This window comes from Quercus lobata, chromosome 2, assembly GCF_001633185.2.
Source record: "Quercus lobata isolate SW786 chromosome 2, ValleyOak3.0 Primary Assembly, whole genome shotgun sequence".
Taxonomy (NCBI): domain Eukaryota; kingdom Viridiplantae; phylum Streptophyta; class Magnoliopsida; order Fagales; family Fagaceae; genus Quercus; species Quercus lobata.
The window spans coordinates 15,208,015-15,352,193 of record NC_044905.1 but is presented as its reverse complement, the minus strand read 5'-3'; the positions used below and the strand labels follow the sequence as shown (position 1 = coordinate 15,352,193).

The 144,179-nt window shown below is 35.0% G+C and overlaps 10 protein-coding genes, 2 non-coding genes and 1 pseudogene across 18 annotated transcripts; 4 read left to right on the top strand and 9 right to left on the bottom strand.

The window, feature by feature from the left end:
- Window positions 1-7,627: 7,627 nt before the first annotated feature.
- TRNAW-CCA lies at window positions 7,628-7,699 on the bottom strand. The gene has a single exon. It is a non-coding gene; the product is annotated as a tRNA-Trp (tRNA).
- An 84-nt stretch (window positions 7,700-7,783) lies between these two features.
- On the top strand, window positions 7,784-10,558 carry LOC115974685 (protein MULTIPLE CHLOROPLAST DIVISION SITE 1). Its single transcript, XM_031095158.1, has 5 exons — window positions 7,784-7,951; window positions 8,045-8,287; window positions 8,415-8,581; window positions 8,659-9,046; window positions 10,044-10,558. Exons 1-5 carry the CDS (start codon window positions 7,907-7,909, stop codon window positions 10,245-10,247), a joined length of 1,047 nt encoding a protein of 348 aa, XP_030951018.1. The 5' UTR covers window positions 7,784-7,906; the 3' UTR covers window positions 10,248-10,558.
- Window positions 10,559-11,405: 847 nt separating this feature from the next.
- Window positions 11,406-18,130, bottom strand: LOC115974684 (monosaccharide-sensing protein 2-like). Of its 7 annotated transcripts, none has more exons than XM_031095154.1 (7): window positions 17,824-18,130; window positions 16,893-17,331; window positions 16,465-16,582; window positions 15,622-16,182; window positions 13,520-14,466; window positions 12,397-12,584; window positions 11,408-12,062 (listed from the first exon to the last, which is right to left on the bottom strand). In XM_031095154.1, the coding sequence occupies exons 3-7, from the start codon at window positions 16,541-16,543 to the stop codon at window positions 11,618-11,620; spliced, it is 2,220 nt and encodes a 739-aa protein (XP_030951014.1). In that variant the 5' UTR covers window positions 16,544-16,582; window positions 16,893-17,331; window positions 17,824-18,130; the 3' UTR covers window positions 11,408-11,617. The 7 variants fall into 7 exon arrangements, with proteins under 7 accessions (XP_030951011.1, XP_030951014.1, XP_030951016.1 ...); XM_031095156.1 differs by having other exon boundaries at window positions 16,893-17,326; XM_031095153.1 differs by lacking the exon at window positions 17,824-18,130 and adding an exon at window positions 17,545-17,655.
- A 21,044-nt stretch (window positions 18,131-39,174) lies between these two features.
- LOC115974683 (protein PLASTID MOVEMENT IMPAIRED 1) lies at window positions 39,175-42,167 on the bottom strand. Its single transcript, XM_031095149.1, has one exon. The coding sequence runs from the start codon at window positions 41,996-41,998 to the stop codon at window positions 39,368-39,370; it is 2,631 nt and encodes an 876-aa protein (XP_030951009.1). The 5' UTR covers window positions 41,999-42,167; the 3' UTR covers window positions 39,175-39,367.
- A 4,228-nt stretch (window positions 42,168-46,395) lies between these two features.
- Window positions 46,396-46,854, top strand: LOC115974795. The gene has a single exon (XM_031095313.1). It carries the CDS (start codon window positions 46,407-46,409, stop codon window positions 46,644-46,646), a length of 240 nt encoding a protein of 79 aa, XP_030951173.1. The 5' UTR covers window positions 46,396-46,406; the 3' UTR covers window positions 46,647-46,854.
- Window positions 46,855-50,329: 3,475 nt separating this feature from the next.
- LOC115959994 (uncharacterized mitochondrial protein AtMg00810-like) lies at window positions 50,330-51,767 on the bottom strand. Its single transcript, XM_031078689.1, has 3 exons — window positions 51,293-51,767; window positions 51,090-51,239; window positions 50,330-50,394 (listed from the first exon to the last, which is right to left on the bottom strand). Exons 1-3 carry the CDS (start codon window positions 51,765-51,767, stop codon window positions 50,330-50,332), a joined length of 690 nt encoding a protein of 229 aa, XP_030934549.1.
- An 81-nt stretch (window positions 51,768-51,848) lies between these two features.
- On the bottom strand, window positions 51,849-55,269 carry LOC115959986. Its single transcript, XM_031078678.1, has 8 exons — window positions 54,888-55,269; window positions 54,200-54,746; window positions 53,945-54,119; window positions 53,646-53,839; window positions 53,292-53,391; window positions 52,512-52,739; window positions 52,400-52,453; window positions 51,849-52,346 (listed from the first exon to the last, which is right to left on the bottom strand). The coding sequence occupies exons 1-8, from the start codon at window positions 55,267-55,269 to the stop codon at window positions 51,849-51,851; spliced, it is 2,178 nt and encodes a 725-aa protein (XP_030934538.1).
- A 5,418-nt stretch (window positions 55,270-60,687) lies between these two features.
- On the bottom strand, window positions 60,688-60,759 carry TRNAD-GUC. Its single transcript has one exon. It is a non-coding gene; the product is annotated as a tRNA-Asp (tRNA).
- Window positions 60,760-61,298: 539 nt separating this feature from the next.
- LOC115974682 (protein S-acyltransferase 21) lies at window positions 61,299-67,734 on the bottom strand. The gene is made up of 10 exons (XM_031095148.1): window positions 67,332-67,734; window positions 66,375-66,491; window positions 66,214-66,286; window positions 65,491-65,693; window positions 64,791-64,859; window positions 64,501-64,572; window positions 64,165-64,293; window positions 63,331-63,411; window positions 63,045-63,251; window positions 61,299-62,817 (listed from the first exon to the last, which is right to left on the bottom strand). The coding sequence occupies exons 1-10, from the start codon at window positions 67,374-67,376 to the stop codon at window positions 61,903-61,905; spliced, it is 1,911 nt and encodes a 636-aa protein (XP_030951008.1). The 5' UTR covers window positions 67,377-67,734; the 3' UTR covers window positions 61,299-61,902.
- Window positions 67,735-79,092: 11,358 nt separating this feature from the next.
- On the bottom strand, window positions 79,093-99,944 carry LOC115959978 (MLO protein homolog 1). Its single transcript, XM_031078667.1, is given in 17 exon segments — window positions 79,093-79,251; window positions 79,325-80,201; window positions 87,762-88,045; window positions 89,882-90,011; window positions 90,135-90,169; window positions 90,744-90,917; window positions 91,037-91,077; window positions 92,202-92,251; window positions 92,343-92,412; window positions 92,415-92,427; window positions 92,557-92,631; window positions 94,328-94,413; window positions 94,533-94,593; window positions 98,907-99,023; window positions 99,144-99,373; window positions 99,606-99,663; window positions 99,813-99,944. Coding segments are annotated over 17 exon segments (2,586 nt in total). The 5' UTR covers window positions 99,939-99,944.
- Window positions 99,945-102,068: 2,124 nt separating this feature from the next.
- On the top strand, window positions 102,069-105,221 carry LOC115974681. The gene is made up of 5 exons (XM_031095147.1): window positions 102,069-102,289; window positions 103,628-103,760; window positions 103,990-104,086; window positions 104,372-104,458; window positions 104,842-105,221. The coding sequence occupies exons 1-5, from the start codon at window positions 102,229-102,231 to the stop codon at window positions 104,974-104,976; spliced, it is 513 nt and encodes a 170-aa protein (XP_030951007.1). The 5' UTR covers window positions 102,069-102,228; the 3' UTR covers window positions 104,977-105,221.
- A 1,869-nt stretch (window positions 105,222-107,090) lies between these two features.
- On the top strand, window positions 107,091-110,655 carry LOC115974679 (glyceraldehyde-3-phosphate dehydrogenase B, chloroplastic). Its single transcript, XM_031095146.1, has 9 exons — window positions 107,091-107,331; window positions 107,429-107,542; window positions 108,428-108,589; window positions 108,676-108,843; window positions 108,994-109,154; window positions 109,290-109,351; window positions 109,524-109,573; window positions 109,788-110,194; window positions 110,352-110,655. Exons 1-9 carry the CDS (start codon window positions 107,233-107,235, stop codon window positions 110,485-110,487), a joined length of 1,359 nt encoding a protein of 452 aa, XP_030951006.1. The 5' UTR covers window positions 107,091-107,232; the 3' UTR covers window positions 110,488-110,655.
- Window positions 110,656-119,091: 8,436 nt separating this feature from the next.
- Window positions 119,092-120,392, bottom strand: LOC115959971 (annotated as a pseudogene).
- Between the last annotated feature and the right edge of the window lie 23,787 nt (window positions 120,393-144,179).

Here is a 144,179-nt window from a genome sequence, read left to right as displayed (position 1 = left end):
AGCTTCTAGTAACGATGGTAACATGACCCCAACACCCCAACCCAAAAGCAAAACGAAGAAAAAAGTAAGCATATATTGATGGGAAATGATTGCTCCTACACCCAGCCATGGGAAGAGCACCTATGTGTGATTTAATTTAGTGTGGGCCATGGAATCAAGAACAATGTATGGGGGACCCAAAGCAAAGGAATCCACCTAACGTTTTGAAAGGAACCCACTAACTAAGGGTTTGTCTATAATGTCAACATTTCCTTTTACTCCCACCACCAATTTCCGACTCATGAACTTCTTGTTCTTATTTAATTGTTTTGACAAGTTGAGCTCTAAAAATCAGCGGCGGCGTTGTTCTATTCAATTGGAATTTCTAGGGGCTAGTCTCGAGTGGTGAGTGGGAGACTAGAGCCCTTTGCTTCTATTTCCGATTCGAGTAACTCTTAGCAAGTAGCAACAATAATACTAACTTTATATATAATAAGAAAAAAGTTAATAGATACTCTAAATGACTAAGTATATTGATTAAAAAATTAATCTGTAATATTGATAGTTGCATATATCAAAATTTCATCAATTTCTTCTTCCGCCCGCATCAAAATTCAAACAGAAGGAGATGTAAAGAAAACAAAAACACCCACATAAAGACCCATAATTCATAATACGGTAATTAATGTGGATTATGGAAGCTAAGATTTAGGAGTTAGATTAAGAGAGTCATTATCGAACATGTCCATTCCAAGTCCAACCTTTAGGATTATATTTATAAAGTACATTTCCGTTTAGGGTGTCGACATTTGAGAACGGCCAAAGTGGAAAAACTATCAGGAAAAATACAAAAGAAAAAATGTCACTATGAATTAGGAAAAGGCTTTTCACAATGGCCATTACATTGGAAATTGGGAGATAGGCTAATGTATAACGTAGTTAGTGCCTTATTTAGCAATATTGGGTTGGTTGATTGAGTTCATCGAGAAGCAAACTTGTTCTTATTATATTATATATAGTCACGCACTAACTAACAACAATTAATAAATTAATAACATAATTCAACAAAAAATATACTATTGGTAAATATACTTTGCTTCATGATCTTTAAAAGCGATTCATTATTCAAAAAAACCATTATCTCCAATTCTCCATTCTTGTCCAGTTGTCCTGACCTAAGTCCTAACGAAGATAGTGTAAGACCAATAACTTATTCGAGATAATAGTTAATATTTCTTTATTGAAAAAACCATTTATTCCTTTGTCTTTAGACCGTCAAATAAAATAATTGGGTGGGTCACCTAAGTACGGGAATAACCAATTAAGTGGGGGTCATGTGTACAATTATGATTCTGATAATACTACTACAAAAGTGATATCAACAAAGCACAACTTTTTCAAGCTCAATATATTTTCCAGAAAATCTTGTGGGTTACTACTTACTACACCTTTTCATTGTTTAATAATTCTACACATTACTGTTATGGTGGCTGTGCTCCTCAACTCCCACTATCAATGACAATGGTGTGTTTGATTGCGACAATTTGAACCCATTATATATACATCTATTATATATAGTACTGTTTAGGAAAAGAGAATTTCTATTTTCTTTTAAGAAATGAAAAGAAAAGAAAAGAAAAGAAAAGAATGGCTACGAGTTGAAATAAAGAGAGACATAGATTTACATAAATCACGTAAAGAGAGCATGCAAATCTTATGAGCCGGGAAAAAGGCCTTTAATGAGTTTTGGTGTTTTCCTTTCCCCCTTTGTTTCCCCATATTTTTAGATCACTACACGCAGCTTGCATGTTTAATTTCATCGTCACCTTCCACTCTCAATTTGCAAATATACTAGAGAGCTCATTTCGGTATATATTTGTTTTCCTTCAACAATGTGAACACCAAAAAGAGGATTTGCAATTCTTCTCCTATTCTAACCATCCATATTATCCGCGCGCTTAATTGTAAAAAAATAAAAATAGAATTTTTCCTCTATTAAGTTGAAGATCACAATATATTATTATTATACCAAAAAAAAAAAAAAGTTCACAATAAAGAAAATATTTAGAAAAATAAAAAATCTCACAATATTTTCTCAACACTCTTGTTTTGTGTTTTGATGGGTCAGGATATACTTTTTATTTTATTTTGATCTATGATAGATTCACATCTTAGCTTATTTTGAAATTTTTTTGAGATTTTATTGTTCATAAGCATGACATGCCCATGGAATCTCTTACATTGTATATATTTTCTTTTCTTCTTTCACAAAAAAACATCACATATATTTTCTTGAGTACAACCATAGTTGGTAGTTATTATCACCGTACAATATATAACTATATATACTTAGCTTAGTGTTATAAACTAATGAAAATAGACTAAAACCAAAACCAACACGGTTAGCTTGTTTGATTTGGCTTCTCTTTTGGTTCATTAACTTATTTCTTTGTGTGCAACTTTCTCTAAAAAAAAAAAAAAAAAAGAAAAAGAAAAAAAGGGTCAACACACTAAACAGGCCAAGTGCTTGTATACACACTGTTACTCGCACATTTCAGGTGCCACACCTAACCCATTAAGGCTATACTGCCAATAGCATTATAGCACAAAATCTAGTGAGGCCAGAAGAGAGTGTGCCGAGAAGAAAGCAAACAAGTGGCTTATACTAATCACTCAGTGCATATCAAATACCAAAAGGCCAGGTAACGCAAATGACCTCCCACGAATGAGGAAAATTGTGCTTAATGGCCACTATGTGACTTGTGATTAGCTCCTTTATCTTTCTTTTTAAAAGGTGACAAAGAGATAAAAAGGATCCAAATTTCTACAAAACTTTGGTCACTGGCGGCTCCGCGTAAAGTGCAGGGTGGTCACAGGACCACCCTGACTTGGAAAAAAATTAATTATTATATATAAATTTTAAAAATTTTAAAATTTTTAATTCTTAAAAAAAATATTTGGGACCACTCTAAATTTGTTTAGGCTCAACATAATTGTGCTTTGGACAAAATTTAGTTGTAAACTTGGTTGTAGATTAAGACTATAACTCCACTTAATATTTTTTTATTGGATGTAAATTTTGGCAAATTTACCATTGGATTAAATTTTTTTTTCCCTTAAATCCTCTATACTTGCAAAATTTCAAAAAGATCAAATATTAATAGTTATGTTATCACTCAAATCTTTAAATTTTAAATTTTTGTTGTCTAAAATTATAAATAAAAAATAAGTTTATAGATTAAATATTAAATAACTTTTGATTGACATAAAATTTGACATATGTTTTAAGAACATAAAGAACATACAATTTAACATTTAAATTTTCAAAATATGTAACCATGTTAATTTGTTTAGAGAGAGTTGTAGCAAAAGCCTAAGAAAATTTTTATGAAACTAAAATTTTGAAAAGAAAATTTTTATGAAAATAAAATTTTGATAAAGATATAATTTGCAGCATTGATAATGAAACTATTATATAAAGATTTCAAAATAAGAAAATTCATAAAGGAAATTGTAAGACTTATGTCTTTGTGTGTGTATGTGTTTTTTTTTATTTTTTTTTATGGTCAATATATGAAGTTCTATTTTTATTAAATTTTGTATAATTTAAGTTTTTTAATGACCACTCTGGAAAATATTCCTGAAGGCACCAGTTGCCCAGATACTAGGATTGGATTCAATGGATTGTCCTCATCATGAATCAGAAAGAAAACAATTTTGGGCTTTGCTGGGTTTAAAAATTAGGGGGACTTGAAACATTTCATTTCACACCCAAATGTATTGTATTACTGCATTGTTGTAGTTACTTATATGGAAGGAAATGGTGACAAGCTAGCGATTGAGGTTAATGTGGTATTTGTGAAATTTCAAGTTTAATTTGATCTGGTTTCTTTGACTTTGGAGTTGTATTTCCAGGACTTGATGCATTGAGTAGTACATGAACTGATATCATATGTAAAGGTGAAATTAAAGTAAAAGGGGCTTTACAAATATAGTATCTATCTATGTGGACAAGCTCTGCATTGGCTTTGGATCTGCCTTTGCAAAGAAAAACATAGAAGTGATAGAACTGCTTTGGAGGATTAATTGTATAAATCTTTCTTGGCTCTAAGAATTTAATAGTATAATTATTTCGTACACAGTGCACATGGAGCCAGCTTTTTTACCTTTTAATTGTACCATTTGAGCTGTGGCTATCCATTGACAAAGGAGGCTCATGGTACATGTGTATAAGTTATTTGGTGTGGATAAGTTTTCAAAACTTTTGTCTTTGGTGTGACCCACATTGGTAAGGAGTGACTATAAACTATTATAGAACTCTTTTGATATCTTAAGATATAAGACCTACGGCGGGATTTATCTTATCTATATCTCGCCCTATCCCGTTCCATCTTGCACATGTGAATCCATTTCACTTTTACTTTGGGTGTTTTTTTGTTCACCTTTTTTTTTTATTTTTGGGGCTTTTATAGTTGTTTATGATTGTTTAGTTTAGTCTATTGGAAGTTAACTTTCTTTGTAAGCTAACGTGTTACTTTATTATTATCTGACTAAGTTAGTGGCTTATTTAACACACCATCATAACATTTACTCTCAAAGTTATTATTTCTTTCTTGATTTGGATTTGCCTTTGCAAAGAAAAACATAGACTGTTTTATTTATTTACTGAGCAAAGAAAAACTTAGAACTGCTTAGGAGGATTAAAGTGTATACATCTTTCTTGGCTCTATGACTTTATAGTAAAATTAATTCGTACTCAGTGCACATGGATCCAGCTTTTTTATCTTTTCATTGTACCAGGTGAACTGTGGCTATCCATTGACAAATGGTACATGTGTAAGTTGTTGGTGTGGACAAGATGACAAGTACACATCCCCTCTGCTCAGCCCTCCAAGCTGAAGCCCATGCCATTCTTTAGGCAGTTCAACTTGCACAGATTGAAAGATGGAGTCAAGTTATCTTTGAGGGTGATGCAAAAGCTTGCTTTGATCCCCTTTCATCTCCAAACTCTTCTCTAAATTGGTCTATCAGTGACATTATTAGTAATATTTCATGTTATGCTGAGTCCTTTTTTATTGTTGCTGTTTTTTTTTTTTTTTAGATGATTATTGTTGCTGATAATTTTTTATGATTATTTTTGATAATTTTTTTGATAATTTTTTTGATGATTATTTTTTATAATTTTTTATTGTTGCTGTTTCTATTGGATCAAGAGGGAGTGTAACACTGCAGCACATGTTACTACTAGGTTCTCCATAGAGTCTTTTCTGCCTTTCTGTTATTATAATCACAATCTACTAGTTGTCATAGAGTCCGCTTGTAAGGTAGTTTTGAAATAAACATTGAAGTTTATAAAATAAAAATAAAAATAACACTTTGGTCTTTGTTGTGAGTCTCTCGTTAGTAAGAAGTGTTTATAAATTATTGCAGATCTCTTTTGATATCTTAAGATATAAAGCCTAGGTAGATTTGAGCCTTATCTATATCAGATGCGTGTCTTATACTTATTCATCTCGTCTCGCGCATGCGAATCAGGATTAGTTTTACCTTGGGTATTTTATTTTTCCTCTCCTTTCTAGGCTTTTATAGTTGTTTATGACCATTTGGTTTAGCTTGTTAAGGGTTAGCTTTTGTTGTAAGCTAACTTGTTATTTTATGACAAAATTTAGCTACAAAATTGGCTGTAACTTAAAGTTACAAACCCATTCAAATAAATAAATAATATAACATATTTTGAAAATCTAACCATTGAATTGCATGTTCTTTACGCCCTTAATATACATGTTAAACTTTGTGTCAATCGAATATCATTCACTATATGATCTATAAGCTTATATTTTGTGCATAATTTTAAATTACAGTAACTTAAAATTTAAAAAATTTATTAATGACATAGCTATTGATTTTTAATTTTCTTGAAATTTTGCAAGTATGGAAGATATAAGAAGAAGATGTAATCCAATAGTAGATTTGCCAAAATTCACCTCCAATAAAAAGATATTAAGTAAGTTTGTAGTCTAAGATTACAACTAATTTTGTAGCTAAACTTTGTCCGTTATTTTATTATAATTTCGCTAAGTCAATGATTTATTTAAAATACCATAAAAATATTTAACCATCAAAGTTATTATTTCTTTCTTGATTAGAACACTGTTGTACTGTTCTTTTCTTCTCGTACAAATGTTCTTACTCTTTGTGAGCTCGTTCTTAAACTCATTTTATATTTTTGTTTTTGTTAATCATTTTATATTTCCAACTTAAGTGAGCCAATTAAATCTTCATCTTTGTTGAAAGTAAGAACATATGAGAGAATGAGAGAGTAAACTTTATATCATGTGAAAATTTGTAGGATCAAATACACGAAGAATGTCTGATTATATAGGCTATAGAAAGTATATCAAACATAAAAGCCTTGACTAAGACTAAAATCAAGGACAAAGTGATGATCCTTGATTTTAGCTTAGTTAGGGATGTGATATATATGAAATACACATCTATAATACAAGATATAATATATGGTGTATGATAACATCCCCTCAAACTAGAGGTGGTGTGGAGGAAGTCATCTTGAGTTTAGAGATGAAAAGGAGACATTTAGTTGATGAGATTTCGTGAACACATAAGCAAGTTAGTTTGTAAAAAAGACGTAAAGTAAGTAAAGATTAATGCCTTACTAAAAGTGATGGTGAATGAAGTGATAGTCAATCTCAATGTGCTAAGAGTGCTTATGAAAGACATCATTCTAGACAATATGGATAGCACTTTGATTTTCGTAATGAACAAGAGTGTTGATAGTATGAGAAGCACCCATAATGAAGCCAGAAGAGTTCATAGTGAGAGCACTATACTTAGCCTTGCCTTGATAATGGAATGAGTGTCAAGGGATATTTTTTTGCTAAGTTAAGATAAGAGAGAAGCGTCCAATGAAAAATAGTAAATAATGGTGGAGCAGTGGACAAGATCCCCTACATTGGAGTTGAAAAACGGGGTGGAAAAGATAGAGAAGGATGGGATTGCCAGCTGAATTTTGTTTTGTTTTGTTTTTTTTTTTTTTTTTTTTGTTGCTTAAATGCTTGTTTTTTATTTACTATAATTTTTTTTTGAGAAGAATATTTTTTATTTATTTACTAATGTGGTATGTTAAAATAAGATTGGATAAATTGACAATATTGCTAAACAGTCTTAAATGTTGGGCATTCAAATTAAAAAAATTCTATATATTATGGATTAAAATCAAAATCGTTAAGGGTGTAATTTCTATTTTAGTAAAAGAATATATATATATCAAATAACTAAAATTTTTTTATAGGAACAAATTACTGCTACTAAGGACTTTGGAGGGTGTAATTTATCTTTCAGTTAAAAGGTATATATCAAATTACTAGGAAACTTTGGTCGTGCTAGGATTTCTTGTTTTCACGTAGGCCATAGTATGCTAGAAGAAAACTATTTTGGGCTTTTACTGATGAGTCAAAAAATCTATAACTTTCTGTTTTCAATTGGGCTTGGAAATTGAAACTTCTCATTTACCCAATCGAATACGACGTCGTCTTAGGCTCCAAGCGCGCACGAAAACTTCTCATTCTACCCAATAGAATACGACGTCGTTTTAGAAAAACAAATTCTAAACAAAAAATAAAATGGGAATTGAACCCGACGTGAATCGAACACGCAACCTTCTGATCTGGAGTCAGACGCGCTACCATTGCGCCACGGATCCACAACTGACAGTTTACACAAATAATTAACATTTAAACCATAATTTTGGAGCATATGATATGTGCTTTTCGTTAACCCTCTCAATTCTAGTCTCAAACAACAGGAAGAACAACTCCTCCTGGAGCTGAGTGGGATCTGTAATCTTCACAAAAGACCCTAACACATTTTATATATATGAGATCTTTGAATTCCAAATTAACAATCCTAAATGGCTTCAATTTGGACTCTTCAATTCCATCCCATTTCTCTCCAGGTATATCTCTTTCTGTTTCATTCATTGCCTTATTATTATTATTTACAAATATTTCAGGGTTTAATTATTTCTAATTAAATTTGGTTATTGTAGCCTTCAATTTGGGTTTCAAAGCATCAGACCCATTTGAATTTTGTGAAACTCAGACCGGAATTTCGTTTCATAAGTGGTAGTAGCAAGCAGCTGAACCGGAAATTTGTACTGGGAGCTTATTCCGGTTCTCCGAGTGACCCAGATGAACCGGCGGTTAAGACTCAGACAATCACCGTCGCTGTAAAAGACCAACTCTCCAAATTGCACGGAACAATCAACTCTTTCCCTCCCCTCGTTTTCGTGGTAAAAAAGATTTCTTTTTTTTTTTCGTTGCAACAAAGTTGTTGTTTTGAATATAGTGAATAGATTTGTATGTTATGTCGTTTATATTTATGTATGAATTTATGGGCATTTCATTTTTTGGTCTAAGATGAATAGATATGGTGGGAGTAATCTGGCAATAGGGTTATGTATTGCAATTGCATTGTTGGTCATTGCTGTAAGAGTATATGCGGCGAGGAAGTTGAGGCATAGAACTCCTGGTTCTGTAGCTGATCTCGTTAGACGTGGGCAGCTGAGGTCTGATAGAAGAGGCATGTATGATCCCAATCCTTAAACCCGGTGTTAGATTTGGTTTCCGAGTTTTTAGTGATAACATACTCTTTTTGATGCAGCTCGAGGCCTCTCAAGTATGAAGACCCGTTCAATAATCCGATGGTGAAGGTTGGGAAGAGCAATTCGACTGTTGAAATGTGTGGAAAGGTTTATCGTTTAGCCCCGGTTACTCTGACGGAAGAGGAACAAGCCATCCATCAAAAAAGGAGGTCACGGGCGTACCAGTGGAAGAGGCCGACAGTGTTCCTTAAAGAAGGGGAATCGGTACCTGCTGATGTTGATCCTGATACAATTCGGTGGATTCCTGCTAATCATCCTTTTGCAACGACAGCTAGTGACATTGATGAAGACTTAGCACAGAATAATGTTTATCAAAAGCATGGTGTTCCATTTCGTATTAAAGCTGAGCATGAGGCAATGCAGAGAAAGCTTGAAGCACTACAAAGTGTAAGTACTAAGTACTGAGATGCAACTATGTTTACTACTAGAAACGGGGGAAATATCTCCATGCACAATAGCTTTATTACATCTGAATAAAACATCCAGTGTCTTGGAATTTGCAGACCTTGATGTAGTTGAACGATATCAAGGTAGGGCCAAAATGGCCATTACCAAATCTGGTCCTACAAAATTGGGGTACTTGTAGCCAACCTTAAGTCTGGCTGAAGACTCTGTTGAGTTTAGTTTTACATGTAGATGATGTTGCCAAATACAGGAGATATGACAGTTCCCGTATTTAACTCATCTGATTGGGGTTGGATTCTTAACACCAATGTTGATGCCAACAGTGATGCCTTCAGATCAAGGCATGATATATTGGTTCCGGCAGAACTATCATAAATCAAACAAATAATGGTTCTCACCTTAGATAGTTAAATGGTAGAAAATAAGGATGATTCGAGAGCACTTGAATTTACCATGTTATTAAATGGACAATTCAAACACACTGAAAAATGTGAGATGTTTTCAAATCTGTTGTGCTGGGATAATTGAATCCTTCATGTCATCAACTTTCTTCTGAAGTGAGGCTTACGCTGATTTGAGTAATTGCAATTGGTAATGGATCCATGTTTCAGGCTAGAGTTCCATAAATGTATCTTTGTTAGTGCTTATATTTTCCAAGCTGGCACCTTCTATTGACAAGGTGGTTGAAATAGGTTGTTTTAACTTTGACACCTTACTACCTTAGGCAATTTTTTCAAAGTCTAAGCATGTTTCCATGCAGCTATCTCAACTTACGGCTCTATCTACCCTGCATCCATCCATTTGTATAATTGACCAAGGAATAGAAGTTGTTTAATTAGCCTAGGAACTTGAATGAACTTGTATTTATTCTAAGTCATGTTTTTGTGTACTTGAAATTGACAAGCAGTTGATTACTAGGACTGTAGGGCATAAAATGTCACCCCCATATTGCTCTCTGAAAATTCTTTTTTGTTTGCAGGAGCAAAAACTCAATAATTTAATGATAGATCCCAGAAATGCTAAAGATTTTGAGAGACCATTCAAGGAACATCCAAGGTCTCGTGAGCAAGTAGAACAGAGTTCCTTTAATAATCAAACCAGTGACTCTATGCCCCCCACATCAGATCCTGCCCCAATTTCAGTTGAAAGCAATTCATCCTCAGAGGAAACGCAGAAACTGTAAGTTACATCTGGCTTCTAGGAATGCTACTGTCATCTGTCAAAGAGACATGTTCTGCAGCAAACATGGGATTCCTGAGTTTTACGAAATACATATCCAGATATTGGTATGAATTTGCTTCTAAATTTTGAATTTTAACAACGTCCATCTCTGATATTCAAGTTGAAAAGCGAAGGCTGGATTGTAAATAGAAAGTCTACTTATTTCAGTTTATTCTACGTAGATTGCAATGTTTTTCCATAGATAGCCTTACTGCATAAAATCTGTTGTACACATGGTTTCTGTATTGACTGCATGTAAATCCCTCTCTCTCTCTCATATTTGTGTGTACTGATGGAAAAACTATCTTATGAGACCAGTGTATGGAGCACACCTCTTCCATGTGGATCACACGTCTGGGGGCCCACCAAATGTGAGAGCGAGGTGCTTCATAGGCTAATCTCATGAGATAACTTTTTCATACTAGTAGGTGGTGAATGTGTGAAAATAGTTGGATTTGAACTAATTTAACTATTGAAACCTTTTTTGGTCATTTGGGTGATGAAGACGCCAAAATGAAGATTCAACCAAACCTATAATTTCTACCTGACTAACTGACAGCCAATGTCAGGTTGAATGGTTGATGCATGTTATTTTCATCAAATATGTTTCCTTCGGTTTGGCAGATGATGGAATTGTTTCTTTTAGAAAGGAAGATGAGGTTGGAGTTCAATGAGATTAGATATTCCTCATTCCTCTACAAGTTAAGAGAGAGAGATGCTGAAAACCTGGAAAAAATAAAAATAAAAATAAAAATGCCAGTAGTTTTTTGAGAACATGTCAACCCTTGGGTGAAAATCTAGCTAGCTAATACTAGAAAGAAAATTTAAACACAAATGGAAAACAGAGAATCCAATATTCCTCAAGAAAGAGGGTACTATCTAACGCTTGATGGTTGTTAAACTCGGATTCCTAATTACAGGTGCTTAGGCCAGGGGGGTTGATGTTCAACAGGTTAAACCCAGACGAGTCACATTTTTTGGAAGTGTTGCTCCCTTAAATCATTATAACGAAACTAGCTGATTTAAAAAAACATGAAAAAAAAAATTGGTATCGCTATTAGTACATGAAATGGTATCGCTATTATAGTATTATTACATGAAAGACCAGGTTGGCTACCAATGGACATCAAACTATATCAGCTATGCTCTTTATTAGAAGTCTCCAATAAATAATCATGCTATAAGGCAAAATTTTTTCAACGAGTTTGAATTAGAAGAATATTTTCATTCATAATGCAACCACAAGAAGCAAAAATTTCCAAACGGAAGATTGATGACATCTTCAGCAGCTGATACAGCCAAAAAGTGGCTAAATCTGTTGAAAGAATTCAATCACTTGCTCTTCGCAGCAGCAGCTTGGCTAGCACCAACAGCAAACATCTCAGTAATGACCTCGAGGGGCATGCCTTTTGTTTCTGGAACCTTTAAATAGATGAATATCCAGGAGATGACACACACAACAGCGTAAATGCCAAAGATACCACCAAGGCCAATTACTTCAAGCAGTACTGGCAATGTGTAAGTGACTATGATGTCTGAAATCCAGTACACCAGGGCACAAATAGCAATGCAGAGGCCTCGAACTCTTGTAGGGAAGATCTCAGAGCAGAGTATATTAGGAATTGGCCCATAGGCCGTGACAAAGACGCAGAAATAGATCACAACACAAGCGGTGGAGAGTGCTGCATTAACAACAGTGCTTATTGTGACAAGTTGGGAAAATACTAGAATGATGAGCGACACTACCAGCACTGGAATTGTAGTGAGTAATAGCTTCCTGCAGAACGGGTTTTATTAGTTCTAATCATGAGAGTATAATTCACGAAAGTTACATATGACAATTATCATATGCCTAGAAATGTAACAAGGACGAATATAACAGAACTGAGGCAATAAGAAATATGGATGCAAGCAAGTGCAGTTCAGCAAATAAACTGTGTTGTCTCTAACTAGATAGGTAAGGCATAAAAAGAGTGTCATTGTCTGTTACTATTTAGGGAAAATATTTAAGCATGTAAGAAAAAGAGGATCTTGGATTTAATGATTCCCAACATAGTTATAAGTGACAAAGTAAAAATCATAAAATAAAAAGGGAAAAAAAAAAAATTCACCTTCTGCCAGCAGAATCCATGAGCCTCATGCCTAAAATAATACAAGGAAGCATCAACAAGGTTGTGAATGCACTAATAAGGAACGATGCAGACTCTGAAGTAAGGCCCAAGTCTGCAAGAAGTACTTCGACACCTGCATCTTCTAGAATTTGAGGAGTGTAGTAGAGAACCCCATTTATTCCAGAAAACTGCACATGCATATAGAAAAAAACTTAGTTATCACATAAATCATTATAACTCAATTGACCAAACAGAGAATTTTCATGCAAGGAAAACGAGAAGAAGAATTCCCAAATTTTAAATACAAAATCCAACGAGTTAAAGGAAGCTAAGGAAGAAATGAGAAAAAATAATGCAAAATGTGAGTAGAACAGCAACTGCATGGATGCCACAGATGAAATGTAGTTAAAAACTTTATCACATGAAATAAATGTGACTATAACCATCATTTCTTCAGAAAGTTTCTGCATAATGATTCTTTAGCTATATCCAAATTGACAAAAATTCAAAGTGGTAAGAGCTCACTGGTTATGGTAGGTTTAAGAATGACTTAGGTCAAATTCTCTGTTCCTTCCAAAGATTTTGTGACTTGAAAAGTGGAAACCACCACTTTAAATTTAAGATACAGGGAAACCCCAATCAGGAAACATGAAAGAGAGGATCATAAAAATAAAAGAAAAAGAATGAAAATTAATTCAAAAGACATGCATGGACTGAATCTGTGCCAACTGGGTCACAGCTTTTACATTGACTTACCAGGAGCAAAAGTAGTAGAGAAATATAAGTTTTTTTTTATTTATTGAAAGGTATTAGAGTAATATAAGTTAATCAATTAACATAATAGATATCCAATTACAACCTGCAAAAGAAACCTGTATTCCAACCTATCATAAACCGCATGCTTAACTACTGGTTTGAGAGGACTAGCCCAGATTGGGCCTCTCAAGCAGTTAACAAATGGGTAAATCATCATGAAAGAACTGACAAAAGAAAAGAAAGGGTTTAAAAAGAAGAAGCACGAGAAAGAAAACTAGAGTAATCCATTCACATGGATCAGAACAGTGTTAATCATTTAAAGATTAAGTAGAGCAATAAAAATAAATTATATATAAACAGGTACTACCTGCTGAAGTAACTGAATTCCAATTCCGACAAACAATGCACGCTTAACCCCTGGTTGACGAAGAGCAGCCCAAATTGGTCCTTTTGAAGCAGTTTCAGCTGGGTGGACCATTGCTGGTCCAACTGGATGCTGCTCCATAAGCTCCTTGGTATAAAGAGCAGGCTGGCTTACTAGAGCAGCAGCCTGGATATACTCGCCTTCCGCTGGAACATCTCCGCCAGGAAGTGAAACTAGGGACCCGCGTCGGGTTCCAGGACCTCCCTCCTGATGCAAATAAATCCTTTTAAATCCTCCTTCCTTCTTTCCATCCTCACCTTCTCTCTCAGTCCATTGCCATGCCAACTGCCAGCCACCACCAATACCTGTACTACTAACTGTTTCCCCTGTTCCTTGCATGAGACTGCTGTGGTGCCTCATGCTCAGTACACTGCCATGGGAAGTAGGGGCGACCATGTCCTTTTCCAAGCTGGTTGTTTGACGAGAGATCAACGGACTATGTAGATTGTCATCAGAGTCTTCCCCACCAGCCTCTGACATGTACTCCTCACCTTCTCTATGCTGGCTCTCTTCATCCCATCGATCAGTTTTAACCGGTGGCTCTGCGGTGCTGAACATGCTGCCAAAATTAGGAAAAAGCATGCTACGCGTACTTCCTGACTCAGGGAGGTTTTCATGGACACTACCAAACAGAGTCACAAGAGGGTCCATGAGTGGCATACTTTGGTTCACCATGCTTCCCTGGCGGGAGGCAAGGCCAAGTGAACTCAGTCCAGTGACAGGTTTGGCATCCCATTGGAGGCCTTCTTCAGGTCCGTATAATCTGACTGTGTCTTTATCAGCAGTTGGCTCCTGACCATCAGCAAGTTCATCAGCAGGGCCTATTATGTATTCTTCTATAGATGTTTCGCCCCCAAGTCCAAGACCTTCAACCAGCAAAGCCATCTCACCTGTGGTTCAAAGATGCCTCAGCAAGATCAGTATGATAAATTAGTCACAGACAATTAAATTATATCATAAAGAATGTTTCAGATAGCCCTGAAACTTCTGTTTTCATAGATTTTAATGCAATATGGTGCTTAACAAGCAAGGCTCATAATTTTTTTTTTTTTTTTCCTTTAACAGTAAACACAGTAACTGGGATGTTTATATGGAACACGATGTAAGGAGAAAAAGAGGAGGGGGAAAAAAGTTACTCATTTAACAATGGAGGAAAGAGACAACTTATTGTGCCAAACGATGACTATCTAGGACATGGTTATGGTACAAGCACATAAGCTCATTTAAGATTGCTTCTTTAGGTCATAGCTAATATCAAACTCTCTTCCGTTCAGAAAATAATGATTTTATGCCTTCCAACCATTAGATTTATGGAAAATCTCTTGGAAAGTTATAGAAGAATCCTGCCCAGAAACAAATTTCTCTGCTGTTTATCTGATAATGCCATAACTTTTGTAACATATCCCAAAAATTTCCACATTGACCTCGATGGTTCCAATTTTAACAAACATAATATGTTAAGACAGTCAATTTATAAAATTTAACATATTTTTGACAATCTTGTGCATCTTGAATGTAAGGAGAGAGTTTGAGATATTTATGAATCAGTTGCATGTAAACATTTTTTTAATAAGGATCTTGAGGGACTTCTTTTTTAAGTTACTATTCCTAATTCTGTCACTTTAGATTCAAAATGATAGCATCAAATTCATTATTATGCATCTATTTCTCATCAGCAATCCAAGAAACGTGTCCTCAGAAATTTCTTAAAGTCAAATAGTTAATATCACTCCATAAATACAACTGACGGTAAACAACAATGACCCATTTATAAGAAGCAAACCTTATTTACAAATTCTCATATCACTAATGTTGAAAGCAATATTTTGGAACTCTTTGAATGCCAACTAAAGAAAATGTATAAAGCCTTTGTTATCTTTAATTGAATGATCAACTTGCATGAACTAGTTATATGAAAAATTATTTGAGATGATTATGCACACCATTCATGATTCAACATCAGAGTGTAGGCAACCAAGTGGATCCACAAAAACAAGCAGGGGGGCCTTCAACTACAAATAATTAACTTGCAATAAAGAAAGAACCTGAAACATCTTCTCTGCCACGCAATCTCTGGAGAACCTTTTCTGCCTGAGTCATCTTTCCTTTACTCACAAGCCACCGAGGAGATTCAGGCAAGTAAAATACTGCTAGTACAAAATATAGGAAAGAGGGAATGGAAAGAATTCCAAGCATCATCCTCCAGCTGGGTGAGGTCGTCAGTGACATCCCAAAAACCATACAATATGATAAAAACATACCACCTGAACCTGTGAATTGTGGAAGAGTATTTAACCGACCCCTTATCTCTGGTGGGGCAGTCTCAGATATATACACCGGGGCAAGAGTAACTGCAAGACCAATTCCAAATCCATCTAAAAGCCTTGCAAGTAATAGGACATAGACGTTGGGTGACCACAACATTACCAAACCACTTATAAAGTATAGCACTGATGAGATTATAAGCATTGGACGCCGACCAAGCCAATCAGATACGGGTCCTGAGAATGTTGTAATAACTGTGGCTCCAATAAGCGACATAGCCACCACAAGCCCTTCTACGGTAGTTTGCAAATCAAGGTCGTCCGTTATGTAAACAATAGCCCCTTAAGATAAACAATTCAGATATCAGAAGCATACCTTTTCACAGTTAAGCATTTGAATGAGGGCATTCAGCACCAAATGGGGACCAAATTGAAAAGAATACAAAGAAACAGAATTAAATGCAATGTTTGGAGACCATGAAACAAATTCAACTACCATCAATAGTAAATTCCAGTTAAGTTAAATTTCATTGCACACCTAACTCTCAAAACATGAATTAAGGAAGGAAGCTTTCTAGATTCACATTCAAAAAAATATAGAAAGCAAATAAATTCAGGAAGTACCAGCAATTGTAGCATTATCCCATCCTTGCAAAAAGTTACCAATTGCAGCAGCTACAGCCACTAGCACAGCTCCATTCATCTTTACACCAATGAATCAAATCCCCAATCTAGGACTAACCTGTGACAGATATAAAAACCCAGATCACATAAATTAAACAACCAACGATTCCCAACACTGAACCAGATCTAATACACTCATCAGTAACCCCTTCTCACGACAAGAGAGCCAATGGGATTGCATTCCCATGTCCCAGAAGTCAAGGCCATAAGCAGAGTACACGACCACCATGAATTCACTATAAATTTAAAATGCCAGCACACCCATATCCCAAATCAATAGTAACCATTCAATAAAGAACAATAAAGAATAAACTAGAACACCCATCAACATCAACAACACGAAAATTCAGATCAATCTAATTCCTTACCAAATGGAAATAGGCCAGGCTTAAGAGAGAGAGAGAGAGAGAGAAATGGAGTGATTTTCGAATACCCCCAAGACTAAGAAGAAAAAGGGGCAATTTGGAAGAAAGAGAGAAAGAGAAGTAACCGTTAAAGAGTACAGCTTTGTGCCACTCTAGTCTTTCCTAGTATATAAGGAAAAAATAGATGTAAATACCATTAGCTCTGTGAACAAACTGAGTTCTTGAATGGAATCTGTGTATGGGGACAAAAGATATTGCTGTAATAATAGATAGAAAAATATTAATTTCCCAGATGGAGATCCAAGTTTCAAGAAGAGGAAGACAACTACTTAGGCAGCTTTGCCAACAACCCTTCAAAGTCCTTCAAATTCAACTCTTCGCTCTCTGACCCACTCTCACTCCAGTGCTGACTCATCAACACTCGCACAAATATCGGGCTATTCTGGCAAAAACAGATTCATCAAACTCATTTAGACCTCAGAACTAGAAAAACCTTTGTACTTTCAGACAATAAAACATTATGAACAAATTCAAGAATATCTGTAATACTAAAAACGATATATGAATGTGCCCAAAAAATAAGAAGTTTATAGCTTTCCATAAGCAAGTTTTTAAACTAATAAAAATAAATTTTTTTGTTTAGTTCAAAGTTTACCTTTTGAGAGACATAGAGAGAGAAAGAAAGTCTTTGTGTGTGTCAGAGTTTGCGACTGGAACCTACTGATCTTTGGCTTCCAAACGGTCTTAACTGATCCAGAGCCACTATAGTATAGGATTTTTTTTTTTTTTTTTTTTTTTTTTTTTGAGAATCACTATATTATAGTTAGTAAATTTTGTTTCTTTTCCCTATTAACATTTCCCTATTATTATCTCAAAAAAAAACATTTCCCTATTATTATTTATGAAAGATTGAAGAAGATGGAAATAATTGTACCTGGTAATGGGTCCGTGACCTGGCATTTTGTACGTATTATCATTTTCTGCACTTGCAAATGGCAATACAGAGTCTCTTTGGCACCGATTTTTGTCTTTTTTTTTCTGTAAACCCCGTTTGTCCAATCTTTTTATCAATCAAAATAGAAAAGTCAGACTCGTATTCAAGTATTGCAAAGAATATGAATATTAGTGATGACAGTAATGAAAGTCCAGGTCCAGCTTGCAAATTATTTGTATGCTCAAGCTCGTTTTGTACATCGCTAAGAGACTTGAAAAAAGAAAAAAATTATGAAATTATTTTTGCATGTCAAACGAAAGAATTGCGTGAGTTGTGCACAGTATTTTGAACCAATTAGAATACTAGTTTTAAAAAGCCGATATCGTGTTTCGGATTAGATTTGTTGTTATTGTGGCCACGATTTTCCAGACCCTAGAGGTTGAGGCTTCCACATTTCATTCTGCCCAAGTCCAACCTATGTTTATCTCACTCTCTTAAGAGTATGTATGGGAAAACCGTAACATTTGTTGCACACACGTCATGCCTTCAAACTCACTATTTGAGTTATTTTTCACCTTTGTGTGTGAAGGCATATAAAAGTTGTTAGGGTAAAATGGAAAATTGTCCCTAATTTATAAATTATGCAGCCAAATGTCTTTGTTTTGAAATTTTTTAGCAAAATGCCACGGTTTTTAAAACTTGATTTTAACAAAATTGTTTACTCAAAAAAAAAAAATTTAACAAAATTGAATTTTATGGAAAACTCGATATTTTTAAAATCAAGTTCTATATATATTTTTAAAGTGGAACACTTAAATTTTCAAAAAAATTTAAGCGGTAAATTATGCATAGAACTTGACATTACTAATGTTGAGTTATACCCTTTAACTCAATTTTCTTAAAATCGAGTTTAAAAAATAGGGATATTTTGCTAAATAATTTTAAAATATGGGCATTTTACTGCATAATTTGTAAATCAAGGACAAATTTTCATTTTCCTATATGTAACTAACACTACCACATGCAAATATACTTTTTCCAAACAATCTTATAGACTATAGTCAAGAAACATGTTTTTGGTCAGAAAGATAAATAGAAGGATTTGGAATTATATATGTGTAATGACAGATCAAATTATCTTAGTTATGCACTTGTCAACTACTTTCCTCTCTTTTTTTCTTAGTTTTGTCGGTCATCCTGGTTTGACACGCTAGGTTTAGACAGTGGTATACAACCTTTAATTATTATGTTAGAAAAATCCAATTACACCGGTACATAATGGCAATTCTCTCTAAGTTGAGTCACTATACATTCACTAGGTGATTTTGACAATTTTTATTCATAGATAGTGATAGTGTTCAAAGAATGTGAGGTATATCATTCACTTTCAAAATAATAGCTAATTTAAGCACGCTCATTGACTAAAAAGATTTATCCAATTAAGGACTTGGCTGGCTCAACTAATTGATGGAATTTATATACTAGTTCAAACCAAAATACTAGTCTCCAATATACTATAATTAGAAACCAAAAATTGAAAATGTAACATTTAAGAGTTTTTTAGTCATAGAAATTTGTAACGCTTACCAAAAGAGTAAGGAAGAAATCTTAAATCATATCCATGCTCACAAAAATTTGATGGAAGTCCCACGATATATATGTTTTCTTATGTTATAAAATTTGTTAAATAAAAAATATTAGAAGAAAAATACACTTTGCCCATCTGATAAATCAAGAGTTAGATTTGCTAATTTAAGAGCAATCACACCTTGCATAACCCAAGGTCTATCTTGCTAACATTCCTCAAACTTTGTTAAAACAATATTGTGATTGGTGTATAATAAAATTGATGATCTCAAATATTCCTCTCCTTGCAAAAGTTATTGCCCTTCATGCCACCTTTGCCTCCTTTTCCGCATGATCATTTACCATGATTATTTTTTTTTTCTTTTTACCAAAAGCTGCAACTACTCTTCTCCTTCATTTCTAATTATCACTATTAATCTAGTCTCATTTTGATGCTTGATAAACACACTGTCCATGCTTATTTTATACTTAACTCTTGGTGGATATGTCCACTTCACGTCTTTGCCTAATTTAACCATCTTATACTTTGTAATCACTTGTTTGAACTCTTGGATATACTTTACATAATAAATTAAGCTCATGCTCCATTCGTATCTCACAAAGATATATGTTTAGTTATAATTGGTGCATAATAGAATTGATAACGATTAAACCCAAATGAAAGCGATGTTATTCCAATTACCAAACCATATCAACAGAAACATTACTTGTTTACCATTTCTAATTCTCCATCTAAATGATGCATGAGTATAATGTATATACCTATTACCTTTTTGAGATTAAAGATAAATATAATACCTAGTACCTTATAAGTTGGAAACTGACATCCTTTGACAATTAGGAAAGAAAAATTATTGTTTTGATCAATGAATGACATTAGAAGAAAAGAAAATGACCATTGGACCCTGAAGAAAAGGTCAGCATACAAAAACAAACTCATAATCCTAGATTCATAAACTATATATACAAATAATATAAAGAGGATGCAGCTATGGATGGAAAGTGAAAAGTAAAAAAGATTATGGCTAAAAAAAAGTCTGGTTTGGAAAATGTAAGAAAAAGAGCTGATACATCTTTCTGATCTAATTGTTTATGCTATATAATTTAAAAAAAAAAATTTAAAAAGTTCATGACCATATAAAAATCGATTGTGACGATAAAGCCTTCATACATCTTACACGTTTTATTACATGCTTGGAGCATTCATGACTGGTGAGAACTCAAGTCAATCACTCTGGAGATTTGCCACGCCAAGTGGCTCTTCTCTACTAGTTGAATATGTTTGTCACTTTTTGAGTTTTGTTTGTACCTTTTTCACAATGAAATATTTTTAGGAATACTATGAAGTCAATCAGAGATACTTCTAGGAATAGAAGAGGAATGAATAATCTTCACGCTACGAATTTCATAAATCACAATCATCTTCAGATCTTTTATATTTTAATTAATTCGATGATTTTGATAATACAAGAACACTTTTTTGGGCAAGTATAATATAAGAAAACTATCAATTAGTAGTAAGTACGATTCGTTTTTAGTAAGAATTAGGCAACAATAATTGAAAGTTCGAAGTATAATACCCACCTTTGGGATATCTCTCTATCTTTATAAGGATGTATATTGTTAAAGAAACCACTGAATAGTAAAAGATGACCTGTTTTTTTTTTCTTTCTTATTAATGAATAAAAGATGAGCCACGAGTAATTCTACATTTACAATTTTTTCATAACAAATTGTAATTTTTTTTTTTTTAAGAGAGTTTTAACTTATGGCACTTGATAAAAACTTTTTATTATTAGACCAAAACACCAATCGATTTTTAGTATAGATGAAGATCAAACTCTAAATTTCTTATTCAACTACCACATTACATATAAGCTCAATATTAACATTATTTTTTTATTAGCCTGTGATAATTTGCGCTTGCCGACTTCCTCTTCTCTCTCTTAAATATGAGTACAATTGTATTATTTTTTTTACTTTTATAAAAAAAGAACGTAGAAAATAAAAACTGAAATGCTTTCCCTTTACTGGAACTCTGGAAGGAGAAGAACTACCTGTCAAAGGTAGTATTGCAAAGAGAGAGACCATTAGCTAATTAAATGTTGGTGCAACGTGGGGGTGTACGTACGTGTGTAAAAAAGGTTCTTCGATTTCTCTACGTAAACCATTGGGAGTGGACTGGAGTGTGTGCGTTTCCAGATGACGGTCCATGCAAGAATCACTAAAATCCAAGATTGTCAAAACCATGACCCTATCTTCATGTGGCACGTTTCTTTCTGACTTTCTCACATGCTAATTCTCAGATAAACTATACGAACACCTTTGCAATTGCATGTGATTGGTGCAGCTCTTTAATTATTAACAACTAATTTTGTACCAGGAGGAGCTTATGACTTTTCCGTAAAAATAGGAAAAGGTTGGCTACATCAATTGAGGACTTTTTATTTTTTATTTTTTTATACGGGATAAAAATTTTATTTTAACTTAATTTAAGTGTCTATGTGTGTAAAATTCATTCTTAGACATTTAAACTCTAACCCTTACCCTCCACATCTCATAAGCATTTATATTTGTGGAGCATGGACGAAACCAGGACTTGAAGTTAAGGGGCAGCTTTGTTGTTGGTTGTGTGTAGCAGCTCTAACTTCGGCTCTGTTGCTTAACAGCTAATGATTTTTATTTATTTATTTGTGTTTTTTATGTGTGCATCTAAGTATGGGCAAAATTATTTTGTTTTAAATTTTTTAAAGGGCTAGGTTGTTTGTTCTTAGTAAAATTAATTGATTGAGCTTAATTGTTTTTAGCTTTACTATTGGTAATTTTTGTTGTTGGTTAATTTTTTTGGGTTTGTTTATTTTGTTTTAGATTTTAGATCCAACCTTTAAAAAGATGAAAATGCTAAAGTCACAAACTCTTTTATAAATTGTTAATGTGGTGAGTGGTTATTAGTAAGTAAAAATATGATACAAGTGATGGGTCCAAATACAAACCAATAAGAATTTACTACCTCAACAGTTTGCAAAAATGTTGTAGAAAAGTTTGTGACTATAGTAGTACTCTTAAAGGAATCAATGATATTTTTAAGGGGGGTAAAGTATAATTTTATATAACAAAGTTGCCAAAATTGGTACCTATATATATTAAAAATTAGGGAGGCCATTGCCCCTCCTCGTCCAAGTATCTCTCCATCCTTGTTGTAGAGTGACTATCATGTCAAGGGTGCGCAGTGGTAATTAAGAACTTTAAAAACCAAAAGAAAAGAAGAAAAGAGTAATGTTACGTCAACAACATTTTCACAATAATTTTTACAATAAAATTAAGGCGACTAGTTATTATTGATTCTAATATAAAGTTATCACTTAAAATTAGTTATTATTGATTTTTCATAAAATTATTGTTAACGTAGCATTTCTCAAAACAGGGAAATAGGGAATGAAGTTATAGCAGTATCATCATGAATCTGACATTTTTGAAATAACTTAGGCAGGCGCCTAATGGTCCATCATTGACAAATCACAGCTCATTGTCATTGAAATGCAGTCACGCAACCATGGCCGTTGCCTCATTTATTTGCAATTACGTGTTGTATGTAGCATGCTCTAAGCCTCTAATATCTGTAAGAGAGATAGAGACATATGAAAATTACACTTCTTATTACTAAAATGGTTTGGAGGGGACATATCGGTACTAAAATTTATGTGATTATGTGTTGTGTCATGTGTGCACTTAATGTGTAAGCGAGAAGAGACATGTGAAAAACACTTCTTTCTAATGTGGGGGTGAGTGCCAACGATTATGAGATATATATGTTTTCAGTTAGCTCAACTAATCGTTAAATAAAGGATTTAGATTTGAATTTCGCTTACATAAAAAGAAACGTATTAATATTTTAGCTTAATAATAAAGAGCAATTATTATGAAATTGATCCCAAAAGTTTTAAATGCTACTTATCTATAAAAATTAAAAAAATATAATGAAACATCACTTTCATAATATGATTTAGATTAAATTACAAATCACATTCTCTAATTTTGACTTGTTATCAATTGCGTCTCCAAAGTAAGTGTTTTTTTTTTTAATATATTAAATTTTAATTTCTAGTCCTTTACCTAGATCAATGCATATGACAGGCTATGTGCAAGACATTTATGTGTGTGTGTGCGCGCATATGCGGGGGTGAATTATCTTATAAGACGGTCTCATGAGACATCTCCCTCATATCATATGTGGGTCCACATATAAGAGTCCCTATTTGAAGCATATATGAAAGAGATGGCAATAGCAAGCAAGCCTACTTATGATGATCTAAGAAAAAACCCTCTAGTGGGTTAGGTATGGATTCCCACATTACTCCAAGTGTGACATGCTTCTAAATAACCATTGTGGGACTTTTAACTCTAAGATTGTGGGTGCAAGAAAGAAGCCAAGCCAAAGCTCATAGTGCTTGAAACCATGAAAATATACCTCAGTGACTAAAATTCAAAAGAATGTGATGCAATAGAAAGGTATCAAGGCCCTATTTGTTTGTCCAATGATCCAGCATAAAATGGAGAAAGTAGGAAGCAGAGCAAGGATTCAAAATTTACTTCGTTAGATGGGACAAGGTTTTGAGGTAAACAGTTGTGGGTGGCAATGTGTGGTAGATTTCAAGAAGTACTTGTCATGCTCTTGTAATAAATGGAATTTAAATGCGATACTTTATAAGCATGCTATTTATTCAATATATAGCAAGGAAAATTGCGCTTAAATAAAGGTCTGAAATCCATAGAAAAAATGTTAGTTCATATAATAAAAAATTAAAATAAGAAGAATAATCATATGCATGTAGATCTCATCTAACAAACGAATGTGGATTTTGATTTATCTTCTACGAAATAATTCATGGGATAACTTTGCTAGAATCAAATCTATTTCGTGAATGGCCAAATTTCAAGTCATATGATCAATCTTTCAAAGAAGCATTGGATTCATGTTTAATGATACTATATATATATATATATATATTGCTAGGTAATTATTTATTGCAAGGGATTGAACCCCTGCGCTAACGGTAACATGGAACACCGAGTACCACCAGGCTATAAGGCCCAGTGGTATATATATATATAGATGAGTTCAAGTTACACCTGGTGTAGCTCCTTAAGAGTTACATCTTTTTTGTGCCGTAGATTTTTAATAAATCCAACGGTTAAAAAAATAACATTAAATGATTATTGCTCTCCTCCTTATTTTCCTAATTAATAATAGTTTTTCTCTTTCCTCGTTTATTACTTTCCTAGACTTATTAGAAGTTGTTTAATTGTATCCCTTTCTTCCTAAAATTGCTAGATGTATACGAATCTAGGCAAAAAACAAAGACTAGAAAAGTTAAAAAAATTTTCTTTTCTCAAAATTCTTGGGTGCCAACCTGCTGCATATGAGGTTCTCAGCAATAAAGAAAAATGAACGAGATATGATAGAGGAGAATACGTTGAAGACATGGGGGAACAGGATGGGGCTGGTTTCAACTTTGGTGGGGGGCAGCCATTTACATTTACTTTTAAGGGAGGCTTCCCTGGTGGTGGTGGATTTGGTGGAGGATTTCCAGGTGGGTATGAATTCTACTTTTGATTTCAGTGAAGAATGGACTCCTCTTCCCCTCAGGTTCACAAAGAAAGAAAAAGTGTGGTTATATTGAGGAGCCCAAAACACCAATGTGGCTAATTACTGACTGGTACATGGCAGTAAATATTTAGGCAACCCAGAGAGGCTTGTTACTTGAAAAGTGTATCCCTTGAGAAATATTTAAAGATATATAATTTGTGATTTTACAAGTACACTGTGTCTGCCAGAACTGCCGCTAAACAATTCACAAAATGAGCAAGAGCCTTGTGGTTTCTAGTTTCAACGCATTATAGCAAAAACGCATGACAAAACTCAAATCTATTGAAGATAGGGCGGATTTGAGATAAAAAAATAAAATAAAGAAGGGAGCAGGACAAGAAGAGTGTTTATGTTAAGAAAGCATCAGATTTTGTAGTGTGTCAGTCAATGAGAGAAGGTGGCAGAGTGTCAAAATTGTTGTCAAAATTTTATTTATTTTATTTATTTAAGGAATAAAAGGACATAGTTAAACAACATCCAATGAAGTCTATGGAAAGTAATAAATGAGGATAGAGAAAATTAGTTATTAATTAAGTAAAGAAGGTGGAAATCTTTAATTATTTAATGCTATTTTTTTAACCGTTGAATCTATTAAAAATCTACGGTACAAAAACTTGAACCTATCTCATATATATATATATATATATATATTGATGAACGTTTAATGATACTTGTAATGACTCAATTTGTAACGACCACAAAACGATATTGAGTTCGCACGTAAAAAGGCCTAAACAATATAATTTGTAGAGCGTGGGTTTGAAAGGCTAGGCCTTGGTCACCGAACGGTGGTTAGTCGTAGTGTTCATACAAAAGTAAGTCGTGTTCGCTCGAAAAATCATTCTCCTTGGTGCGGTCTTGGAGGCTTTGGTTTTTGGCCTTTTTTCCTAGCCCCTTCCCCAGATTGCTTACTTCTCCTTTTATATTAGCTTGTATCCCTTATCTAACATTCACGTGTAGGTTCGACTTTTCAGGACTAATACTTGTCCCATCAGCCCATACCCAAAGTGGTTGGGGGTGGTTGTAAAAGCTGAAGAGTATGGTTTTGTCAGGTGCAAAGTATTCAATGGCAGTAATGGCAGCTTTCGCTTTGTCCTTGATTGCTATACTGTCCAGCGGTACTTTCTCTATCAACATAGATATTTTAGGTTTTTTTTCCAAAACTATGCCTCTACCGTTTTTGCCCTTTCTTTCAGGAGGACCTCGAGAATACCAAGGACAGAATCATCCTCGGTTACGTCTCAATATTTCTTGGACTTTCATTATACATCCCCGGCTATATCCCTCCTCGGCTCGGGCCTTAGACCCCAATGTAAAAATGGGTCAGGGCCACAAATTATTGGGCCCTACAATACTATATGTGACATTCAAAACCTAATCAAATATATAATCATGACTTTCTCAATAAATAAAAAAAAAAAAAAAATATATATATATATATATATATATAATCATGACGTAAATAATCAACTGTTTTTTAGAAACGCACACAAGAAAGGGAATAATCCAAATATTATAACATCGAAGGAAAACATATTGAATAGGTGGCAATTCGTCTTGATTTGCCTAGTAAAAAAGTAGGGCTTTGGAGATCAGATTCTAAGAGGATAGATCATAGATGAGCCTTTGGGCTATGCAATATCAGTAGTGTAATAATTTTTTTTTTTTTTTTTTTTTTTTAATGAAAAGTAGTGTAATAACTGATTTAGATCTGAAGAATTTTGTGGGGTTTAACTTTAGGCACAAACGAAAGTCATAATCTTGAAATCGCCTCAAGGTGAAATTGAGACATAGCATCGAAGTAATTTCGTTGAGTAATTTTCTCAACGTAAACAAATAGCGAAAATGAGTTGATTCAAATCATGGGAATAACAAAAGATAATAAAGAAAGACCAAAAGTACTATTAATAGAAATAGTAAAAAAGACGTGTGTTAATTAAAGATGCAATAAAGGTTATGATTTTATATATAATAGAATGAAGGAAAAATAAATAAATTTGAGCGATCTCGATTGATTATTAAGAATTTGTAGACTACATCAAAATTTTGGGACAATGGTTTGGTTGTTGTTGTCTTAACTTTAAATGGTGGTCTCAACATTCCAATTTTGACCTTGTAAATAGGGTAAAGAAGTTGATATGCGCAGGAGATGCCTTAAACATGATTCTTCCGCTACAAAAATTTTATGGATGAAACTTTGTTAATTTTGAACTCTTTTAATAAGTGGTTTATAAATCATATTTTTAAGGAGGCTAATTTTGTTACCCATAATATTGTCAAATGGGCTATTTTGTTTGAGTTTGAAGCAAGGGCATAGTCAGGAATTTTTACATGGGGGGGCCAATTCGAACCATAAAGGTTGAAATCGACGACAATGAGTATCATCGTTGTATGGATAGTCTATATTTTTAGGTTGATATGGACATTCTTTAAGATAAGTTCGTTGGATTTCATCTTGTTTGTTGATATGGAATTCACATATTTGTTTACGTGATCCTAGATCACGATCTTTCTCTTCAGATTGAATTCTTGAACATTTGGAGGGGTCAGGGTATTCATCAAGTATCGAAGTATCAACATTTGTTTGTACAGCCACAGGTGTCCTAATTTCTGAATTGCTAACATCTTTTTTCTTAAAGAATGCATCAATTGTTTTTCATTTTCTCATAATTCTTTTAGCTTTAAGAATATGACTCAAAAATTAACCTGAAAAGAAGTTTAAAAAATAAAACTTTAATTAGAAATTTTTACTTAGTTATATGGATGTTATTCATACTCAAGAAAAAACAAAATTTCTATTATAATTTAAACATACAACCCATTTTTAATACGACTTTAATTAATAATAACCCCTCAAACAAAAACAAAAATTAAACACACAAGTATTGGTACACAAAACCAAACAATTTAACAACACCCATGGCTACATCCATAGCCACATGATATCTAACTAATCAAAAATAGGTAATAAATCAAAACAATTTTACCTTAGAAATTTTGTTTTTACAAAGTGTAAAGATGGGTCATCCGTGTGGTAATGCCTACTACCTTTGCCTGAGTGCCTCCAACTTTAGATCTTCCCTTCAAGACCCATCACAAACAATCTCCCCATGCCTTCAATCATGTATTTCTCTAAAAATTTATGAAAATATAAAGAGCATGTGAATATTTAGGTGTAGATAGTTGAGAAAATAAAAAAAAAAGACACTAAAAAGAGATGAATGTCTAATGCTTAAGAAAGAGAAGAAAACTCACCAGTCACCAAGTTCCAAAACTAAAGCTGATGAAGAAAGAAAAAATTGGTCAAGAATTTTTTTTTTTTTTTTTTTTTTTTTTTGGGACTGTGAGTACAAAGGACTGGAGTTTTGGGGGATGGTAAGTGGGTAATGGTACCGATGCAAATGAAAGTGTATCAAAGAAGACAAAACAAAAGAATAAGAAGTAAAGACAGAGATTTCGTGGATCAGTGGGTGGATTTTTTGAAATGAAGAGAAAGTGAAGTTTTGTTTTTAGTGTTTGGACTTAAGCGGGCAGCTTGTTTTATTTAGAGTACATAAGGTGATAAGGCCTAAAATTAAAGCTGGGCTTGGGAGAATAGTTGAGAATTGGGCATGGGGGGGCCGGCTGTCCAATATTGGGGGGGCCCAATTTTTTTTTCTACCTACTCTAAAGGAATTTTTTTTTTTTTTTTTTGCAGGGGCCCCCCAAGCCACTATGTGGCTCCGCCCCTGGTTTGAAGGAATGATTCCCATCTCATCATCTGTACGTGATTTTTGCCTAAAGTCATAGGATGGAGAATGGTTTGATTTATTCCATTTGTAATTGGTTTCATGTTTTCTCTTTTCGTTTCCAATGAAATATTTATATCCCACACACACAAAAAAAAAAAAAAAAAAAAAAAAAAAAAAAAAAAAAAAAAAAAACGGGTTAATGAATATTGTTGCCTTGTAAAGAGCTGCGGTTGAAGTTGAAATTTAAATTGGTTTGGCTCATCTTAGAAGCTTAGAATTGAATTAATTTTTTATTAAAGTTGCAGAGTGGATGAACACATGGTCAAATGAGAAAATTGGAGCATAATACTTGACTTTTCACTCTAACAACTTTTTTTTTAATAGGATTCACTCTAACAGCCTTTTTTTTTTTTTTTTTTTTTATGGGAGATTCACTCTAAGTCTCTAACAACTTCATTTAATAAATCATATACTACTATATAATAAAATTTGGGCTTAGAAGCCATAATTGCACCAAGTGCTACTCTCACTAATTAGTAAATTAATTATATATATTTTTTAGGATATATTTCTTCAAATTAAGTGAAAATATTTAACAAATGTCTATTTAAAAAATATTATAAAATTTTTCTAAACTTAAACCCAACACAACCCACGTTTTTGTTTTTGTTTTTGTTTTTCTTCCTTAAGTTGCATCTTTCATTTTATTAATTATTATTAAATTAATATTTATTAGGATATTAATTTACAAGGCTCTTGACTAAGGGATAATATTTAACAATAATTTAATTTAGATAAAAATTTATCATATTAGTTTTAGAAATTTAAATTCTACTCCAACTAAAATTCTATTATCAAAATTTTCTCACACAACCCACATTTTTGTTTCTTTTTTTTTTTTTCTCAAGTTGCATCTTACATAATTATTATTAAATTAGTATTGTAAGGACCAGATTTGGGTTCCCGGCCCAAAAGATGGATGGATTCAGGCCCAACAAGCCTAAAACAATGAATTTGTAGAGAGTGGGTTGGAAAACTAGGCTAAAATGATCTGGCTAACAAATAAAGTAGGCTTAAATGATAAGAACAGGAAGATATATCGATTCAAAGTAAAAAAAATCGTCCTCGACACAGTCCGAGGAGATCAGTTCTTATATATTTCTCACAAGTTTTATTATAACTTAGGTTTCTGATTGCTACAGTGTTTCTTCCTTGATTTTTTGATCCCCATTTCCTCAGGGATCTCTTACATTATATATCCCCCTTTCAATGATCTTGGCCCTCCAGTTGTTGACCATCTAGGGCACTACTTGAGTGCTTGTCCCATCGGACACCCTCTTTAGACCTCTGTGAGTTAAGATAGCCAAGGCAGCACTATTCAGGGGTCTTCTCCACATAAATGCGGTCAGGAAGTTAGCAGCAGAGCATTCAATACGGTGGCAATAGCTTTTCTTTAGATATTTCCTGGCTCCCATATCTTTAGCACCTTCGTAGTGTATGTCTTTATCAATAAAACCTCCTGGAATGCAATCCTGGATGACAGGAGGCATATCTTGATCTTTGTTGCGTTTAGCTAAGGGGATATTCTCCCTCAGACAACCTCTCTCAGCCATTACGGTCATAGTTTACTCATGAAGTTTGAAGTATCACGTCTCTCTTGCTATTGATCTATCCTCGGACCATTGTGTCTTCTCGAACAAGGCCCAATATATATTTGAGCCCGTGTCCCCACAAGTATTTTATTAGGATATTAAGTTACAAAACTCGATTATAAAAGTTGGCTTTAGAAGCCGTAGTTACATCAAGTTGTTATTCACACAAATTAGTAAATTAATTTTATATTATTTGTTAGGATATATTTCCTCAAATTAAGGGATAATATTTAGCAAGTATAATTTTTTAAAATATATTATAAAAAAATTTTAAACTTTTTTTTTTTAGAAACAAAAAATTTCTAAACTTAAATCCAACACAACCCATGTTTTTGTTTTTGTTTTTTTTCCTTAAGTTTCATCTTACTTTTTATTAATTATTATTAAATTAATATTTTATTAGAATGTTAAACTACAAGGCTCTTGACTAAGGGATAAGATTTAACAATAATTTAATTTAGATAAAACTTTATCATCTAAGTTTTAGAAATTTAAATTCTATTCCGACTAAAAGCTTATTATCAAAAATTTTCCCCACAAACAACCCATGTTTTTTTTATTTTTTATTTTTTCCTCAAATTACATCTTACATTTTATTAATTATTACTAAATTAGTATTCTATTAGGATATTAAGCTACAAAACTCATGACTAAAGAATAAGAATTACAAAAATTTAATTTAAGTAAAGCTTTATTATCTAAGTTTTAGGAATTTAAATTATACTTTAACTAAAAGTCTATTGTCAAAATTTTCAAAACTTTTATATGTGTGTGTGTGTATACTAGCCTCATCACATGCACTTTGCGCTTACGATGAGTTTTTTTTTTTTTTTTTGGGTCTAGTGTCATTATTTTTCTTTCTTTTTAAAAAAAAAAATTTTTTGGGAAAAGTTTGTTTTGAAGATATGGATTATTAGAAAACTGTCATATTTTGTAGGCATTTTAAGTGGATTAGAGATATATTTTTACTAGATTGTCTTCAAGTTTTTTCTCAGTTAAATGTAAGGTTTAAAAGCTAGTCCAAAGTGGAGAATCCTCTTATCTATATACTAGACTCATCAAGCGCACTTTACACGTGCAATAATACTTTTATTTATTTATTTGTTTTTTGGTTTAGTGTTATAATGCTTTAAAAAGTGATATATAAATAACCAAATTTTTTTTTTTTTTTTTTTAAGAATAAGGTAAGGTAACATGGAATAATGTTTAAAAATGAGATAAAGAACCGTAAGAAGTTGAACCCAATGGGACATTTGAATTTATTGATTGGAATAAGAATTGTGATAAGTAAAAAAAAAAAAAAAAAAATTGAGATTTGAACAAAAGAAAAATTATATAAGTTAGTGTGGATGGATGAGGATTTGTGATAACTGTATAGAATTTGGATAACAAAAATTTTGGAATATTTTAAAGAATTAAAAAAAATCATAAAAATTTCGGGATAAGAATGAGTAGTTTTTACGTGAGGCAATGGGTTTTTTTTTTTTTTTTTTGGAAGAAGTAATTTTATATTTTTTTAATAAAGATAATTGAAGTATTTGAATTCCAATAGATAACAAATACAGATAGAATGGGTGGTGAGAATTATTATTATTATTTTTTTCCTTTTGTACATGTAAGAATGGCAATTTTGCCCCACCCCGCTTAACCCGCCCCTTCCTATTTCGCCCTACGCGGGTTTTTCCCACCGCGCAAAGATGGTGGGGTAGGGATGGGGTAAGATTTTAGCCCCGCACCAAAGGGTGGGGCGGGGATGGGTTTAGAATTTTTAGACCCACTTCGCGCCCGCCCCACTTTGTGTTGCTAATAGTTATAATTGTAAATTTTTCATATCCTAAAACCCTACTATTTAAATAAACATATCAATATTAGCTTATTTTATTCTACCTAATGTGGTTGTTTGCCTTTATTTTGTTATATGTTCTACTATGAGATTTTTTTTTTTTTTTTTTTTGGTGATTGTCTTGTTAAACACTTGGATATATTATTCAATTTTTTTCTAAAAAGTGATTTGATTTTATGGGATAAATTAATTGTAATTTCAAGTATATTTTTATTAATGAAATAGGTTTCATTAAAAAAATTGCACTAATTGTAGGGCAAATTAACAAAATATAGAGTTCTATAGGGTGGGGCAGGGCTTCACGGGGCCCTAAGGGGCAGGGGTGGGGTGAAAAAGTTTTCCCTATCATGCGGGGCAAGGCGAAGATGGGACAAGACAAAACCATGCGGGGCCGAGGTGAATATCCCATCCTTTAGTCCCACCCCGCCCCATTACCATCCCTATGTACATGAGATAGTTTTACTGTTTTAACCATTTTTGCTTTTTTTTAGGAAAAAAATTAAACTAAATGGTATGTTATTTCAGAATTTGTATGAGAATATTTTGGTAAGCCAAAAATTGAAGACGAAATAGGGGAATCCTCTTATTAATGGTATAGATATTTAGAAATGGTTTTTCGATCCAATCTCTTTATCCAATAAGCCATTCTTATAATTAAATCTCATACAATACACCCCACATTATTGTATTTTTTTTTTCAATTTTTTTCCGAAGATGCAACTTTTGCTTATTAATAAATATTTGATTCAAAAGCCAGGAAAAAAGGGAGGGTTTAATCTAGTGGCGACTCCAAGAGTTTTTTTCTAGGGGATTCAACAATGATAGAGCAAGAAATTTGTCATGAGAGTAAATAAAAAATAAAATGATTTTTTTTTTTTTCTGTACATATAACTTTCATATTATATAAAATAATATAAAATAGTAATCTAAATACAATTCAGTATATAATACAACTATATTGTACAATAATATAAAAAAGTTATTAATAGTTTAAAGATCAGTAAGACAACAAATATAATTAATTAATTAATCATAAATTTTTGTCAAATTAATAATAACTTATTATATTTATATGTATTTTCAATTAAATAAAAATATATGATAAAGAAGAATACTAACACACCTAAGAGTAGAACTAGGAGTAATGTGAAACAAAGAAAAAAAAAATGGTAATTAATATAAGTTTTTGCTTTTGAAGTGTATGGCCTTTTTTTTAGAATCATGTATGGCTTTTTAATCATACATGTGATCGCTCTCTTGGAATTTGAGCAAGCACTAAAAAACTTCTTGGACTTGAAAATCTATAGAGTATTTATCAAACAATTTGATTAAATAAAGAGAAAAACTAAGAAAATACAAAAGAGAGAAAGAGAGATAAATGGAATGGGAAAGAATCACAAATGTAAAGTAAAGTAAGTCAGCAAAGAATATACATAAATATTTTTAACAAAGGAGCAAAAATGAAATTTTTTTTTTATAAATAATATTCAATACACAATACTTTCACAAAAATTTTATAACAAAATTTAGGTGGTAAGTTGTTAATGGTAGGTAAAAAGTGATATTAATTATAAGTCCAAATAAAAACCAGTTATAACTTGCCATATAATATTTATTGTGAAAATATTATGGAAGTAGCATTAAGATGATCATATTCAAATTTATTTTAGTTGGATTTAAATAAAATTTAGGATCAGAGTGTTCAAAATTTTATCTTAGAGGGGTCAAAACAAAAGTTAAAAAAATTTATATAAATATATATATATATATATATATATATATATAATTGACAAGTCAGGGGTTCATTTGAACCCCTGGCTTGAACACAACGTCGCCCCTGGTTTAATCATGGCATTATAAGTGATAGAGTAGCATTATTGGGAAGTAACATTGGTTGTTGGATAATTCCAAAAGTAGGAATAAAAAAGGAAAAAAGAAAAGTTGCAAAGAACACGTCGTTTTACATGGTGGACTTGATATATGATGAGGTGCCATTGAATCTGAACTTACTAAATTCCATTTCATTACAACGTTTACACCAAGTTGTACTAGTGTCCTTCTTTGCAGTGTTAGGATTTGGGCTTCTGTAGTGAGATTTATGTGTTTTTAAAAAATTGATAAACTTAAGGTCCGGTTGCCAGAATTACTAAATTTTATATTTAGGAAAAATTATATTTTGTTAAATTTTTGCATACATGATACAAATTAGTACTAATTAAAACAAAGTCTTTTGATTTTTGGTTCATCTTTTAAAATTGTGCCACATAAACTTTGAATATCTCATAATTTTATACATTATTCTTATAATATATATTTATAATTAATTTTAAATTTTATTCTATATTTAAACAATTCATTAGATAAATATTTTTTTTATAAACTGCAATTTTATTAAGAATTAAAAAACAATACGACAATCAAACATGCTTCTAGAACTGCAGGTGGCAGATTGCAATTATTACTAAAAAAAAACTATCTTTAAGAGCAACATAAAGTTTCATAGCAGAATGAGTAGTTAAGTTAAGAGATCTCCTAACACAGCAAAACTCACAATTAACAAAATACAAACTTAAATCAGAAGCACTACACATGACAGTAAAGATAAACCAGTCAGCAAGTTCATCCTCTTCAGCCAGAGCATCAAAACAAACTTTTGCATCCCCTTCTGCCCCAATTTTCAAACCTAGTCAAGTTTAAAACCTACAAAATTGGAGCTGCTTCAACTTGAACAAGAGTGCATAAGTCATAAATCTTGGTCCAAACCTTTTAACACTTCACCATTTGCATTTTTGGCAACAACAGTTAAAAAGATGAAATCACATGAGATTGCATCATCCACGTTCAATTTTATAAAGTTTCTTGGAGGGAGTTCCCATGAGGGCAATTCCTCTCTCCTATTGTAGAAGAATAAATAGTTGCATATATAGAAGGTACTTTTGATTACCTTCACTTCTTGTGAAGATAATTTATTTAATGATCTAAAGTACTTCCAGCAAAATAACATATTTGAACACCCAACCTGATTGTTATGGACTAGCATTATCATGTGGATAAAGTACTTTCAGCAAAATAACATATTTGAACACCCAACCCGATTGTTTTGGACTAGCATTATCATGTGGATAAGCTATAGCTCAGCAAAGTCTAACAACACAATATATTTCACTTTTATAAAAAATTGTTTACATTGATTTGTTGTGATCATGGTCAATAATTAATAGATAATCATGTCCACGTCTTGAGAACTTGTACACATTTATATTATTTAACCTGGCTGAAGTCTTTTATATTTTAATCTAATAAATTCATTTTACTTATTATTCTTTGATTCTGAATTTGCGTGCTGGAGAATATTATACCAAAGGAAGTTTACTATAAAGAAGCAAAACAATGGACACTCATTTAAGTTCTTGGTTCTCTTATATAAGTTTCTATTTTTTTTTTTTAAAAAAAATTGAACTCTTTTGTGTATGTTTTGAATTTGGGTTTTGGTTATTGTATTTAATTTGTGAGTGTGTTTTTTTTAATTAGAATATCACTAAGAAAAATTCAATATTGAGAAACTATTTTGTTTATTATTGTTTGTGCTGGCTAAGACATAGATTGAACATAACCCAAATAGGAATGATCAAACTCATTCCATATCTCATATTAAGAAATTAACACAAATCACAAAGAGAACTTTAAAATATAAAAATAAACAAACACTAATAAAGTTGTGGGGACTTGAGGACCGAGGAAGGATACAACAAGTTGTGATTATCTATAAAAGCATTCTAAGCCTAAGGAGGGGATTCACCAGAGGATAGGAGGAGAGGGGATAAAATACTTCCTGGAAAGCCGAATGGAGAGGATGGTGTTCGGTGAGAGTCAAGGCAGGTGAAGGAAGTTTCCAATGAAAGCTCACCTACTGCCTCCGCATTAAATGACTGGCAATAGCTTTATCAGCTGCATTGATGAGGAAGTGACCTAAATAGTAGAATTCAAAGCTAAGCATCTCCTTCTACCACTTTCAACAGAAGTTTAAAGGGAAAAGTGTCCTAAGGGAAGTTTGGGGGATTGTAGATGAAAGGGTAGGATGTAATAAGCTGAGGAGTATATAAAAAAAGAGAACTTCCATATGAAGGGATCCCCGCCACCACCTCCCCCCCCCTCCCCCCCAAAAAAGAAAAGAAAAGAAAAGAAAATAAAAGAGATTACAACAAGAATAGTGATAGAGAGAGAGAGAGAGAAGAGTGTACATCCTTGTGCAAGAACATCGTCCTCGGGCGAGATTATAAAAAACCATTTATATACTTAATCTTTGACTTTTGTTCATTCCTTCTTTGTCTGAATCCTCGGGCTAAGCCCAACTTGTTTTACCCCACTCTCTTTACAAATATCTATTGGTTTGGGCTTAGTTGGATAACACAAATTTCACTATTCTAAGTGAGTTTGGGTTGACAGAATTTTTTGTCCTTACAAAAGTCATCAACATTTATCATATAACTTAAAGTAATTTTTTAATTAAAATTATTTACTTATTTTATAATTTATTATTACTATTTATTTAATAATTTAGTTTTAATTATTTAAAATTTTTTAGCTTAAATACAAATCTTCATCAAGTCGGAATAATACTAGTATTATTATATAATATGCTATTGCATATTTGGATGCACTTAAAAAAAAAAAATTCATTTATTAAAAGTATAAAATACGGATATATATATATATATATATATTGGGTATGGCCCTGCCAAAATAAGTTTAAAAAGTCCAAATAAAAAACTTTATTTGGGCTTGCTAAACGCACTAAAATCTAAAGGGGGTTGGCAGGGTTAGTGCACGAAGGTAGACATTGTGGGTTAAAACTTAAAACTCCAATGTGAGATGCCCTACCCTCCACTCCTAGGCTGGAAGGTTAGGTAACAGATAAGATGTGTCCCATAATACAGGTATCACCTTACACAAATGTTATGGCAGATGAATACTGCCATTTTGCGAATTCATAAAGGTTATTTATTTTAGAATACATTTATGCATAGATAGAATCTATATTATAGCAAAACTTCATCATTTGTGTGGCTGATGATTTGATTTAGGTGAAGCAGAACTTGGCCTTGTTTCCTGTCTTGGTGGTTTCAGTGTATTTTATTTTTTGAATGGCCTTGAAAATTAACAAGGTATAAATATAATCCCTATAATGTGACTTCGTATCTCTTTCATCGTTTGATAATGGACTGTAGTTGCATACTTTGAATTGGGTACTAAGCGTGGTGCATGAAGTTATGCAGAGCCAGTCATTTTGAAGACCCCAAAACAAAATAGTAAAGGTATTTTGAATATGAAATTCGCACCTGATAAGCTACGTGTCTGTTCTAACTTCTATGGGGCTGTAGCCTTTCAGGTTCATGAAGAAAAAAAATGACATTACTTTCAATTCCATAGATGGCAATATGGCATCTCTTCAACATGTGAACTTCTTGTTTTCATGGTAAAGCTGTTTTTTTTCTTTTTTTTCTTTTTTCCTCAGTTTAGGATATTAGAACAGGGCAATTTGATTGATGGAATGCCTTTTAATCAATATTGCTATTTTGAAATTAAAAAAAAGAAGAAGAAGTTGTTATTCTGAACTAGGATGCACAAACACTTTATTTATTTAGGGTGCTATATCGTATCTTATCTGTGTCATCATACCAATGTCGTACTTACCATTTCATGTTATAATTTTTCAAAAATTATTCATGTTGCTGTGTCATACCCATGTCTGTGTCCGTGCATCCTAGATTTTGAATCTCAAGTTGGTCCATGCCAGATCCATCACGACACAAAATTAGGAGAATTTGTAGAAAGGAATTTGGTTGAATAGTATATGAATAATTCTCAAAGATACGAGTTTGATTGTGTATATCGAACAAATCATCATTGTGTTGGATGAGATTATTAAGATGAGAGCTAAATTACACCAATTAGTTTTGTCTATCCTCAGGGCGACAGTTGTAAAATGCTTTTAGGGGCTTTATGGTTGATTAATGTGCCTGCTCCGATGCTTATCCTTGTACTGGAAGTTCAAAAGTAGGGGTGTGCAGCCAACCCACCAACCCGTCAAAACCGACCCAACGGGTTGGGTCAATTTTAAGGCTTGGTGGGTTGGGTTGGGTTACAAAATTTTTTTTGATAGTAAGTCGGGTTGGGTTCGGGTCATAAAATTTCAAACCCGTCAAACCCAACCCGACCCATCCATATATTTAATATATATTATATAATTAATAATTTTTTTTTAATAACCAACTCTTCCTATCCTATATAAAAGCCAATTAATTCATACAAACCTAATAAATTATTATTGTTATTTAGTCATTAGTGTTGTTTGCCTTTAAGGAATTACATTGATACTAATCTTTGGATTTTTTTAATATATTTATATTTATATTTTTTTTTCCCAATTTATTAATAATAGTAATAAAAAAAATTGTCCAACTCATGAGTTCAACCCAACCCAACCCAACTCATGTGGGTTGGGTTGGACTTATGTGATGGGTTGAGTTGAGTTAAATTTTTTTTAACCCACCATGGTGGGTTGAATAAAAGAATCCCCTTAACTTGACCCATGTACACCCTGTTCAAAAGTTTGCAAAATTTTAACTTGGCAAGAAAACTGATTTTCTTTGTTGCCTCAAGTGAAACGATGGTGCAGAATGGATGCCGGTCCCATCATTTAAAGAAGGGATTCGTTCGTTTTATGATTACTAATCTTACTTCTACATTTTAAATCCATCACTACCCTTGCTGTTGATTCCTATTCATCTTTTGTAACACACACGCACAAGGTAAACCATTTGAGTTGAATCAATTATATTTGTAGTTCTATCGTATTTTGTTCATTAATATGCTAATACACTGATGTCATCTTTGCATTTTCAAAACTGCATCCAAATCCAACCAAACGATGCTTTCAATATAATACAACTCACAACTGCATCAAATTTCATACTTTGTAATCTGTAAAATCTATAATTTGGATAAAAAGTAATGCTACTAGTATGGCATTAACTATGAAATGAATTTACTTTATAAATGCGGCCTCAACAAGAAAGACTCCCTACTTTGCAAACCTTACGTCTGGATTTCTGATTGGTTTGAGCCACATGTCAGCCATTACTCGTGAGGAAATGCTCCAAAACAAATCTTGCCCCTTGACCAGCACATGTTTTCCTTTTTTCCCTGCCTTTCCCAAGCCATATGCAACCAGCCACTGCATTGCAGTCAGCCTCAGCTTCTCAGTATCCCACACATGTCTTTTCCCACTCGTCCTAACCTTCAAGCCTCCAACATGTAAACTCATTAATTTGAATTTCTTTTCATCTTCATACTTATCCACTGGGATGTTAGTACCTGTGGCATGAACAAGTGCTATCACAGGTCCTCCAACTGCCTCATATCGCCTTATTGGATCCCGCAACTGGACAACCACTGCTATTGTGATATCTGATGGCTTCCCTGGCTCACTTTCAGGAGTAGCCAAGCTATAGTTTTTTATCCATTCCTCAAGTGGAACAGCAGAAGCCAGGGGGTGACTCTGATCATTTCCACCACTTCCAACAGTCCTGCTATTGAGTGGAGAAACATAAAATGGGGCTTCTTCCTCAACCATATCAGCCTGAATTTTTAAGGCTTCAACTGCCATGGCCTCAATTTTCTGCATGGAGAATGCCAGAACTTCCTCTGCAGTCAATGGTTCTTCATTCACATTCCAAATTCCTGTTGAAATTCTCTCTTTCCTGCCTGTACTCATTGCAGTTGCTATGAGTTTTACTGCAGCAATTGTACGAGCAGCACTTGAGCTAGCACCTTCTCTGTTTCTTCCTTGGATTATTGCAGAAGCAATGCCTTCAAAGGCTATCTGTTCTGCAGTTTTTCCTAGCAGTTCATCCATGGGCATCAAAGACAAAACTTGTGAGCTGAGTTCATCTAGCCCCATAGCTGCCATCTTCTGAAACAATTCAAACCCAGTTACAGATTGATGTGATGGTAGGACAAATGGTTTTGATATTTGCATGGCTAGCTTTGGATCATCTTTCCTTGCAACTGTAGTATCTAAAGGATTCATGGCAGCTAAGTAGCCCCCATTCCTGGTTTGGACCACACAGCCTAAGCCCTTACCAAGGTCTGGGAGGTACACATTGGATTCAGATTCTGTTGAATCCTCGGTTCCTTCAAGCTGGAGAGGTGGAAATTCAGGTTGATTTAATTTATATGGCTTAGCTTCTTCTTCCTCAAGCATCTGGAGAAATTCCCTTGTCACGTTTTCTTCATCTGCCTCCAGTCTTGGTGATTCAGTTTCTTCCTCCGTTTTGACAATTTTTTCGTCTCCCATCATAGACTCAAGAGCTTTTATTTGTTGAGCAATCGAATCAAGCTCAGTTAATCTTGTGAGATGTACTTGATCATGCACAACTTCTTTGACAACCTCACTTGACACTGATCTTTCTTCAACTGATTTTTCAGATTGACCTTCTGCATCCTCCTCTTTTTCTTGAACCTCAACTCCTTTATCCACAACTTCAAAGTCAGGGAGTTCAAGATCTTCTATCTTTGTTTCTGGCTCTTCCTTCTTTGGAATAGAGGGAGTGGATGATGGAGCTGAAGCTGGAGCTGGAGCTGGGGCTGGGGCTGGCTCATCAAGATTCAAGTCATCAATTCCTTGAAGATCTCTTCTTGTTGCTCCTGTCTGTGAAGGACTCCAAGCTTCCTTTCGGCTTGACATCTTTGGACTAGGGACACTAAAGGATATTTTTGACTGATTTCTGGCAAAAGAAGATGAGAAAATTTTAGATTTATCTGACCTCAATTCCTCAGCCTTCCTATAGATTCCAATTTCTCCATCTTTCTCCATAATCTGGAACCCCAGTTTCAAAAGTACTTCTCCTCCTTTTGCCTTTCCCGATAGATTGAAACTTGTGTCCCACTGCCGAACTCTTGTACCTTCATAGCTCTTCTCCACAGATTCCTCAATAAGTTGACTCAAATCCACTGAACTTCTTCCAAAATCAAGCTCTGCAGCATCAACAGCAAACACATATATCCAAAATGGACGCGGCTCGAATTGAAGCTGCTGCTTTCCACTTCCCGAACTGCAATATACATGGCACCTGACAAATAAGGTCTCTTCAAAATCAGCAGCTCCTTGTGAAACTCTTGAAGGCATGGTATGAACAGCTCCATCCTTTGTTTCCTTCTTTCTGACACATACAGAGAGCCGAAGGCCATTCATTGAAGCTGGAAGGCCTTGGACAGTGACAACTTCAACAGAAAACAAGCAGCTCAATTTATGCATTCCAATATGGGAGAGAGCTCGTATTGGCTTCCAATTCCAAATTCCCTTCTTCTCTGCTGAAGAAGTTGTTCTTTCATCCAACCTTTTGACCTCTGGCTGATTTGCTATCTTAACACTATCCTTATGCTCGCTTTCATCATCAAGCTTTGGCCGGGAACGCCATGGAGACAAGGACATACGTCTTCGTGATTTGTTATTCTTGGATTGTTCCTCAACCTTAACTATGCCAATCTCATCAGCAGATGGGACTGAAGGAACAGAACTTCGAGGAAGAGCAAGGGAGGCAGTTCTTCTGGTGGTGGAAGTATGTGATTGGTAGAGTGATTGGCTGAGTGCCTCAAGTTCTTCCAAGATCTGAGTATTGGAATTCCTCTTGCCTGAGTACTCAGCTGCCATTGTTGAAGACTAGAGAAAGCAAAGAAGAAGAAGTGGATGCAGAAATGATTTAGAAAGTAATGATATTAAATGTACATTCAGAGGGTTGGAAACTTGGAATGCAAGAAAAGATAAGGAGCTAAGAAGGTTGAAAAGTTCTGAGGTGGAGAAACTGCCACAACTGATTATGAATGTGGCAATTGTTGGTCTTTTCTGAACCAATTATGTTGCACTGATTGTATGAAGGATAAGAGATAAACGTTAGTATTCCCACTCTCTTTCACTGTGAAAGAGACAGGATTGAAAGTGTAAGCAAGTTGGCAATCTGGTCCCATAAAATTCAATGTTTGTTTCCGGTATGTAGTATGGTTGTTTTTTTTCACCCATGAAGCTTCCTTCATTTTTTTAAAAACATTTTCCACTTGCAACCTCTAAAAGGTTGTTCTTGTTAGTTATTGTGATGTGCAATGTGAAACTATACTACAAAGGGAAATAACCCCACCTGGAAATGTCAGTTAGTCTGATAGTAAAGCCTTAAAGGGCAAGCAAGAACTTACTGACTTATTTGGGCACAAAGAGGCCAAGCCTTCAAGAACTGTCATTGATGGTCTATTATCTTATTAAGTAAATAGTTATTACCTCTTGTGTCTCTCTTCCTACCCCATCTTCTTTGTGTCTCTGCCTCTTAACATACATCATATCAAGTACTAGCCGTTTTCAATAGAAACGACTGTAAACATTAATTATTATAATAAATGACTGCAGTACTAATTAGTTCATCATTTAACATCTATAAAAAAAGTTAAATCCTTTATCGGTTTAGCTTCACCTGTTGTGTACTTTAAATCCTTTAATGTATGTACTTTTTTCTTTATAGGTATAATATAGCTAAAAAGCTGTCTATCAAAGGAAATTTAAAGGAAAAATGTCTTGTTATTCCTACAGTTTGACAGGCTTGACAATTATTTGTTTTTTTTTTTGAAGTTTGACAATTATTTGTTGTCCGCTTATGAAAAAATAATGGTCATTATTCATTTGGGTATTTGCATGATATTGATAACACACTAGTGTCGTAAGCATGAGCTAGTCCCCATAAAAGCAAGATAGAAGCAAACTCGGAAATCACCAAGCTTTTACTTTACTCAGTAACTCTCAATTTTCAAAACTTTCACAAAATTTTGACAATCTGATTTCATAGTAAGCATGCAGCTCTCCTATTATATGAAAGGACATAAAGCTCGGACCTTGTGGCCATACTAAATGTTCAATAGGGCTAGTAGGACTAGCTCCATACATCTTGGGGCCTAAAGCCATATAACTAAATTGAAGCTTTTATATATATATTCTATTTTTTAGATGCAAGATTTCTAGTTCTTTTGTGAAATTTTTGCCCTAATTTTTTTTTTTAGTTATATTGTGTTTATTGCTAGTAACAAATTTATCCAAAGAAATTTTGAAGACCCAATCTGTGCTTCTCTTTTTCTCTCTCTCTCTCTCTTTTTACTTAAAGTTGTTCATATCTAGATGTGTGTAGATATTTTTAGTAAACATATATAATTAAAAAAATACTACCAAAAAAAAAAAAGAAGAAATTCTGATCTATCAATAAAATTATAATAACTAGAATAAAAAAAGTTTCAAGAATAAATAATAGAAACTAATTTATGAAATGCACTATATATTGTAGCTTCATTTAACCATAAAAGTATCATATAATCTTAACTTGCATAAATAAAGACCGGTTCATTACATTTCTCAATGAATTAGAATTTGATAAAATAACACAATATACAACTAAAACTAACACTATCTATTGAGTTAAGCAACCAAATTCAAAAAAGATATGATTGAAATTTTAATGAAACTATATTTTTGGTATCTCTTAATTAATTTTTATTTTAACTTTATTTACTAGTAATTAGTTATAAATTTATTCGATTTTTTCTTTTCCACAAAACTTTGTTAACAACTAGTGTGTGTGTGTATATATATATATATATAACAACAAACAAAGATATAATAAGTTAAAATTTATTTAAAAATAAAAAGCAAAAACAAAAATAGGAATGTCATTGATGAACTAGTTTGAAGAGAAATTTTTTAAACTTCTCATATAAATCATTCTTGGGTATCAAATTTGAAAATCTAACTGTTGAATTTCATGTTTCTTATGTTCTTAACATACATATCAAATTTCGTTCAAACTGAATATTATATACTATTCAATTTATAAATTTATTTTATATACACAATTTTAGATTCCAAAAACTTAAAATTTTAATATTTGTGATGAAATAGCAATTGAACTTTAATTTTCATGAAATTTTGCAAGAATAAATAATATACTAAAAACATTCAATCCAACGGTCAGATTTTTAAAATTTACATATATAAAGATATATAAAAAGTTTTAAAAAATTTATCTTCAAACAGTCTAAAAAGAAACTTTGTTTGTCATGGTTAGTGGACCCATAGATTATATTACTATTCTTTTACTTTTGTGGATAAAACCTATACTACTGTGCCATGCATATATCTGTGTAAATGAAGAGTGTGGTGTTTTACACGATAAAAGTAAAACACCATTGCCAAGATCAAGCACAATTTTACTAGCTTACACGTAGAAGGAGAAATTGAAAAAGTATGAGAGCTTAAAACAAATATGAAAGTGTACGTTTTAGAGCCAAACCTGATCGAGAGAAGAGCCTGAACTCTGAAGCACAACAAATTAAAAGGAGTTGCAATGAAAGCTTCAAAAAGTCACTTTTTAAAACTTTAAATGGAGAGAATGACAAAGTTTCTAGCCGTGAGCACAAAGAAAATTTGAGGTTAGCAGAGATTGATTTTTTTTTTTTTTTTGGGTCTTTTTATTTTAGTTTTCAGTTTTGCTTTATTGAGAGAGAAAGATAGAAAGTCATTTTTCTGTTTTTGTGTGGGAGACTATGAGTTGTAACTTTGAAAATTCTATAGACTCTTAAGTCTTAAATTCCCACACAGAAAACGAACAGTCAAGAGCACAACCCACGAATAGTTTTTTTTTTTTTTTTTTTTCCCCTATTTCTTCTTTGATAAAAAATTTATTTTTGATGCTTTTGGGGCTTAATTAATACTTCAACAGATAAAGCAATACCCTATTGGTCGAAATTTAGATCTATTTTCTTGCTTTTTTAAATTACTTCTAAGAATGTTATTATGTTAAATTTCTACTAATATTTCTTTTTTCAATCGGTAATATAGCTAATCTACTATTTTTGATGTGATATAGCCATAAGCGAATCTTAAATAGGATTTTATTCATTTTAATTTTGGAAAACTCATTTATGTAGACGCAACTGTAACATGTATTATTATTAAGTATTTTAAAAGCACTCCATTAGAAAAATAATCTAACCTTTTATATAATTTAATAAGTCATTTGGATTATTTTTCATCTATTTGTAAAATTTCTTTAACAAATTTTAATTCTAAAAATAAATCTAAAGCATTAATACCATAATAGATATTATGTTTTTGAAATAGTTTACCGTTTCTCTTGACAACAGATTTCAGGTATTGGACATTGGATTTCAGTAGCGAATTTGTTTAAAAACTATTAATTTTGATTTTAATACAATGCAAAACATTTGAAAGAAGATAATTTAAAAAAAAAAAAAAATTATTCATTGAATTTTTAGGATCTTAACAAAAATTTTAGTGATAGACGATGCACTATATTGGCAATAAAGGAGGCCTTAATTTTTTATATTTTTTTACTGGGTGAGGAATCTTGCTTATTATTTTTTTGCTATACTATAAGACAAGTTAAAAATATAATTTATTTTATCGTGAAGGAGGCCTTTTTTTTTTTAATATTTGGCCTAAGGTTGAGTGGCCCTTGATGTTCAAGGTTCAAATTAAGTGCAAATATTCCAGCAAGTCATAGAAATTGGAACAGTAGTTTAGACATAATCGAACTAGTCGTTAATCTTAGCTTGTGTACCAATGCAACTTGCCCGTTCCATTTACTTGTAAGTTAGTTTAACAGAATTAGTAAAAGTAATTTTGATAGTGTGATTCTGACTTATATAAACAGCTTTTAATCCTTTATATGGTCACACACAAAAAAAAAAAAAAAAACACTCCCAACTACAATTAATCAGACAAAGAGTTAATTTAATTGATGTATGTGTGGGAAATTATGTGCCAAATGGCAATAATATTTCATGATGATCAGGTGGAAGGAGCATATTGCAAGTTGAAGTCTTTAGAATAGAGAATGATGAGGGAAGCACACTGAAGAACAGGTCAAACTGGCTTATTTTTTGCTGGTCTGACAGAACTTTTGCAAGCTCTTGGACATCATTACTTTGATGCTTCCATAAGTAACACTCATGTTTGATCTGAGAGAGAGAGAGAGAGAGAGAGAGAGATGTCTAAGAACAATGAGCAAATGGTGCAGAAGACAGAACCCAAAGAACAGAAGAATGCAGCACTGGAAGGGCTGCCTCTTGAGAGTAGTCCTTACGTAAAATACTCCAATTTGGAGGACTACAAGCTTAATGCCTATGGCACTGAAGGACATCTTGAACCTAAGCCTAACCAACGAGGAAGTGCCACCGATGCTCCCACGCTATCCGGAAGTTGTGTCCCCGAGGGGAAAGCTTCAACCTTTGATGCAACCAACCGCTGAGGCATGCCATATAACCATGAAAGGTAGCTAGGAATGAAATAAAAATTGTACCAGTCCCATATGAAGTCTTGTTCATGTAGCAGTTTATGTTTGCTCATACATTTGCTGTGGTTTCTTTCAATACATTGTTCAGGTGTTTTAACTTTCGAGCGGTTTGTTAATTTTTATTATAATACCGAATGTGTATACTCTATAGACTGTTTCCCTTTTGAAACTTATTTATCAGTTGGAACCTTCAAGTACACATAAATCGATTTATATATGGTTTATATGTGGATTAGAAAGATATTCTGCATCTGTATATCCAACCAACTGTGGATTTGATCAGTTTTTGTAAAATAATCCCAAGTCAATCGTTTAAAGAGGTAACATAATATATTCTCCATTCCATTCTAACATATTCAAGTTGGTGCAGAACTATATCTTGCTAGCAAATTGATTGAAAATGCTATGTTATACCATGTGCACATTAAAAGTTCATATCCGTACTTAGTTCTGAAAAAGAGAGACACATATCTAAAAATTAATAAGCACACCGTTGAATTTTGCACATACAACGCGAGTAACATCTGTATTTCAAAGGTTACTATATATTAAATTATCTTATATGCAAAGGTTTTCTAGATAGTTAGCTATAAACATGTATAACCAGGGACGGACCGATGTTGGGGCAGAGGGGGGCCATTCCCCCCCCCCCCCCCTCTCTTTTGAAAAAAATATAGCAGTGTACTTAATTTAATAAGTCATCCTTGACTCTTGAATTTGAAAAAAAAGGTGGTCAAATAAGGACAAATGAGATAAAAAATAAATATAAAAATAAAAAGAATAAAAAAATAGAAAATGACAATAAAAAAGTAAAGCCTGTGGGACTGGAAACTATGAATCAAATGTGTATAGTGATTAGTAATAAATGTTATTAATTGATAACGATTGTTTGTAGATTTATTTTATAAATTATTAACTATTTTTAGAAAATAATTTATTAACATTAATGTTGTTGTAGCGAGGTATGTTTGTTTGGTTTATTTTTTGGACTAAATTTTGAAACTATAGAGCTATATAATATGGAAAAAATGAAACTTTTATTTGAATGGTTGATGATGGTAAAATTATCTATAATATTTGATTTTTTAAAAGAGAAAAAATTACAAATAATTTGAAGTTGATAATGCAGCATTGCCTCTAGTGTTGATGTCCCAATTCATGAAAATTTCAAACAAAATTCCAAAAAATCACCACAAATTAAATCAGTATCAATCCAAATTGTGAAAATATGAGATTATAATGTTAATAAATGGGATGGAATTCAACAAAGCTGGAGTAAATGTTAGTTTTGATTTTCATAAACTTTTTTGTGTTTATACTTTGCCCCCCGCAACTTCAAATCCTGGTTCCGTCCCTGTGTATAACCAAAAAAAAAAAAAAAAGCAAGCACTTAGCATGTTCTGATCCGTTAAAGTTAGCCCTCAAAATGATTAAAAAAAAAAAAAATTAGCACTCAAAATACTAACAAAATTAAACAATCAATTAATTTCATCCATCAAGTTCATAAGAATTTCTAACTCTCAATATACCAATTTTTATTAGCACTCAAAATACATCAATTTATAGATTTGCTTCTATAAATGTCAAAAAAAAAAAAAAAAAAACAAATTTAAGTATAAGCCACTATATGAAATTCTAGATAAAATAGAAAATAAAGGCTATCAATTGGTTATATATATTAAAGTGAAAAAAATATACAGCATAATTTAAATAAATAGAAATGGAAATGGAGAAGAAGAATTTCTTACCTCTCAAAATCTTAAAGCTATTGTGGCTTAACTATTAGGCACAACTATTAGGTCATTTAGAGTCTGTTTGGATAGAACTTATTTTGCTGAAACTGAAAACTAAAAACTGAAAACACTGTAGCAAAATAATTTTTAAATGTGTAAATAGTGCCGTGGGACTCATTTTTAATGAAAAAGTTGCTGAAAAGTGGAATTTGTGAGTCCGTAAATAGTGCACGGATGCACTGTTCACTGTGGAAAAGTCAACAAAACCGGCTCAAAAAAAAAAAAAAAAAACTGCTGAAAACGCAAATGTAAAACGCAAAAGCTGAATCCAAACCCAGCCTTAGTCAATTGCTTAAGTCCCCTATAGTAGAATATATTATATTTATTTGTCTTATACTATATATTGCAAAAAACAATTATTTAAAAAGAGGTAAGTCATCTCAGCTAGCAAAAAAAAATTCCTTTTATTGCCGAATAGAATGTCTTGTCTATTGATCTTATAATGTAAATTTAATTAAGGCCTAAAAATTTAATGAATAAAAATTATTTTTAAAAATATTATATTCTTTTTCAATGTTTGTTCATTCTATTAATACAGTTTACTATGTTTGGGGTGGTTTAAGAGTGTCATAATTTTCAATCTCCCAAAAATTTTACTCTTTATCAAAATTAACATTATAATTAATAGTTTTACGGATAAATTCATTACTGAAATCTATTGTTTAGCACTTAAAGTTCAATATTACTAAGAGTGACGGTGACCTTCTCAAACATAATATTTACTCTTATAGTAAATTGTTTACATTTATTTTTATAATTAAAATTTTAAAATACATTTTGTAAATGGATAAAAAATAGTCCAATTAGCATATTAAGTAATGTAAAAATGTTAGATTTTTTTCTAATGCACATATTGCTTATAAAATATTAACTAACAATACATTAACATTTGCGTATACAAAAAGAAGCAATCCAAAATTAAAATTGATAAAATCCTACTTAAGATTGACAATATCACAAGAAAGATTAAGTAAATTAACAATATTACTAAAAGGAAATCTGAGCAAAACTTTTTAAAAATAATAATAATCAATACTAATCTTGTGTCTCAAAAAGCAAGAAAAATAGAATTTTAATGAAAAAAAAAATCAAAATGTAAATATTATTTAGTTAATATTTAAAATAAGAGAATGTCCCACTAACAATTGTCGTTTTAGGTTCCAAAACGTGTTGAATTGATCCTAAAATGTGCCTTATTATTGAGGACTGCCAATTTGAGTGAGATTTAAAATGAATTTGTTTGAAATTTAAATAAGGCATTTGAAAGAAACAACACCATTTAGAATTTACAATTTTTTTAAAAAAAATTATATTTAAAATACTCTATGCATATAAAAAATCATCATAGCAATGTAGCCATATTTTGTATGAAACTCATTTAACATGCCAATAACATGGTTAGTATTACATGATTTTGGCATTATCTCATAGTGGTATTAATATAAAGGAATCAATTTAATTGAGGCTAAAATTGTTAAAAACACACATATATCAAATTGATGACTTTGCTAAACACAAATGGATGGGTTTGCAAAGAAATGTTTAGCGAGTATTACCATTGGGATATTGGAAGAAATTAATAATTTTTCACATAAAATAAATTTTTAAAAAAATGCCCCTTTAGGAACAAGATACACAAACCCAACCACGGATCAATGAGAAAACAATCAAGAATTGCTTTCAGAAACCAAACTATTGAGTACAAAGAATCAACTTAGGAACTTGTTGATCAAACAGAGAAACAAGAACTAATTCAAGCTCTAATTTCAAACTAGAAACTGAATGAAAAGCCTAAATCAAGAATTCAATTGCTATTGTATGCAGAAAGAAATCAAGATTTAGAATTCAAAACTCAGTGCAGAAACAAGAGAAATACAATCGAAAATTTCTACTTGATTCACGAGAAAGCACTAAGCAAGAAAAACAGAGTAATTGAACTAAGAATCTCAAAGAATACCAAATTGAAGATTCTCTAAATTAGTTCTGCTTTGATACCATGTTAGAACACAACTTCAACAATTGTGGAGTGAAATTATAGTTTAAAGTGAGAGAGAGAGTGAGAGAGATTGAATGAATGAAATATATATTGAATGAGAATGCATATACAATAATATAGTGCAGCCCCTTTTATATACACAGAGATAGGCAGGAAAAGTTCTAACTAACCTAACAACCTGACAGCTGTCTTCAACAACTAATTGACTAGCTAAACTACTTGTAGCTTATCCTAATATGTACATAAATGACCTGTAGCATAGCCACATATACAAACTCTATACAGACTCTAACACTCCCCCTCAAGATGAACAATAGATGTTAATCAAGTTTATCTTGGACAAGAGGTATAGAAATTGCTTTTGGCTGAGAGGCTTTATGAATAAATCTGCTAATTGATGCCTTGTGGGAACATGAAAAGTCTTGATTACTCCATCTTCTATCTTTTCCCTTATAAAGTGACAATCAATTTCGATATGTTTGGTCCTTTCATGAAACACAGGGTTGGCAGCAATGTACAATGTAGCTTTACAATCATAGTATAAGAAAACTGGATGTTTGTGTGTGTAACCAAAAGTTTTAAGTAGAGCAATTAACCATACTCTCTCACTGGTCACAGTAGCCATAGCCCTATATTCAGATTCTGCAGAAAACCTTGAAACCACTTGCTGTTTCTTGCACTTCCAAGAAATTAAGGATTCTCCTAAGAACACACAGAATCCAGAAATAGACCTTCTAGTATCCACACAGGTAGCCCAATCTGCATCACAATAGCTCTTCAGCTGTAACTCAGAATGTGTAAACAAGAATAACCTTGGCCAGGTGTTATCTTTAGGTATTTGAGAACCTTATAAACTGCTTGAAGATGAGGCATCTTAGGTGCTTTCATAAATTGACTTAGCTTGTGGACAACATAGCTAATATCAAGCCTTGTCAATGTCAAAAACAAGGGTTTCCCTACCATTCTCCTAAATAGAGCAGCATCTAGAACATCATCACCATTTGCACTACTCAATTTGACAGATTGGTCCATGGGAACATTTGAGGGTTTACAGGCCAACATACCAGTATCTAAGAGCAACTCTAAGATGAACTTTCTTTGACACAAAGAGAAGCCTTCAATGGTTCTAGCTACTTCCAATCCTAAGAAGTATTTTAAAGTGCCAAGGTCCTTCAACTTAAACTTGTTATCTAGGAACGGTTTGAACTCATTCACAGCATCCACATTATTACTAGCAATCAAAATGCCATCAACATAAACTAAAAGAATGATGATAGAACCTTTCATGACTCTAGTGAACACTAAGTAGTCTAATTTGGATTGAATAAACTCATGCTCAATGATAGTGGATGAAAGTTTGGCAAACCATTACCTACTAGCCTGCTTGAGTCCATATAAGGATTTTGTAAGCTTGCACACCTCCCCCTTGCTGCCAAAACCAGGAGGTGGAACCATGTAGACCTCCTCATGCAAGTCCCCATGTAGGAATGCATTATTCACTTCCAACTGAGTGAGATGCCAGCCTTGAACAGCAACCAATGCAAGAAGGGTTCTAACAGTAGTGAACTTCACAATAGGTGAGAAAGTTTCATAGAAATCAATACCCTCAGTTTGGATGTACCCTTTAGCCACTAATCTGGCCTTATATCTCTCAACAAATCCATCTGGCTTTAGTTTGATTTTGAAAACCCACTTGCAACCAATTGGGACTTTGCCAGGAGGAAGAGGTGTCATAACCCAAGTGTGATTTGCTTGCAATGCATAAATTTTAGCCTGCATAGCATCTTTCCATCTAGGATCTAAAAGAGCTTGAGCGTAGGTATCAAGTTCTTTTTGAATAGTAAGAGCAATGGAAAAAGCTCTATGCTAATCAGAAAGTTTGGCATAGGAAAGACTAGAGGAAAGAGGATATAAGATACCTGGACTAGATGCAGAGGAATCATCTGATGGAGAGACTGAAGCTTAGACAAACACTAATGCAGTAACAAGATTGCAATGATAGTCTCTAAGATAAGTTGGTGGCTTGTGCACCCAAGAGGATTTTCTAAGAGGAACAATATCAGAAACAGGAAGAGATAAGGAGTCAGATTGGATAGGACCAGATTGAACAAGATCAGATGGGACAGGAACTTCATTTGAAGTAGCATCAGGATGAACAAGATTAGGAAATTCATCTAATGGAACAGCTGCTTCAGAAAGAGTGAAAGGAGGATAAAATTCTGCAGAGACATTGGTCTGAGGTGGATCAGGAACACATGACTGAGGTGGAAACATGGAATGAGTAACAAGAGTGGAGGTAACAAACTTAGAACCCAAGACTTGAAAGGAAAAATGTTTTCTTCGAAAACAACATCCCTAGACTGAAAACAGGTCTTAGAGCTTAAATCATACAGTTTATACCCTTTAGTACCATGTGGGTAACCAAGGAAAACACAAGCATTAGCTCTAGGATAAAATTTAGTTTTGTTCTTAGTCAATGTAGAAGCATAGCATAGGCAACCAAACGCTCTTAAGTGTGAATAGACAAGAGAATGACCAAGTAATTTTTCATAAGGTTTAAAATCCTTTAACAAAGGACTAGAGATTCTGTTGATTAGATAAGTGGTAGTAAGAATACAATCTCCCCAAAACTTAAGAGGTAAATTAGCTTGGAATTTTAAAGCCCTAGCCACACTTAAAAGATGTTGATGTTTCCTTTCAACAATGGAGATTTGTTGAGGAGTTTCAACATAAGATAACTGGTGAAGAATGTCTTTACATGCATAAAAAGGAAGGTAAAGCAAATTCTGGCCCATTGTCAGTCCTAATTACCTTGATGCTAGTATGAAATTGAGTAACAACTATATTGTAAAAGGATTGAAGTAAATTAGAAGCATCAGACTTATGAGACATCAAGAAAACCCAAGTACATCTACTAAAGTCATCCACAGTTAACAGAAAATATCTTGAACCATTTAAGGAAAGAGTGGAGTAAGATCCCCAAATCTCAACATGGATTAAATCAAAACTAGAAGTTGAGATATGAGTAGAAAATCAAAAGGCAATCTCTTTTGTTTAGCAAGAGGACAGACTATACAACCAAAAGTCTTATTATTATTTCATGAAACAATACTAGGTACAATAGACTGTAATAGAGACATTTTTTGAATAGAAGGATATCCTAACCTGCTATGCCAAAGACTAGTATTATTCATAACAGAATTAGGATTACAAAAAGCAATAGAATTTACAAAACTAAGGGAAGAAAGCTTGGAAAGAACATCTGAGACAGATCTAGGCAAACTTGTAGATGCAAACTGCAGTGTATAGAGACCTCCTTGCTTCTTACCCAACCCAATCATCTTCCAAGGCAGTAAGTCCTAAATAAAATAGTAATGTGAGAGAAAAATGTAACAACAAGATGGAGATTGGGTTAGTTTGCTAATAGACACAAGGTTGAAAGAAAAAGAAGGGATACAAAGTACATTCTCCAAAATCAAAGTAGAAGCCAATTTGACAGTGCCTATATGAGTAACCTTAGCCATATCTCCATTAGGAAGCCTAACAGAAATTTGGACAACTGAAGTAACGGAAGTAAAATAATGGATTGAATGCACCATATGATCAATAGCTCCACTATCAAGAATCCAATCAATGGAACTAAGTTGTGAAGAGAAAACAAAATATTCTAAAGAATGAAAGGGTAGTTTTTGAAAATTAGTTGAAGAACTGATCCTGACATCTCATGCCCTTGAAAATCCATAGAAGGTTGAGTGATGACAGTAGCAACCTGATGAGCATCATCACCAGAATCATGTGGTGCTTGAGTGCCAAAATGACTTTGGGAATTAAGTAAACCAAGAAGTTGCTGGTATTCTGCTCTAGAGAGACTAATTGCTTCCTCTGAACAAGTATCAGTAACAGCAGCATTATTGGCATAAGGAAGATTTCCACCTTGTTGACCTTTATTCTTAAACTTGTATCCAAGTGGATAGCCATGTAGCTTATAACATTTGTCAACTACATGTCCCAAAAGTCCACAATGAGTGCATTGGGATCTACCAGACTTGCCTTTGGTGAACCCTTTAGCAGAAGATCCACCATTCTTAACTACTAAAGCTAAAGATTCAGCATTAAACTTCTTCCTAACCTTTCTTTGCTTCTCATCTTGAAGCAAAAGAGAAAAGACTTTGCTTAATGTGGGAATTGGATCCATGAGTAATATCTGACCCCTCACAGCTGCATGGGTATCATTAAGACCCATCAAGAAGGACATGGTGCAATCTTCTACATGATAACCACAAGAACAGGTCCTATAATTGGAAAGCTTATCCCACAGCCTCTTAAACTTGGTGTTATAGGCATTAATGGACAATGCATCTTGAGTAAGAGAACAAACCTCCTATCTCAACTCAAAAATCCAAGGACCATTGCCCTGAGAATACCCATATTGCAAATCTGGCCAGACTTCTCTAGCTATCTTGAAATATACAACACTATGTTGTAAATCTTTAGAGATTGAATTGAACAACCAAGCCAAAACTGTACTATTGCATTTGCACCAAGCTGCATAGCATGGATGATCAACAGACTGTGGTTTTGGTATGGAACCATCAATAAAGCCTATCTTGGTTTTAGCATCTGAAGAAATAAGAACTGCTCTACTCCAAGTACTGTAATTTTCTTCAGTAAGGTGTTGAACCACAAGTGACATCCCAGGGTTATCACTACTTGACAGATAATATGGACTAGAAGTATTCTCCCATGGTTGAAGGGTTGGAACAGAGGCACTAGAAGTACTCTCTGCCATCTCTTATTGCAATCAAGCAAGTACATATGCAATTGCAATTAAGATTCAATCAAGAACAGAGACAATTGAGAACAAGATACACAAACCCAACCACGGATCAATGAGAAAACAATCAAGAATTGCTTTCAGAAACCAAACTACTTGATTACAAAGAATCAACTTAGGAACTTGTTGATCAAACAAAGAAACAAGAACCAATTCAAGATCTTGGCAATTGATGAAACAATTACGCAATTTTCAAACTAGAAACTGAATGAAAAGCCTAAATCAAGAATTCAATTGCTATTGTATGCAGAAAGAAATCAAGATTTAGAATTGAAAACTCAGTGCAGAAACAAGAGAAATACAATCGAGAATTTCTACTTGATTCACGAGAAAGCACTAAGCAAGAAAAACAGAGTAATTGAACTAAGAATCTCAAAGAATACCAAATTGAAGATTCTCTAAATTAGCTCTGCTTTGATACCATGTTAAAACACAGCTTCAACAATGTTGGAGTGAAATTGTAGTTTAGAGTGACAGAGTGAGAGAGATTGAATGAATGAAATCTGTATTGAATGAGAATGTATATACAATAATATAGTTCAGCCCCTTTTATATACACAGAGTTGGGTGGGAAAAGTTGTAACTAACCTAACAATCTGACAGTTGTATTCAACAACTAACTAACTAGCTAAACTACTTGTAGCTGATCCTATCTTATCCTAATATGTACATAAACGACCTGTAGCACAGCCACATATACAAACTCTATACAGACTAACAAATTCTTTTGTCTACCTGCAGAATGAAGATTTGTCAAAGTTACTTAGGACCAAATCTATGAAAAGAGACGATAATACGTTGAGTATGTTGAATCGCCCGGTAGCCTTTGACGGGAGATTTAGAAAGCTGGAGAAAATAGCTGTTGTAAGCAACACAAATTTAAGCGCAAAATAATTTTTACCACAAAAGAAAGATGACGAAACAATAAGGGACACAAAACCAAGAATGCTCCAGTAGACACTGAGTCTTAACAAAAAAATGTTATACAAGTTATGGTTGTAGTTATGGTTACCTCTTCTGTTTTTATTTTATCAGTAAATTTTATTGTTAGAGTAGGTATATTATAATTTAGTTCATGGTTAATTTTATATACAGTTTAAAGTTGCATACATATTATCTAACTTCTTAATTAAAGATTACATCTTTCCTTGTTAGATTATCTAGGATTTTTAAGCTCTAATTTTTTTAGTGTGATGTTGGCTTTTTACCACTCATTATACCTTCTATATTAAATTTGTATTACCGTGTATTTTAGGATTGAATTGCATTGCATTTGCTATGCATAGAAATCATTACTTACCTTTAACTTTTGGGAATATTGTGATTAAACCATATACTTCATGACTTCATTTTGATCATCATATCTAAACTCTAGCCAACCAAAGCATTCCAATATATCAGCAAGTTGAATATCACAGACCTACCACGCGGTGAACGCCGAAAAGCATTAAAACACATGGCATACTATCTCCCATTTCCAATTTAGAAAAGCGCTGTCATTAAAACACGTATCCAAATTCAATTTTTCTATTGAACTTCCATCATGTATATCTCAAAATGGACGTAGCCGCGGTTTTACATTATAAAAAAACATATGGACATCTCCGCGTGACTAAGACTAAAGTAAACTTTGTTATTTAGCAAAAAAAAAGAGTAAACTTTGTTATCTCAATAGTCCCCATTCCATATGGAGAACCACGGTTCAATTTTTTCTATAAATTTAGCCATTTTGTCATTCTACTTGTATAACATAACCAGCACAAATAGAATTCACATCCTTTTCTTGATGAAGCAAAACATGTTTTCGGGAATAATTACTTTCTTCAACCTTGTAAAGGTAGCGCTGCTTCTTGCATTGCTGATTTTTAACAGCAAGCCTGTTGAAGCAGCAAGGCATTTTGTTGTCATGAAATCAAAACTTGAGACAGTCAAGGTGTCAATTTCACAACATCGAGCACTGGTTCCACCTTCTGCGCCTGATCCATGCACTTACTTGCCTGGACCCGGTAATGGTTCTGGTTGCCATCATTGAAGATAACGGAGCATAGCTTGGTCACCTACTCACCTTTGGTGTTGTAGACTATAGTCAAGTTGATCTTAAAAAAAAAAAAATCACGTTTATTTTGAATTGAAAGAATATATGATATTCTTATGTAGTAGAAGGAAAAGGCAAATTAGCCCTAGCCGCTTGCCAAATGTTTGTTTGTTTATTTGTTTTTTTTTTTTTAATAGTTGCATATGGATTACATAGATTTATATTTATAAATAATGGTCTCTACTCTTCATAATAAAAAGCTTATGAATTATTGGTTTGGGATGAAACCCTAGCAAGTGGCCAAAACTTGATCGCCATATATTCTTCATCTCTGCTATATTAATCCAAGTATTCCAAGGATCTTAAGTTCTAATAGGACTCATTTTAAAAAATTGTTCTAATTTTTATATATTTTTTATGTGAACAACCGTTCTAATTGGTTTCAAAGAGCCCTAACTCTAATAATTAAAATGTTAATATATGTGAACAAAAGAGAAAGTTCCAAAAATGCAAAACTCCTCTATTTGGAATTCCAAAGATCTTAAGTTCTAATGGGGCTTTTTTTTATAATTAAAAAATATTAGTAATGTAGAAATTTGTAAGACCTCGAAAATGACTTACCAAAATATTATAAGATTAACGAAAAATCAAACATTTTCGGCTATTATATAATTAAAGATTCGGAAGATTTAAAGCATTCACAATATTGAAACAATATGTGTGTGTGTGTGAGACTATAGAATAGAGAAATATAAGAGAAAAAATAGTTACCCTCAAAAGAATAATAAATGACCATTGCTGGTAAAATTTGTCAAGCAGTTTCAAGTATTGCAAAAATATGTTAAAAGTTCCAAAATGCCAAAAAATAAAGAATTAGAAGATTATGAGCCTATAATTTATTGAAACAAAACAAACAAGATGTGTTGAAATTTGTCAAACAGTTTCAAATATTGCTTATTGACATGATTTACACGAGAGAAGCCCATGAGCCTAAAATTTATTGAAACAAAATAAAAAAATATGTGACTACACAATAGAAAAATTAATATAAGATAATTATGGATTACCCTCAAAACAATATTTCATGGTTATAGCCATTCAAATTTGTCATCCACATAAGAGAATTGAGAAGCTCATGGTTGCACCTAACTCAAGAGACTTATTGGCTGGTAGTGTGGTTCACGTAGAGTTTTTGTGTTTTTAAGAAAAACACGTGTATAGTGGAAAATTTTGATTAAAAAATCAAATATATAAATAAGAATTTTGGTCACACAATCACCTTGCAAAAAGATTTAGCCTTATTAATAGAATCTTTAGAGAGAGAGAGAACCTCATAGTATTAAAATTTGCATGTAAAGAATTTAATCACTGTGCAATGCAAAATTGGATGTTCAATGCATCTAACATCCCCATCTTAAATTTAGCCAAAAAGAGAGAGAAGAGATTACAATGGGATTAATAGCAATATATATATAAAACTTTTTTTCATATATCAAACTACATATTGTTCTAAATCCAACAAAAAATTGAAGTTTGATAGATCTAAAAACACCCACAACTAATATTGGATAGCAAATGATCAAAAACTTAAATTTGTAAGCAAATCTTAAATTCAAAGCAATAAAAATTGGAATTATATATAGTCTTCTTAGCCATAAACACCTATATATGAACTAAAAAGATTCGTTCTTTTTTTGTCTTCCTGATCTTACATGAAGTTATTTCCGGAGAAGTTCATCACAAGCCTTGAATCATCTGCTTCTGTCTTTGATCAAACATCATCTTCTCCACAAAAGAATGTGCAATCACTATTTATATAGATAATTAGTTGACTGCTAAATCGCCACACAGTGGATTAAAAAAAATTCATCCAAACTAATTTGTAGAAAAAATCTGTCTTTTTTTCATATAGGCATTGAGAGTTTCCTATTGACTTTAAACTCTAGCCAACTAGAGTTTTCCAATGTATCAGCAAATTGGATATCACAGACAGAGACGAAACCAGGTTTCAAACCTGAGGTGGCCAAAGCTTAAAACCAAAAAAAAAAAATTATGAAAATAAAAACTAACATCTATTTCATATTTAGCAAAATACAAAAAATGATTCATTATTTCCATATTTCATAGTTCTATTGTACCTAGTCAAATAAAAAAACAAACAAACAAATATGCCCTCACAAGCCTCAACAATATTAATGTTAAATTTCACCAATTAAAAAAAATGGACTTCTCAAAAAAAAAAAAAAAAAAAATTGAATACAATTACACGGCCACGCCCAAAACATGACACCATTGTTTCTACTCTCTAAAATGTTTGCTAAAACACGTATCCTTAAATTCAATTTTCTATTAAACTTCCATCATGTAATATCTCAATATGGACGTTGCCGCGGTTTTACATTTTTTTTTTTTTTAATTATATTTATGTCTCCGCGTGACTAAGATTGAAGTAAAAATTTTTATCTCAATAGTCCTCATTTCATATGGAGAACCGCGGTTCAATGTTTTTCTATAAATTTAGCCATTTTTTTTCTCATTCTACTTGTATAACATAACCAACACAAATAGAATTCACATCCTTTTCTTGAAGCAAAACATGTTTTCGGGAATAATTACTTTCTTCAACCTTGTAAAGGTGGCGCTGCTTCTTGCATTGCTGATTTTTAACAGCAAGCCTGTTGAAGCTGCAAGGCATCTTGTTGTCATGAAATCAAACCTTGAGACAGTCAAGGTGTCGATTTCACGACATCGAGCACTGGTTCCACCTTCTGCGCCTGATCCATGCACTTACTTGCCTGGACCAGGTAATGGTTCTGGTTGCCATAAACCATAATTGAAGATAATGGGGCTTAACTTTGGTCATCTTTGGTATTGTACATGTAGTCACGTTGATTCTCAAAAAATAAAACTAAGTCATGTTTATTCTAGAATAGCAAGAATGAAATTGTTATGCGGTAGAAACTAGAAAGAAGAGGCAAAATAGCTGTAGCCACTTGCCAAATATTTGTATTTTTTTTGTTATAGTTGCATATGGATTACCTAGATTTGGAATCAATCGTAGCAAATGAAAAATAAAATATGTTTCTACTATTTTTATTACATTTATAAACAATTTTTACTACTCTTCATAATAAAAACTCATGAATTATTGGCTGGGAATTAAATTACCCTAGCATGTGGCCAAAAGTTCATCGCCAATTAAGTTTCTTTTCATTTTCTCCTTTGCTAGTTTGATGGGCATATAATCAGGCTGGTTAACATATTATTTATCTCATTGGCTTAGTTAAAAGCAATAGCGCAATAGCTTAAGCAGTTAAAAAACTAAAAATAAAGTATTTCGCCGTTGCCGGGGATCGAACCCGGGTCACCCGCGTGACAGGCGGGAATACTCACCACTATACTACAACGACTTGTTGTTATGTACTCTCACTTTTATATTTCTTATCAAACGGATTCGGCCAGAGCATTCTAATCATTTTTATTTCTTGAGGAAAAGCATTCTAATCATGTAATGCAATTAGGGCCGGTTTGATCTACAAACTTGTGAATCCGATTATATATCGGACCAAAGTAAACAAATATATAGAGAGAATTGCATTTTGCTCATAAAAATGGGTACACTTCCAACTGCAAACTGCATTTTGTTTTTGTACATCAAACCAAAGCGACTTACACATTCACCCATGATTTTGGATTAAGCAACAAAAGATTAAAAATATAGTGTTACAACCAAAATAAAACTAGATAAAGTTTTTTTTCAAACTAGTTAAAACAATCTCCTTCAATTCATTATGTGGTGATTTATAAAACTATTTATGTATATTATTTAAAACAAGTCACGTGCTCCATAAAAAATGTCATCTAACTAAAAGTACATGTGGATAATTCTTTCAACAACACATAGTGGATAAATTTGAAGAAAATTCCTTCCAACCATTTGGAAGACAAATTTTTTCCAATAAACTCTGATATTACATTTGTGAATAGGGTAATGAGACTTTCTACGTGACATTTTTGGCTTGTCCAACTGCTTTGTTTTTTTCTCTTTTTCTTGGTTCTTTTAAAAGAAGCTAATGGTGCAGCTCACGCTTTGGGGAGATTGGGCTTTGCGCAATTCTTTTGTTGGTTGAGCCCTAGATTCCCTCCCTGCCACTTTTGTGTTGACTGTGGAGGAGGATGCCATTTCTGTGGAGCTTCTTTTGTGTGAACAGTATCCTTTACTCCCTTTTACCAAAAATGGACATTACATTTGGGAAGCTAAACATAAAGCTGTTTAATTCCGATCAGAGCCATGCCACCCGCATTGCTCTGGCTACTGTTGACAGAGCACGGATCAACGATCAGTGCACCGTCAACAGAACACAGTGAACGTAGTAATAATAATAATAATTAAAAACTGAAATCACTACCCTTGGAGTGAATTGGTGATAGCGTTAGCCCACAGATTAGCAATATGGAACAGAAATTCAACATCTGCACATAAAGGTTTAAAAAATAAAAATAAGAGAAGAATAAAATTCCTGGATCTAGCTCTATGTACCTAGAAAAAGGAATCAGTGGCTTGGTCGAGGAAATCTAGACCAGAACTGGTTTTGTTGGGAATTACTTGGAACAAATACAGGAAGCTGGCCACCCCTCTGTGATCTACCCTGCTGATAACTTGCTGCGGAACCTCTATTTAGGCCGGCACCCGCTGAGCTGCTATTTCTTGTCCCGCTGGTCGCAGGTTCATTCACAACAGGACCGCCAAAAAATATGGATGGACCTGTGTATAATAGCTCCGTTCCAAGACCTCTGGAAGATGAGGAAACAAAACGCCCAGCTTCTTGATCCCAAAAGACTGAAGATCCCACGTTTTCAGCAAGACCCGAGCTGATATTTCTCACAGGGTTTCGTGCCAAATTCTCGTGAACTACAGTTTCAATCTGTTCGCTTTGTGTTATTGACCGAGGAGATTGATCTGCTGATGATTGATAAATGGGATTCAAATGATCTCTGTTTGAAACCCGCTGCTCCATTGGTGAAGGTGTAATGTTGGAAAGTTGAGGACTGCTAAGGTTACTGTTACTATGATGGCATGTTTCAGTATCTTCCTTGCTGGCATGACTTGGTGGATATGAGCTCTTGGTGGGAGATAATTTTGATGTCCCAGCTCTAGCATTTCTGTTGTGAAACCCTTGATCAGTACTGATTGGACTGCTTCTTCCACTCACATTGCTACTGGATAAAAGATCAGCATCATATGGATGAGATCGAGAACTGACTGGACGAAGCACAGATGATGATGCTCTAGCTTTTGCAGCCGCTTTAATTGCCTCATTAGAATCCAATTTAGCAAGTTTCCATGGACTGATTCGGACTGGGACTGGACGCTGGCCTAATTTTTTCCCCATGTCAGATGACTGCACTGCATCTGGATCCACTGTGGATGGTAGGCGTCCTGGCTCCAGATGTGGTATAATTTCATCCTGTTCATCAGAGACCCAAAGTCAATAAATTATTGCATAAAATTCACCTTATTGAAGGACTGCACAACAATGCATGTGCCAATATGCCAAGACTAACCAAAATTTCTTTTTAATAAACAATTAGATAATCTAATCATGAATTCATCAGGAACATATTTATTAAAATATAACCAAAGAGTCAATCTAGATCTTTCTCCCCTCTATATGATAAATAAATGTGGCAATACCTGGTGCTCCATGAAGATTCTTGGAGGAGTACACCAAACACCTTTATATTGCAAGCCCATTCCAAGAGAGCTTTTTCCACTTATGGCAGTCACAGCAGAACTAGTCGGCGACGATGCCAGACTTTGTTGATCACCACCATCTAAAGACGGTCCAGGCAGTTCGCTTTGTGTTCTCATGGCAACAACATACTCATATGTTGTAATACCCTGCAGCAAAAACAAAAATGGTACACTACATGCATAATAGAGAGGTGGAGAGGGAGGATAGGTCATTTAAAGAACACACCTTTCGGATCAGAATCACGTGGAAAAAGAATAGTTCTCCCAAAGGCACAGTGGCTAGAAAAGAAACTGCCGTGCATAAGGCCTGTAATCATTATAAAGTTCATGGTTTTTAGGACTTTATAATTCCTTTGTCACCACAGTATGTAAAGATTAATTAATTATTCATCAAAAGAAGTGAGTCATAGCAGCAGCATGTTAAAATTGAACTGAAAATTGAGGGATAATACTTGCATTTAAAACATTTCAAGCAAAAGCAACTTTAAAAAAAAGTCTCAGTGCAATATTATTACTTCAGCTTGGCTACATAACTTAGAAGCAATGCATGCATTATACACAGATAAAGCTACATGGGATTATATAAAGAGGCAAACACTAGGCAAACCGTATATTGGTTCCATAAACAAAATCTGAGTTAGACCACTACATGAGTAGAAACCAAAATAAGGCCCACATATCCATTTTGATAGAATCACTTGGTAAGAGCATAATATGTAATGCATTAATGATTACATTAAAAATTCTTTTTGATTCTATGACAGTTTCCTTATAATCCAATGTGTAAAATTTATAAAACCACCAAAAAGGAAAAATCAGGTGGCTATGCCTGATGAGGTATTTCTCAAGATGGATATAGGTGCCAGCCCAAGGCGGTTCTTGCAGGCATATAATCATATGAACTAGATCAATACTGGTCTATATTACTGCAATCTCAAAACCCAATCCACTGATAAAATCATAATATCATCTTTTTTGGATAAGAGCAAAATCATAATATTATCTAAAATATACAATAATACAATCTGAAGCCTAAAGGCAAACAAGGCAGCAAACATACCACCACAATAGCAAAGGGGGGCCGGGAAAATCCATCTCCAAGTTTTTCAGATATCTGATTCTCTATCCCCTTTTTATCAACAAAGCATCGGACAAATACAGCAATGCCAACCCCGCATTCAACAAGAAGCTGTTATAAACACACAAAAAATTCTATTTTATAAGTAATAAAACTTAATTACAAATAGAGGAGAAACCTCATGTAAACAGGTTACACATTCACATAAATGAATCCAAGAAAATAAATTTAGTTCAGATTGGAGAATGTAAAAAAAATAAATAAATAATAATCCAAGGAGAATGAGAAGTCCAAAGAGCATATTATCTTAAAACTTACCCAAAGAAGGCTCATTGCCATGAGGCACACAAATGTGATATAATTTTTCCTCCCCACACAGTTATTCAACCACTGCACCATAGATGCAGATAACTTTAGTCATACCAAAACAATAGCTAAGAGATATAGGCAGGATATTTAAACTTACTAATCAAAACCAGGGATAACACCTTTAAAAGTCATGAAATCATTACTGAAACACTCCTGGATATTTCCATACAACTCAAGATCTTAAAGTCCATGAGTTAGAGACTGACAAGAACAAACATCAGAAAAAATTTATAGCTTACCCGGCAATGATGATCAAATCCATCGACACATTTGTCGCAACTCCTACAATGTTTGCTGAACTTGCGAACCTAAAAAAATAAACAATAATTTTATTTTTAATAAGTTAGAGAGAGAGAGAGAGAGAGAGAACATAATGTGACCCTTTTAACAACTTCTCCATCTGTAATCTTGTATGTAAATGAAGATGGGACTAATTCCAGTTTTTAATGAAAAGCACCATATAATGTGATGAAAATGAAACTCCCCCATTCTTGTACATCAACAGTATGTTTCAAAAACAAGCATCACACAAACATTGAATACAAAAGCAAAGGTTGAAATCTGTTTTTAAAAGTATAAAGACCCTAATGGCAAGTTGGCAACTTGTTCACACACGAAATGTCTACGCGAAGATGTGTAATTCTAACATGCAAAGAAGAATACGAGAAGAGACTCAAGCTGTAGATTTTTAAATTAAATCCTTCCTGCTAATTAAAGCATTTGATTCCAGCTTTCTTTGCACAAGTTTAAAGCAGAAAAGAAACCAAAAAACAAAAGTTAGTAGAAATGGAACTTTGTGTTTGTGCGTTTGTCTGGCAGCATGTTTGTGAGGAAGTAGTGCTATATAAGAAATCCATATTGCATGCAATTGAAATGGAACTTCTTCTTTTCTTCTCTTTTATCTCATCAAAATAAACCTTGCCAGGAAAAGTCTTGTACCTCAGCATTGCACAATGTGCAGAATAAAGCATCCTCATCTCCGGATTGTTGTTGAAGAAGATCATCTTTGTAGCAATCTTCTCTTACAAGAAAACCACAAAAGAAACCTCCAAGTTTTGAACAATAACTCGAGCCATGCCTATTATAGTTTCCTCCATCCTTTAATCCTACCTTGCTGGGTTCTTCAATAGAAGATGCATTCCCTATTATAATAATCACACACCATGTAGCTTCTATGAGAAATTGCAAAGAATAAAGGCATAAGGATTTGCTCATACCCTAAACTTATGCATTTGTATACCAACAAAGAAAAAAAAAGAGTATCATTCTTATATTTCAAGTTAAGAAATGTGTATGCTTGCTACTGTCATTAAAGTTGCAAAAATTCAAAGGTTGGGCCTATCAAGGAGGTTCTTGGGTAAAAATTCTAGCATCCTTTAGCGATTGCAACCATTTGTTTTTAGAAAACTTTTCAGGACCATCAGTCAATATAATCTTTTTGAATTGTCCAACACACACATGTAGGTGTGTTATAACCATCCCAATTACTAATCCAATTTACTTGAAATTACTTAATAAATGATTGTCCTTGACATGAATCTCCAATTCAATACTTCTCTAATCATAACCTTAAAAAATAAAATTTAAACTAAATTACACCAAGGAAAAAAAAACCATGCAGATATGTGTCATTGTGTTATTTATAGGCAGATCATTTATCACCTTCAAGCAGAATTCCTGGATCAGCAGGATCAATACCAGTGCATCGAACATAAAGAATAAATACAGAGAGTGCCTGAAATGGAAATCAAGTAATTAGATAATGGCAAAATACTCATCATGGAATTATGAAGAATAAATGAAAATTTTTGGACTGTGCTTACCAAGACAGAATAAACACCCAGTGCCACATATTCATAGATGATTTCCTTTCCAAGAAAGGGGGCAAAAAAGGCATAATATGCAACAGAGAGCAAGAAAAAAACTGTTATAGCCACAACCTGTACAGATGGGGTAATATAAAAGGTATTAGTTTATGCACTGTCAAAATTACATAGAAGGCAGATACCATGAACCAACTGTTAGGGATCCCAAAACATGGATCCAAAAATCCAAAAACATATAATATGATTCCAATTCTGCTTTATTATCTCCATCCTCACCACGGTAATCGAAGGCTAAAAAATCAGACTTCCATAAATGTAGTTAGTCATATCATTATAAAAAAAAATTAGTAAACTACAATACGAAATTTCTGTTCAATTCAGCCTTAAAATTTTTGTTTCCCAGAATTCAAGGCAACCTAGCACATGAACGAAATTTCCAAGTTCTAGGATATCTCAACAAGCGAGCAACTGGACCCCCAAAAATAAAAAGCAACCAAACAGGTAAAAGAAAAGTCCAAGCAGTACCTTATAGATACAGAAACCTTTTTTTTTTCCAGAAAAAATAGATACAGAAACTTACATCCTAAGAAGCACAATGAGATACTGATACAAATTTGGAAAAACTATTTTATTTATATAAAAAAAAATAAAAATAAAAAAGTGATAAACTTATCAAACAAACACACAACATACTAAATTCAACATAATTGATGAGAAAAACATAGTAACAATTATTAAACCAAAAAAATACAGAATTAAATGCAAAAAAAAAAAACACACACACACACACACACACACATATATAAAGGGGAACCGAAATTTTTTTTTTTTTTTAAGATATGGTTTTAGAACAAAAACTGGCCAATGTTAGAATTTCAAAAGGACCCTAAAGAAATAGAAGCAAAGTTTTAGAACAAGAACCTAAGACTACCAAAGGTAAGTACAACAATGCACCTGAAACGTGTGTGCCGGAAGTTCCCATCCATGACGCCGAGCCATGATCAAAAAAAAAAACACACTCACTCCAAACTCCTCAACAAGACCACATTAATAAATACAAAGAAACAAAGCAAGAAATACGACAAAGTCAACCTAACCAAGCCCCACATCGTAAATGCAACTCAGAGCCACTAGTTTCAGTACCCACATTCTTCATTTCTTTCACTAATCACCGCTAATCCATAAGGTTTTCGAAAGAAAAAAGTTTCTTCAACTTTCAATCTCGACCCAGATGGCAAAAACGGGTCTTTAGATGACCCGTCAAGTTGATTTCGGGTACTGGGATTTCTCGAGACTAATAATTAATGGTTAAAAATTAAAAACTAAAAAGCCATTAAACTAGAAGAAGAAGAAGAAGAAGAAGCGTACTGACTAAAAGAAGTGACTTGTTAGACCAGGTTTTAATAAGAAAGTCACACCGTCTGTGCCGGCTTGAAATTATAGTTTCTTTTATTTCTTTCTTTTTTCTTTATGGGTCTTGGTACTCTACTCGTTAGCCTAGGGCCCTAGGGTACCGGTTTGTTAATCAATAATTATAAAAATATTAATTTATGAATAGCAAATTCTTTTTTTTTTTTTAAATCCATTTGTATATTTTTAATTAATGTAAATATAGATTTTTCTTTTTTTTCATAAACAAAATTTATACACATTCACTTTTATTGGTACAATCATTTGAAAATAATTTTAACTAATACCCAAATGTAAGAGACAGATTGATTTACTATTTAAAGTAGTCTTCTGAAGAATTTACACATATTGTGCAACTGAGCCTTAATTTCTCATCAACAATAAAAACATAGAAATTCAAAACATGGAAAGAAAATAAAAATTACAACAATTAATTCCATTATTTTTCATGCTATACTTTGTAATTGTACGGAATTAAGTCAACTCAATTTAAGTAGTTGTAATAAAATTGGCTTCTACTATTCTCTGTTCTATAGAGATATGAACATATTGGATTTCTCAAACAATTACCGATATTGCAATAAAATGATTTATTATTGAAAATAAGAAACAAAGAAAATCTGTCTATAACTTAAGAAACACAATATACTAAAATTAAAGAGATAAAATTTTTGGAAGACAAAATATTATAGATAATTTTAGAAACAAATTATACACTTAAAAGGGTTAGTAATTTATAGCACTTACCCCCCACTATTAGTATACAGACACTAAGTGCGGTCGTCGTAACCCTTTGAAAGAAGCTTCCCCAATTGGACCCTATCAAAAAAAAAAAAAACACCCAATTAACAAAATTGATCCAAAAGGGTCTAAAAAGCACAAAAATCAATTCAAAAAACAAAAATATGAGACAAAGTAATTACTTTGCGTTGCCAATGAAATCGTCTTTTGTATTGCTGTTCCAAATTGCAACACTTATCTCTCTAAGGCCTTCAATTAACTAAAACACAAACTTCTCTTGGAATACCGGAGTATTATGACCATCTATACAAAAAAAAAAAAAAAAAAAAAAAAAAAAAAAAACAAAATCAGCATAACTCACTAATACTCTATATAAGTCTTAAAAATAAAAAGAGAAATTAAAGGGGTTGAATTTTTACGTTTGGAGAGAGAAAGTTTGCAGAAACTGTGGCTTTGAGGTGTTGCTAGGATTTTAAGGTGTTATAATGTTTTTATTTTTTATTTTTTAAATATTGTGCTGACGTGGAAAATTGTGATACCAACAGAGGCAACTTGAGAAAGGGGTAAGGTTGCTAGGGTTTTGAGGTGTTATAATGTTTTTATTTTTATTTTTTATTTTTTAAATATTGTTTTTATTTTTATTTTTATTTTTTATTTTTTAAATATTATGTTGACGTGAAAAATTGTGATGCCAGCAGAGGCTTCAATTTTATATATATATATATATATATAGATAATGTTAATGTTAACGATGCAACGGCTTGTCATTATTGATGTAATATTATTATTTTTTCTTCTTTGAATAAATGGAATTACACTTAAATCTATTATGGGTAAAATATATGTAATGTACTTAAATGCTATTCTTTAAGTTCTTATTTTAAAATTATGTTATGTAAACAATTACACACCCTTGATGTGATGGTCACTCCACAAGTATAAGTTCTTGTAGGGTGTGAGAGGTAAGGGTCAGGGTTCAAGTTCGCAAGAGGGAACTTCACACACATATACACTTAAATTAGACTATAGTAGAATTGTGATTTTTTTTTTCTCATAAGATGAAAGTATATTTTTTTAATTAAGTAACCATATGCCTAAATTTTTTTTAAAAAAAATCCTAAGTAACAATACCTAAAACATTGTACATAAGTTTTGTCCATCATCTACCATCACACAACAATCGTAACAAACCATATCAAAGATTAATTATAAAAATATTGTAAAAATGTTGTATCTTAGATTTTTTTTTTTTTTTTTTTTTTTTTATCTTAACTTGGGAGTAATATTTGATGAATATATATTACACTACTCGCATTTGGACCTATTACTATTTAAAAAAAAAAAAAAAATCTTGTAAGTGATAATCTTTGAAGGGTATGACACTACTTTCGTTTGGATTTAACACCTTCTTTTTTTTTTTTTTATAATTTGATAATTAAGAGTGAGGGAGCTTTGAAACCAAAATGTCTCCCGGTTGAAAACACTAGAATGTGTTAATTAATTAAGATATAAGATTTTTGGCCATTTTCTCAACACAAAAAACAAAAAAAAGACTTTTAGCCATTAAAATTATTTTTATTTCATATTAATCATAACTTCTTATCTCAAATATTTATACCCAAAAAAAATGTCTTTAGACTTATTTTTATTATTTAAGAATATTTACCGACAAAATTCATTAGAGTTTGTTCTTGCTTACCAATGAAACCGGTCTTTTTACGAGCATAATGTAATTCGGGAATTGAAAAGGAAAAAAAATCAAATTTTGACTTTTGATTTGTGAATGATACTCCAAAATTAAGATCACAAATATTCTTTTTTAGGGGCTAATGTAGACAAACAGATACTCTCTCTTTTTTTTGGTCAACAGATTCTTTCTTTTACGGGATTTTAATGTGGCCCCTTTATCAAATACCTCACTTTAAGGTCTATTATTTTTTTTTGGAAAATTATTACTACTTTAAATGAATGTATAGGGCCGTGTAAAATGTACACTGTAGCAAAATATTTGTCACTCTTGGAGAAATTAGCTAAAATTCTTTACATTGTATTATTCATGTAAACTAACAAATGTCTTTTTTTTTTTTTTTTTTATTAAGTAATATACACACAAAAATTAGAGAATAAGGTTCTAAGTTATGAGACAAGTTATATTGCACATAATATACTAAGTAATGAGGTCTATTTTTACTTAATAGTTTGTTGCTTAAAAATTACAAATATAAAACCGTCTAGAATTGGACGAAAGGAAATTTAATTTTGACTTTTACCATCACGCATCCTTGATATGATAATCACTCTACAAATATAAATTTTTATAGGATGGGGGTAAGAGCTGAGGTTGAAGTCTCTAGAAAGGAAGAATGTATTTGATATTAAATAATACTATGTCAGCGATATAAAAATCTAATAAGTGCGAGAAATGTCTGCAAAAAAAATAACTATCTCACTAACAAATAAAAAATATGTGTTAGTAGGTAGTTATTTTTGCACAAATATCTCTTGTGGGGTCCGGCCCAAAGATGATGGGCTATCCCAGAGCCAGGCCCGTCCGAGGAGCGTCCTGTATAAAGAAAAACCACGTGTGAAATGCTGCTCAATCACAATGAAGCCAAGGAAATTTGTCCGAGGAGTAACTCCTCCTCGGACACCACGAAGCCCGGACAAAAACTCTCCCCATTCACTCCCGTTCATCCTACCAACATATAAAATGAATAAAATCCCAAAATATCTGACAGAAGCTACCACCACATTAATTGCGCTCCAACCACTCTCTTGGCCGCATTAATGAGGAAAAGACCCCTGAACAGTACCACCTTGGCCTCTGCAACTCACAAAGGGAGTGATGGGGGCGGCTGATGGGACAGGTGCTCAAGTAGATGCTTAGATTATCAACAAGTGTAAGGTTGAGATGAGAGGAGAGGAACTATATAATGTAAGAGAGTCCCTCAAAGAAAGAGGACGGAAAAACTGTATGAAGAGCAAAACGGAATAGAATCAGGGAGAGGGAGTTCCACTTGTGTGTTTTTCATTCTCGGTATCAATATTGTCCATGCATCAGACCGATTAGGCTCACTGAGGCCAAGTTCTTAAACCCATTCTCTACAAACATTTATTGTGGGTTGTGCTTTGGACCAAGGCCTAACCAATAGAGCCTGGGCCAGGAAAATTGTGCAATCACAATTGGCGCCGTCTGTGGGAAGAACTAGGGCATCAGCTAGCACGACGGTCAGGCATGGCAGAACCAGGATCGCACCAGGAGAATCCTCACCAAGCTAACTCCCAGCGGACACAACCCATCGAGTCCCAGAGGCAAAATAACCCCATCAACCCCGGCCACAGGGGAGATCGTGAAGGAAGTGTGAATACTATACGGACAAGCCAGAGTCACACTCAGATAGGAAGTCACGTGTCCCAGCGGCGAAATAGTCACCAGGCCATGCAGCGAGAGATAGATAACCTAAAAAGGGAGTTAAGGCGCGCGCGGCGAAGACAATCTCCCTCTGACTCAGGCGAATCTTCCAATGCTGAGGATATGAGCTACAGGCAGAGATCAAGGACCCCCCCAAGTGAAACCTTTACCTACGAAAAGGAACCGCGCCCTGTGCGGAAGTACGAGAGCACATCTGGCAAGGGGTCGGGAAACGACGCCATGAAGAAGGCGTTGGATCAGGTTTCAAGGTCCCCCTTCACGAATAAAATTGAAGGGGCTAAGCTGCCCCGACGGTTCAACCAACCAGCCTTCGCCATCTATAGCGGTCGATCAGACCCGGTAGAGCATGTGAGCCAATTTAACCAAAAGATGGCGATCTACTCGCAAAACGAAGCCCTCATGTGTAAAATCTTCCCGTCCAGCTTGGGATCAATGGCGATGAGGTGGTTCAACGGCCTGAAGACAAATTCCGTAAGCTCTTACAAGCAACTCACTCGGGATTTTTGCTCCCGCTTTATCACCAACACCAGAGTCCCCAGGCCCCTCGGTTCGCTATTGTCCTTGTCCATGCACGAGGGAGAGACTCTGAAAGCGTACTCCGATAGATACTGGGAAGTATATAATGACCTGGATGATAACCATGATGCTGTCGCTATCAGCACATTCAAAAGCGGCCTCCCCACGTACCATGGCCTGAGAATTCCCTCGCTGGTAAACGGTAGCCAAGTTGATCAGCTGGGGGATTAGAATAGACAAGTATTAAAGGTGGTGGAGGAAGCATCAGCTGCAGAAAAAAGGAGGGAAGGAGAAGGTCAATCCACCCCAAACTCAAATGATTACATTGGTGTGAAAACAGCACGAACCTATTCACTGGTCAGAAGTACGCTAGGAGTAGATGACTTTGCGGCGATCGAAACGACAAGCCGGGCAGAATAGCCCGCAAACAGTAAATGCCATATTCAGAGAGCCAGTGCAGCAGGTATTGGAGAAAGTAAGGAATGAGCCCTATTTCAGGTGGCCGGGAAAGATGGCTGGAGAACCCTCTAAACGTAACCAAAACCTGTATTGCCATTACCATCAAGACCATGGGCACACTACTGAGGACTGCAGGAATTTGTGGAATCACCTAGATCAGCTGGTCCGAGAAGGAAAGTTACGTCACCTATTGCACCCATCGAGTGGCCATCCCGGCCAGGCAACACAAGAGCCTCGAAAGGACGTGACCTTAAGGCCCCCCACCGGGACGATACACGTCATCCTCGCTACACCGGGAAGAGCGGGGCCACCCATCCCTAGGGTGCTGGCTGTTGATCGGCTCCCCTCCGAGGGCAGGCAAAAGGAATACAAAAAGGAAAAAAAGGGAAGCTCCTTGATACTGGGGTTCTCGGACGAGAATAAGAGAGGAACTATTCAACCTCACGATGATGCCTTGGTGGTCACGCTAAGGATTGGGGGTTTCGATGTAAAAAGGGTGCTAGTGGATTCGGGAAGTACGGTAGAGATAATGTACCCTGATCTATACAAGGGGCTGAACCTGAAACCAGAAGATTTGGCGGCTTATGATTCCCCTCTCCTCAGCTTTGAGGGAAGAATGGTTACGCCGAAAGGACAAATCCGACTATCCGTGTAGACCGGGGCCGAAGTGGTGGAGGTGAATTTTATTGTGGTCGACGCATATTCACCCTACACCGCGATAGTTGCAAGGCCGTGGATCCATGCCCTTGAGGCCGTGACCTCCACACTTCACCAAAAAGTGAAGTACCCATCCAGAGGGCAAGTAGAAGAGATCCGAGGAGATCAGGCCGTATCTAGGCAGTGTATGGTGGCTGCCGTCTTACATCGGCCTCATGCCGAGTCCTCGGCCCCTGAAAGTTTATAGCAATCAACCGCCTCGGCAGGGCAAGACGATGGACTAGCCGAGGAGATAAGGTGTGAAAGTTTAGACAAGGTCGCTGTCAACAGCGATCCGGAGAAGTTTTTTCAGGTCGGCTCTGAGTTGTCTCCTCAAGAGAAAGAGGAACTGGTCGGATTCCTCAGAGGAAATATCGATGTGTTTGCATGGGACGCCTACGATGCCCCGGGCGTTGATCCTAGCCTTATTTGCCACCACCTGAACGTCAACCCCTCTGCCACTCCGAAAAAGCAGCCACCCCGACGCCCTTCAAAGGAACATGCAAGCGCCGTAAGAGACGAAGTGGCAAAACTAAAAAGAGCGGGGGCTATCAAAGAAGTCTTTTACCCTGAATGGTTGGCAAACACTGTGGTGGTGAAGAAGAAGACAGGTAAATGGAGGGTCTGCATGGATTTCACGGACCTAAACAAGGCCTGCCCAAAAGACCCATTCCCCCTGCCTCGAATTGACAGACTAGTGGACGCAACCGCAGGCCACCCCTGAATGAGTCTCCTGGATGCTTTCCAGGGATATCACCAGATACCCCTCACGTCGGAAGACCAAGAGAAGACGGCTTTCATGACACCCATCGGAAATTATCACTATAAGGTAATGCCTTTCGGACTGAAGAACGCCGGCTCAACCTACCAAAGGATGATGACCCGAATGTTCGAGCCACAGCTGGGCAGGATCATTGAGATCTATATAGACGATATGGTTGTGAAGAGTAAAAGGGTTTTCGAGCACGTGAAAGACCTCGGAACGATCTTCGCTATCCTAAGGGAACACCGGCTGCGGCTGAACGCTTCCAAATGCTCATTCGGGGTCGGGTCTGGGAAATTCCTCGGGTACATGGTCACCCACAGGGGAATAGAGGTAAGCCCCGACCAAATCAAAGCCATCAACAACCTACAGTCTCCTCGGAATCCGAAGGAAGTGCAGAAGCTCACTGGCATGATTGCGGCACTAAACCGGTTCATATCACGATCGACGGACCGATGTCGACCTTTCTACCTTCTGATAAACAAATGGAAAGGGTTCGAATGGTCGGAGGATTGCGCTCAGGCTTTCCAACAGCTTAAGGACTACCTGTCCCGACCACCCATCATGTCCAGCCCTGAGACAGATGAGGTGCTGTTTGCATATATCGCGGTGGCTCCTCATGCCGTAAGCTTGGTACTGATACGTGATGATAATGGGGTGCAGCGTCCGGTTTACTATGTGAGCAAATCATTACATGAGGCCGAGGTGCGGTACCTACCTTTAGAGAAGGCAATTTTGGCGATAGTGCACGCGACCCGGAAGCTTCCTCACTACTTTCAGGCGCATACGGTCATCGTTCTGACTCAGCTTCCCCTTAGAGCAGTGCTCCGAAGCGCTGACTACACCGGAAGGATCGTCATGTGGAGCGCACTTTTGGGGGCCTTTGATATTAAATACATGCCCCGATCCTCCATCAAAGGACAGGTTCTCGCGGACTTGGTGGCGGAGTTTGCCGAGCCCTCTGTAGAAACAATAACTGAGGAGAAAGACATGGATGGAAAATCGGTTGGTGCGATTTCAACAAAGACCATGCACTGGAACGTCTACGTCGATGGCGCAGCCAACCAAAGAGGGTCTGGAGTGGGGATAGTTTTAATATCCCCGGATGGTGCCGTCATTGAAAAATCACTGAGGCTCGGATTCTCGGCTACCAACAATGAAGCCGAATACGAAGCCTTACTCCAAGGAATGACGATGGTTCAAAGGCTGGGCGGAAGAGTAATAAAAGCATTCTCGGACTCCAGGCTGGTAGTCGGACAAGTGATGGGTGAGTTGGAAGCTCGAGACACTAGGATGCAAGAGTACCTGGGGCAGGTTAAAAGGCTGCAAGCGAATTTTGAATCCTTCAATCTGACGCACATTTCCAGGAGTGTAAACACCCACGCGGATTCGCTGGCCACTCTCGCCACGTCTTCGGCACATAATCTGCCGCGGATGATCCTGGTCGAAGACCTAGCCCAAGCAAGTCTTATTTGCAGAAGCCCGGCCGGAGTCCATCAGATCAGAAGGAGTCACAGCTGGATGGACCCCATAAAAAACTTCCTTCAAAACGACATCCTGCCAGAGGAGAAATTGGAAGCCGAGAAGATACGTAGGAATGCTCCTCGTTTCTGGCTATCGGAAGACTACAAACTATATCGGCACTCCCACTCTAGACCGTACCTGCTCTGCGTGCATCCAGAAGAGTCCGAATCTCTACTTGAAGAGTTACACGAGGGGATCTGTGGAAGTCATACCGGAGGAAGGTCGTTAGCACATAGGGCACTTACCCAGGGGTATTGGTGGCCGAACATGCAAAGAGAGGCCCAAGAATATGCTAAGAAGTGCGACCAGTGCCAAAGATTCGCCCTGAATATTCACCAACCCGGAGGGGTTCTCAACCCCCTCTCTAGTCCATGGCCGTTCGCGCAATGGGGCCTTGATCTGGTCGGACCCTTCCCCAAAGCCGCGGGGAACAAGCGATATATAATAGTCGGAACTGATTACTTCACTAAATGGGTGGAAGCTGAACCCTTGGCCAATATTAGGGACGTGGACGCCCAAAAATTTATCTGGAAGAACATCATCACCCGCTTCGGGACTCCGCGCACACTCGTTTCCGACAATGGTCTGCAATTCGACAGTAAGAACTTTAGGGAATACTGCCAGGGGTTTGGAATCATTAACCGCTATTCCACCCCCGCTTACCCTCAAGGAAATGGGCAGGTCGAAGCCGTGAACAAGGTCATAGTGAGCGGACTAAAGAAAAGACTGGATGAGGCTAAGGGGAGATGGATAGAAGAACTTCCCCACGTCTTATGGACCTATCGGACAACGCTGCGACGATCGACCGGTGAGACTCCCTTCTCGATGACTTACGGGGCTAAGGCCGTACTCCCCATCGAGAACAACTTTCCCACATTGAGGTCTAAATCGTTTCCCCCAAGCAATAACGATAAGTTATTAGAACATAGTCTAGACTTAACCGAAGAAAGAAGGGAAAAAGCTATGATTCATATGGCCCATTATCACCAGAAGCTGAGACAAGGGTATGATGCTAACGTTAAACTGCGGCCCCTGGGTCCAGGTGATCTCGTGATGAGGAAGGTTCTTGGGAGCGCAAAAAACCCCTCTTGGGGCAAGTTGGGGCCCAATTGGGAGGGGCCATACCGTGTCACGTCTGTGGCCGGAATAGGCGCCTACTACCTAGAAGATTTAGATGAAAAAGCTGTACCTCGACCATGGAATGTAAATAACCTCAAAAGATATTGTTATTAATGAGAATGGTTTGGCATACATTTTCTTTCATTAATATCCGCTGCTGGCCGTTCTACTAAAACAACTACTCATAGTTTTAAACAGAACCCAAGTCCTGCATGGCTCCTCGGACCACAGACTTGGGGGAAATTATTACTCATGACGATTCTTATAAGTTTTAAACAGAACCTAGTTCTACATGGCTCCACGGACCACAGACTAAGGGGAAATTAATACTTAAAACAACTACTCAGTTTTAAACAGAACCCAAGTCCTGCATGGCTCCTCGGACCACAGACTTGGGGGAAATTATTACTCATGACGATTCTTATAAGTTTTAAACAGAACCTAGTTCTGCATGGCTCCACGGACCATAGACTAAGGGGAAATTAATACTTAAAACAACTACTCATAGTTTTAAACAGAACCCAAGTCCTACATGGCTCCTCGGACCACAGACTTGGGGGAAATTATTACTCATGACGATTCTTATAAGTTTTAAACAGAACCTAGTTCTGCATGGCTCCACGGACCACAGACTAAGGGGAAATTAATACTTAAAACAACTACTCATAGTTTTAAACAGAACCCAAGTCCTGCATGGCTCCTCGGACCACAGACTTGGGGGAAATTATTACTCATGACGATTCTTATAAGTTTTAAACAGAACCTAGTTCTGCATGGCTCCACGGACCACAGACTAAGGGGAAATTAATACTTAAAACAACTACTCATAGTTTTAAACAGAACCCAAGTCCTGCATGGCTCCTCGGACCACAGACTTGGGGGAAATTATTACTCATGACGATTCTTATAAGTTTTAAACAGAACCTAGTTCTGCATGGCTCCACGGACCACAGACTAAGGGGAAATTAATACTTAAAACAACTACTCATAGTTTTAAACAGAACCCAAGTCCTGCATGGCTCCTCGGACCACAGACTTGGGGGAAATTATTACTCATGACGATTCTTATAAGTTTTAAACAGAACCTAGTTCTGCATGGCTCCACGGACCACAGACTAAGGGGAAATTAATACTTAAAACAACTACTCATAGTTTTAAACAGAACCCAAGTCCTGCATGGCTCCTCGGACCACAGACTTGGGGGAAATTATTACTCATGATAGGTTGATTGATTATTACTTAAAGGAAATCATCCTAGCACAGGCGCGCAGTTTGGCACCATTGCCACCCACAAGTGGACAGCTCAAAAACCCATTTTTCTGTTGCCGTTCACACATATCCGCATCGTTGCAAGTGTTCAAAAAACAATGTTACTAACATACATTCCAAGTAAGCAAAGCGAGCACTTTATATTAATATTAGTATGCCGAGTTCATCAAAAAGAGAGGTCCTTACAAAATGATCAAAAACTAGGACGACCCTCATAAAAAAAAGAGAGCTAAGAAACTGAAAAGCTAAGCCTTAGTAGGGGGATCTTCTGCTTGTTCGGGCTGAGGGGGAGGAACCTCGATGGAAGAGTCCCCGGCAGGACCCTTCGCCATATCAGGCACAGGGATGGCTTCGGGCTCCATCGGTTCCTGCTCGGATATCGCTTGGGCACCCTCAAGACGCTCTCGAATCTCTGGAGGGTAGAAGATGCTTTCGGGCTGTCTCAGCGCCGAATCGGCAGGAACTCTTGCGGCATCAAGGGCGCGAACCCATGAGATGCTGCAATACTCCCGGCATACCTCGGGGATCTCCTCGGATAGCCTAGCCTCCGTCTCTTCGGCCCCGAGCTGGTGAGCGGCACTCTTCTCAGCCTCTGTAGCCTCTCGGATCAGCTGTGCCTCCTCTTTGACCCGCTGCAGCTCGTCCTCAACTTTTCGCAGTGCAACTTTGAGGTCTTGCACCGCTTGTTTCTCAGTGGCAAGGTTAAGCTGGGTCGTGAACAGCTCTTTGCGCTGGTCCTTTGCCTGAGTCTTGGCATTCTTCAAACCAGACTCCGCAAATTTGCGCTAGTTCTCCGAGTCCTTGAACTTATTCATGAGCTCGGCGTGATCATGCTTGAGGGACCCCAAGGCTTTCTCCACCTCCGCCCGAGCTTGGTTCTCGACCTCAACCCTGTTGCTATTACCGCGACAAAATTCCTCAGCCACAAATACCTGCTGGGTAATCTACAAAAGAAACAAGACTGCTTTAATCAAACAAGGTCAAATAAACCAATGAAACAGTGAAAGGATTGCTTACCATCGCAAGATCCCTTTTGAGGGATAGGAAGAGCTCAGGTTGAGAGAATCGCCTATAAGCTTCCATATCTCGAGGAAGGAGCAGGGGCTGCTCTAGGGCCTCGGCCACGTAACCAGCCCGGCCTCGGTTGTACTCACGGACCGAGGTGTTATAGGGGATGGCAACCCCATCCAGCTCCAACTTGGGGCTCCATGTGCGCGGAGTGGCGCGCACCTCAGCAGTGTCCTCCTCGTCCCGCCTTTCCGAGGAGCTGCCCCGTCTGCTCCTTGGGGCACGGGTGGTCTTTTGCTGTTTGGTCGGCTGAGCAACCACCTCACCCTCCTCGGGGATGTCAACCGACCTTTTCTTCAAATCCGGATTAACCTTAAGGCCAGGCTCGGAAACGCCCTGAGGGACCACAGGAGGAAGGGCTTTGGCTTTTGAAGGGGAGGGTCCTTTCGATGACTGACCTTTCCCTCGGGAGGCCATCAGTTCCTTCAGGGATTTTCCCTTTCCTGCCATTGGCTGTGTCTCTTCGTCCGAAGTATCGTCCGAGCAGATAACAATGGGAGGGGCACCTACTGCAGAATGTCGATCCCGCTCTCCTTCAGGATCGGAAAGTTCCACCAAGGGGGTCTGCTGAACTTCCTCCTCAAAGTGAAACTCGTCTATTTCGTCCTCAAGGGAAAGACGAGATGATTCAGCCTCCTCTTCAGCATGAACGGCAACACCAGGCTCGTTCGGCGGAGGTAGCTGCTCGGCCAGGTAGGGATCTCTAACACCGGGCAACACAACTGGTGGCAGATCGTGTTCGGCTAAGAACCCGTCCCGGGACACGTCAATTCTAGCCAACCTCGGACTACCAGCCCTTATGGCGTGACCGATAGCTTGGAAAGCGCTGCTCAAAGGTTGATAGCCCAGAACTAGATGGGCAGCACGCAACTGCCCGTCCTCGGAAACGTAGATCTCCGACCTAAGAAGGTAGTTCAACGCTGGCACGTTCACAAAGTTTATCCGAGGAGCAACGTGAGCCTTATCTGCAAACAACCAAGAAAAATAGGGTCAGTTCACAAAATCTTCCAATAACAGGGAAAACAAAGAAATATATATGATAACCCCCCTATACTAAATCCTTCCCAAAAAAAAGAAGGACCGATCCTAAAAACGCCGCACCTGGGTTTCCTGCCCGAGTTGGACAGTGAATACCGTTAAACCACTCCCCAGAAGCAATAAGGAAGTCATTCTTCACGGTCTTATTGGATATTGGGAGACAGGAGATCAACCTAACATCCTCGTTCCGGGACTTAAGATAGTACCCATCCTCCCCGATGCGGTGAAATTCATACAGATGGACCACATCATGCCAAGTGAGGCCTAGATTCATCCGCTCGTTTAAGACATCTACACATCCTAGTATCTTGAACATATTCGGGGCACACTGATACGGCGTCAACCTATGGTTGAACAGGTATTCCCTTGTAATCCTACGCATGGGAAGTGTCATCCCTCCCTCTATAAAAGCAATCATGGGGATAACGACCTCTCCCAGACGCCTATCTGTCAATACTCCTTCAAGAGGACAGTACTGCAGCCCAACCCCCGGGGGAATGTGGTATTTAGCCCTAAAGGCCTCCATAGCGGCTGGAGTTTTTACTAATTTCTGAAATCTACCCATCTGAACCGAACTGAGGAAACGAAAGTAAAGACGGAGAAGAAAAGCAGAGTCCGAGGATGGAATTGAAACGACAAGATGAACGAAACGTACCGGTACCTTCACTAAACGCTCGAAGGATCGCCTGGAAATCTCCTTTGGGGCAAAACGCTTCACAGAAACGGCAAAATGGCGTAACGGACGCAAACGTTCGTGTATCCCTGGGAGGCGCTGGAGTTCTCTGGAGCCTTTGGAGGTTTAGGAAACGCAGATAAAAAAGTAACTGAACCCCTCTGACTTCTTATATAGACGAGAGGAAAGAGAAAAGATCACTCCCGCCTAAAAATACGGAAAAAATGATGGCCGTTCGATCCACACCACACCGTTGGATGAAGGGAACATAACGCCTCCAGAAGTTAATGGCCGCGCCTCGTAAATTGGAGCGCGTCAAAAGTAGCGGTTCGCACGCGCGCCTCAACGACTCTCCCTACTTCTATCTTTCCACTGACATCAAAACCCCACTTTTTCTCCTCGGAGGGAGATAAAAACCGGAGTTTTGAGGGGCCATTGTGGGGTCCGGCCCAAAGATGATGGGCTATCCCAGAGCCAGGCCCGTCCGAGGAGCGTCCTGTATAAAGAAAAACCACGTGTGAAATGCTGCTCAATCACAATGAAGCCAAGGAAATTTGTCCGAGGAGTAACTCCTCCTCGGACACCACGAAGCCCGGACAAAAACTCTCCCCATTCACTCCCGTTCATCCTACCAACATATAAAATGAATAAAATCCCAAAATATCTGACAGAAGCTACCACCACATTAATTGCGCCCCAACCACCCTCTTGGCCGCATTAATGAGGAAAAGACCCCTGAACAGTACTACCTTGGCCTCTGCAACTCACAAAGGGAGTGATGGGGGCGGCTGATGGGACAGGTGCTCAAGTAGATGCTTAGATTATCAACAAGTGTAAGGTTGAGATGAGAGGAGAGGAACTATATAATGTAAGAGAGTCCCTCAAAGAAAGAGGACGGAAAAACTGTATGAAGAGCAAAACGAAATAGAATCAGGGAGAGGGAGTTCCACTTGTGTGTTTTTCATTCTCGGTATCAATATTGTCCATGCATCAGACCGATTAGGCTCACTGAGGCCAAGTTCTTAAACCCATTCTCTACAAACATTTATTGTGGGTTGTGCTTTGGACCAAGGCCTAACCAATAGAGCCTGGGCCAGGAAAATTGTGCAACCACATCTCTTATTTATTGGATTTTAATATGTATGATATGATATTATTTAATACAAAATATTTTTTCCTAAGAAAAAGTTTTATACCTATATATTTATATTATTGTTATAAAAAAAAAAAAAAAATTGACTTTTGATTTGTGAACGATACTTCAGAAATAATAAGATCGCAAATATTGTTTTTTAAAGGTTTTAATGGTTACAAACAGATTCTTTACTTTTTAGGGATGTTTGATCTGGTCTGCCTATCAAATAACGTACATGAGGTTGGAATGGTAACTCCGGTTCTTTTATTTATTTTCGCTAAGTAGGTAACTCCGCTGGTCTAGAGATTATAAAGGTAATCAAATCATCTTTCTGTTAACCGGTCAATTCCATGGTATGGTCCACAACTCCGCACGATTTGTGTGCCAAGTATTATAAAATTTTCCATTAAAAATAGAGAACTGTCAGTGTCACCAAAAAAGATAAATAAATAAATAAATAATCCCAATTTTTATCATAATTCACCGATTTTGGGTAATAAACAAAAAATAATTAATCTATATGGGTTTATATCTCTACTATTTACAACTTGTAATAATTATGCAGTTTTTTTGTGGTGTCAACATTTCTCAAATTAAAAATATGATCATTTTTTTTCTTAACAAAAAAAAAAAAAAAAAACCCCTTGGAAGAGTCAGACTGTCATAGAGCAGTGGCAGAGAGAAAAAAAAAAGTATATATATATATATATATATATATTTGATTGGCTGCCATTAACTTTGTTTTTTCAAATGGTAAAAATGGTTAAATACTGCTATGCAACCAGCTCCTGCTTCTTGACAGCCCCCATAACCCAATTTGTTATTAACCTTAATCTTATATTTATGTAATTTTCTATAAATTATATTTAATTACTCTACATCTAAAGAGTAAAATACTATACTTAAATATATATATATATATATATATATGATAGGATTTGGAACTTATAGCGTTATTGTAATTTGTGTAGAATAATTTGAAGAATTCTTAAATTTTATGTTTTTATTTTGATAGGGATATATATTTTTAATTATATATAAAAAAAAAATATTCTCAAGTCACATGTCATGTACTCTATGACTAAGATTTATCAGTCATATGAATATTAGATGTAATACTTTTTTTTTTTTGGCAATTTGCTGACAATATATTGGATCGAGATTGTGATTAAATCGAACCATTAATTGTACAAACGTGATAAATAAAAAAATAAAAAATAAAGACTTAAACGACATAATAAAAAAGAAAGAACCATAGCTGGAAAGATATTACATTTTACACACACATATAAAACACTTATACTATATTTATATCCTATGGGTAAATATATTTTATGAGGGTTATGACTTAATTTTTTAGGGTGTTATCTATAAACATAATTACACTACAAGAATTTAAACATTTTTAAAAAATTTAGGGGCCCGAATAGCATTTTTTTAAAGGTTCTAATCATAAATAGATTTATAACATATGGGCAGGCAAATAAATAATTTTCAAAAATTTTGGGGAGGTCATGGCTCCCCTAATCTACATATGACTTCATCACTGGCCAAGACTTTTGTAGTTCAATGGTATAGCCTGACCTCTTTTACAATTTTACTATGATTCAATTTCTCCTTCCCCTATTATACTAACGAATTATAAAAATATGTACATAAAAAAAAATTAGGGAAACACTAAACATTTCACAACATTAGGATGTTTTAAAAATAAAAATTTAATTGAGTAATGTCAAGCAGTATCATTTAAAAAGGAACCCTTGTTTACTTGTTGTAATAAAAATATTGTTATATGCCATTTTACAATTACCTCTGCAATTCTGCCCCATAGTAAGGATGTATTTGGGTAACGTATTGTTATTATTATTATTATTTTAATAGAAATTTGGGTAACTTATTTCATTAGTTTATATGCTTAAAAAACAAAGTGGGAAATACTAAAAGAATTAATAAGTTATACATTAATTGAAGGTGAAAATTTTAAGTTTATTTAAAGACACACTAAATAAATTTAACACTCCTTAACATAAGAATTTAAAATGAAGCTAACAATAGAGTTAGTAGTTTGAGAGTCCCAAGTACTATATTTCTAGAAGTTAAAGGACTTTGACTTGCATAGATGCTTGGCTCAAAGCAGTTGCCTCGAACTTTATAATAGAGCCAAAGATATAGTTGGGGATTCTTGGTAATTATGTTCTTTATTTTTCTCCTCTAGATTGCATAGAATCAAAAAAAAAAAAAATATATATATATATATATATTAAAATGTCCTCAAATATATATATTCATTCTATAATTATTTATTCACCTAAGTTTGTGCCATATGTCTACTTAAGTTTTAAAATTTTTGCACCAAGAGAGTTAATGAGTGTAAAAATACTAAAAATTTAATATTAATGAACTATAAATTTTTTTAAAAAAATAAAAAACTAATCACATATACTCAATTGTAGGGACTGGGTTTGAGCACTTCTTCTATTAAATGAGTGGACTCAGGCCCAACTAGCCTAATACAATAAATTTATAAAGAATGAGTTTAAGAACTAGGCCTTAGTAAGGGTTACAACAACTAGACATGGTTATGAGTAGATTGAATAAAAAGGACGTGGACTAAAGTGTGAAATTCTGTCCTCAGCCCTCATCCAAGGAGCTTGTTGTTCTTATTATTTCTTCAATGCTTGGTTACAAAGGTTTCAAAGATGATACAAATTGCTATAATATTCTCTATTTCTAATTCTCGATCCCCCTTTTCTTTGAGGATTTCTCACATTATATATACCTTTCCAGTTGATCTTGGCCCTCCATCTGTTGATCATGCAGGTCACTACTCAAGTGTTTGTCCTATCAGCCACATTCCCGAACCTTCTGTGAGTTGCAGTAACTAAGTGTGAAATTCTGTCCTCAACCCTCATCCGAGGAGCTTGTTGTTCTTATTATTTCTTCAATACTTGGTTACAAAGGTTTCAAAGATGATACAAATTGCTATAATATTCTCTATTTCTAATTCCCGATCCCCCTTTTCTTGGAGGATTTCTCACATTATATATACCCTTCCAGTTGATCTTGGTCCTCCATTTGTTGATCATGCAGGTCACTACTCAAGTGTTTGTCCTATCAGCCACCTTCCCGAACCTTCTGTGAGTTGCAGCAACTAAGGCAGCACTGTTCAAGGGTCATTTCCTCATTAAATGTGGCCAGAATGTTAGTTGTGGGCATTTAATGCGGAGGTGACAGTTTCTCCTTGAATTGCTCCTCCACCATGCTCTCATGGCTGACCCACTATACTTGTCCTTTTTCTTTGGATGCTCTGGGAGGCTGCCTTCGATGGCGTGCCGCTCTTCCCTTCTATGATCTCGATTGGCTGAGAACAAGATTGTCCTCGGTGATGTTTCTTGGCAATTTGGGCTTTCTTCGTTCGTCCTTGGGCAATTCTTCCTCCTCGGCGTGGGTCTTGAGCTTAGTATAAAGTGAGCCGGGGTTGCCAAATTCTTTGACCCCACATCAATAAAAATTATCACACAACAAAAATCACCACACATTTTATCTTATTAAAAATTAGAAAAAAAATGATCATAAGTAGTATTAAATTTGAGTAAGAATTTTAATATGTGACTAATTCCTTTTACTTTAAAAAAAATATATTTTTACTAAATATTTATATTTTTATGATAAAAATTGTGTTTAATTTAAATGTATTCATATGTATGCATGTGTTACATGCTATTTTTTTTAATAATTTTACTAATTATTTATATTTTTATAATAAAAATTGTGTTTAATTTTAAATGTATCAATAGTTTAAATAAGGGAAAGATTTGCTGAAAACTAAATTGTAGCAACTCCTGTAAGATGTATAAGATATTTTTGATGTAGGCGGAGATTAAACCTCAAATCTCTTATACAATCATCAAAAGTTTTACCAATTAAACTAACTTAGTCTGCAATAAATCATTCCTCATTTAAATATAAAGTGTTTCTTTGATGATATTCTCTTATTCAGTGATAAAAAAATTTACTAATTCAACTAATTAGAATTCATTTGGCAAAACCATTAAAAAATAATATGCACTTTGTTTTGCTCTGGCTTAGATGCTTATCGCTTGGCTTAAGTGAGTTGCCTCGACCGTTTAAGTAGTATAGTCATATAGTGTTTTGTTTAAATGGTTGCATTGGTTTGTTGCCTGGCCTAGTGCCCCTGGGTGATCAACTTTTGATGATCTCTTTATAATCCCGAGGAAACATGGACCGTTAACTTACATGAAGATTGATGCACTGTCTCACTTATGATTTGGAATCTTCATTGTTTTTTTAATTCCAAGTTTGGTTCCAAGGAAAGCAAATTAGACATCCTCCTTAAATTAAATAATTCTCGTTGATACCCTTTTGTCTTTCTTTCATCTTCTTTTATAGCACTCACAAATCATGATGTTTTAAAACAATATAATATTTATCTCCACTTTAAAGTTTATTGAAAAAGATGTGGTGTATCTTACTTTGATTAGAACTTTATTAGAATGAAAATAAAAGGTAGGACAAAGCTAAAAAGATGTATAATGTGAGACATTTAACCTTAGTCTCGATCGGCTTCTCGTGGAAATGTGTGCAAGTCACGTCTTAATGTTAGTTGTACCACACTTGCATTTTGTTACCTATGTCACATGGTTTTAAGTATCTAATTATATGCCATGCCTCTTATTGATCTTTTTTTTTTTTTTTTGACTGACTTATTTGATCTATTGTTGATATGACTAAGTACTTGCAAACAAATTATAAATTAGTTTATGATTTGAGATGTTTGCTTACATTTGGCATTTCGTGATTTTAATGACTTATGCCATCCAAATAGGGGCTATTGTGTTTAGTATTTACTTCTTTTATGTGGACTAACATAGTCATTAGTATTGTTCGCATGTAAATATGGGTTTCTATGACGTTTCTTTTGTTTGGGCCTCAATTATGGGAATGACAATATTTTGGACACATGACAAAGTCCTTACACATACACAAACCCCTTTAATCCTTTTCAAAACTTCAACGGAGGAGTATATTTCTTTAAAAAATATCCACACATGCTGTGAATAAAAATGAGAATATCTTGAATAATGCTATCATGATTACTATGATTACATAATATATAGATTCCATACATGTTTTCACCACTAATTAAGCTAAAATCAAGTAACATTATTGTGTTCTTGATTTAAGTCTAATAAAAAAAAAGGATATTTGCCTCTATTATTAGTCAACTACGAGGCTTATATATTTATGCCTCTTCTCTTGTACTTAAAATGTACAGAAAATACACAATTATTCTATGGTCTCTTTTCTCTTTATTTATTTTCTGTCAACAATTACAACAATTTAAGTATGAGTGAAATGGTCAACATTGTTGAATGGTACTAAGTTGCCGATTTAACAGTAGGTCTAGGAAAAAACAATTTATCAAAATTTGAGTTTTTTTTCAAGCCTTAACAAAGGTAAAGTCAATATTATGTGATTCTTCAGTTCTTGTTGGTTGACCTTCTGTTCTTGATGCATGCCTATTAGTAGTGGAACCCTCAATCTCCGGAAGGTCAGTATCGGATTGGTAAGATTTTGGGGAATAAAGATCAGCTTCAAAATCTGATTTATTGGACTGGTGCTTGTGAAGCAAGTGAATGGGTGATGTCCCTCGGCTTGGTGTGTTTTCCCCACTCATAAATCCTGAAGAACTATCTACTCCACCTTTCCTCAATTTTTTCTTATCCTTTACAGCCTTATGCCATTTCTTAAGTGCTTTTGCTGTTTGCTCCTCAAAGATAGCTTGCTTCATGTGAGAACCCATCTAGAAATATGAATAGGAGTCAAACCTTGAGTTAACATAAGATTTATGTCAACATTAAATTTGAACAAGAACATTTACACACACCTATTTTAATTAAATTCAACTACATAATTTCATTAACTAATGCAGCGCAAATAGAGCTATTTTCAGGGAAATTATACTTTACTACCCTAATTACACACACCTATTTTAATTAAATTCAACTACATAATTTCATTAACTAATGCAGCGCAAATAGAGCTATTTTAAGGGAAATTATACTTTACCACCCTAAACTATACCTCATTTTACACCATGCATCCTAAACTTTTTGAATGCATGTTTTGCATTTTAAACTATGACATTTGTTACAGTTTGCACCTCGACGTTAAGTTTGCTGTTAGCTTGGATAAAAAGTTAAAGTTTATGCAAAATGTAATCAGAAGTATAGTTTAGAGTGGTAAAGTATAATTTATCTTTTGTTTTTAAAGCATTAAGAAGAGGGGCAAATAAGTCTTTTCATGTGATGCCATATTTTTTTCATCCAAATTAACAACAAACTTAACATCGGTGTGCAAAGTATAACAAGAGTCATAGTTTATGTGCAAAATATACATTCGAAAAGTTTAAAGTGCAAAGTGTGTTGGAAATAAAGGAGAGATAATACCTGAATTTTTCTTGGAAATTACACAATTTTATTTTACCAATTCACTGTCTTGAGACAAATCATGTTGTCTACAGTATATTTGATGTAGTTAGACAAATAGTTTCTGCACGTTGTCCCTAGGATACAACAGCCCAGCCACCTTTGCTAATTATCCTTGCGAGCCTACATTGCTCGTAGGATATAAGCTCTCTATAGTACTTTCTTTTCTCAAAAAATTTTGTAAAAGATATAATATTTTTGTGAGTAGTAAGAAATAATAGATGGTAAGTGTTTAAGACAATAAAAAATTGTTTTTTTGAAAAGTCTACAACTTTTTAATTCAAAAAAAAAAAATGTGTGTTTTAAACTTTTATTTCATTCCATATATATAAGGCAAGACATGTTGCTTGTCCTTAGCCAAAAAAATAAAACGTTTGCTATATTTAAAACTTTAAATGATCATAAAATTATTGAAATCAATGTGTGATCAACAACTTTCTTTATATATATTATATAAACCGGTCAAAACCTTCGGTACATTGAGAACAAAAAAGAATCATGATGCTATGACATTAAATGTCCCATAAAGTGGCTGAAGATTAGGAGCCAAACCGTGTAATACAATTTCAAATATGCATAAATATTGCCATTTGTTTTTTACTTTCCTTAAAACCAAATAGTAAACACTTGTGTATATATGGTAACATAAAATAATTCAGCAATAGCTGTACATTTAAGTGCTGAAAAATCTTCCATATACGATGTTATTATGTCATATTCAATTAAAAACGTTTGAATACAAAACGTTTAGAATGGAAAGTATATATATGTAATAAAACCAAATATGCTGGCAATTATGGTATTAATATCACGTTAATGTTCATAAATTTCCTGATTAAAACCATTGGCAAAAGCTATTCAAATTTTGAATTATATTTGAATTTCAAAATTTAGCAATCAACGTATCTAACATTAAGGGATAATTGATATACATAAATGAGTATTAAAATAAATATAATATTTTTTATAAAAATACCCAACAAAATGTAATCAGAAGTATAGTTTAAAATGGTAAAATGTAATTTCCCCCTATTTTTCACTAGGCTAATTATTGACCAATACAATCACACTGTTGAATTTAATTGATAAATTTAAGATATAGCACTATATTTCAAAAAGTTTTCATCTCATTGGGTGATATTGCTACTCACTTGTGTCACCAAGGCGTAGAGAGGAAAAGTGCTATAGCTGCATAGGAATTGAAGGGCTACACCAAGGGAAACTCTTATCAATAATAACAGCAAGTTTTCGTGGAAGCATGATGTGATCTTGAACTCATACTCATATCTCATGTTACAACAATTTTGCAATCAAGTATCCATTAGAATTTGATTTCATCAAAAGTTCTTAAAAACTCAACAAAATCAATCGAGTTAAAAAGAATATAGACTTCAAGATAACTTACACGTCCACAGAAAATATGCCATTTGGAAAGCATTCTGTATGGAAGGCAAATTACACCAGAGTTAGAACTTAGAACTTAGAAGCGTGTAATTTGAATAGAGTTCAACACAAGCCACAATAAATTGTATCTAAAAGTTCCATAAGTATCATTCATCCACAAAGAAATTACAAAAATTTCTCCAATTAGACTTGCACATTAATTCATCTATACTACCATGTTATATTATCAATTTGACATGATTGGTTGCTCTAAAACCATCAAGCTACAAACCCGTTAGCATCTTGTCGTGTTATTTTAACTTTTAAACTTTATTTCTCCCATCTAAAACCATGCCATGTTATTATTAGTATTAATATGAGTATTTTTCCTTTTTTGGGAGGAGAGGAGGCAAGTCAATTTTGCAACATGGGAGAGAGGGGTAGGTGCCAATCAAGCTACAAACCCGTTAGCATCTTGTCGTGTTATTTTAACTTTTAAACTTTATTTCTCAATTTAACTCTCAAATTTGGTGTTTCTAATTATCTTTATGGATTCCATTTTGATTATCCAAAAAAGAAAAAAGAAAATTATGGATAGCATTATGAAGCATATTGGACTTCAATGTTCACCTGGAACTCGGTAAAATGTATCAAATAGAGAATCCATTGGGGTCTATTAAACTAAAAATACTTGTTGCTTGGCTCTACCACTGGAGCACCCTTAACAAATGCAGTTCGATCTTGAATTTCTTGAGCCATCTCCATGATAATAAGTTCAAGCTTTGTGCCTACTAATAGAATTATCTGCACAAGAAAATATCATATGGAACAGTTGGACGCTTAAATCATGTCAATAATTGTATGTTAGGATATTCAAACGAATCGTAGTAAACAGCAAGGCTAGCTAGTTGTTTAAGTCTTACAATTAGTGGTGCTAAGGCCAACCAGGTGAGCGAGTACCATTCTGCACCAATGAAGTGAATAACAAATATTCAGTACTATGATTACCAAGAAATGTGTGTGTGAGCAGGGGCGTAGGCAGGATTTTTTACTTGGGGGGCCGAATTTCTTATTCATATGTTAGTCATAACTCATACATATATTATATACAAAATGATCAATGAAATTAAATAATATTTCTAAACTCAAATCAGTGTACAAAAATGAGTAATTTGCTATAAACATGAACCAAAAAAAAAAGCATCTCCTATAAAAATTATGTTCAACGTTGATCTTTCATAGAATAAAATTTATTCATTTTCAATTCTATAGGATTTCCTATTCAAATCTTCAAATAAATAAATCTCTATTGCAACCTAAATTTTCTTCTAGAAAAAGATAAATTAAAAAAAATTCAATGCTAGAACCTTATCAAGCACCTAAATCCAAAAGTAAAAGATAATATCAGCTAAAAAAAAAGAAGAGATAATAAGAAAAAAAAAAAAATCAAATTTGTGGGCGGGTAAAACCTCATAGGTTCAAGTAGTGCACCGTGCATAGTGCACTTTGAAATTGAACATTGATTACATACTACTGTACATAGAACTTTTGCATTCTTATTATAAAATAAGTAATGTTATAGACACAAACTATTTTATAACATTTTTACAAAATGTTGATATGACCAACTTTTTATTGATTTTCATCTAAACCCATCATTAATATCACTTTTTCATTTATCAATAATCACTCACCACATTAGCAGTTTGTAAAAAATTTTGTAAAATAGTTTGTATCTCTAGCATTATTCTTATAAAATATTAAAAAGGATGGACACATGGCAACTAGGCATTTATTAGGTTTTGTTAAAAGCATTTGTTTTATTTGGGTGAGATGTACAATATACATAAAAACTAACAGTGAAGTGAAGTGTTGTATCGTTATAAGATTTCAAAGGGTAGATGGACTGGATTCCATGAAATTTTATTTTTTGGGGGGGGGGGGGGGGGGGGGGTATGCCAATTGGTACAATTATTAAAGCCCAGCTTATTTTTGTAGAAGTGCATCTTATTTTTATATACTATTATAAAGGGCATCAATAGTTTTGGGGGGCCATAGAGAGAGAGAGAGAGAGAGAGAGAGATTTACTGTAAACATTGAGAAGCAAAAAAATAACTGCAAACATCCATAATGGAATACTGCAAACAGAAAGTAAAAAATCATGTGAGATCAGTGTAAAGGAAACAAAAACAAATGTACATTGCATTGTAAGGATTGAGGAAAGAGGACCTGATACCCACGACAACTTTAAAATCATCTTCCAATGATCTTTTAATATACTTGAGGAAATTAAATTTGCTGGGGCAAAATGTGCCTGCACAATTTGTTAAAAAATGGTTTAATTTGCCACATAAATAAGTGGGCAGGAAAATTGATCAAGGAAAAAAATATTTAGTATCAAATGATATCATGTTAGGCATATTAAAGAGTCCATTTCACTTACACTGATAAAACCATGGCGTATTGTCAAATAGTCCACCTTTGACAGCGAGCCAAAAAATTGCCTGCAGAATGATACCTGTAGTAAACATTGAAAAACAATAAATTATGCAGACATAGAAAGAAAAGAAATAAAAAAAACAACAAGCAAGAAACAATTGGACAAAAGTTTTCTTTTAAATTGGTTTGAAGGAATCTCCGCTAACACACATGATGTGATGATTTAATAACCATCTAGGTGTATTTTAATAGACAATTCAAACCAATGATGGAACTAGGATTTGAACTTTTTGTTTTGGGGGGGGGGGGGGAGCATGAGTTAAAAAAAATTCAAATGAAATGGTTTATTAAAGAAAAATCATGGTAGACAAAAAATTGCACTTTATTACGTAAATATTTAAGTCACGAAGGAAATAACATGAACCAAAATATTGAAAGTTTCAACATGGTATTCTAACAATTTTTAAAAGAAGAAGAAAAAAAAAAACAAAAAAAACAAAAACAGAAGGACTTGGATCTCCAGATTTTGGGTAATTGGAAAGAATATGTTGATTTTATCATATGACCAGCATGAAAATCTTATACTTTTTTATGCAACTTGGATCACACTAACGAAGTTTTTCAAAACTTTGTTTGAGGATTTTCAAAAAATGGGAAATTAGTATTATGGGATTAGAATACTACATCATCAATATTGGCTTTGAAAGCATTTACATTTTATCTTGTGAAAAAAGACAAATATTGTAATGGACTTTCCCATAATCTATAAATCAATTAAAAAAGGCATATAAATTGTCTCATCATATGTGCATTATTTATTCTCAAACTAAATAAATTAAAATAATGCTATATTCACAACAATTTCACTGGTTCTTATCCTACATAGTAACTTGTTATTGGTTCTTTCCATTAAAAAAAAAAAAAACTTGTTATTGGTTATAATCTGAGCCAACCACTTATATTACTTTTTTATTCATCAATAACAGTTTGTTACTTTGAATTTATTATAAAAATGTTATGCACGTCACATTACTAAAAAAATTAATTACTACTGAGTCTGTTAACACCCAAAGTTCAAACAATTGGTTAAATATGCTAAGATTTTTTATTTTTTGGATGAAAAAAGACTTTTTTGGATAGAGAAACAAACTACAAACACAGACTAACTTCCTCCCTAATAACAGAAACAGAACAAGGAGGGCAGCTATCCCGTTACATAGTACATTCGCCAAGATAGTTCTTCAATTGGTTTTCTCAACGATGACTATTAACTACCCAATAAAATGTTAGGCAGTGGCAGTGAATGTTGTGATAATGGTGATTAGGGGATTTTTGTTGTGTTGTATTTGGACTGTGGAGGGGCCACGAGCCCAAGGAAAGGGTTAGTGATTAATTTTTATTGGGTTATTTGGACCAATTCAAAAATTTGAGAGGCCAACTATAACAATTTTACGCCCAAACTCTAAAATATGAGTATTCCTATATACTATTTACAAATTTCATTTTTTTTTCAACTTATTTCAAGACAATAATATTATTATTACTGTATTATTTATGTGTATCTTAATTGCATATAATTTTTTTTAAGAAACAAACTAACGGTTAAACACACACACTTAATTACATTTTCTCGCTAAACTCAAACACATTGCTTAATCCAAACTTATTTAGTGGTTTCATCAAGTAGCACTATTATAATTAGGGTTAAATGGGCTAGGTCACACAAAGTGTGGTTGCTTTTGACGGTAGAGAATAGGAATTTATTTAAAACTTACAATCCATTTGATCCCAGGTATTCTTGACAAGCCAGAATGACGCCTCACAAAGGATGTTTGATGAGTGAACCTAAATCGTGCTGGATCTGGAGAAATAAAACCCAAGGCCTGTTATTCTGAGGCCCAGTTTCATCATCTGGGCTCGAGCCAATAATTTTCGAGAAAGAACAACCCCCAAATAAAAAAAGTTTCAAGAAGGAATTACCGTTCGTGAATTGATATTCCAAGGATTCAGTTTCCGATTCCCAAGCTTTCCATTTCATCATCTAATCAACATTCACAAGTAAATCGTAAATATTAGTACTACCTTCACAAGTAAATCGTAAATATTAGTACTACCTTTCTATGAATACTAGTTAGGGCAGCACATGCAAGACACGTGTTTATCGTGAAAAGAAAATACGGTAGTAATTAAGATTAATTCTAGATTTTATTTGTATTACAAAATAAAAATATAAATCATTTGATTTTTAAAGTATACAGAGATTTACATTAATCTATAGAGACATTAATTTTAAGAATTTTGATAATTATGTCGTAAAAATATAATCTTATTCGTTTAAAAATTTTGATCAACTACAAAGTTAAGGTATCTATTTAACATATAAATATTTATTTAACTATAATAGAGTACCTATTTGCTAAAGACAATATATCTATTCTTTAAAAATTTCTAAGAATGATAATGAATATCATCATTTTCCAACAATAAACAACTGAGTTTTGCTAAGAAATTTAAAATAAAAAATAAAAAATAAAAAGATAACAAAAGGCTTGTGTCATCGAATATCATCATTCTAACTTTCTAAGAATTTTTATCATTTAAAACTCAAAATACGTAAAGAAAATTTTTAGGATGTTAAAATTTAGCATGAGTAATTTAGACAATACACAATAAAATATTTTAAGCATCATAAGCTTTCATTAGGGTTTAACTGAGAGAATAACAATATGACATATTTGCTTTTTTCCAAAATATTAAGGGAAAAATTGCTTGATTTTAAAGTTTAAGGAAGAATTGTAAACTACCCCAAACATAAAGGATGAAAAATGTTTTTTTCCTAAGTTTTTGTTTTTGTTTTTGTTTTTGTGTGCAAAACTATATGTTTTTACTTAAAATAGTGTGTAAAGAAAAAAAATACAAAAAGTCAACTCAAGAAAATTGTATGTAGAATAATGAATTTTGGCTCAATAAAGTTGATTAAACCAACAAAAAATTTCTAAAAACACAACAGAATGACACAACATTTTCATAAAACCTTTATAATTTTGTTATATTTTATTTTAACTTGTAAAGAATTGACAGCTCAGCAGTTTTGAAAATATTGTGACAACATCATAAGTAGTAGGTTACTACAAGTTGTTATTGGTGGGCAAAAAAGTAGTTTCATTGGTAAGTTTAAATTAAAACCAATAACAATTTACCATATTTGATTTGTTATGAAAGTGTTGTGAAGATTATTGTGGACAAACCAAAAATAATATAGCAAATATACTACAACTTTTTGCATTCACCAAAAAAAAAAAAAGGCCAGCAAAGCAATGAAAGTTAAACAAACCAAAACTACTGTAGCAAAATTACTGTAACCTTTCCCATTCACTCTTTTTATATAATATATATATATATATATATAGAAATATTTATTGCACTTACAATGTAAATTTATATTGTAAACACATAAAAATTGGTAAATGTTGTACTCATTTGCAAAATTTGTACAATTTTTTTTGCAAATATATATAATATTTGCTACTTTTTGTATGTATACAATGTAAGCTTACGTTACGAGTAAAAAGTAAACATATAAAGATCATTTTTTTTTTTAAAAAAGCTCAAACCAAGTTGGTAAAGTTGAAGGAAAAAAAAAGGTGGAAAAAGGCAAGTCACTAAACCAAAAATAATGTTCATAACACTATTCATGAGCCTATTCGCTTTTTTTTATATATAGAAAAAAAGAGCACAAATCGATGACTAAAAAAAAAAAAAAAGATGAATAGTATATTAAACAAACCAAAAATACTGTAACTTTTATACATTCATCTAACAAGTGTCACAACATTTATTTTCAGTTGTGGTTGATCACAGTTTCATATTTCATTATTTTATTTTGACTTATAAGAAATTGACACCTCAATAATTGTGAAAATATTGTGAAATTTGTTGTGTCAGTATAACAATATATATGCGGGTTCTTATAAATATGTAAAAGAAAAAAAAAGTACAAACGGAAGACAAAAAAAAAAAAATAAAAAAAAATAACGGTGTAGCTACTGTAGCTACAATGCCACTTGAACAAACGAAAATGGCACTATAACAACTGTTCAAAACTTGGGAGAAAAAAAATGGCTCACTACACCAAAAGGGACACTGCAGAGGCATTGCCTCTTTTTATATAGTTAGTAGAAAAAAGAGCACAAATGATTGGAAAAAAAAGTACATATTAAACAAACCAAAAATACTATAGTTTTTACACATTCACCTAACAAGTGTCACAACATTTTCACAAAACATTTATTTTCAATTGTGGTTAGTCACAGTTTCATATTTTATTATTTTATTTTGACTTATAAGAAATTGACACCTCAATAATTGTGAAAATATTGTGAAATTTGTTGTGTCAATATAACAATATATATAAAGGGAAGAAAAGTACAAACAAAAGACAAAAAAAAAAAAAAATGTAGCTACTGTAGCTTTAGTGCCACTTGGTATTGTAGCTACTGTTCAAAAAAGAAGAAGAAGGAGAGAGAGAGAGAAAGACAAAGTGGCTCAATAAACCAAAATGGCATTGTAGAGGCATTGCCTCTTTTTATATAGTTAATAGAAATTAAAAAAAAAAGAAAAAGAAAAAAAAGAGGCAAATAATACATAGTTTTTTTTTTTTTTTTTTATAGAGAATAATAGTACATAGTTTAATAAGGTTTAAATGGCCTGGAACTTGATTATTAGGTAATTAACTTTAATGATTCTCAGAAAAAAGGTAATTAACTTTAATAAATTTGGACTTAACTCAGATTCCTTTGTCAAAAAATTATATAATTTCTTTAAAAAAAAAATAAAGAAAACAAAATATTAATCTTTGACTTATAAATATTTTGAAATACTCACTTATAATTTTCATCTTATTCCTTGTGCATTTTTTTCCCTTTTCTTTTTGGGTTAAATTACACTTGCCTCCTATGAGGTTTCATAATATGACACCTCCCCCCAAACATATAATAATATGATAGTCTCAGTTATGAAGTTTTTATAAATGTAACTAATAAGTCCATACCCTCTCACATAGTCATACTTTTACTCTCCTGAAATAATTTTTTTTTAAATTTTTTTATTATTTACACAAACTTCAAGGGGTAAAATGTCATTCACAAAAAAATAAATAAATATAAGGGAGAGAGTGTCATCTATCTACAAACTTCAAGAGAAGGGTGTCATCTTGCATATAGCTTAAGTAGGAATCTTTTTGGAAAATAGAATATTCTATTAGAAAAGCAATAGGTTGTGAGTGTATGGACTTATTTGTTACCTTTATATAAATCCCTAGAAGTGCAGTGTCATTTCTTGACAATTATATATTACAATACTTATCAATATTTTGCCAACAATATAGATCAACACAAGAAAGTTGACTTGGTTGGTAAAACTTATTTTTCAATCTTTTTAAATGAGGTGGTATGAAAAAAAAAAGTACCATGAAAAAAGTGAAGTTTTAGGGCAGTAGTGGTGCATGGATAAGTTGACAATACTTCTTAAAGTGATTGATGTCTTCAATACATTAGCACTACTTGATTTTAGTTATTTATTAACTAAAGAGTTATTTTTAAGAGGGATGCCATAGGTGGAGATTAGTTGACATTTTGGGGTCTCTTTGGAGTAATTTAATTGACTTGATGTATCTGGAAGTATTATAACTCAATTTTAACTATGAGTGTATTTGAATACCGTTTATTTGTTGAAAATTGAAAACTTATTATTGAAAATATTTTAGCAAAATAATTTTTAAAAGTTTGAATAGTGCTGTGGAACCCATAAAACACTGTTGTTGCGTTTGTTAGGGGTTGGCTAGTCCATGAACAGTCCATGGGACCAACAAAAAAAATGCAAAATGCACATTCATCCCCGGCCAAACGCACACTATATATAGTTATATATTATATTTTTAAAAAATTACAATACATACTAAAAAAATAGTGGCCAAGGAGGCCATGACCCCCTACTCTAGTAAAAGCTGTTTTGTATTTGTTTTTTTTTTTTTTTTTAATAGTTACAAGGAGGATATATATATATATATATATATATATATATATATATAGAGAGAGAGAGAGAGAGAGAGAGAGAGAGAGAGAGAGAGAGAGAGAGAGGTGATATTTGAATTATGGATATCATGAACACATAAGGTGTCAACCAATTGAATTATAAGATTCTTGATAGTTGAAAACTATAAGGTTTTTGTGTCTACTTATATGCCTATAAATCACTAATGGATCATTATTGTATAATGCCGAAAAAAATCATAAACTAGAGTCTCTCTCTAACTAAACAAAAAAAAAATCTCAATAAAAAGAAAAAGAAACTTACTTTAGCTTGCCCCAATGCCATGGTAATGACGCTGTAGAGGATATGAAAAACTGCAAGGACGAAGATTAATATATGCAGTTGGTGCACTGCTATTTGTGAAATCAATGGCACTTTACCCTATTCCGCTCAAAGACATTGGGCTAATCATAATTTATTCTTCTTCAAAGCTGCCTTCACTCATATATCATAATATAAACCATAGGTAGTTGAGGTTAAGTTCTTGCTTCAGAATCTTACATTTTTTGTGCAAAAATCATCTCCACCAGACCCTGCCAATACTCTGCGCCACATTACATTTTCATCATTTGAAAGTAATTTTCTCCTGCCAGCACCTCCCTGATCCTTCTTAGTAGCATCAATTCTACATGGAAGCATAGTGTTGCCAAGTTTTGAAGGTATGCATATCCTTGTGATATAGGTTGTAGCCACTGTAAGCAGTAGGGATATGAAACCTAATAGCATTAACTCTGCAAACCATATAATAAGAGTAATCAATAAACAAAAAAATTACCATGGAGGTGGTGCATAGATGTTGATTGACAAATATGTATCGATTTCAAAAAGTTTCTAGTCTAGTATAAGTGTTCGTTTAATACAGTTTATTTTTCAATTGCCAATTGAGCTATAAAGTTTTGGCTAATCTAAACTGCCATTGGTTATTATTTAAAGATGACTCCAAGTTTAACATAAAATTCTAACCAGCTTTAATTTTCTCCAAAGCTTCAATCAAGGCCTTGTTCCGGCGTTTCCGAAACCACTGTCATGACAGAAAAGCTAAGTAAGGGAATGTGTCACTAAACGGACATCACTTTCACGAAACTATATCAATAGTCAAGAAAAATGTTGCATCTCTAAACTTATTGGTACTTATATACCAAGCAACAAACAGTTTAATCAAAACACTACCTTTCCAAGAGAATGAATTCCATGTTCGATTAATAAAGATATAATCACAAACACAACACATACAACCGCAACAGCCCATGTAGGTGTCTCTTGGAAAGACCTTTCTCCTGTAGCACCGGCAGCCATGGCTTCAAGCAAAACAGAGTTCAATTGAATACTCTTAAAGCAAAACTAGCTGTAGAACAAGTCTGCATTTCCTAGGCAACAAGAGGGAGGATATCTAATATGCAAATGGTAGCGCGTTTGAGATCATTTTCACACCTAAACTTGTCATCTACTTCATGTTCTTTTCCTGCAGAGACCGAAACGTTTGGTAATCTGAACAATGTTGTTGCCTCAGCAAACCTTAGTATAAATTGATAAAATTACAAAATCTAGCCGGCTATTGCCTATTGGAGCCAAAATTGAAGATGACACAAGTAAAAATGGCCATAGGTATGTCAAAATGATAATTACATAGAAACTAGTATTAAAAATTAATTAGTATCCAATACATTACCAATAATATTGTAGTGTATTGATGTGAGATTTACGAGAATTTATTGGATTAAAGATTCTTCTATCTTAAAATGAGAAAAAAAAAAATTGTTCTTACTATTTAGATTAAATCGACAAGGCTCATCATACAATAGAGATTGGAAATTTGGCCAATAGCTCTGTGGAGCGGAAGAACCTAATCTATAGATTGAATTGGGAAGAATTGGAACTCCCAAAACAAAAAGGGTTGGAAACTTGAGGAAACTAGAACTAGATGATAAAGTAGAGGTCAAATAGGATTTTCAACTTAATAGTTGATACCAAGAAATGACCAATGGGAGCTATTTTTATTTATTTAAACCATAGAATCGTGTAATCTAAAGCCTCACTTTTGGAGGATCATGCATGGATGTTTCTATTAATTTTAACGAGGTGGGTAGCTTTGAACTTTGAAAGCATCAAAGCATATAATTCTTGGTCCAATTATCAGCTTAGCTCAATAGGAAATAAAAGTTATTACTTAATAAATAATATATTTATCAGGAGTTTTGTAACTCAATTGATACTTTTTAGCCTTCTCAAAAAAAAAAAAAAAAAAATTGATACTTTTTAGTGTTTTTAACAGAGACATTCATAATTCAAATACTCTCACCTAACTATGTAATATATTCTAAGAGCAAAAACAACTATGGATAGCAAATAATTAAAGAAAATAAAGGGATTAAATATAGGTTTGATTAAAAGGTTTTCTGCGCCCAAAATAAAAATAAAAATTAAGGCTTTCACTTGTATAAGTCTTATCTGGGTCATGCATAAAAATATAAATGGTCACAATCCAAATCACACAACTTAACTCAGGACAGATTGTAAATTTTCGTCCTGAAGTTTAATATTTGTCATTTTAATTCTTAACTTTTAATATTTTTGGCTAATTAGTCATTTAGTCAATTGACGTCTTTAAAGCTATTGTCAAATCCTGTAAAACGATGTTGCATCACATATCTAAAATAGTGTTCATTTTTAGTGTTAGAAATAATTCTTAAGCATTACTATTTTATGTAGAAAAATAATTTAAACACATATTCACTGTTTTATTTTATTTTTTTTATTTTATTGATATATTCATTGTTACATTCTAAGCTTTAATTAGGTTTTTATATTTTACAATTTTAGTGTGCACTAAACATAACATGTCGTAAGTTTCAGTTAGCTTAATTGATAAAGTTTTTGATAGTTATATATCTGTAGTTTAATCCTCGCCTATACCAAAAACTTATTGGTATCTTGGTCTGATAATAAAGAATTATTATCAGAAGTTGACGCCATAGATTGAAACTCTTTCAAAAAAAAAAAAAACATGTCACATCAATGTTTATGAAAAAAATTATGAAATGTTTTTTTTTTCTTTTTTCTTTTTTTTATATATGTTATTTTAATCCCAATAGTTATTATAGTAGTATGAGCTTCAAAACGTTACTCAAAAAAGTAAATTTAAAACTGTTTTTACTTTTTTTTTATACAAGATAGTATTTTACTTTAATCTAATCTAAGTGTATGTATATGTGAAGCTCTCTCCTGAAGACTTGAACCCCGATCCTTATCCCTTACACCCCAGTGACCATCACACTAAGGGTGTACGATAATTTTTTACTTTTTTGATAAATGAACCTTATCTCCTCTTCTTCCACTCTTTTTTTTTTTTTTTTTTTGGGTAAAGGTATACCTCATTTCCATTTTATTAGTGTAATTGATGTTTACACTTTACACTTTTTAACATAGAAATCATCGAACCCTTAAAATAAAAGGCTCAACTGCTTTCTTTTTACTTGACTTTTCTCTGAAAGTGAAATCCGTCTCTCCTTCATCCCAACGCTCCCTCTCTTTTTTCTCTCTGAAAATATAAAGTGTGTGTGTGTTTTTGTCTTTTTAGACAACAACAATGGCTGTTATTTCCAATTCGTTGGTTTCTATGAGAAATCCTCCAGCTCACTTTTCTACTGGTAGCCTTTTCTCTCACATTTCTTTCTTTCTCGTACTATCTGTTTTTTTTTTTTTTTCCAGATTCTCTTATATTGATTGCTCATCTATGTTTCTTATACAATGATCGTGCTTGCGTTTCTTGAATCAATTGACTCTGGCTGAAAGATCTCATTTTTTGATCAACTTGAAAGATTTAATTCCATTCCATTTTCTTTTCTCATTATAATGTTTAGTACTTAGCTTTGATCCTAATAATAAGCTCATAATCTTTGTGGGCTTTTGTTTTGTTTTTATTTTTGTCCCTCTATGCGTGAATCTGTCAGTTTAGTGAAAAAGCTAGACTTATGCATGATTTCCTTGATGGGTTTGCAATCTTGGAAAGTTAATGTGGTTCTTTGTGAGAATGGTGATAGTGGAACAAGGTTTCTTTCATTGGGCCTCTTGGGGGATTGGGGTGTGTTTGCTTATGCTATAATAGATTGAGTTATATAAAATCCATTCTTGTGTTGGATATTGATCTTGCTTGTCTAAAAAAGCCTGGATAGAATGTAGGAAAAAATCTGAAGCTAACTTCTCATTCAAAATAAATAATTGGGTCTTTAATGTATGGAGTACTCTGTACAGTAGCTGTCACTGAGGCCAGTCTTTGTTGAAGATTGGGATGTGGGCAATTCACATTTGGACCTTGTGTTTCAGAATTTAACTCAGTTCGGATTCTTTGGGGACTGCTTGGGAGTCTTACTATTTAGGTTGGAATTTTATCTGCACCTGGCTTTTTGCATAAATTTCTACTGGAAGTCTCCAATTCTATGATACTGGATCTTAGGCACATTAGTGCGTTAAAAGATTATTTGCTAAATTTCTGAAAGTTCATTAAAGTACAGTTGTACCTGAAAAAAAAAGGCTTTAAAAATCTGTGCATAAGCAAATAAGCCAACAGAGAGAAGCTAATCCAAGTGCTATTTATACTCTAATATTGGTGTTTCTTCCAATATGGAAATAGGTGGATAATCAGATCATATTGCTTTCTTTTATTTTATTTATAAAAAATTTATTTTCCTTTTTCATGTCCTGTCACCGTAGGAAGGAATGGTTCTTGAATGTATGGCTAGCATTGACATTTGGTGGAGTCTCATATTACTTAGTTAGAAGCTACTTCAACTTGATGTTAAAGGTTTTACATTGATTTTGGATGTTTCTTTGGGATATACTTGAGAAACATATACTGTTTGTTGGCCATGAAAGAACTGCCTAGTATGTCTCTGCCTGTGGAGCAATGGTTCACACACTGATGAGTGTGTTTTCTGATTGGTTTAGAAGTACTGGTAACTTACGTACCTCTGTCAATTCTTTTCTAGGATCTGCTCTGAAGCCATTGGACCAGTTTCTTGGGAATGCATCCTCCACCAACTTGTTTCTAAATACCAATCGTGTAGGGAAATTGCAACTTTGTACCTCCAGAAGGCCACTCATTGTTCAAGCTGGGTATAGGTATTATCTCTGCCATTTCTTTGTGAACCCAATGCTATATGGTAGTTATGGTGCAAAGATGCATGATAGCTTTTGTTTTTGTTAGTTGAAAGTGAGTTGCTCAATCTATGCCGTCATTGCCTTTGATTTTATATGTTAACTGGTTATATTTTTTTAATTTCTTTTTTTAATATGATATAGGATTAGAAATTCTTAATGTGAGTATCATGCTTATATTGTATAATTACAGTGATCGTGGAAGGCCAGGCAGTGCAAGCATCTTTGTAGGTGGCTTTGTTTTGGGAGGACTCATATTTGGCACACTCAGTTGTGTATATGCACCTCAGGTCTGGTGCTTCTTTATTTGTAATTAACTTTTCCTGAAAATGGCAGAAGCTAGTGTACTGTGGGGTGCCACCTAATACTTTCATGATCTGTATGTTAAACAACGGAATAAGTTGATTCAATGGGCTTTTACTTTTAAATGCTAATAATATTATTGTCTACATGCATTAAATATCTAGTTCCAATGATTGGGCTGTGGGTCTTTATGCTTCTCTTTGACAGTTTTATACGGAAATGCAGGGATTTTATTTCTCACTTCGTTTGCAATTTTTATTTATCTCCTACAGATCAGCAAAGCACTAGCCGGACCTGAGCGGAAGGATTTGATGAAGAAACTGCCCAAATTCATCTATGATGAGGATAAAGCTCTGGAGGTTAAAAGTTTCTCTACTCTATCTGTATATAATTAACTCGCAGGATAAATCTGTGTTTTTTTAAGACCTTGCTTCACTTGTTTCTAATGTTTAGGCATGTGATATTGTTTTATCCTTTTTTTTTTTTTTTCTCACTCAGGTACTTTGAGTTTCTTTTTTGGATGACTACTTTTAGTGTTTTTAGAAGATGCTGGAATTTGTTAATCCTATGTTCAATTTTCATATTTTGTCACAAAAGTCACTATTCATTTTATCTCTGAAATTCCATAAAGTGCTTTTGTTTCTGTTCTGACATCTTATATGTTATTGATCTCCAGAAAAACCATCACATTTTCACTCCTATGTTTATGTTCTGAAACATATATTTTCACTTCATTTTACAGAAAACACGGAAAGAACTGGCTAAGAAGATCGCACAGCTAAACTCTGCTATAGATGATGTTTCCGGCCAGCTCCATTCAGATGAAGCCCCAAATGGTGCGAATGTAATCTCAGATGAAATTGAAGCTGCCATATAATAACATCAGGATATAAATGGCCTTCTCTACCAGAAACTTCCAGATTAATAAATAATAGTTCAATTTCTTGTAATACCTTTTTTCCCCTTTCAACAATCAGTTTAGTTGTTTCTTCAAACTTGGTGGCTTGGTTGTTACCTTGGGTATACAAGTTTGACAAATATTATCTTGGTGGATTACTCATATTTGGGTAAAGTGATATGCAGTATTTAGTATTGTTCTAAACGTGTTTCTTAAGCTGTTCACTTTAAAGTCTTGTACATTGTTATAGGTTTTTTATGCCAAGAAAAAAAAAACATTGTTATAGTTCTATTAATATAATTACTTAAAAAAAAAAAATTTCTAAATGTGTTCCATTGTGTGTCTCAGCCGCTATTTTCCATGACCTAGGCTGTTACAAATGGACATTATTTTGTGACTCAACCAAGTTAACACTTCTCAGTTTAGTTTGGTTTTGTTTAGATGGTCACTAGGGACTGGGATTGGATGATAGCCCTCACGTGTTGCATTGTATATTCTATCAACTTGTACAATTATCATTTCGGAGGTATTCTATCAACTTGTACATTTATAGTGTAGGAGTTACCACTTCTGTGCCAGCATGTTCGGAAATGGCTACTGAGTTACGTTAGTGTAATTTGAGTTGAATGAGGAGCTAGAGATCCGTCTCTCCTATGTTTCATAGAATCCTGCCCCTTAGGTCATAAACTCAAGTTTTCATGTTTTGGTAGCTTGTTATTATTGCAAAGGCTAAAGTCATGAAAGTGATAATGATTGAATATTGTCAGTTATTCAAGAGGGGGAGAATCTAGGATATCATGCGTTTCGTTGTCACAATTTATCATTAGGTGGTACCACACAGAACAGCCTAAGGTGGTTTGTGCCAATGTTACCATGTCATTTTCATCACTATTAACAGGTTAGAAATTCTTACAGTTAATTCCCGGTTCACCAAAATCAGGGATTATTAGCAAATTGCAATCCAGCTAATTATATTTCTTCACAATTATAAATTTTTGATGTTTGAGATGCTGCTTTATGTAAAGCAGGTAGACTCATGTTATAGTATAGAGATTAGAGACATCTTTTACTACCTTTTACTTCAAATTTTTTGCTGCTTCGGCTCTTGATCCTGAATTTTATTTATTTAATTTGGTGGAAGATCATAATAATTTCTTGAAAGGGGAAAGTAGCAATTTCTGATGCCAACCAATTATAGAAACAATGCTTCACTGTCCACCTAGCAGAGGACTACGTTAAAGGCACCAATGTGCAAGCAAAACTACCTTATATTCACATTGATCTGCATATATGAGACACTGATCCCTGTTTTGACGGATGTAATTAGGGGGAAATGGAATGAAAAAGAATGGTGATTGGTGAGAGTCATCCTTCTCTTGTTTGGAAGGATGAAATGGAACTCATTTTTTATTTTGTTTTCTTCTAAACATTCCTCCCTAAATGAGAAGGACCATCAATTAATTTGATGAAATAAAAGTGAATTCTCAACTTTATCCATATTTTGAAAAAATGCAAATAAAAAGTGATAAGTAAAATATTCTTTCATTTTCATTTATCTTTTACTCCTAAACAATATTGCAAAGGGTGTACTTAACTCTCAAATCATTGGGGAGAAAAAACTCCTAAACAAAGATGTTTAATTCCTTTCTTTTACAATCAATCCACTCTAGTTTGTTATATTTTTCATTTCATTTTTTTTTTCCCTTTATAATCAATTCGTTTTTTTTTTTCTTTTTTTGCATAATTCCAACCTACTAGAGTGGTTTCCCCCCAAATATGAGTGTTCAGGACCATTGTTTCAAGCACATTAAATAATTACAGGAAAAAATCCTTTGAGGGTACATTAACCTAGTTATGCAATGTAAAATGACAGAGATATTGTCCCTTGAATTGAACGGTCTCCACCATCAGCCATGATTTCCCAATAGCCAGAAATTTGCTAACAAAAGATCAATAAGATGGGGACACATTGTCCTTTGGAAAAATGTAAGGGCATTGCAGGAAGAAACTAACGGGTGATCAATCTGTGGTTCAGATTATGAAGTAGCAAGCACAAACAGGACCTTATCTCATTTATCTTTCATGTACCATTCTCACCACACGTTCCATTAACTCGCTTGCAACCATTAATTTTTATAACCAAAAAGCAATTAAAAAGTGACTATATTAACTGAAAAAAAACGAACTGAACTCTATAAAACTGAGGAAATTGGTCACATAGCTTTAGTTGCAGCCATGGCCAGCCATGCAGCTCTAGCTTCTTCAAGAATTCCAACCAACACAAGGCTTCCCTCTAAGAATTTCCACTCTTTCCCAACCCAATGCTCCTCTAAGGTAGTGTCCCTCTGCATAAGTTCATCCTGTTCATGTTAGAAGATGTTTTAGTGGCTTTCTTGTTTATTGGGATTGTTAATTCATTTTGGTTGTACAGAGGCTGGAAGTAGCTGAGTTCTCTGGGCTAAGATCCAGTACATGTTTGACCTACTCCAAGAATGCTAGAGGGGCATCCTTCTTTGATGTTGTGGCTGCCCAACTTACTCCCAAGGTTATCTTCTCTTCCTTCTTGGATTGATATTTCTTTAAAGGGTAAAATAGACTAGACTATGGAAGTATGGATTGATATATGTTAAAGAGGATAACAGAGATTATATGTTGTTTTGCTTTAGCAATCCAATGATAAATCCGAAACATATCAAACATGCCTCTAAAACTTTGTTAGAAGAGAAAAGAGGAAAGGAAAAAAAAATAAAAATAAACTTTGCCTTAAACAAATTTATAAGCCACACAGATGGTTCCTCCTAGTTAGCAAGCTTTTATTCAAAGGGTGTAAAACAAAATCAAGTTGAGCCAAAGGATATGCTGCTTGACTAGCCAGTAGCCACTTATCAAATTAATCTTGTGTCAACTTCTGGTATCTTGCTTTGTTTTACAACCTCAAACCTTCTATGTGATTTGCAACATTAACAAAAACTAACATTTTTCATAAGCTTAAACCTAAGAGGCACTCTTATTAACTCAAGACCTTCACTGAAGAGTTTTATACTTCATAACGAATTTTCAATTTACAAACTAGCAATTATCAATTAGAATAGCCATGCCACAAATGAGAATTTATTAAAAATTTAATGTAACGCTTTTAATTTCTGAAAAAAAAAATAGAATGTATGCATATGCCAGTAACTTCCAATAGAACCTTCAGTTCAATTTTTTTTTTTTTTTTTTTTTAAATTTTTATGATTTTATAATTAGATTTATCTAAGAAGAAAAAAAGGTTACATGGGAGGTAGACAAGACATACATAAATGAAAAGAACAAAACATACAAATTTTCAGAATTTATAGCTTTATAGCTATGGGGTTCTAAGATGACTATTTAAGTATTCACTGAATATTGTCACTGATAATTACTTTGCACATATTCCTGAAATTAGACAACAGGATCAGCTCCAGTTAGGGGAGAAACAGTGGCCAAACTGAAGGTAGCAATCAACGGATTTGGACGTATTGGCAGGAACTTCCTCCGATGCTGGCATGGGCGCAAAAACTCACCCCTTGATGTTATCGTTGTCAATGACAGTGGTGGTGTCAAGAATGTAAGATACTTTATTTATGAGCTCTGAATTACCATGCTTTTAACTTGGTTAATGTTAATATGTTTCATTGATCATTGCCAATACAGGCTTCACATCTGCTAAAGTATGACTCTATGCTGGGGACATTCAAAGCAGATGTGAAAATACTAGACGACACCACCATAACCGTTGATGGTAAGCCCGTCAAGGTTGTCTCCAACAGGGACCCTCTCAAGCTCCCTTGGGCTGAACTTGGCATTGACATTGTTATTGAGGTAAGTCCCGTCCTTTCATTCTTCAACTATCAGAGTCTCCTCAAGTGCAAGATAGCATAAGAAATTTTGTAATTCATGGAAAAAAAAAATTCCCAAGTTGGCTCTATTTTGGACAGACCTTATAAGATTATTGATTAATTTTCCCTACAGGGAACAGGAGTGTTTGTGGATGGTCCCGGTGCTGGGAAACACATCCAAGCTGGTGCCAAGAAAGTTATCATCACTGCTCCAGCAAAAGGTGCTGACATTCCAACCTATGTTCTTGGGGTAAATGAAAAGGATTACTCGCACGAGGTTGCTAATATTGTTAGGTCAGTGTTCCCATATAGTCTAATTAACATGCTAACCAAACAATTATGAATGTGCTTGAGCTACTTAATTTCTTATACACGTTACCTCTTATAATGGTATATTCTAAATGGTGGTCAAATATTTTCCTTCTGCAGCAATGCTTCGTGTACCACTAACTGCCTGGCTCCTTTTGTGAAAGTCTTGGATGAAGAATTCAGTAAGGATTCGTAAAATTTTGCAGCATTAATCAAATAAGGGCTTCTGGGACTAAATGTTTGCGCACATGAATATGAGACTGAAATTGTGCTTGCCATAACACATGCTTCAATTTTCTTTCAGCATTAGAGAGGCTTTTGAGAAAATACATCTAATTATTTCTTATTTTGCAGGCATTGTCAAGGGAACCATGACAACCACTCATTCCTACACTGGAGACCAGGTAAACCATCAAACACAGATTTTTTCTCCTCATGTAGGGTCATATCTTCATTTTGTTTTCATTGAGTACAACATTCCAACAATTTAAAGAGATCAAATAATGTGCTCTTACAATAATTAAAAAAAAAAAAAAAATTCCTATAAAAATGCTCAATGTTATAATGATTTCAAATAAAGGTACTTAAAAAGTTATAGCCTACGTTGTGTATCTTCAGAGGCTCTTGGATGCTTCACACAGAGACTTGAGGCGAGCCAGGGCTGCAGCATTGAACATAGTACCAACAAGCACTGGTGCAGCCAAGGCCGTGTCTCTAGTGCTACCCCAGCTCAAGGGCAAGCTCAATGGCATTGCACTCCGTGTGCCTACTCCTAATGTGTCCGTTGTTGACCTTGTTATAAACGTTGCGAAGAAGGGCATTTCAGCAGAAGATGTCAATGGAGCCTTTAGAAAAGCAGCTGAGGGGCCACTGAAGGGCATATTGGATGTGTGTGATGTCCCTCTTGTTTCAGTAGACTTCCGGTGCACAGATGTTTCTTCTACCATTGACTCTTCATTGACAATGGTCATGGGTGATGATATGGTCAAGGTGGTTGCTTGGTACGACAATGAATGGGGATACAGGTGAGGATACTGAATCATATGGATTCATACTTTAACTAGATTTTCTATTAGTTAGTACTTAGAAGTGCTCATTTATAGAAGGTAAAAGAATCCAAGAATGCTTGACTATTCGTTCAGTGTAACTTTGATTATGACCTGACTTTGGTTTTGTTTGCAGCCAAAGGGTCGTTGATCTGGCTCATTTGGTAGCATTAAGGTGGCCAGGTTCAGCTTTTGCAGGTAGCGGAGACCCATTAGAGGACTTCTGCAAGGCAAACCCAGCTGACGAGGAGTGCAGAGTCTATGAAGCTTAGATTGCTGCATCTTTTTGGCTAATTGTATAGGATCAAGGCTTTCAATGCTCATTATCTTCATATGTTTATTTTGTAATGACATTTGAGGAGAGGAACAAAATTATCAAAGAATAACATTTCAAGCAATTTCTCTAAAGTGGCAATGGTCTATCAAAATATTGATTGTCAGTATGAGTTATGTGAAACAATAATTCATTAATTAAAAAAGCTAGCCTGTTTTTTAATGATCTATATCTAAGGCTATATTTATTATCAATTGAATATAAAAGTCACGAACAGGTAGTTGCATCTTCTAAGAAAGTGAATACCGACATCCCTGTCTAAGCCAAAGCTATCCTATTGGCCATCTAGCTGGCTAGTCAAATGCAGTTTAGGCACGCGGTGTTAAAAGGTGACTCCAGAAGCTGCATAGAGGCAGTGAACAACAGAGATGCAGTCGTGCCTTGGAGGCTTGCTAGTTTTGTTGCTGATATTAGTCCATTTTTTGTTAATTTTAATCAGCTGGAGTTCAATTGGATCTATAGAAATGCAAATAAAGCAGCCCATTTCCTGGCTAGGTGGTATTTGTCCAATTCTTTCCCAGGTTTTTTGTTGGAGGACTTGTTCCCTAACCATTTGAGCTTTCTGTTTTTTTCCATTGGGGTTTGCAATTGATAAAAGTAAATGTCAATTAGGCAAAAAAATGTGTGGAACCGGTTTCTCCCAATGTGTTCAGGTGCGAAGAAGAATTCCGTAACGACCCTTACCCTTTGCTACTTTCCACTAGTTCATGCTGTTGGTTCAGAATTCTAAAAAGTAGCTGTATGTGTCCACATAAAACTTGCATTTTTTCTTCCTCTTGTGGGGTTTTAGCTATCAGAGCTTTTCATCAATCCACTTTCAACTGAAAGTTCTATAGCTAAACGAGGCCATGTCTATCCTTAGGACTAACAGGTAATCAGAATATGTGTTGATTGAACTAAATTTAGCGGGCAAAGATTAAAGATAAACAAAATAAAAGAAAGTAGATCGAATAACTTGTATCAATGCGCTTTTGTGTATAATCAATATTAAGCACCATAATAATAAAGTGAAAGTGATGAGAAAAGTATCATTCTCAGGGATTGGTCACTTACTTTTGACAAATATTTATGCTAATCTTGATTTTATCTAGAGAAGTCACTAAGGTTTTTTTTTGTAATTGGAATTTAAAATAAAATCAATTTAAAGAAAATGCGCAAAGGAAAAGAAAGATGTTGCTCGAAGATCAAATTAATGGGGGAGAAAACTTCTAGGAAATCAATTTCACCTAATTTCTCACTATGCTTTACTCATCTAGCTAATTGAATTTAATTCTCTCTATTTGTTAGCAATCTCCAAACTGATCCAAAAGCCTCTTTCAACAGTCAATTGGAAACATTCTTGTTCATCATTTTACAAAAGAATATGCAATTTAATAAAGCAAGACAGCATTAAGACCAACGATTTTAATACTACATAGGTTCATACAAGTCTTTCGATCTCTATATTTACCCATGTCGAAACATTCAAGATCTATCATATAATTCCCTCTTTCGACAGCAAATCACAAGATCAAAATCATCTAATTAATGACCAGTTAATTAGAAGCAATAAGCTCAGAATAAATCAGACCAACATGAAGAGAATTAATTCAAATTAACATAGAAAAGTAAGCATAGTTCGGAACTAGATTACATTGTTTTCCTAGAATAAGAAGATTTAGTACATGCTAAAAATTAAACTCAACAGAAATGAATTCACCATAATGTATCTGAGAAGATTGTAAGGACAAATGGACGCTCAAAAAAAATCTCTCGTCTTCATCTCTACTGCTTCGTGTTCCCAGTTCAGCACTGTCCTTCCCTTTAGTTCAGCCTCCCTTTTCTTTTTAAACGTGTTGCCCTTTTTTAGACCAAAACGTTGCTCTTTTCAGCCCAAAACGTTCCTCTTTTTGTGCGTCTCTCCCCTTTTAGTTTCGGCCTCTATCAAAACCCAAAGGGACCCGCTTTTCTTGCCAACTTCTAAGGTCAAAAAGAAATCTTCCTTTAGTTTCGTTCATCCAAGACCCAATATTCTCTCTAGCTACTTCATGTCTCTTTTATTTGAATAAATCTTCATTTTCTTCAAATCTGCAATAAAATTTAAATAACAATAATGAAGTCTAAAATCAACAAAAATAAATAAAATTAAACTAAAGTTTAAAGTTGAGAAGTGATAAATTATGCTAAATTATGCAAGTCATCAAACACCCCCAAACTTAGAACTTTGTTTGTCCTCAAACAAAAAGAAAATAAAATAAAAGACAACTATAGACAATATCAACTAGACCCCATAGAGAAATATCATCACTCACCAAGCCATGACCTGAATTTAGATTTCATCACTCACCAAGCCACCCCTAAACCTTAAAATGACCAAAATATCCTTGAAACCTAAAAAATGACCAAAATACCCCGAAACCTATAAAATGAAAAAAATGCCCCTTAAACCAATAAGTCGATAAAAATACACCCTAAACCTAAAAAATTACCAAAATCCCCCCTAAAACTAAAAAATGACCAAAATATTCCCTAAACATAAAAAAAAAGACCAAAATACCCCCTAAACCTGAAAAATGACTAAGAGACCTCAGAAACCTAAGGAATGATTGAAATATCCCCAAAACCTAAAAAGTTATTAAACGACCTCCAAAACCTAGAAAATTACAAAAAAAAAAAAAAAAAAGCCCCAAAATCTAAAAGTTAACGAAACACCCCTAAAACCTAAAAAATTAGTGACTGAAACCCCGAAACCCCTATTTTGGTAATTTTAGAGGCTTCAGGTGTATTTTGTTCATCTAATAGGATTAGTGGTATGTTAGTCATTTTAGATATTTTGAGGTGTATTTTGGTCGTTTTGTAAGTTTAGAGGTATTTTGGTCGTTTTAGGGGTTTCAGGGTATTTTTGGTAATTTTAGAGGTTTCAGGTTTTTTGTGGCCATTTTAAAGGTTTTGGGTTTATTTGGGTCATTTCAAAGGTTTTGGGCTATTTTCGACACTTTATAGGTTTGAGGGTATTTTGGTTATTTTTTAGGTTTCAGGGGTATTCTGGTAATTTTCTAGGTTTATTGAGGTACTTTGGTCATTTTTATAGTTTTAGGGAGGTATTTTGGTCATTTTTAGGTTTCTAGATTATTTTGATCAATTTTTAGGTTTCGAGGGTATTTTTGTCACTTTTTAGGTTTCAGGGGTATTTTGGTTTTTTTTTAGGTTTTGGGGTTATTTGATCATTTTTTAGGCTTTAGGGTTATTTTGGCCGTTTTTTAGGTTTCAGAGGGATTTTGGTAATTTTTAGGTTTCAGGGTTATTTTTGTCATTTTTTAGGTTTCGGAGGTATTTTGGTCATTTCTTGGATTTCAGGGGTATTTTGGTATTTTTTTAGGTTTTGGGGGGTATTTTGGTAATTTTTGGGTTTTTGGGGTATTTTGGTCATTTTTTGGGTTTTGGGGGTATTTTGGTAATTTTGTAGGTTTTGGAGGGTATTTTGGTCATTTTTTGGGTTTTGGGGGTATTTTGGTCATTTTGTAGGTTTTGGAGGGTATTTGGTAATTTTTTAGGTTTTAAGGGTATTTTAGTCATTTTCTAGGTTTTAGGGGTATTTTCGTCTTTTTTTTTATAGGTTTTAGGGGTATTTTGGTCATTTTTAGGTTTAGGGGGTATTTTGGTCATTTTTTAGGTTAAGGGGGTATTTTGGTAATTTTAGTGGTTTTGGGGTATTTTAGAGTTGGGTGATTTGTAGAAATGATAGTTGGATCATAATTGGGTACCCAATTAAAACCCAATAAACATTAATGTTAATTGGGTTAATACCCATTTAACCCAATTAATAATTGGGTGGATTTGGGTCTCGTTTAAGTGGGTGGGTTTGGGTGGGCAAATGGGTTTGGGTTGATTTTGCCACCCCTAGTTTTGACGGAGGTGAATATGGGTTTGAGTTCAAGTTCGGGTATGTGGGTGGGTCTGGAATTCAGAATAGATAGGTTGTAGCTGCAGGTGCAGCGTAATGAGTTGAGTTTGAGAGTGGGTGAGATACGATTCAATGTAGGAGGAGGTTGATACCAAAGAGCCATTGCTTTGTTTTGCAAGCTTGTTGCTTTGCTTTAGCTTAGCACTCACTCACACAAACCTATATGTCGTTTATGAGAAAGAATAAAAGCTGAGTTTCACATCCTGATCCAACTTCGCATTTTGGAATTTTTTAATAAAAAAATGCAACATCATTAAAAAAATGACATCCTGCCGTTAGTGGTACTGCCGTTAGCCATATAAGCAATACCACTAACGGTAGTTAATAAAATGACTAATACAACTCAGTTTTAAAACTTGAAGGACCAATTGTGCTCGCTTGAAACTTAAGGGACCAATTGCGCACATAAGGTAAACTTGAGGGACCAATATTATAGTTTCGCCAATTATTTAACTAAAAGATAGTGGTATTTTACCCTCAGTAAAATATTTTTAGTAAAACATTTTCAAATGTTCGACATAAGGTAAACTTGAGGGACCAATATTGTAGTTTCACCAATTATTTAACTAAAAGATAGTGGTATTTTACCCTCAGTAAAATATTTTTAGTAAAACATTTTCAAATGTTTGACATAAGGTAAACTTGAGGGACCAATATTGTAGTTTCACCAATTATTTAACTAAAAGATAGTGGTACCCTCAGTAAAATATTTTTAGTAAAACATTTTTAAATGTTTAGATTGACCTAAACACTTGAAAATGCAAACACAAATCAGCCACCACCAACCACCACGAATGCAAGCACAAACCACCACCAACTATACCACATCCAAATCGAGGAAAAAAAAAAAAGCCATCATTGCTGCTGTCACCAAAATCCAACGCTGAAACACAACCATCCACATCATCATAATAGCCACCACCCACACCTCTACAACAACGAGAAGGAAAAAAAAAAATCCAAGATCAATGATTAATGAAAACCCACCACAATCAGCCACCATCAACACTAAAACCCACCCCCAATGCACCACCATTGAATTGACAAACCATCGATCACCCAACACCATACCCAGCCGCCAAACTCAAAACAAAACCTAGCAACACCATACCTAGCCACCAAAACGCAAAACTAAACCCACCTACCAAACTCACCACCAACAACCCACCTATCTAGATCTGAGAGATGCAGCCCCAAAGAAATTAGGAACATGAGGAAGAGTGTAGAGGGTAGGATATCAACGATCTGCATCGTACTTCCTGCCACAACCTCTATGTTGGAGACATCAACGCCAACCACCTCACCGCTCATCAGTAGGAGTCCCAATGGACTGCCAAAGAGAAAAGAAGAGAAAGAAGTGAGAACTTGAAAGTGAGAAGGGAGAGCAAAAACTGAGAGGAAGAGAGCGTGAGAGGGGCTGAGGTTTGAAGGAGTGAAAGTATCGGGTACGAGTCAAGAGAACAAATGTAATATATTTTACCAAAATTTGAAGCGTAAAGTATTTTACCAAAATTTTAAGTGTAAAATAAAATATTTTACACAAATTTGTTTTGGTTGATTTAGTTGACTGAAAATATTTTACTTTTGATTAAATATTCTATTGCAAAATAAATATTGTAAAATGGGAAAATATTTTACATCGAAACAAACAAGCGTTAAAGAGTTTAAGAATTTATGTAAGAATATTTTAATATGCAAAATGTTGAAACCCAAACAATGTTGAAACCCAAACAGGAAATCCTCTTATTAATAGTATAAATAGACAAGATGAAGTTCAAGTTTTCTCTAAGGACACCACCGCACACCCTTGGTGCGATAGTCACTTTACAAGTATAAGAGTTTGTGGAGTGTGGGGAATAAGAGTCAAGGTTCAAGTTTCTAAAAGGGGGCTTCACACACATATACACTTAAATTAGATTAGAATAAAATTTTTATCTTGTATAAAAAAATAAAAAAATAAAAAAGTTTCTCTAGGGACAAAAAATAAACTAAATAAATTTATTATAATAATAATAAAAATAATTTTGTTTTTTTTTTTTTTAAAAGGAAGAAAATTGTGGTGCTTCACAAATCACACTACATGCCTTAACAATTTGGAATGACTATTGTGGGAGGACTTTCGTCTCAGCCCCCAATCATGTGTAGTAGTGGTACACTCATCCTTAGGCCAAAGGCTTATAAGGCATGAGTGGGAGACGTCTCTCCCCGATGTGGGATTGAACAAATCTTTGAGGACTAAGGCTTAACGCCATTTCCAAAGAGGACAATACCTGATTGGGGGCCGAGACGAAAATCCTCCCACAAAAAATGTAGTAGTGGTACACTCATCTTTAGGCCAAAGGCTTATAAGGCATGAGTGGGAGACATCTCTCCCCAATGTGGGATTGAACAAATCCTTAAGGACTGCTCAACGCCATTTCCAAATAGGACAATACCTGATTGGGGGCCGAGATGAAAGTCCTCCCACAACTATCATCGTGCACTAATATTCCTAGTAGTAGTGTGTAATTCAGTGGTGGTTGCCTTTTTCAAATCACTGCTGCTTCTTCCAAAATCCACTTGAGCGTTAGGTTTGGTGTGATAAGACATTGCAAGTGAGTCTAGCATTAGGGTTAATAAGGCAGATAGCATAGCCAAAAATGTTGAAAATGGAAATTTTTTCTAAGGGCGGTGATCAGGCAAACAGTCAGACTCTAAGCAGGAGAAGGAATCGGGCTAAACATGCATGTAGCCAGTATCAAGAATGACCCCGAAGGCAAATGCTTTGATGATAGAAAATGCTTTGGAATCAAGGTTAAGAGCTGGTATGGATTGTGTAAGTAGTGGGAGGCACACACCAATCGTGTTAGTAACTAAAATAACAGCAATAGCAATGAGATTGAGTTTTAAGGCCTTGGATTTTTCGTGACACCTATGTGTAGATTCTGCCACACATATGTGTAGATTCTGTCACACATTGAGACTCACTGGAAACTTGTAATGCGAAAGATAAGAGGAGGAGAAATTAGTGAATAATGTAGGCATTTTTTTACTACGATAGTGATTGAAACTTTGAAAGTGCGAGTGATAATTCCTAGCACTAGCTTTGTGTGTATGAGATTGTCAATAAGTAGTAAGGTGAGGCAGTATTTAAGAAGTGGATGTTGAAAGTTTGAAATAGTGACATTGTGTGTGGTACATTGCGCCGGGCACATGGTGACACATCTTAATTCACACATGGCGTGTGCCACACAATAATTAAGTTAAGCCACATCACACTCCCATGTAGCAACAGCAACTTCTTGACGCCTCTCAATTCTCAAAACTTCTCCGCTTTGGAAATGCAGCTACTTTACTCTTTTACTCCTTCACAACCCAAACAAATGTTAATTTTTATCTTATTTATAGCCTCTAAGCCTCCTAGACTAGTGTGTGTAGATATATAAAATTTAAAAAAAAAATTGTTATATTATTATTTCAAATGATGCATTAATTATTTAAGTATAAAGAAATTTTGATGTTGTGGGTGGGTAAGGCTCGAATGCGGAATATTGCTAGGTAGGTCCGACCTAAGGTGAAGGTGGGCCCAACTTCTTATCAACTTCAGCCTAGCACATTAACAAGAACTCAAATATTGAAACCAAAGAAGCAGCCTGCCCAAGGAGCCAGCTTGAGGAGCGAACACTCCTTGGAAGACTGCAAACAAGCCACCTGGGCCAGAAGACTGAAGACCAAGAAAAGAAGTAGAGACGTACAGGTAAAGAAGAGGGGAAGTTTTCAGATAAAGTACCGGTCACTTCACACTGTACCAACTCAGCTTGCCGCATTTAATGGCAAAATGACCCTGAACAGTGTTTTTACAGCTTGCAACCTACTCTACCACCACCAACCAAGCATTGATAGGACAAATATCCAAGTAAGGATCCATGACACCCCAGGTGGAGGGCTGGGATGAGGCCCCAGCTACTATAAAAAGGAAGGAGTCTCCCTTAAAATGAGAGAGCGAGAGAGAGAGAGAAATTGGACAAAAAAAGATAAAGGGCAATAAAAAGCTTTGTAGCCAAGAAATGAGTAATATATGAACTAGTGATCCTTGGACTAATCTAAGGAAGAGTGATGCAAATCTTTGCCTTTCTTATTGGTAATTGTTCATATTTTTAACGACCTAAGAATTGGACTTTTCTCCAAACTCCTTAACGAATCCATTAAGGCCTAAAAATGTTGACCTTGGCAACCTACCTCTACAAATTAATTGTATTGGGCCTCTACACATAATTGAAAGATATTTACATTTTTATTTTATCAAAGCAATATTTGCATTTTTGAGTAGGTATGAAACATGCGATTTATATCATGTAATTTTCAAACTTTTTAACGTATATAATATGATTAAATCACTATATATGCATTTTTTTATTGTCTTTCTAAAAATTACAAATTTTTACAAGAAAAATTATTGAAATATTGGAGGACATTAACAAGAAATTTGTGATATCAAATGCACCACACAATGTGCAAAAATCTGGCCGGCCAGTGTTTGAAGTAATTAATGTAGCTTTTGATTAGAGGCTTGTGGTATGAGTGCGACTATGATTAATTAAGGTTGTGGTGCTTCACAAATCACACTACAGAAACCTTTTTTAAAAGAACACCAAGAAAAGCCAGCATTTGAAGATTTACATTTTGTTGCAACTTGGACCCTAAGAAATCAACCACAAGGATATTGACCAACGCCATATAATTTAATATACCCGCTGATGCTGCGTCCAATACACGTTTGATAGACACAGCCCTAGAGCGATGCCAAATGGCGCTGTGCTGTAAACGAAAAAAAAAACACCATTATCATGTTCATCTTTAATTTATAATCCTCCCGATCATGCATTTTATGTTAGAAACCATGTAATTGTATGTTTTGGTTTGGATGCAAAAATAATTTAATTAGGAGGGTATAGATTATTAAAATTAACTTGTAGTATGCATCCTCCTAGAGTACCCATTCCTTCAAAGAGCTGAAGGAAGCACACAACAGCAATGAGTGGTCTGATCATGAATAGATTATGTGAGGCACACAATTAAAGCCCAATCACAACCGAGTGCACCACTATCCCCACTTCTAAAACCTGTATTCAACACATACGCTTTTTATTATTATTGTTGAATGTTTGATTATTCTAGCCATGACATATTATAAATTTACAAATATATTAAGGCTAAGAAGTAAGGACTATATGAATATCAGATTTTTAAATTCTTACACAAAGATTGAATGAATGAAATAAAGCAAAGTCGAAGCTAAAAAGGTAATTACATAAATAAAAAAAGTCTTCAAAATCTGATGTTGATTTATACTAACAAATGTAATAGCTTGATTCATGTATATATATACCTGAGCAACAACACGATGCCTTAACAATTTGGACTGACTATCATCCCAATATTAGTGTGTAATTCAATGGTGGTTGCTTTTTTCAAATTACTGCTGCTTCTTCCAAAATCCACTTGAGCGTTAGGTTTGGTGTGATACGACATTGCAAGTGAATTTAGCATTAGGGTTAATAAGGCAGACAGCATAGCCACAAATGTTGAAAATGGAAATTTTTTCCAAGGGTGATCAGGCAAACATTCGGACTCTAAGCAGGCGAAGGAATCGGGCTAAACATGCATGTAGCCAGTAGCAAGAATGACCCAGAGGCAAATGCTTTGATGATAGAAAATTCTTTGGAATCGGGGTTAAGAGTTCGTATGGATTGTGTAAGTAGTGGGAGGCATACACCAATTATGCTAGTAACTAAAATAACAGCAATAGCAATGAGATTGAGTTTTAAGGCCTTGGATTTGTCGTGACACCCATGTGTAGATTCTGTCACACATTGAGACTCATTGGAAACTTGTAATTCGAAAGATAAGAGGAGGAGAAACAGAAAGAATGAATGTAAATTAGTGAATAATGTTGCATTTTTTTACTAGGATAGTGACTGAAACTTAAAGTGAAAGTGAGTGAAAATTCCTAGCACTAGCGTTGTGTGTATCAGACTATCAATAAGTAGTAACGTGAGGAAAAAGTATTTTATATCAAATACTAGTACGTCATCCGTATAAAAATAGAATAAACGAGAGATATATGTGCAAAAATAACTATCCACTAACACACGTCTTTCATTTGTTAGTGGGTTAATTATTTTTTACTAACATGTCTCATACTTATTGGATTTTAATACCACTGACATAGTATCATTTGATACCAAATATCTTCTCGTAAGGTGAGGTGGTATTTAAGGAGTGGATGTTGAAAGTTTGAAATAGTGACATTGTGTATGGTACATTGTGCGGGGCACATGGTAACACACACCTTAATTTACAAATGGCGTGTGCCACACAATAAGTTAAGCCACATCACACTCCCATGCAACAACAGCAACTTCTTGACACGTCTCAATTCTCAAAACTTCTCCGCTTTGGAAATACAACTACTTTACTCTTTTACTCCTTCAAAGCATCCGGGATGTTAAAAGAGTTCTATTTTACACCGTAAAAATCTGCTATATTTATTTTGCCATCTCATTTTACAACTCTCCCAACATCTCAATTTCTATTTTTACATACATTACAACCCAAACAAATGTTAATTTTTATTTTATTTATGGCCTCTGAGCATCCCAGGCTAGTGCATGTGTATATATATAGAATAAAATAATATTTGTTATATTATTATTTCAAATAATGCATTAATTATTTAAGTATAATGAAATTTTGATGTAATTTTTTAAGATTTATACGAGAAGAAATTGATTTAAAATATGATATTCTTATTCAAGTTTACTTGATTTTGCAACAATTAAAACAAAGCCCAATAATTAAAAAAAGAAAAAAAAAGTTTTTTTTTTTAGAATTAAAAAAAAAAAGTTAATAACACATAACAAGTGTGAAAAAAAAAATTGAAAGACATTTACATTTTTATTTTATCAAAACAATATTTGCATTTTTGAGTAGGTATGAAACATACGTATTTATATCATATAATTTTTAAAGTTTTGAACACATATAATATGGTTAAATCAATATATGCACCTTTGTATTGTCCTTCTAGAAATTACAATTTTTTACAAGAAAAATTATTGAAATATTGGAGGAAATTAACAAGAAATTTGTGATATCAAATGCACCACATGATGCGCAAAAATCCAGCCAGTGTTTGAAATAATTACATATGTAGCTTTTGATTAGAGGCTTATGGTTTGAGTTCAATAGTTGAGAGTATGATTAATTAAGGTATGGCAGTATTTAAGTATTTAAGGAGAGAAAAATTGAAATAGTTATGTAGCTAGTGGTACCACTTGTTAGAGGTGATGGAAAGCTAAATTTGAGAGTGTTTGGTAGGAGTGAAAAACTTTGCAGTAGCCTGCACATATGGTAAGATGGTATTTGGTGAAAACAATGAAGTGTTTGTTTGCTTCCGGTTTACTAAAATCTGCCAATACAATCCATAAATACAAATTTGGCTGGTTATATTACTAAACTTTATCTCAAAGGTTATTAAGTCCCTCAGAATAAATTAAAACACCCTTGAAATAAATGTGGAAAAAAAAGAGCAGGCAAATTTTGCACCAAAATGTTTACATTTTTCAGCCCACAACCCTTGATAAAATATGACAAAATTTTCAGCCCCTGAAAAAAGCCCACAAAAAAATTTAAAAAGATATCCACAAAGCAAAAAATTCTATTCAGTTCACTCTTTCACAGAAACTGAGAAAGCACAAATCCAAACTCATAGCTTGACTTGACGATCATGGAAATCTCGAATCCTCTAGAGCTCAACAATCATGGAAATTGCACAGGTCTAATTAGGTACAAATTGATCTCGGCAATTTGTGACTCTTCGTTTCTCTCGGCATAGTGTTCTCAGCAACAACAAAGCATACAAGTTATTCCGATTAGGTACGAATTGATCATGGAAGTCACAAACCCTAATTTCATCTTTGATTTTTTTTTGGTTTACCCACACTTTTTCATCAATTTCCCCATGATTTTTGTTTCACATTTCTTAGAAAACTGAGCTCCTCATCGATTTGCCTATTTCGAGTTCTAATTGTTCGACTTTTGTGATTTCATTATTCAAGTTGTAATCATAATCTATGTTTCCTTTACAGTTTTGATACAAATATTGATTAAGTTTTTTTTTTTTTTGGTGAGTATAGGCACAACGAGATTGCAAGTATTGGTTGTATGGGAACTGTGCTTTTAGACACCCTATAAGATTTTGATCTTTTTAATATAATTTTCTATGCATATGGCCTTGATTTATTTCCTAATATAATTTGCACATTCAATAACTAGGAATTTAGTTAATATTAGTTATACATTTTTTCAATCAATGTTTGCTATATTGTATGTGTTTGAACTTGGGTATTAGTTATGGATATTTTCAACCAATTTTTGCCATATTGTATGTGTGTATTATGTTGAACTGCTTTGGCTTTCTACTGTAGTGAAACCAATTGCTTTGGCTTTCTGCTTTGAATATAAAAGTTGTCCCAATGCATGTTGACCAAATAGAAGTTGGCAAAAGGAGTGCATTATTAAAGTAGGTACACAAGAATCCCTGTAATCAAGAAGTTTTCCAAGAAAACTTGATCCATACTTTGTTAACATGGGCATTATAAATGAGAGAATACAGAATTCTAACAAGAGAATTGTAGTTTGAGTGATTGATGAAGTTATTGACAAGGGAATTACCATTTTATGACTAGATATGCAGCATTGTACCATATTTCATCTAAGGTGTAGATGAGGATAACTTAAATGTTTTTTCTAATGAAGATCCATGCCCATGTTCTAAATTTGGCTTGGAAATTTTTGGAACTCAAACTAGTCCATTTACAATACAGGATAACATGATTATTACAGCCATCACAGCATCAGTAGTTTTTCTGCAAGCCATGCTCATCACTTGCGTATTAAATACCTCAAAACTTTGGCTAGTTTTACATGTTATCTTATGTAACATACTCATCCTTTTTATTTTGGTTGCAGAATCTGCAATAGCTCTACTTCAGCATCGAAATTACTGGATTTCTGGTTATTCATTTGTGAGTCAAATATTCTAAAGGTTTTGATGATAGTTTAGTAGCCTTTAGAGTTCACAATTTTTCTTCATCATTATATAACTGAGAAGTATAATCTTCAAAGTGATCTTAGTAAGATATTGTTTTAATGTTGTTATTAAAATTAAAGCCAATATTCTAAACCATAGTTTTAAGCTTATTCTCATTGTGCATATGATATCTAATAACAGCATTAAAGCAATATCTTAAATTAATGATATCAACTCAAAAACACCAAATTAGGCAATAGCGAGAATGAACTCAAGAGGCAAATGGTTTGTGACTAAAATGACAGCAATAGCAATGAGATTGAGTTTCAAGGTTTTGGAGCATGTGCAGATTCTATCACACATTGCGACTCACCATATCAGGCAGACATGAATCAGAAGAATCAGAAGTCAGAAAATAAGAAGAAAGGAATGAAGAACAGAACGACACAGCAGCTGCAAGATGTTAAATGAATAGCCAAAGCTACAAGTAGTTTAGGCATTGTTTTTAGTTGCAGATAAGTCACACGTGTTGTTACTAATGCTTGCACGTGCTGTAACTAATTTCCTCATAATTAGGATAGTTAGTTAATTAGTTATACTCTGTTATGGACGTTTAGGTCCAGAGGTTTGGGGATTACTGTATATAACTCTGTTTTGTGTACAGATTCAATTATTCAATCAATTAGATATTTTCTATACCTCTCTCTCTCATTTTCTCTGTGATAGCTTAGCTTCTTTTCCCTTTATTCTCTTATATGGTATCAGAGCTCGAGCCCTCATCAATGGCGCCGAATACTCAAGCTACACAGACCAGTTCATCTTCCTCCTCTCAGCGAGAGCTGACTCCAATGGAAGATCCACGAAGCCCATTCTTCTTGCATCATGGTGAAACACCAGGTGCGATTCTGGTTACTCAGCCACTAACTGAGGATAACTACCCTATGTGGTCCAGAGCAATGAGAATGGCTTTGGATGCCAAGAGCAAACTTGTATTTGTTGATGGCACTGTCAATGCTTCCATGGCAGTCACGCCATTAGAGAAGCAAGCTTGGTCCAAGTGTAATTCAATGATCTCATCCTGGATCTTGAATTCCGTTTCTCCTCACCTTACTGCTAGTGTGATTTACAGAGACACTGCATTTGAGGTATGGAATACTCTCAAGAAACGAATCTCTCAAGCAAATGGACCAAGGATCTTTCAGCTTCAGAAGCAAATCACAACTATGTTGCAAGGTGCTGCTACTGTAACAGGATTTTTCACTGATCTTCAAGCTGCATGGGATCAATTGTTGAATTTCAGGCCTTTACCATGTTGCTCATGTGGAAAATGCACCTGTGGAGTGAATGATAAAATTGCATCTTTTCAACATCAAGATTCTCTCATGCAATTTCTGAATGGCTTGAATGATTCTTACTCTCAGGTCAGAACTCAAATCCTTATGATGGAGCCTAGTCCTTCCATTGATAAGGCTTTTTCCTTAGTGATTCAAGAAGAAAGGCAAAGGTGTTTGGGTTTTCCTGCTATTCCTTCTGTTGAATCAACTGCTCTTGCAGTCAAGAATCAAGGATTCAACCAAGGAAATTCGTTCCAAGGGAACAACAGTAAGAACTTCAAAGGAAGTAATGCAAAAGGGAGGCCTGTGTGTAGTCACTGTGGGAGGCTCGGTCACATCATGGAGAAATGCTACAAACTGGTAGGATTTCCTCCTGGCTACAAGCAAAAAGGAAGAGTAGCTATGGCAAATCAAATCCTGGTTGAAGATGATCAAACCAATTCTGGCAATTCTGGTACTCAGCAGATTAATTCTTTCCCATTCGCTTCAGAGCAGTATCAACAGCTGCTTTCAATGCTCAGCTCTCAGGCATCTACATCTGGTGGTGCTAATGATGCTTTACACTCAGCAAATTCTGCTCTTTCAGGTAATGTCTGTAATACTTGGTCTGATAATGTTTCCTTAGATTTGCATCATTCAGTTTTTGCTATTAACCCTGTCAACAAAAATGCTTATGGTAATGATGTATGGATTCTTGACACTGGAGCCACAGACCACATAGTCCATTCCTTATCCTTATTTACACATATCACTAGCTCAATTTCAACCTTTGTTCAACTACCTAATGGTGAAAAGGTCACTGTTACACATATAGGAACAATTCAAGTTACTTCAACCTTGAAGCTTGAAAATGTCCTATGTGTTCCTTCATTCAATTTTAATTTGATTTCTGTGAGTCAATTAACCAAGACCTTATCCTGTTGCCTTGTCTTTCTCTCAAATTTATGCTTTATACAGGACCTTACTTGTTGGAAAACGATTGGAGTGGGTGAATTACATGACAATTTGTATCTGCTGCATACAACTTCATCTTGCAAGTCTGTTTCAGAAGCTTCCTCAATTCTTGAGTCTGTTTTTCATTCCTTTGTTAATTCTGTGTCAGAGTCTATGTCCATTCCTAGTGTTACTAAGCCATACCTGTGGCATATGAGATTAGGACATGTATCTGATAATAAGCTGCATGCTTTACACAGCTGTATTCCTGATGTACATGCCTTTCATAGCAATAAAAATTGTATTCTTTGTCCAATTGCTAAACAGAAAAGATTACCATTCCCTTCTTTTAATCATATTTCAGACAATGCTTTTGATTTAATTCACTGTGATGTCTGGGGTCCTTTTGCAAAATTTACTCATGATGGTTATAGATATTTTCTTACCATTGTAGATGATGCAACAAGGTCCACTTGGGTATATCTCATGAAATCAAAGACTGATACTAGACCTCTATTGATTTCATTCTATAACATGATTAAAACACAATTTCATGTCAATATCAAGAGCATTAGAACTGACAATGCTCATGAATTTTTCTTAAAAGATTTTTATGCCAATCATGGCATTATCCACCAACATTCATGTGTTGCCACTCCACAGCAAAATTCAGTTGTGGAGAGGAAACACCAACACATTTTGGGCATTGCAAGGGCATTAAAGTTTCAATCTAATGTTCCTATCTCTTATTGGGGTGAATGTGTCTTAACAGCTGTCCATATCATCAATAGGCTGCCTTCCAAAATTCTGAAACAACAAACTCCTTTTGCAAAGCTTTATGGTAAACCTCCTTCCTATGCTCATTTGAGAGTCTTTGGTTCCCTATGTTTTGCATCTACTCTATCTCACAATAGATCAAAATTTGACCCGAGATCCTCCTCTTGTGTTTTCCTTGGTTATCCATTTGGTGTTAAAGGTTACAAGTTGCTTGATTTAACTACCAAAAGGATTTTTATATCTAGGGATGTTCACTTTCTTGAAACAGTGTTTCCTTTTGTCTCATCTTCTCATTCTTTCTCTCCTCACACTAATATACCTTTACCTCACCTTTTCCCATCAATGGCTCAACTATCTGCCTCTTTGTTTGATTTTCCTCTCTCCAACCCTGCTTCTTCCCTGCCACAAGTTCATCATTCTGATACTCCACCTAATCCCATTCTTCCCTTAGATAATTCATCTTCCCCTATTGAAGCTTCTGCCAATTTACCTAGTCATACTTCTGCAGATTCATTAGCCCTTTTTCCTCCTCACTCTATTCAGTCTTCTGCAGATTTACCTACTGTCATTTCTGCTGACTTATCAACCTATAATCCACTTCTATTTCACCTATCCCTCATTCCACCATTGTTCCATCTGCTCCTTTGAGGAAGTCTTCTCGGGTACATAAAACACCTGTTTACTTGAATGATTTTAAGTGCAGCACAATTGTCAGTGATCCTCTCACTTCTTCTGCCAATAAGTCAGGTACACACTACCCCTTATCCACTTACCTGAACTCATCAAAACTCTCCTCCAATTATGCCCATTTTTGTTCTCTCATTTCTGTCATCCCTGAGCCTACATCTTACCAAGAAGCAATCAAGGATCCTAATTGGCAGGCTGCTATGGCATCTGAAATTGCTGCTTTGGAAGCAAATCAGACCTGGGATATTACTCCATTACCAACTAAGAAAAGGGCTATTGGGTGTAAATGGGTTTATAGGGTTAAGTACAATGCTGATGGCTCCTTGGACAGATACAAAGCTAGGCTTGTTTCCAAGGGCTTCACCCTACAATCTGGTCTGGACTTTACTGACACCTTCTCTCCTGTTGCTAAGCTCACCATTGTCAAGACTTTGCTTGCTATTTCTGCTGTGAGAGGCTGGCATTTGGTTCAACTTGATGTGAACAATGCCTTTCTAAATGGTGATCTCCATGAAGAGGTTTATATGCAATTGCCTCAAGGCTTTCACAGCAAGGGGGTGAACTTAGTTTGCAAGCTTAACAAGTCTTTGTATGGTCTCAAACAGGCATCAAGGCAGTGGTACTCCAAATTCTCTTCCACCATTTTGAAGTATGGATTCAAGCAGTCTAAATCCGATTACTCCTTGTTCACTAAGAAGTATGATCAGATTTTTATAGCATTGCTAGTGTATGTTGATGATATCGTAATTGCAAGTAACAATATTCAGGCAGTTGAAGACCTCAAAAGTTCTTTGAATCATGAATTTAAGTTGAAAGATCTTGGAACTTTGAAATACTTTCTTGGTCTTGAAATGGCTAGATCAGAAAGGGGGATTTCATTATGCCAAAGAAAGTACGCTATAGAGGTTCTTAAAGATGCTGGCATGACTGGTTGTAAACCCAGCAAAGTGCCAATGGAACAAAACTTGAAATTGAGTAAGTTTCAAGGGGATTTGTTGCCTGATCCTGGTGTCTATAGAAGACTAGTTGGGAGGCTGCTATATCTAACTATAACAAGACCAGGCATCATGTATACTGTCCACAAACTTAGTCAATTCATGGCTAAGCCTAGAAAACCACATCTTGATGCAACCTACAAAGTATTGCAGTACATTAAAGGATGTCCTGGTCAAGGCATTCTCTTATCATCAAAATCAGATTTGCACTTAAAAGCTTACACAGATGCAAATTGGGCCTCTTGTGTAGACACTAGAAGATCTACCACAGGTTTTTGTGTGTTCTTAGGAGATTCATTGGTCTCATGGAAATCTAAGAAACAATCTATAGTTTCTAGATCCTCAGCTGAAGCTGAGTACAGGGCGATGGCTTTAACAGTGTGTGAAATGACTTGGCTACTGTCATTATTGAAGGATTTAGAAGTTGAACATCCACAACCTGGCATGCTTTTCTGTGACAACTAGGCTGCAATTTACATTGGAGAGAACCCTGTTTTTCATGAGAGGACAAAACACATAGAGGTAGATTGCCATTTGGTTAGAGATAAAGTACAAGACAAGGTGATACGTTTGTTCTTCACTCCTACACATACACAGCTAGCTGACTTGTTTACTAAAGCTATTAGTAGTCAACAGTTGAGATTCCTAATTTCCAAGATGAATGTGTTGAACATACACAGCAGTGAGTCTCATCTTGAGGGGGAATATCAGGCAGACATGAATCAGAAGAATCAGAAGTCAGAAAATAAGAAGAAAGGAATGAAGAACAGAACGACACAGCAGCTGCAAGATGTTAAATGAATAGCCAAAGCTACAAGTAGTTTAGGCATTGTTTTTAGTTGCAGATAAGTCACACGTGTTGTTACTAATGCTTGCACGTGCTGTAACTAATTTCCTCATAATTAGGATAGTTAGTTAATTAGTTATACTCTGTTATGGACGTTTAGGTCCAGAGGTTTGGGGATTACTGTATATAACTCTGTTTTGTGTACAGATTCAATTATTCAATCAATTAGATATTTTCTATACCTCTCTCTCTCATTTTCTCTGTGATAGCTTAGCTTCTTTTCCCTTTATTCTCTTATACACCAAAAACTTGTAATGTGAAAAATAGGAGGAGGAGAACGAGAAAGAAGGTGTGGAAAGATTCAAGTATTTGGTTCATTTAAATTTGTCAATTAAATATCAACATCTTTTTTTTTTCCTTAATTTTTTTTGTTAGAAGTGTTATAACACTAAAAAGTCACTATTTAATAACACGGTGGAATAGTACTATAAAATTTTGTTTTTGTTTTCCCTGAAAATACTCTTTTGTACAATTGAGGTAGAAGGACATTATATATTAATTAATTAATTAATTAGTAATAATAATAATAATAATATTAAATAGTGGTAGAGCCAGGAAATTTTCTCGGAGGCCGGTGAATATATTTTTGTGTAATTTTTAGATTTATTACCAAATGGAAAATTTCAAAAGTTAGGGGGCCATGGCCCCTTGCCCCCCTAGCTCCACCTATTATAATAATAATAATAATAATAATACTCAACCTCTTATTTTATGGAATAAAAAGAAAATATTGTTTATTGTCTGCGAATTGCTATTCCACCCTCATTTTTTTTTACACAGACTGTACAACTGCATGTGTTCCACATCGTCTAGTATTTTGAAGCGTGAATATTTTGGACCTTTCATTAATCCAAAGTTAGTAGAATTTGCGCAATATATGAAACAATGCCTTCAAGATTCAAGGGAGCTGAAAAGAAGTATGGAGAGAAAAAAAAAATATGAAGAAGTTTGGTGATAGAAAGCATTTTGGTGTGTTTGATCAGTATACATATTACTATTTGTAATAGGATATGTTGATGGTTGAATTATTTTGATTATGTAGCATGTAGGGGTTTACATGTGATTGTCTATTTGGCATCTTAACTATTTTGAAAGCACAGGACAAATGGAAGTTATGAAATATCTAAGAGAAAGCTACCACCACCTCATTAAATGCTCTACAGCTAACTCTCTGGCTGCATTAATGTGGAAGTGATATTTGAACAGTAATTTTCAGCCTTACAGCTACTCCCAAAGATTTCAGGAAGGTGCTGATGGGACAAGAATTAACATCAGCGACCTAATCTACATGTGGAGGGTGGAGATGAAAGAAAGAAGATAGTATAAAATAGAAAGAAGACCCTGAGGGAATGGGATCAGGAATTAAGAAAAAAAAATATTGTAGGAACAAGAACGGGACTTGTAACCAAATTCAAAAGAGATATATACAAGAACTAATCTCCTCGAATTGTATCGAGAATGATTTTCTTTGGATAAAACCAGTCTACCTTTACTTTCTTGTCATCTGGATCCACCATAATTGTTATCCAACTCATTAGAGCCTAGTTTTCTAACCCACTCTCTACAAATTCATTGTATTGGGCTCTTTGGGCCTAGATCCTATTACCAAAGTGTGAGAAGTTAGAGAAAATTGTTATTGATGATGATTTGGAAAAGTTCTTTCAGGTCAAAGCTTAACTGCCTCTTTGAGAGAAGGAAGAGTTAATAGTATTTCTCAAGAGGAATATTGACATGTTCGCATGGAGTGCTTACGAAGCTCCTGGGGTGGATCCAAACTTCATCTGCCATCATTTGAATGTCAATCTGTCTGTCATCCTCAAAAAGCAACCACTTCGACGCTCATCCAAGGACCATTTTGATGCTATCAAGGACGAGGTGATCAAACTTAAGCAGGCTGGGGTTATTAAAGAGGTGTTTTACCCTGAGTGGCTAGCCAATACTGTAGTGGTGAAAAAGAAGAGTGGAAAGTAGCGAGTATGTGTGGATTTCACAGATTTGAATAAGGCCTGTCTAAAAAACCCTTTCCCCATACTTTGGATAGACCAGCAAGTGGATGCAACTGTAGGTCATTCTCGAATGAGCTTTTTGAATGCATTCCAGGGATAACATCAAATACCACTGGCTTTGGGTGATCAGAAGAAGACAACTTTTGTCACTTCTACTGCAAATTACCACTACAAGGTGATACCCTTTGGATTGAGGAATGCAGGGTCTACCTATCAGAGAATGATAACCAAGATGTTTGAGCCACAATTAGGCAAAAATATTAAGGTTTATATAGATGATATGGTGGTGAAGAGTAAGGTGGTGTCCGAGCATGTGGGAGACATCGAGAATATTTTTGAAATACTAAGGAGATATAAATTGCGCCTCAATGCTTCCAAGTGCTCTTTTGGTATAAGATCAGGTAAATTCCTGGGCTATATGGTCACTCATCGTGGAATTGAGGTCAACCCTGATCAGATTAAGGTAATTAATAGTTTGCAGCCACCTTGGAATCCTAAAGAAGTCCAGAGATTAACAGGAATGACTGTCGCCTTAAACTGATTTATCTCTCGGTTAGCGGACAGGTGCAGACCTTTCTTCTAGTTGTTGAATAAGTGGAAGGAATTTGGGTAGATCGAGAAGTGTGTCTTGGCCTTTCAGCAGCTTAAGGAATACCTTTCTCGGCCAACTATTATGTCCAGGCCCAAGGTGGATGAGGTTTTGTTTGCTTACATTGTTATGGCTTTCCATGCCGTGAGTTTGGTGCTGATACGGGTTGACAGTGGTGTGCAGAGACCAGTTTACTATGTGAGCAAGTCATTGCATGAAACAAAAGTTTGTTATTTACTACTAGAGAAGGCCATTTTAGCAGTAGTACATGCTACATGTAAACTCCCTCACTACTTCCAATCCCACACAGTTGTTGTTTTAACTCAACTTCCACTTCGATCACTACTTTGGAGTGTTGATTACACAGAAAGGATTGCCAAGTGGGGTACGATTCTAGGGGTTTTTGATATCAAGTATATGACTCGCACCTTTATCAAGGGTCAAGTCCTTGCAGATTTGGTGGCTAAGTTTGCTAAATCCCCATTAGAAGAGGAGGTAAAGAAGCAGGACATGGATGGAAAATCAGTTGACATGGTCTCCTTGCAAGAACCTTTATCTTGAAGGGTATACGTTGATGGTGCAACAAATCAAAGAGGATCTAGAGTGGGGCTAGTTTTAATATCTCCTGAGAATATCACTATTGAGAAATCCTTAAGATTGGATTTCTTGGCCACAAACAATGAGGCCGAGTATGAGGCTCTATTGGTTGGAATGACTATGGTTCAAAAAATGGGAGGAAGAATAGTGAAGGTATTTTCATATTTAAGAGTAGTTGTAGGCCAAATGAGGGGAGAGTTGAAGGCTAGGGATATAAGAATGCAAGAATATTTAAGTCAGGTTAGGCACTTTTAAGTCAGGTTAGGCACTTGTAATCAGGGTTTAAGTCTTTCAACTTAAAGCAAATATCTAGAAGCGAAAACACACATGTTGAATCTCTAGCTACTTTCACAACCTCCTCGACACAGAGCTTACCTTGGGTTATCATTGTTGAAGACTTGTGCAAACCTACTGAGATGACAAGAGAGATGGTTTGTATTCATCAAATAAGGGTGGGACCTAGCTGGATGAACTCTATTATGTTATTCCTTAAGGAAGATATCTTGCCTGAGCGGAAATCCGAGACTGACAAAGTGCGTAGAAAGGCTCCTCGGTTTTGGCTGTCCGAGGACTAAAAGTTGTACAAGCGTTCTTTTTCTAAACTATATTTGCTATGCATACACCCTGAGGCAGTGGAGTTGCTCCTAGAAGAGTTATATGAAGGGATTTGTGGACGCCACACATGAGGTAGATCCTTGTCTCACAGAGCCCTCACTCAGGGATTTGTAGAGTCTTTCCCTAAGGCAGCAGGGAATAAGAGATGGCTGTTGGTCGGCATGAATTACTTCACCAAGTGGGTTGAAGCTAAACCATTAGCAAATATTAGGGATGTGGATGACAAGAGATTTGTTTGGAAAAATATTGTCAATCGATTTGGGATCCCTTATACCCTTATCTTGAACAATGGCTTTCAGTTTGACAGCAAAGCCTTCAGGAGGTACTATTGTGACCTAGGTATTACAAATAGGTATTTCACCCCGACTTATCCACAGGGGAATGGACAGGCCGAGGCTGTCGATAAGGTCATAGTGAATGGACTCAAGAAGAGGCTGGATGATGCAAAGGGAAAATGGATGGAAGAGCTGTCACACGTCCTTTGGATATATCGAACAACACCTGGTAGGTCAATAGGGGAGACCCCCTTTTCAATGACTTATGGAGTCGAAGCTATGATTCCTCTAAAGATTGGATTCCCAACACTGAAGACAAGTTCTTTCACTCCGGACAACAATGATGGGCTGTTAGAGAAGAGTTTAGATTTAATTGAAGAGCGAAGAGAAAATGTCATGGTTCAATTTGCGTATTATCAACATAAGCTCAAGTAAGGGTATGACACCAATGCAAGGTTAAGGCCATTAGTGTCTGGAGACTTGGTATTAAGAAAGATTTTGGGTACTGCAAAGAACCCAGCATGGGAAAAGTTAGGACCCAACTAGAAAGTGCCATATGACATCACCTTGGTGGCTGGAATAGGTGCATATTATCTTGAAGATCTAGATGAAAATTTTGTACCATGCTCCTAGAATGTAAATAACCTGCAAATGTATTATTATTAATAAAAGTCTTTTTTGCCATATTTTCGTTTATTGCATTATGCGTTGCACTTCTTATTTGCTTAAGTGTTAAACAGAACCTTAGTCATGCCTGACTCCTCAAAGCACATATTTTGAGTATATTAATATTTTATATCATTTTTCTAAGTGTTAAACAAAACTTTGGTCATGCCTAGTTCCTCGGACCATATACCTTGGGTAAATTAATACTTCTTATTATTTATTTAAATATCAAACAGAATCTTGGTCATATCTGACTCCTCGAACCACATACCTTGGGTAAATTAATATTTTCAATTATTTGCTTAAGTGTTAAACAAAACCTTAATTATGCCTGACTCTTCGGACCACATACTTTGGGTAAATTAATACTTCATATCATTTTTCTAAGTGTTAAACAAAACCTTGGTCATGCCTAGTTCCTTAAACCATATACTTTGGGTAAATTAATACTTCTTATTATTTATTTAAATATCAAATAGAACCTTGGTCATGTCTGGCTCCTCGGACCACATACCTTGGGTATATTGATATTTTCAATTATTTGCTTAAGTGTTAAATAGAACCTTAGTTATGTTTGGTTCCTCAGACCACATATCTTAGGTAAATTAATGCTTCTTATTATTTATTTAAATATCAAACAGAACCATGATCATGTCTGACTCCTCGGACCATATACCTTAAGTAAATTGATACTTTCAATCATTTTTCCTAAGTGTTGAATAGAACCTTGGTCATGTCTAACTCCTCGGACCACATACTTTGGGTAAATTAATACTTCATATTATTTGTCTAAGTGTTAAACATAACCTTAGTCATGTCTGGTTCCTCGGACTACATGCCTTGAGTAAATTAATATTTTTTATTATTTATTTAAGTATCAAATAGAACCAGCCATGTTGAATGGCAGAGACCTTCATTGTAATGACTTGATCAAATGAACATTCATGAGCATCACTCAAAGCATTTGCAAGTATATCTATGATCTATTTGAGAATTGATTATCCCTCCAGTTCCTTAGACTTACTGATCAGTAGGGGGTTAGGTGGAGCCCAACATGGATGGATGCTCTACCATTGTGTATGTTTTTGAAGTTAAGGGTATACTTTGTTAAGATTGTAGACTTAGTAGGTTTAGCCTGTCCTTTTGCTGATCACATGGGATGTAGAAACGATGCTACCACTTATGTAGATAACTAAATGGAGTTATATCTGATTGTCACATTGGTTAAGTGTTAAGTGAAACAGAAACTATGTTAGGATTCATGTAAATACCATAAGTATGAAGGAAAAACTTATAATTATCATTAAGCTGAGTCTCAGAAAAAGGCAAATGGGTTCCAAAAGGGTAAATTGATTACAAAACTTGGAAATAAAAACAACAGTCTAAAAAAAATAAAAAATAAAAAACTAAACTACTTCTTTTTTATTACAATTTTGTCTTTTGCTGGAGCCTTGGTAGACTGAGTGAGTGCTGCTTCTGAAGCTTTTGGGCCCTTACCCTTGAGGTCCCCTTTGGCAGGCATATGGAGAGTTGCCAAAACAATCTCCATCTTGGGAGGTACCTCTTTCTCTTTGAGTGGGTCATGAGGAGTAGCTGGGGGCTTGGTGGCATCACTCCCTTGGTTGTGTCTGCTTCTTTTTCAACAACCCTAGGCTGCTCGACCTCCTTGGAAGGGCTGTCAGAAAAGAGAGGGACCTTGGCCGAGCTATCCTTACTAATCTCTGCCACCTTGGAGGCGGTGTCAGCCTTAGAGCTGTCAAAGCTTGGTGCGCGGATGGCAGGAGGGTAGTATACACTCTCTGCTCTCCTAAGTGCAAAAGAGGCCTCAACCCCAGCTTGGTTAAGGACCTCGTTCCACACCTGGAGGCAGTAGTTTCTACATACCTCCGAGACCTCAGCCCTAAGGGCCTCCTCGGTCTCCGCCACCCCCACATCATATCCTTCATGCTCGGCCTAGTCCTTGGCCTTCTTGGCCTCCTCTAGTTTCTTCTTTAGGGCTGTGATTTGTTCCATGGAAGCGGCCAGCTGGTCTTCAATCTGGCGAAGTTGCCTTCGTTGACCCTCAGCCTGCCTTTCAGCTCCTTTCAAGGCAGCATCAACACTCTTCTTGTCCCTCTCTGTCTCAATCAATTTATTTTTGAGCTCTTGAATCCTTTTTGCGGCCACATTGAAGGCATCCACAGCCGCAATGCACCTACCTTCCTCTTCCTTCATTTGCCCGTGGGAGAAGTTTACCATCTCGTCAACCCTATATGTGGCTTAAACAGCCTACCAAGGAAAGAAGCATAATTTAAAAAAAAAAAAAAAATGGAAGAAAAGGGAAGAGGGTTGTAAAGTTTGAATATATATAAAAATAAAAAGGGTTCGGTGAAGGACTTACCATTGCGAGGTCCCTCTTTAGGTTGAGGAACACTTCATGCTTCCTCATTGACCTAAGGTCAGCCATGTTAGAGTGAAGCAGCAGGACCTGCTCCACAGCGTTGGCTATGTACCCAACCTTGCCTTATTGGAAGTCTCTTATGGAGGCATCACTCGGAAGAGGAGCTCTATCCAGCACTATGAAGGGGGTCTAGGCTGGGACTTTCATCTGTTGGTCATTCCTCCTTATTGTAATGGCTCCCTCACTAGAAGATCTGGTTTGCATGACCTTGGGCTGTTTGCTCCCCCTCTGAGCCTTGGCTTCCTTGGATGGAGATTTTCTTCTCTCATCCATCACCTCTTTTCCCTTTTGGTCCCGCTTCCTCTTTTTGTCAGCGAGGTCAAGTTAGGAAGTCTAGGTAGGAGGAAGGGCAGAGGTTTTAGGCTAAACTGCCTTCTCAGGCGTATTTCCTCTGGCCTGGGATTCCATCAGCTCTTGGAGGCTCGTCCTCGACCTACGCTATAGCACCATCGCGTCTGGAATATGAGGAGCTTCTGGGGTGTGGCTCACCTGGGTGGAGGAAAGATGACTGAAGTCCTCGGCTGGGGCTTCTAAGAACTGGTGATGGTTGAAGATTTCAAAATCGTCTCCAGATTCAGAAATGTCAACTATTTCTTCCTCCTCTTTGATGGCTGGTTGGGATGGTGTAGTTACTTCCTCGACAGTGCGTAGGAGTGGTAGCACTACCTGTTGCATGCCCTCTGAGATGGGGTTGGTGATCAGGAAGCCAGGGACGCCAGGGACTACGACGTTAATTTGGTGCAAACGTGGGTCCCTTGCCTTAATCACACACTTAGGTGCCTGAAAGCTAGACGAGATTGGAGTGTAGCCTAGGGTTAAGTGCGCCGCCCTTAGTTGTTCGTCATATACCTCGGACTTGAGTATTATGTTCAAATCTGGTTGATTGATGAGGTTCAAGTTAGGGATGGTTGAATACTTGTCTGCAAAAACATCAAAAACAGAAGAGCCCTGTTAGTACAAGCAACGCAAGTTTAAGGAAAATTAAATTACAAGTAAAAAATAAAGAAAAGAGGGAGCACTGGAGACACTAGTGATAAACGGGGGTATTATCATTAGAACAAAAAGACCTAGACTTAGGAGCCCTACCTGGTGTCCCTTCTCTTGTCGAGCAGTGGAGGCCATTGTACCACTTCCCAGAGACAATCAGGTAATCCTTGCTCATTCATTTCTTGGAATCGGGGAGGCACGATATAAGTCAAACCTTAAGGTACCTAGTTTTTAGATAATACCCCTGCCCCGATAAGTGGTGACAGTTGTAAATCCAATTAACGTCATGGTGGGTGAGGTTCAAACCCATCTTTTCATTGAAGGCATCTACGCTCCCTAAGATCCTAAACATATTGGGGGCGCATTGAGTAGGGGAAAGCCTATGAGCTATAAGGTAATCCCTAGTAACTCTACCCATAGGGATTCTCATCCCTTCCTCTATGAAGGCAATCATGGGGATCACAATTTCTCCCTCTTGCCTATTGGTGTACCACCCTCCCTGTTTGCAGTACCTAATAGACATTCTTGGTAGGATTCGGTATTGAGCTTTAAAGCTCTTTATACCCTCGGAGGAGTCTACTAAGTAGGCAAATCTACCCATTTGAAAGGGGAAAGGAAGGGAATAGGTAGACAAAACAAAATTAAGTGGGCCGAGGAGAGAAGGGACACCAGGTAGGGCTCCTAAGTCTAGGTCTTTTTGTTCTAATGATAATACCCCCGTTTATCACTAGTGTCTCCAGTGCTCCCTCTTTTCTTTATTTTTTACTTGTAATTTAATTTTCCTTAAACTTGCGTTGCTTGTACTAACAGGGCTCTTCTGTTTTTGATGTTTTTGCAGACAAGTATTCAACCATCCCTAACTTGAACCTCATCAATCAACCAGATTTGAACATAATACTCAAGTCCGAGGTATATGACGAACAACTAAGGGCGGCGCACTTAACCCTAGGCTACACTCCAATCTCGTCTAGCTTTCAGGCACCTAAGTGTGTGATTAAGGCAAGGGACCCACGTTTGCACCAAATTAACGTCGTAGTCCCTGGCGTCCCTGGCTTCCTGATCACCAACCCCATCTCAGAGGGCATGCAACAGGTAGTGCTACCACTCCTACGCACTGTCGAGGAAGTAACTACACCATCCCAACCAGCCATCAAAGAGGAGGAAGAAATAGTTGACATTTCTGAATCTGGAGACGATTTTGAAATCTTCAACCATCACCAGTTCTTAGAAGCCCCAGCCGAGGACTTCAGTCATCTTTCCTCCACCCAGGTGAGCCACACCCCAGAAGCTCCTCATATTCCAGACGCGATGGTGCTATAGCGTAGGTCGAGGACGAGCCTCCAAGAGCTGATGGAATCCCAGGCCAGAGGAAATACGCCTGAGAAGGCAGTTTAGCCTAAAACCTCTGCCCTTCCTCCTACCTAGACTTCCTAACTTGACCTCGCTGACAAAAAGAGGAAGCGGGACCAAAAGGGAAAAGAGGTGATGGATGAGAGAAGAAAATCTCCATCCAAGGAAGCCAAGGCTCAGAGGGGGAGCAAACAGCCCAAGGTCATGCAAACCAGATCTTCTAGTGAGGGAGCCATTACAATAAGGAGGAATGACCAACAGATGAAAGTCCCAGCCTAGACCCCCTTCATAGTGCTGGATAGAGCTCCTCTTCCGAGTGATGCCTCCATAAGAGACTTCCAATAAGGCAAGGTTGGGTACATAGCCAACGCTGTGGAGCAAGTCCTACTGCTTCACTCTAACATGGCTGACCTTAGGTCAATGAGGAAGCATGAAGTGTTCCTCAACCTAAAGAGGGACCTCGCAATGGTAAGTCCTTCACCGAACCCTTTTTATTTTTATATATATTCAAACTTTACAACCCTCTTCCCTTTTCTTCCATTTTTTTTTTTTTTAAATTATGCTTATTTCCTTGGTAGGCTGTTTAAGCCACATATAGGGTTGACGAGATGGTAAACTTCTCCCACGGGCAAATGAAGGAAGAGGAAGGTAGGTGCATTGCGGCTGTGGATGCCTTCAATGTGGCCGCAAAAAGGATTCAAGAGCTCAAAAATAAATTGATTGAGACAGAGAGGGACAAGAAGAGTGTTGATGCTGCCTTGAAAGGAGCTGAAAGGCAGGCTGAGGGTCAACGAAGGCAACTTCGCCAGATTGAAGACCAGCTGGCCGCTTCCATGGAACAAATCACAGCCCTAAAGAAGAAACTAGAGGAGGCCAAGAAGGCCAAGGACTAGGCCGAGCATGAAGGATATGATGTGGGGGTGGCGGAGACCGAGGAGGCCCTTAGGGCTGAGGTCTCGGAGGTATGTAGAAACTACTGCCTCCAGGTGTGGAACGAGGTCCTTAACCAAGCTGGGGTTGAGGCCTCTTTTGCACTTAGGAGAGCAGAGAGTGTATACTACCCTCCTGCCATCCGCGCACCAAGCTTTGACAGCTCTAAGGCTGACACCGCCTCCAAGGTGGCAGAGATTAGTAAGGATAGCTCGGCCAAGGTCCCTCTCTTTTCTGACAGCCCTTCCAAGGAGGTCGAGCAGCCTAGGGTTGTTGAAAAAGAAGCAGACACAACCAAGGGAGTGATGCCACCAAGCCCCCAGCTACTCCTCATGACCCACTCAAAGAGAAAGAGGTACCTCCCAAGATGGAGATTGTTTTGGCAACTCTCCATATGCCTGCCAAAGGGGACCTCAAGGGTAAGGGCCCAAAAGCTTCAGAAGCAGCACTCACTCAGTCTACCAAGGCTCCAGCAAAAGACAAAATTGTAATAAAAAAGAAGTAGTTTAGTTTTTTATTTTTTATTTTTTTTAGACTGTTGTTTTTATTTCCAAGTTTTGTAATCAATTTACCCTTTTGGAACCCATTTGCCTTTTTCTGAGACTCAGCTTAATGATAATTATAAGTTTTTCCTTCATACTTATGGTATTTACATGAATCCTAACATAGTTTCTGTTTCACTTAACACTTAACCAATGTGACAATCAGATATAACTCCATTTAGTTATCTACATAAGTGGTAGCATCGTTTCTACATCCCATGTGATCAGCAAAAGGACAGGCTAAACCTACTAAGTCTACAATCTTAACAAAGTATACCCTTAACTTCAAAAACATACACAATGGTAGAGCATCCATCCATGTTGGGCTCCACCTAACCCCCTACTGATCAGTAAGTCTAAGGAACTGGAGGGATAATCAATTCTCAAATAGATCATAGATATACTTGCAAATGCTTTGAGTGATGCTCATGAATGTTCATTTGATCAAGTCATTACAATGAAGGTCTCTGCCATTCAACATGGCTGGTTCTATTTGATACTTAAATAAATAATAAAAAATATTAATTTACTCAAGGCATGTAGTCCGAGGAACCAGACATGACTAAGGTTATGTTTAACACTTAGACAAATAATATGAAGTATTAATTTACCCAAAGTATGTGGTCCGAGGAGTTAGACATGACCAAGGTTCTATTCAACACTTAGGAAAAATGATTGAAAGTATCAATTTACTTAAGGTATATGGTCCGAGGAGTCAGACATGATCATGGTTCTGTTTGATATTTAAATAAATAATAAGAAGCATTAATTTACCTAAGATATGTGGTCTGAGGAACCAAACATAACTAAGGTTCTATTTAACACTTAAGCAAATAATTGAAAATATCAATATACCCAAGGTATGTGGTCCGAGGAGCCAGACATGACCAAGGTTCTATTTGATATTTAAATAAATAATAAGAAGTATTAATTTACCCAAAGTATATGGTTTAAGGAACTAGGCATGACCAAGGTTTTGTTTAACACTTAGAAAAATGATATGAAGTATTAATTTACCCAAAGTATGTGGTCCGAAGAGTCAGGCATAATTAAGGTTTTGTTTAACACTTAAGCAAATAATTGAAAATATTAATTTACCCAAGGTATGTGGTTCGAGGAGTCAGATATGACCAAGATTCTGTTTGATATTTAAATAAATAATAAGAAGTATTAATTTACCCAAGGTATATGGTCCGAGGAACTAGGCATGACCAAAGTTTTGTTTAACACTTAGAAAAATGATATAAAATATTAATATACTCAAAATATGTGCTTTGAGGAGTCAGGCATGACTAAGGTTCTGTTTAACACTTAAGCAAATAAGAAGTGCAACGCATAATGCAATAAACGAAAATATGGCAAAAAAGACTTTTATTAATAATAATACATTTGCAGGTTATTTACATTCTAGGAGCATGGTACAAAATTTTCATCTAGATCTTCAAGATAATATGCACCTATTCCAGCCACCAAGGTGATGTCATATGGCACTTTCTAGTTGGGTCCTAACTTTTCCCATGCTGGGTTCTTTGCAGTACCCAAAATCTTTCTTAATACCAAGTCTCCAGACACTAATGGCCTTAACCTTGCATTGGTGTCATACCCTTACTTGAGCTTATGTTGATAATACGCAAATTGAACCATGACATTTTCTCTTCGCTCTTCAATTAAATCTAAACTCTTCTCTAACAGCCCATCATTGTTGTCCGGAGTGAAAGAACTTGTCTTCAGTGTTGGGAATCCAATCTTTAGAGGAATCATAGCTTCGACTCCATAAGTCATTGAAAAGGGGGTCTCCCCTATTGACCTACCAGGTGTTGTTCGATATATCCAAAGGACGTGTGACAGCTCTTCCATCCATTTTCCCTTTGCATCATCCAGCCTCTTCTTGAGTCCATTCACTATGACCTTATCGACAGCCTCGGCCTGTCCATTCCCCTGTGGATAAGTCGGGGTGAAATACCTATTTGTAATACCTAGGTCACAATAGTACCTCCTGAAGGCTTTGCTGTCAAACTGAAAGCCATTGTTCAAGATAAGGGTATAAGGGATCCCAAATCGATTGACAATATTTTTCCAAACAAATCTCTTGTCATCCACATCCCTAATATTTGCTAATGGTTTAGCTTCAACCCACTTGGTGAAGTAATTCATGCCGACCAGCAGCCATCTCTTATTCCCTGCTGCCTTAGGGAAAGACTCTACAAATCCCTGAGTGAGGGCTCTGTGAGACAAGGATCTACCTCATGTGTGGCGTCCACAAATCCCTTCATATAACTCTTCTAGGAGCAACTCCACTGCCTCAGGGTGTATGCATAGCAAATATAGTTTAGAAAAAGAACGCTTGTACAACTTTTAGTCCTCGGACAGCCAAAACCGAGGAGCCTTTCTACGCACTTTGTCAGTCTCGGATTTCCGCTCAGGCAAGATATCTTCCTTAAGGAATAACATAATAGAGTTCATCCAGCTAGGTCCCACCCTTATTTGATGAATACAAACCATCTCTCTTTTCATCTCAGTAGGTTTGCACAAGTCTTCAACAATGATAACCCGAGGTAAGCTCTGTGTCGAGGAGGTTGTGAAAGTAGCTAGAGATTCAACATGTGTGTTTTCGCTTCTAGATATTTGCTTTAAGTTGAAAGACTTAAACCCTGATTACAAGTGCCTAACCTGACTTAAAAGTGCCTAACCTGACTTAAATATTCTTGCATTCTTATATCCCTAGCCTTCAACTCTCCCCTCATTTGGCCTACAACTACTCTTAAATATGAAAATACCTTCACTATTCTTCCTCCCATTTTTTGAACCATAGTCATTCCAACCAATAGAGCCTCATACTCGGCCTCATTGTTTGTGGCCAAGAAATCCAATCTTAAGGATTTCTCAATAGTGATATTCTCAGGAGATATTAAAACTAGCCCCACTCTAGATCCTCTTTGATTTGTTGCACCATCAACGTATACCCTTCAAGATAAAGGTTCTTGCAAGGAGACCATGTCAACTGATTTTCCATCCATGTCCTGCTTCTTTACCTCCTCTTCTAATGGGGATTTAGCAAACTTAGCCACCAAATCTGCAAGGACTTGACCCTTGATAAAGGTGCGAGTCATATACTTGATATCAAAAACCCCTAGAATCGTACCCCACTTGGCAATCCTTTCTGTGTAATCAACACTCCAAAGTAGTGATCGAAGTGGAAGTTGAGTTAAAACAACAACTGTGTGGGATTGGAAGTAGTGAGGGAGTTTACATGTAGCATGTACTACTGCTAAAATGGCCTTCTCTAGTAGTAAATAACAAACTTTTGTTTCATGCAATGACTTGCTCACATAGTAAACTGGTCTCTGCACACCACTGTCAACCCGTATCAGCACCAAACTCACGGCATGGAAAGCCATAACAATGTAAGCAAACAAAACCTCATCCACCTTGGGCCTGGACATAATAGTTGGCCGAGAAAGGTATTCCTTAAGCTGCTGAAAGGCCAAGACACACTTCTCGATCTACCCAAATTCCTTCCACTTATTCAACAACTAGAAGAAAGGTCTGCACCTGTCCGCTAACCGAGAGATAAATCAGTTTAAGGCGACAGTCATTCCTGTTAATCTCTGGACTTCTTTAGGATTCCAAGGTGGCTGCAAACTATTAATTACCTTAATCTGATCAGGGTTGACCTCAATTCCACGATGAGTGACCATATAGCCCAGGAATTTACCTGATCTTATACCAAAAGAGCACTTGGAAGCATTGAGGCGCAATTTATATCTCCTTAGTATTTCAAAAATATTCTCGATGTCTCCCACATGCTCGGACACCACCTTACTCTTCACCACCATATCATCTATATAAACCTTAATATTTTTGCCTAATTGTGGCTCAAACATCTTGGTTATCATTCTCTGATACCCATTTGAAAGGGGAAAGGAAGGGAATAGGTAGACAAAACAAAATTAAGTGGGCCGAGGAGAGAACAGACACTGAATAAAAAGAAAAAGGGAAGGACCGAAGTGAAGAAAGAAGGAAGAAGTGACTAGGAACTACTTA

Excerpts from the sequence above, each read along its gene's own strand:
- LOC115974682 (XM_031095148.1), bottom strand. The coding sequence starts at position 67,376 with ATGGCTCGGCGTCATGGATGGGAACTTCCGGCACACACGTTTCAG. Across the intron at positions 63,252-63,330 it reads ACGTGATTCTGATCCGAAAG|GGTATTACAACATATGAGTA; the intron begins GTGTGTTCTTTA and ends TTTTTGCTGCAG. Across the intron at positions 62,818-63,044 it reads GAATCTTCATGGAGCACCAG|GATGAAATTATACCACATCT; the intron begins GTATTGCCACAT and ends TCTGATGAACAG.
- LOC115974795 (XM_031095313.1), top strand. The coding sequence starts at position 46,407 with ATGGTGCAGAAGACAGAACCCAAAGAACAGAAGAATGCAGCACTGGAA.
- LOC115974684 (XM_031095154.1), bottom strand. The coding sequence starts at position 16,543 with ATGAATGGAGCTGTGCTAGTGGCTGTAGCTGCTGCAATTGGTAACTTT. Across the intron at positions 14,467-15,621 it reads TGGCAGAGAAGATGTTTCAG|GTGAGATGGCTTTGCTGGTT; the intron begins GTTCTTTCTTTA and ends TTTGAACCACAG. Across the intron at positions 12,585-13,519 it reads GAATTCAGTTACTTCAGCAG|TTTTCTGGAATAAATGGGGT; the intron begins GTAGTACCTGTT and ends ATGCATGTGCAG.
- LOC115974685 (XM_031095158.1), top strand. The coding sequence starts at position 7,907 with ATGGCTTCAATTTGGACTCTTCAATTCCATCCCATTTCTCTCCAG. Across the intron at positions 8,288-8,414 it reads TCCCTCCCCTCGTTTTCGTG|ATGAATAGATATGGTGGGAG; the intron begins GTAAAAAAGATT and ends TTTTGGTCTAAG. Across the intron at positions 8,582-8,658 it reads AGGTCTGATAGAAGAGGCAT|CTCGAGGCCTCTCAAGTATG; the intron begins GTATGATCCCAA and ends TTTTTGATGCAG.
- LOC115974679 (XM_031095146.1), top strand. The coding sequence starts at position 107,233 with ATGGCCAGCCATGCAGCTCTAGCTTCTTCAAGAATTCCAACCAACACA. Across the intron at positions 107,332-107,428 it reads CAACCCAATGCTCCTCTAAG|AGGCTGGAAGTAGCTGAGTT; the intron begins GTAGTGTCCCTC and ends TTGGTTGTACAG. Across the intron at positions 110,195-110,351 it reads GACAATGAATGGGGATACAG|CCAAAGGGTCGTTGATCTGG; the intron begins GTGAGGATACTG and ends TTTTGTTTGCAG.
- LOC115959994 (XM_031078689.1), bottom strand. The coding sequence starts at position 51,767 with ATGAAAGGTTCTATCATCATTCTTTTAGTTTATGTTGATGGCATTTTG. Across the intron at positions 51,240-51,292 it reads AAAGATAACACCTGGCCAAG|ATTGGGCTACCTGTGTGGAT; the intron begins GTTATTCTTGTT and ends ATTGTGATGCAG. Across the intron at positions 50,395-51,089 it reads GGCTATGGCTACTGTGACCA|TGCTTTCTCGTGAATCAAGT; the intron begins GTGAGAGAGTAT and ends TTTCTTGCTTAG.
- LOC115974681 (XM_031095147.1), top strand. The coding sequence starts at position 102,229 with ATGGCTGTTATTTCCAATTCGTTGGTTTCTATGAGAAATCCTCCAGCT. Across the intron at positions 103,761-103,989 it reads ATTGTTCAAGCTGGGTATAG|TGATCGTGGAAGGCCAGGCA; the intron begins GTATTATCTCTG and ends GTATAATTACAG. Across the intron at positions 104,087-104,371 it reads GTTGTGTATATGCACCTCAG|ATCAGCAAAGCACTAGCCGG; the intron begins GTCTGGTGCTTC and ends TATCTCCTACAG.
- LOC115974683 (XM_031095149.1), bottom strand. The coding sequence starts at position 41,998 with ATGGCAGCTGAGTACTCAGGCAAGAGGAATTCCAATACTCAGATCTTG.
- LOC115959986 (XM_031078678.1), bottom strand. The coding sequence starts at position 55,269 with ATGGCAGAGAGTACTTCTAGTGCCTCTGTTCCAACCCTTCAACCATGG. Across the intron at positions 54,120-54,199 it reads GATTTTCAAGGGCATGAGAT|TTCCATTGATTGGATTCTTG; the intron begins GTCAGGATCAGT and ends TTCACAACTTAG. Across the intron at positions 53,392-53,645 it reads ACTAGTCTTTGGCATAGCAG|ATGTACTTGGGTTTTCTTGA; the intron begins GTTAGGATATCC and ends TGACTTTAGTAG.